Raw genomic sequence first — 142502 nt, forward strand, 5'->3', positions numbered from 1 at the left:
CAGACAGAAGCAATCTGAGGAGGGGGGGGGGGGAATAACCAGGAGACTACTACAACCAGGGATCTAGAGAAGCCAGCCGGTTGTGGGGTCCTTAACAAAGGCAGTAGCAGAGCAGGTGCATGGCCAGGCAGAGCTAAAGGAAGACAAAACAGAGGAAAGTTCTGGGAAACAACAGCTAGCTAGAGTCTTAAGGGAGAGACATGGAAGTCAGAGATAGAGGAGAACCGGGAGAGGAAAGAGACACCCTGTTTCAGATAGCCACAGGCTAGAATCAGGGACAGGGAGGCGAAGAGGATATTTTTAGCTTTACAGTAGAAGATGAAAGCTCAGACATGGAAGTGAGGTCAGAGAAGGGGCAAAGCTGTGCCTTGGGGACAAGGAGCTGCTTAGGCATGAAGTTGGTTAGTGCTGGCAAGGACTCCACAGCAAGCTTCGGTTCCACCCTTCTCCTTGTGGAAAACGAGGCCTGAAAGTGGGTAGTTCGCAGAACTGCCCCTGCCATAGTCCTCACTCCATTCCCCTAGCACATCCAGCAACGGTCCTGCCCTGGGCGACCCGGGGCAAAGCAGGTGCAGAGTCCTCTGGTTCGCTGGAAACTTCCAAGTCCCAGCCAGAATACACAGGATGCTCAGCGTGTTTAGCTCCAGTTGGCAACGCTGGTGGCCTGGGCCGGAGCAGTGACGTGTGGTCCCAGAGAACGCTAGAAATGGTGTACTTTATTTAGGGCAGGACAGAGCTTTGGAATTTGCAAGGTCCCGGCTCCTTACCGTGACGGGTTCTTTGTGGCTACAGATGGCTGAGGGGAGGGGAGAGGCAGGGTAAGTCTGTTGTGCCCCTGTGCTCTCCCGCACTGTACCCAATTGGGCCAGCTCATGAAGTTCCTGGGGACATTCAACCCCACATAGAGCCGACCACGAACGTTTGCAGATACTCTGAAGTGCCGCGACTATCCTAGGTTTTGCCCAGTGTCCTCTCAGTGGGGATGTGCTGGGACACAAAGGAAAGATAGTCAGGAGACGTTTTCTCTCAGCCTTGTGGGCGTTAGCTGATCTGATCCGGCCCGTAGACCTCGGCGAGGACGGCCACGCGTGGACCAGGGTTAGAGAACCACAGACGGGCTCACTGCCCAGCACGCAGTCTTCGCGGTCCAGCTGGCGCCGGCGCGGACGAAGAGTCCAAATTAGGTAAGGCGCGGATGCAGCTCTGCGCATGTGCAAGAGTCACTGGAGTTTCACTTTGTAACTTTTAAGTGGTGGGGACGCCGCCCCGCCCCGCCAGGTGCGGCCAGACCACTCCCCCGGTGCGGGCGGCGCGCCACCGCCGCCGCAGGTAAAGTGGGAAGGGGAACCGAGTGGGGGGAGGTCGCGCCGGCAGGGGTCCACACGGGGCAGTACGCCTTGGGTCGCCTTCCCTGGCGGCTGTCGGGGTGACAGTACCCGGGTAGGTGACTAGCTGTTGCCAATCAAACCCCGCGCCGCCGGGACTTCCTGACAGCCCTTGGCTGCGTGGCGGATCGTTCCCTCCCTGCTCCTCCAAGGGCTTTGGAATTTGTCTGCGGGGTCCGATCTCCCCGCCTGACTTGGAGGGCAGCCTCGGAGCCCTCTGTAACTCCTTACGAGGCTAGACCCAGCTATTGCGGGCTTCGAACCGTCCGATGACCACTCCTGCCCTGGTAGCATCCGGTGGAGGGAACCTGGGGACTTGGAGAAGGGCGGGATAGGGGCGCGGGGCGGCGGAGGGGGGGGCAGGAGCGCTTCGACGGTAAAGAAACCATATCCGACAACTTATCCAGGGACCTGATAAGGCTGGCTACCTGAGACCACGGGTGGGGTGGAGTTGCTGTCTTTCAGCCCCAAGCAGGGACCAACAGCTGCAGGGACTTTTGCAAAAAACCTGGGAACAAACTCTCTGGTTGGGTCCCAGGGCCTGCCCTGTTTTTTTTTTTTTTTTTTTTTTTTTTTTTTTTTTGTGGAAATGAGATGGCATTTGCGTATGTGTATATTCATTGAATGTGGGATGGTGACTATTGTTGAGGGTGTGCTCCTTCCTAGGCAGGGCTCCTGAGGCCACAGTGACTAATTTTTTAAAGACCCCCCTCCCCCGCCCTCTCTCATAGTGATGGAGTTGGAACACAGGCACTTTGCTCTGAGCTGCACGTTCCTAGCCCTTAGGGGTTAGTTTGGCTTCTCCCCATCCCCAGAGCCTTCTCTGCTTGGTCTGGCTGCCCCTCGATGAGTGGACTCCCTCCTGCCCTCTCAAGGCGAAGGCGAGAAAGAGCTGGCTCATTGAGCGCCTAGGGAATGTTCCAGTAGCAGCCTCTGACCTCTGACTTGGGACAGGTTGCCCTTGGCTGGAAGAGCTGAGGGTCTGAGACTGTGGGCCTCAAAGGTTGCCTTCACTTGGCTTCCCCTCTTTGCACTTTCCCAGCCTTCCTTGTTTGCTTTGCTGCATTTGATGCCCCCGATTCTAGCCCTTGGGAGACACTGAGGCACAACAGCTGTCTTTGGGGAGGCAGAATGGCCACCTGGCTGACGAGAAAGATCTGACCCGTTGCGCAGGCTATCCCTCTTGCTGGTTGAGCTCTCAGTTCTTTACTTTTGTTTTATTTCTGAGTCAGAGTCTTACTGTGTAATCCTCGATGGCCTCGAACTCGCAGAGATGCACTTGCTGTGTCCCGCCATCTCTTAGTTCTTATCAAACTGTAAATTCTCTTGGGAAAATGCACTTGGCAAGAGAAATGTGACTGGGCTGTTAGAGAAGGGGGACCACAGGTGCCCTCCTGGGGTCAAGGCTCCTGCAACAGCGACTTTTGTGACTCACCCTTCCCATCCCCAGCTGCACCACAGCTCCTCCCTCCTTTGGGACAATGTCCCTCTGTGAACATTTATGAGGATATTTTTTGTTTTCTTTTTCCAAGCCGTCTTTGTTTGCTCTGTGGAGTTTCCCTTTCCCTAATCCTAGCCTTAGGGGACCTTGGGGTGCTGCAGAAGCCCTCTGGATCTGTAGGAGGATTTGGCTTGGGATGGATGCCACCTCTAGCCCACAGGCCCTGTGCAGTTGTGGGAGAGAGGCCCGCCTGGATTTAGCAGGGTCTTGATCCATTGGACAAGAGGCATGATGCTGGAGCCACAGGTGCTGCTGGGGAAGGAGAGAGGGATGAGGCATCCCAGACCATCACTGGGAGCTGTGGAGATCTTGTTCTGGGAGTCTAGGTGAAGAGCCAGGTGGGAAGAAAGCCACTGGGCAAAACCTGAAGATGGGCATGTGGGAAGAGAGACATTTGGGCAGGTCTGAGAGGAGGGGCAGGGTGCAGAAAGGCTTCTGTTCTGAACTAAACTGGGAGAGGGTGGCTCCTCTGTGACTTATGCGACACTGGGGACAGTTGTGAAGGCTGGTGTTTCAGAGGCAGGTCACAGTGGAGCCTAGCAGGAAGTAAGAAGTAGGCCAGAGGCCTGAGTCACTGAAACTGGGGAACTGGGGGGGGGGGGCTGATCCAGTGAGGACCTCTTCACAGCCCTTCCCCCTACAGTGTGGCCACCAGATGCTCTTGCATCACCAGGCAGGGACATTTCGATGTCCTGATGATTTCTTCCCCCTTTGAAACAGCTTTATGTGGAGATTTCCATTAGTGTCAGGGCTGCCTGAAATCCAGGCAGTGTCAGTCCTGAGCCTGGAGCCAAGTCTGTTGGTCTCTGCTTTCTATTGTGGCCAAGGCTGGTCTTAAATCCTGATCCTCTTATTTCCTCCTTGAGTGTTGGGGCTGCAGCCTTCTGAGACTATCACTTGTTTCTCTGGGTGAGGTTTAAAGGGGACAAAGCAGGAGCTTCAGCTTCAAGGTGGAGATGATATTCATGACCGCTCACAGCCACTAACCCATGGCTATAGTACCATACACACTTCTTCCTCCAGACACTGAAAGCTCCTTACAGGAGGGAGAAAGTGATCCATTCTCTTAGGCCTGACTCCCTCACTTCCTGTTTCCCAGGAGCCAGAATTGGGATTGGGCCCCTGCCCCCATAGTCGTCCTTTACCTCCTATCAAGCACATTGCATTGTACTGTGTGTGTGTATGCATGAGAGAGAGAGAGAGAGAGAGAGAGAGAGAGAGAGGTGAAAGAGAGACACTGTGTGTGTGAGTGTGTGTCTGAGAGAAACTGTATGTGTGTGTGTATGTGTGTGAGAGAGAGACGGTGTGAGTGTGTGTCTGTGTGTGAGTGTTTGTATTTCCCAGCACAGCAGTGTCAGGAGTTAGAATTGGGATCCCCCCCCCCCCCCCACACACACAACCCAGAACACTTTACTAGAATTTTAGGTAGTTCAGGCATCTGTTTCAGCTCTCTACACCTCCTTTTCTTGTCCCCAATACTTGGGTCTCCCTAGCAGGTAGAACTGGACTTTGAGGAAGTCCTCTGGAAACTGCAATTTCAGCAGGTTTGGGGAGGTGGGAGCCTAGAGAAGGAGGTGCTTTCTTAAGACTCTGTGCTCATAAATGATGTGTAGAGCAGGCCAGTACCGGGGCACCAACGCCCCCAGTCTTCAGTGCCAGGGGACAGACTCTAGAGATTTCCATTAGATTTGCCAGGGGTTCAGCACTCAGCCTGCAGCTGTGTCTGTTTGAAACACTGGGCCTTCTGTTAGAGGGGAGGTGTGGACAGAAGAGGGCTGAGCTAGGGGCCTGCTTTGCCCCGAGCCTCACCCATGCCCGTGCGAGTGTCCAGGGATCTCCTCTCTGGCTCTTCCTCCTGCTTTTGCCTCTCTTAGGGGAAACACCATGTGATGGCAGTTGCAGAGTAAAGAGTCAAGGTTTGAGGCACAAACCTGCTGCCCCCCTTCTTGGTGTGGGAGATAGGTGGCCATTACATTTCTGAAACTTGGATTCCAAGTCCAACCAGTCTTGGAGATCCCAGCTCTGTCACTCTGAGGATGGTTGGAGAGGGCTCTTGTCCTTGGCTTAGATGGACCGACAGTGTTTCTGGCTTTTGCTGGTGTCTGAGGTTTCTTCTTTGTGTCCCCTCTCCTCTCTCCTGCCTGTTTCTGGATGCCCTGAGGACTCTTGCAGGAGTTATTTTCCCCGCAGAACTTGAGACTAGAGGAACTGTAGCCCTTCTTTAGTCACAACAGTGGCTCCCTCTGATCACCCCCATCCCTTTACCTCATTTACTCCCTTTTGGGGCATCTGCTCATTGTGTCCCCAGGTGGGTCATCTCGTCTGACCATCTGGGCTGTTTACATGGAGTGGGTCTCTGTGGACTCTACCAGGCACAGAGGGATGGGGTTTGGCTTTCCTGGCTCTGTGCTGAGGGACTTGGCTGCTCCAGCTGCATGGGGTGGGGACTGACACTTAACTTTGACTGTGGCAGCACTGGCTGGGGAAACTGAAAGTTGCCAGCTTGATCTTATACTTCTTGTTCCCTAGGGAGAGAAGGCATGATGACCAGCACCCCATTCCTGGATCCGTGGCAGTCCAAGGCAGTGTCCATCCGTGGGAACCTGGGCCTTGGGGACCATCCCAATGATTCATACTGCTACAGCTCAGCCAAAAACAGCACTGTGCTTCAGGGGGTCACCTTCGGAGGCGTTCCCACTGTGCTGCTCATAGATGTCATCTGCTTTCTGGTAAGGTCCTCTCTCAGTTTAACCCCTTGTTCTCTAGGACCCTCTAGGAAATACACATGAGGTAGATACACACACCCTTCCATGCTCTGTGACCCTGGACATGAGGTATATAGACCTTGAATTCTGGAACCACTTTAATGATTCCTTCCTTGGTCCTTGTGTGGCCTTGTGATCCCAATCCTGACTGCAGAGCCACTAGCCAGTCCTGCCTTTGCTTTACCAGCCCTCAGGGTGAACAGCATGAGAGATGTAAGGGTATGGACCAGGGCTGGAGCAGGCACAACTTGTAGTGTGTGAGTGGGTACTTCCTGTTACCCTGGTGTGCCTGGGGCTTTTGAGAATCAGAAACAGATTTCCTAGAGCTGACCTTAGGGGATATGTGTCCCTTCCTTTTTTCTTTTCTTTCTTTCTTTTTCTTTTTCTTTCTTTCTTTCTTTCTTTCTTTTTTTTTTTTTTTCCTGATTTTTCAAGACAGGGTTTCCCTGTGTAGATCTGGCTGTCCTGGAACTTGCTTTGTAGACCAGGTTGGCTTCAAACTCACAGAGATCCTCCTGCCTCTGCCTCCCGAGTGCTGGGGTTAAAGGTGTGTGCCACCACTGCCTGGCACGTGCCCCTTTCTTTAATGTCAACCTTCTGTTCACAAAGATTCCTAACAGGTGTTATTATCTTTACACTGACCCAACCATGGTTGATGGTGTGTGTGTGTGTGTGTGTGTGTGTGTGTGTGTGTTTTGTTTTGCTTTAGGGATGGACCCCAGGGCCTGTGCATTCTCTACAGGTACTTTCCTACTGAGCCACATCCAAGCCTGGTTAGTTTAGAGTTATTGGGGTTAACATGCACTGTCTTTTCACTAACATCCCCAGAGCAGTGGCTCCCTTGACCCTAGCATCTAAGAGTGGAGACCATGGAGGTACATGGGAAGGTGGAGTTCGTATTTTAGGTCTGCCCTGGACTTATGGCTAAGTTGAGCAGGTAAGCTAGAAGAGGAGGGGAGGTTGTCAGAGAACCCCAGTCCCTGCCAGGCAGGAGCACAGGGTCTGACACCCAGGTCTCCTGACCTTTAACTTAACCACAAAAAGGCATTTCTTCCTAATTTTGTTTCCTACGCTCAAGGGCTACATTGTTGCCCTTAAATTTTGCTACATTGTTGCTCATCAGGGCTAATACGGGGAAACCGCATGTTACCATCCTGGCTTTCCCAAAAAAGGAATCTCTATACCAATGAGCCTTTTCAGCAGCATCCTATCAGCAGAAGAACAGTTCTTCATGCTTATGGCCTTGACGGAGGGGGAGGAGCAGGCACAGTGGTGGGGCAGTATACTGACGGGGGGGGGGGGGTCCTGTGTTTTCAGGATGGGGAGAGCTAGGCTAAGGTCTGGAGAGAACTCTGTAGAGCCCAGGTGGATTAGGTAGATGCTTAACTTAGGAAGGAAGTCAGGAAGTCACTTTCATTTAGATTGTGCTGGTAGGGTGATTGATTTTTTTTTTTTTTTTTTTTTTTTTTTTTAACAAGAGGGACAAGGTCTCACTATGTTGCTGAAGTGATCTCTGAGCTCAAGCAAGCAATCCTCCTGTCTCAGCTATTCAAATAGGTTGTATAGTGTATAGGAGTATACAACCACAATGAATTTTTTTTTTTTTTTTTTTTTTTTTTTTTTTGTTCAAGACAAGGTTTCTCTGTGAGGTCCTGGCTGTCCTGGAACTTACTTTGTAGACCAGACTGGCTTCAAACTCAGAGATCCACTTGCCTCTGCCTGATTAAAGGCATGAGCCACCACTGCCTGGCTATGAGTATAGATTTTTATTGCAGGAATTTATGGGGTCAAGTATGGGCCATGTGCAAGCTAGAGGGTCCTAGAAGACCTAAGTGTGGGGAGATGTCCTCACTGTATGCACAGAGGCAAGGCAGCAATGACAGAGGGTGATGGCATGCAAAGGGGCTTGTGTTTGTCCTACAGTGTGACTCATCTGCCTTTGAAAACATGTCACTCAAATCTGGACTTACCTCAAGAAAATCTCACAGAAACTCAGGACTTATGGTCCCTAAAGGAAACAACATTCACCCTTAAAACCCAATTTCTAGGCAGGGACTGTGCTCAATGGTAGAGTACTGACCTAGTACATCTAAGGTGCCAGGTTCCATCCCAGCATTAAATAAATACATGCATCAATCAATCAATCAATCAATCAATCAATCAATCAATCAATCCAGTTTTTGACCCAAGCAGGCAAGCCTATGCTATTTGAGATGCTTCTTTTCCCCATCTCTGAATCTCAAAGGAGCCTGTGTAGGTTGTGGGGTGGGGTAGGGGGTTGGGGGAATAGGGAATGGGAGGGAGCAGGTCAAGGTGGACATAAAGAGCCTGGGGGGGGGAGGTGAGCATCTCAGACATCTGGAGCTAATAGGCAGAGAGGCCTCACTCTTTGCACGGGACTGCTGGTGTCACAGAGGGCTTTTCATTTGTTGCAGCTCCCTGGGGTTAGGCCAGCTTAGAGTGTTAGGGCATGACAGGTTTCACTTGCTGTGTGGGGTCTGCAAGCTTGCCTTTAAAAGAAACAAATGCAAAGAATCTGACTCAAAATAAATTAAAATATAATTAAGAAAAATCAAGCCAGGTGCATACCTGTAGTCCCAGCTACCACTGGCTGAGGCTGGAAGATCACTTGAACTCAGGAGTTAGCGGCAAGCCTGTGCAATCTAGTCAGGGTTTGTCTCCAAGAACCAGGTTTGGGTGTGAAGTAAATCGGAGAGTGGTTTTTCCAATCTGGTGAGGCCACACCTTACCTTCTGACTTGGGGCCTGCTGCAGCTTATGTCCTTGAACAGGAAGATTCCACTCAAGCCTGTGGCAGTGTGACAACTTTTGTGACATGGCACAGGTGATGAAGGCTGTCCAATGAGTGGAGGAAAGTGTCAGGCTGCTGAGCTGTGTGTTTTCTGGGTTGCATGGGTTCCTGAGTCTGGCTGCCTCCAGAGCCCAGCCAATGTTCTTTGACTTGGTTTCTTTTCTCCTTTTAGTTTTTAGTCCTGGTGTTTTCCATCATAAGGAGAAGATTCTGGGATTATGGCCGCATAGCCCTGGTATCAGAAGCAGGCAGGTAAACAAAACAGTTCACAGAGCATGTGACCATGTCTACGCACCCCTCTGAGTGTGAATGCTGTGTGTAGATATGTGTGCATTACACACATATGTGTGCATGTAGATGCATGTTTACTTACATGTGTGTGCATGTATATGTGTATGCTATCTGTATGTATGTTTATGTATGTGTGTTTCCAGGATGGGCTGGAGCCAGAAGCTGTATCTTCCTTTCTGCTGGTCACCAAAGACCCCTTGGAGGCCTTCCTTGGAACTGTGCTCAAGGAAATCAGTGCTAGAGAGCCTCTCTCCTGGGGCTCTGATTTTAGGCTATCCAGGATCATCATTGCCTTTAGAGTGTTTGTCACCAGGGGAGGTAGATAGCATTTTCTTTCTCACCTTGGACACAGCTCTCTGAGAATATCTTATTTGAAGTTAATTACCTTGCTCTGGGGCTGGCTTAGTGATCAAGAAGGAAGGTGGGTGTGGGGAAGATGTCGGCCTTCCTTCCTGGTTAGAGCTCAAGTTTGACAAGCCTGTTAACAAAACATTGGCTCTCTGGCCAGACCTCAGGCCTTTCTTGTTCTGCCCTGGGTGGGGGCAGTTCTGTGCATCTTACTAAAGGTGAAGATGAATCCTAGAACTAGACTTTCCTGTTTGGGCTGGTTGCTGTGAATCTCTGGACCGTGTGTCCGACAAGGCAAATTGAAGTGAATGGGAGATGTCAGACGCTCCACACTCAGATCTATCCCCGTGGCACATGGTCACACGGTCACATGGTCACATGGTCATTGCTTTAGCTTCTGAAATGTTGTAGAGGTGGGTGATGGAAGACCAGAGAAATGCTTCCCCCCCCCCCCAGAAGATCCCTTCAACACTTCCACTCAGCTTGGGCCTGAGCATGAAGGTTGTACCTCAGCACCCTGGAGAGGCTGTAGGAAGTAACTTCTGTGGGAATGGTTTACTTCCTAACTCTTGAGGACACATCCTTTTACACAAGTGCTGGTTTGCTATTCTCTTCCCTCCCTGTCACAGAACTGGAGCAGGGCATCTTATTCCTGGACAATGGTTCTTGGAAGACATTTTGAGACAAATATGTTTGGGTCTGAAATGCCTCCAGGTTGAGCAATCCCACTCCAGGGCCAACTCCTCAGTGGGCTGAAACAGCACATGGCAGTTTACTAACATAATTTATTATACACCTTGGCCAAAGCACTGAGCTCCAGGTTCAGCAAGGGATGCTCTCAAAACATAAGATGAAGAGAAACTGAGGGGCCCTGGTTACCACATATGTGTGCATGTCTATCTGCACCTTAGTACACACACACACACACACACAGGCATGCATGAGCAGGCTACCATATTTAACATGCTATTTCATTTACTGTGAGATGCATACTTGAGCATTTCTTAGCTTTGACTTTAGAACTGGGACGTCTCTTTTTGAGAAAATGTCTCCTATGCCCTGGCCTCAAAGGTTGGCCTTCTTTGAACTTGGGATCCTCCTGCCTCAGCCTTCAAGTGAGTACTGAGATAATTACAGGTGTGCCCCACTATACCCAACACGAAATTATCAGTTACAGCTTAATTGGCACCATTGTTTCTTTCTTAATGATTCATTAAAAAAAATTATGTACCTGACCACCACTGGTATCTTGAACTAGATAAAATAAAGAAATACAATGTGTATGCATGTACATGTACATAATTTCTTTATAATTTTTACCTTATGTGTATGTGTGTTTTGCATGCATACATGTCTTTGAACCACATGTGTGCTTGGTGTACACAAATCACAGAGGGGCGTGTCTGAAAGAGGCTGTCTTCTGGACATGGAGTTATAGATGGTTGTGAACCACCACATGGGTGCTGGGAATTGAACCCAGGTCCTCTGGAAGAACAGTCAGTGTTCTTAACCACTGAACCAACTTTCCAATCCCCTGTGTATTTTGAAGTGGACCCATCCCATTGATGAGGCCTTACAAGTATTCTTACTTTTTTTTTTTTTTTAACTACTTCCAGGGTGGGGAAAGGGTTAATTTGTTCACCTATTACCTTCTGTTCCTGTGGCCACTCTTTCTCAGGCCTTTTTTTTCCTCTGGAATAAAGCCTGTCATTCCAGTCACTTTGGTAGGATAAAATACAGCATTCCAAATTGATTTGGATGTGTTAGGAGCTGCCCTGTAAACAGGCAACACTCTGAAATTCCTTTAAGTGGACCAGTTTAGTGCTGAGTTGGAGGGTGTATACCCAGGTATGGTTCCTTGATGCCCCCCTGGCTCTGTGCTGTTCAGAGTTTTATGCCATATGGGTTTGTGGGCATTGCTTCCATCCTTTTGTTTGTTTGTTTGCTTGTTTGTTTGTTTTTGAGCAGTTTAGCAGTTTATAGTTGTTGCAACCATTGAGAGTCAATAGCCTTGATCCTGAACTCTAAGATTAGGAAGCAAACTACTGGAAATGTATATTCAGCCTTTTGAATTTTATAATTATCTTTTCTTTTCCTTTCATGTCTCCAGTGAGGCCAGATTCCAGAGGTCATCGTCTTCTTCCTCAGGGCAACAAGACTTTGAAAATGAACTGGTTGGTATCCAAGGGGTGGTTGTTTTTGCAGCCCAAAGGGCAGCTGGTACAGCCAGCAGTAATGATTGATGGAGGACAGTTGTACTCTAGTTCAGTGACAGAGAAGAGGACTTGGGGAACCTGGAAGGAGATAGTGTTTAAATGATCCCTCACTGCAAGGCTTCATTAACTGCGGGCAGAAAGGGCTGTGGATCCCCAGTGCTTTGCCAGCAACTTGACTGTGACACATGAGTTACTCCTCTCTCACACCAGGGTTCTGTGTAAGAGTTAATGATTGACTTGTCTGCTAGCTTTTGAGCCAAATGCGGGCAGGAACCTCATCTCATACAGCCTTGCCCCCCAGCTCTAGGTATCTGGTAGGTTTTTAGTCATTGTTGAATGAGTGATGAACAAATATTTGCTTTCCCAGCTCTTAGCCACCTGGCTTTATGAAGCAGTAAGACACAGAGGTCACAGAAGCAACACACACTTTTTCCCTCTCCAGGGCCAGCTCTAGGGTACTTTCCAATTCTTAAGACTTGTTCCTTTTTTTTTTTTTGTCCCATTCTTCTTGCTATTTGGAAACAATGTAATCCTTTTCCCAGTTTTTGATTGACATTTTTGATTTGACCCTGGAGCTTATATAATGCCACTGATCGACAAAACTTGAGAAGTTGTTTTTAGCAAGGTTGTGTCTTCCCGCCCCCCCCCCCCCCATCCCTTCCCGCTCGGTGGGGTTGTGCCTTGCAAAGAATGAGAGCATAAGGGAGTAACTCACCGAATGTGAGGAGAATCCTGTTTTACACAGCAAAGACAGGCGGGATGTGATTGTATCTGCTTCCCAAAGACATGGGTGTGGGATGCTAATGCCTACTCTTTGTCCCCAGGGATGCTGCCCTTGGCTGACTGCCATCTTCCGCCTGCAGTGAGTAAGATAGGGGTGTCTGGAGGGGGGGGGGTTGCGGCTTCGTGTGGGTGTTTGGTCATTCAGAGGGAAGTAGCTGAGGTGTTTGATACTGTGATCCAGCTCAGGACCTAAACAGTGTATAGGGGTTAGAACAAAAGAGGCTGGAAGCCCCTGTAGTCAGGACACAGGGAAGAAGGAGGTCTCTCAGGTACATAGCTCTGCTGGCACTCAGGGATCCCCAAACTGAAGTTGGATTTCAAAGATTCTTGAAGCTAGTGATAGGCTTTATTTAAAAGTATTTCATGCTAGAGAGATGGTTCAGGGGTTAAGATCACTGGCTCCTCTTCCAGAGGACCCAGGTTTGATTCCCTGCATGCACATGGCAGCTCACAACTGTCTGTGACTCCAGTTCCAGGAGATATGGTAACTTAACACAGACACACATGCAGGCTTGCTTCTCCACTTGACCTTGGGCACAACTTCCATCAAACAGGTCTCTTGCATATTAGTTCATTGGAATTGGCTCGGCCTCCTCCATAGTTTTTATGGTCTTTCATCAGTTCTAAGATGGCCTTTTCTCCCATGTTTCCACTGATCAGAAATGGGACCTGCAGTTATTGCCAGTGGTTGCTTAGCTGCCAGCACTTTCTTGTTTGTAGTGTGACACATAATGACATGTGTCTAACAAGCATGGCTGTGTAGACTTTGGGAGGGTTGAGTCCTTCTAGCACAGGAGAAGTGGCCAACCAGGCCTTTATCACCAAGTTTTTCTTTTCGTTTCTTTCCTTTTCTTCCTTCCTTCCTTCCTTCCTTCCTTCCTTCCTTCCTTCCTTCCTTTCTTTTTTTTTTTGGACTTATTTATTTATTATGTATACAATGTTCTGTCTGTCCATATGATGCCTGCAGGCCAGAAGAGGGCACCAGATCTCATTACAGATGGTCATGAGCCACCATGTGGATGCTGGGAATTGAACTCAGGACCTTTGGAAGAGCATCCAGTGCTCTTAACTGCTGAGCCATCTCTCCAGCCCCATCAAGTATTTCTTAGATTTCTTTCCGTAAGTTCTAAGTTTTGGAAAGAGAGAGAGAGAGAGAGAGAGAGAGAGAGAGAGAGAGAGAGAACTTTGAACTAAATGATATAGGATTGAATTCTGAGCTTCAGGCATAGCAAACAAGTGTTCTACTTCTGAGCTATATCCCTAGCCCTTAGTTAAACATATTTTATCTCCCCACTTATTCATCCCAATCGTATAAACCTGCCTAGCAGAGTTCCAAACCATATCCAGTCAGTGTTAAATATTAAGTAGAGTAATTCCTGCCTAAAGTAAAACAAAACAACAAAACTTTAATTAGCTTACAAACTATTATAAAAGAAAAGGGTATTATAGAATTAATGAAACATGTTGGTTTGGAGATATTGAGTTCCTGTCTCAGGGCCTCAATTTTCCCACCTGAGTTTGAGTGGGAGTCAGTGGGAGTTGTAGCTGAGGTTGCTGGCAGGAGGCAGGGTCACTGGAAGAAGCCAGAGGATTTCTTGAAGCAAGAGGAAGCAGATGGGTGTGTGCATGGCTGGCTTAGGAATGAAAGGGCTGGGTTGGAGAGATGGCTCATTGGTTAAGATCACCAGCTGCTCTTCCAGAGGACCTAGGTTCAATCCCCAGCTCCCACATGGAAGCTCACAACTGTCTGTAATTTCAGTTCCAGGGGATCCCACACATTCACACAGACATTCAGGCAAAACACCGATGCACAGGACATAAAAATAAGTTATTTTTTAAAAAAGAAGGGAAAAGGTATTAATTGCAAAGCTCATCCTGGAGTGAAACATTGAGCAAGCCTGCAGCTCACTAACATGTCCCTGGGCATCCTGGGCATCCTTGGGAGTTGGATGTGCTTTGTGTCCCTTGCATCCTTTAGCTCTGCTGGGTGGATGAGGTGTGAAACAGTCATTTAGTTCCTCTGAGCCCATTCAGGTGTGGCTGTGCTGAGTCTGCAGTAAGGAACCGGGATGCAGAGCCCATGCTGCGCTGTGTAAACTCACTTTCTTCATGCTTCCAGGCTAGCTTCTCTGGCTTTCTTGGTCTCTGCAGCAGGAACCTTGGAACCCAGGTGCAGAATATTTGGGAAAGATCTCCCTCTATGGCAAGGAAATCTGGCTATTGTGAGCCTGGGATTTTCCAATTGACCCAGGAATTCTTTGTGGGTAGGAAGGCAGATCTCTGGGGCCACGAAGGAGTGATATAGTTGGATGGAATGAGACATAAAATGTTCAAATCATGGCTCACTTTATTCTCCCAGCCCTTCCTGGGGATGGCTGAGGGGAGAGAGGGCGAGAAGGAGGGCCCAAGTACACTGCACTGCGTTCCCAAAATGTCTTTCAGCAGCCATCTTGTTTTGGAAGCACGTATGGGTTGTGGGAAAGTTGTATTCACATGCCTCATCCATTATCTAATGGGAACACAGATGTTTCTGGCAACAGAACACGGAGGATGGCAGTTCCTCTGTGGAGGGCATGTGGTAGCACTGACCATGTCCCTGGAACTCATGCCAGTAGCTTTGCCTTTACAAGTTGTGTGGTCTTTAAAACTGCTGTACAGTTTTCCTGTGCCTTTGCATCCACACGTCAAAGTAAAGGATGCAGGCCTGGCCTCCTACTGCTACCAGTTAAGAATGTCTCTACATGTGTGTCTTGGCCAGTGATGACCAGATCCTGGAGTGGTGTGGGGAGGACGCCATCCACTACCTGTCCTTCCAAAGGCACATCATCTTCCTGCTGGTGGTGGTCAGCTTCTTGTCCCTGTGCGTCATCCTGCCTGTCAACCTCTCAGGAGACTTGCTGGGTGAGACCCTTTCTTGTCCATTGTCTGGGATGGGATGGAGTGGGGTAGTGACTTTCAGGAAGGGACTTGGTAGAGTAGACCCTGGGGAATGTGAGACTGTCTTAGAATGTCTTCGAGAACATTTTAATCCAAATATGTATCCAGAGGAAGCTCCATCCAAATCTGGGCTGGGAGCTAGGGCCCCTTAAATATCAGTTTTTGGTTCTATCCAAGTATGGAAAAAACCATCTAACCAGCCAGCCAGCCAGCCAGCGAGCCACCCACCCACCCACCCACCCAACCAACCAACCATAAGTGCTATAGACTTGGGAGGTTTCAGCAGGTGTGGTTTTGCTTGTTTTTTGAGACAAGCTCCAGGCTAGTCTTCCCTCGCCTTCCCTAGTGTTGGGATTATAAGTATAACCACTACTCCCAGCTTCAGAATGTATCTTTCAGTTTCCTGCCCTTACCCAGGCCTGGAGATGTCTGTGATAGACATCAAAGTCATTGTGGAATTACATCTCCATAGCTTCCAAAATCCCATCCTAGATCCACTTCTGACATTTGATGGTTCTCAACCATGGGAGCCTTGAGTTGGTAGCAACCAAGGATGCTTCTAGTAATCATAAAAACATCTTTAAAACAAATCTTGGTGCAAATTGAATTTAATTCTGACTTTGCTGGCATGGTAAGCTGTAGCAGAGGTCCTGCTTTAAATAGATTGATGAATTGTCATCAACAACAATTGTCAACAATTGTCATTGTCATCCATGTCTAGGAAGACATGCCATTTCTAGGCATCTTGTGCTGTGCCTCCCTGAGCTATAGAATTCTAAATCAAGGTCAGTTAGGCCACTTCCTGGGTTCTTTTTGTGATCCTGGAACCAAGTGTCTATTTCTCTGCAGATAAAGACCCTTACAGCTTTGGGAGGACAACAATAGCAAACCTGCAGACGAAGTGAGTATGGAGCTTGTTGAGCACAAAGGAGGCTGATTTGGGAGCCTAGAGCAGGCTGGAAACACCCCAAAGCTTCTGTGTTGCTGGGCTGTGGGATGAATATATCTCAGGCAGCTTCAGTTTTGTAGGAGGTCTAGAGCACAGTGTAAGAATAGGGATCTCTTCAAAGTATTTACTCGCTGATGAGGGCCGTTGACCACATGGCCTCTGCTGGAGACAAAGCTATTGGCTCTTGGCAAAGTACCCATTGAGAGTTATCACACCCCAGCCCTGTAACTCATCCCTTGTGTTGGGATGCCCAGTGCTAATACCAGGTGATATCTTCCTTAGCAATGATCTCCTTTGGCTGCACACTGTATTCTCCGTCATCTACCTCCTCCTCACTGTGGGTTTTATGTGGCATCACACACGGTCCATCAGATACAAAGAAGAGAGCTTGGTGAGTAAGGCCGGGGCCTGGGACATGTTATTGGGAGGGTTTCAAGTGACAGATGGAGGGGACAGTCCCCACAGTCTCCACGGAACCATGTCAGTAGTTGCCTTGTGTGGGGGCGTGCAGGGACCTGATTTCTGTGTTTACGTTCTCCACCGCTGCCGCCACCACCACAAGCATCATCTATCGCTATATTTTTAAGACAGGGTCTTGTATAGCTTAGACTAACTTTGAACTAGCTATGTGGCCAAAGATGATCTGGGAATACAGGCATGCATTGACATACTCAATTTACTATTATTATAATTTAATTTATTGGTAACCTGTACTTTGGACATTTCCTTGGTTTTGCCAGTTGTCATTTGATCTGTAGAGTCAGGGCTTATAGCTATTGCTATGAATCAAAGAAGTACGTTGAGGACTGAGTGTGAGCCAGTGGTAGAGTGTTTAACCTGCTGTGTGCCAGGCATGACAAGACAAAATAAAACACCCTTCCCATTTTCGTTTCCTTTGTTACTGTGGTAAATACCGTCATGCTAAGCAGCTGAGGGGAAGGGAAAAGTCTATTTAAGTTTATGCTTCCAGAACACAGTCTATCATTGAGGGAAGTCTTGGCAGGAACTGAAACAGGAACTCTGGAAGAATACCGCTTACTGGCTCACTAACAGACTTCTGGCCTTCTAGCTTTCTTAGACAGTTCAGGACCAGTGCCATCCATAGTGGGCTGGGCTGTGTGGTATCAATCATCTATCCCGACAGTCTCTCACAGATACGGTCACAGACCATTTTGATTTGGGTGATTGTGACACAAATTAATGAAGGACCCAGAGAGTGATATTGGGGCTCAACCTGAAGATCAGGGCAGCAAAACAACCAGCCACTAGCTCTCACCTCTGGCTCAGGCTGAAAGGGCTGATCCACGCATGAGCTCTCCGCCAAGTCTCAGACTGCTGCCTCTCCTCGATGTGTCTGGGGAACGAATGCTTCTCTGAGATCTTGCTTCTGTCATAGATACTTCCCTAATGTTGGGATTAAAGGTCTGAGCTGTAATTCTCTTTTAGACTGATTGTGTAGATCTAGGTGGTCTTAGACTCAACAGAGATCCATCTACCTCTTCTTAATCCTGAGTCCTAGGATTAAAGGTGTGTGCCACCAGCTCCTAACTTCTGGCTGCTGGGATTAAAGGTGTCTATGGCTTGTGGCTGACTTTGTTTTCTGAATCCTCTGGCAGGCTTTAATAAATCATAAACAATATATCACCACAGGTGACTCCTCAATTAAGGCTCCTTCTTCCCAGGTGACTCTAGGTTGTGTCAAATTGCCAAAAACAAAACAAAACAAAACAAAAAAACTAATCAGCACCTCTTCCCCAAGCCAAAACAGTTTGGGCTAAGGATACCCCTCCTGTCCCCCCCCCCACCCGAACTGTGACTTGGTTTCAACTTCTTTGCTTGGCTGTGTGACTCCTTTGAGCTACTGTCACTCTCTGGGCTCTTTCTCAGTTCCCTGTCCTGCAGGAGAGGCTCTCGAGTCGATTTGGAAAAGAATGCAACATAAATAACACCCCTGGGCCTCTTCGAGGCCAAGAATGAGGAAACTTGAACTTCTTATATACCATGGTTTTCTTTCTTGAGATGTGAAGGAGGTGACACCTGCCCCCCCCCCCCCATCACCCTGTGACCTGTTTCTGTGACTTTGTTCTTGGCAGGTGAGACAGACCCTGTTCATCACAGGACTCCCCAGAGAAGCCAGAAAGGAGACTGTGGAGAGCCACTTCCGGTAAGAGAAAGACCTTGTGAGCCACTCATGGTGAACAAGGCTGTCAGGTAGAGCCTCTGAGGCCTGTGTTATGGATGGACACCTGTGGCTTCCGGGTGTGCTGCTCTGAGCCGGGTGTGCTGCTCTGAGCCGTGCCAGCAGCCAGGTGGGGTGGTGTGTACTCTGTAGCTGTTGGGGTTAAGCCTCTGGATTCAGAGTGCAGGCTGAAGCGTAGGTACAGAGAGTGTTCCTGCTGGAGGCTGAGAGCCAAGCTGTCACACAGAGCTGGTCTCCCAGGCCCTGGGATATTAGCTGTCTGTTGGGAGAGCCGCTGGCTGTCAAGGGTGCTGGGACAGCCTCTGGGGCCATAGCTCCTGCAGGCAGAGCAGGCAATGCGTATAGCCACAAGCACAGGGAAAGGCTCAGGTTCAATTCCTAGCCAAAAGGGCACCTCTGAGGCTCACTCTTTACCCTTGTTAGCTCTGCCATCACTGACTCCTAGCAAATACTAGGAGTTAGCTACAGATTAACTTTGTGCAGTTTATGACAAAAACACTAGGCGAATAAACAGAACTGTATAAACAGAACTGCAAAAGGATGTTTAAAATTACTGACAAATCTCTTCTTCAGTATCTATAGCTATTTTTGGAGGTGTTTACATATATGTGCATATTTATATGTGTATGTGAACATATGTGCATTTTCACTTGATAAAAGGATGGTTTTCTGTCCCTTGAAAAATATTCCTCCACGTTGCCTGCCAGGCAGCATTTGGAAACAATGAGTCCGATTCATGCACACACTTAAATAGAAAAACAAGTGTCCTCATTGCCGCGCAAACACTGTTTTAGGAAACTTCCCGGGGAAGGCCGGTGCAACAGACCTGTGGGCTTGCTTTGCCGCAGGGCTGCTTCCACCAGGAATCTCTCCCTCTAAACCTTCCTTTCATCTTTTTGTGGTTCTACCACTGAGCTGCATCCCCAGCCCTCATCAGAGCTCTTGCTGGGGTCTGAAGTGGTCTTACTGACCAACAAATTAGTTGCCTCCTCCATGGGCTTGCCCTCTCACTCACTCATGAAAGTCTAAGCTTAAGTAGTTTCTGTTCCCAGCACCCAGAATAGTAGCACGTGGTGCCTGATGTGGGCCCCGAGTCCTCAGGAGTCATGCAGTGTTTTGTATGTGGCACAGGGCCATTTTGTGGTAGCTATTGACTGACCTTGGAGCTAGGCTTCCTGGATACAGCTTCCGGCTCAAACATTCACTCACTGTGTGACCTAAGCACAAGAAGTCTTTATCCTTGGTGATGCAGGTGTTTTGTTGACTGTTAATGTGTGTGTAGACATTTTTAGCCGCTAGTGGTCTGTTGCCTTCAAAAAGGTTGAGGGGGGTGAGATTTCAACGACAGCCTAAGGTAGATACATTCCTAGAACAGATGATCAATATCTTCCCTTGAGTGGCTGGGGAGGATGATGGTGCTGGGGATGGAACCCAGGGCTTTATGTGTGCTAAGCACTCTACCACTGAGTCTTACATCAGGCCTCTTCTGTTCATATTTCCCCATGAGAAGCCTACTTACCAAAAGTTGAGTAAGTACACATTTATCAGTTTATGGCAGTTATTTTCATTGCCTTAGAAATTGAAAAAAAAAATGCCTCTGGGGCTAGAGGTGTAAAGAGTGATACAATATATGCTTAACAGTCACATGGCCGTGGGCTTAATCCACACACACACACACACGCACACACACACGCACACACACACGCACACACACGCGCACACACGCACGCACACACGCACTCACACACACGCACACACACCTCTTTGTATTAAACTTCAAATTTTTCCTCTCTCTGGAAAATCAGGGACAATTGGCAAGCAGCAGCAGTGTGAGCCCAGTGCAAGGGCAGGTAGGGGTGGTCATTTCTACAGGGATGCTCTCTTCCAATGGCTTTCTTTTCCCTCTGCCTTGCTGGCCACAGGGATGCGTATCCCACGTGTGAGGTGGTGGATGTCCAGCTGTGCTACAGCGTGGCTAAGCTGATGTACCTGTGCAGAGAGAGGTAAGGGAGGTGGATGCCTGAGTTCAGCTGGCAAGGGGAGGGTGGGCCTGCTTCTTTTTGGATCTCAAAGCTAAACTCCCTAACCCTGCTGGCCACTGATTGTAAGTCCCAGTGTGTACCTTACTTACAGGAGGAAGGCCGAGAAGAGCCTTGCCTATTACACAAACCTGCAGGCGAAGACAGGCCGCCTGACCCTCATCAACCCCAAGACTTGTGGCCAGTTCTGCTGCTGTGAAGTGCGGGGCTGTGAGCGGGTGAGGCATTGCCATCTACCTGCCTGGAGCAGGGGACAGGCATGGGTACCCTGCATAGGGTCACATTACCCAGGGGCTGTGTCTTCTGGCAGGAAGATGCTATCTCTTATTACACCGAAATGAATGACAGTCTGCTGGAGAGGATTACAGCTGAGGAGTGCAGGGTCCAGGACCAGCCCCTAGGGATGGCCTTTGTCACCTTCCGTGAGAAGTCCATGGCTACTTTGTGAGTATGGCTGCACCCCTGACTCCTCCTGCTCATTTTTGTCTATTGTGTAGAGGCACATGGCCCTCACCTCTTGGTGGGGAATTCCAGTCTATATTTGAGTGGCAGTGGATAGGGCTGGGTCCTTGCTGACCCCTGCCGGATGATGTGGCCCAGTCCCACAGTGGAACTTTCTCACCTGCTCCAGCCTACCAGCCCACCCTGCTGTTTGTGTGCAGCCTTCTGCCAGGTGGATTGAAACTCAGGACCCAGGGCCCTGCTCTGTTGACAAATGGACAGCTATGGGGACACCGTGGAGCACTCTGGGTGTCCTTAGCTACAGGATCCTGGAGCTTCAGGCTTAGGAAGTACTCCCAGGCCTTGGTGTCACCTCACCTTAGGTGACTGAGTGTGTGTAGGGTACAGAGAGGATGCCAGACCTCGTGTGCTTTCTGTGCCTCAGGCATGGTGGCTCTGAGGACGGTCTCTGGGATGTTACTAAGGGCTCTGGCCTCAGACTGTATGAGGAGGAGAGGTACTGAGATACCAGTGAGATTCTGTGGGCTTCTTTATGGCTAGGAAGCCTGAGATGTTAACGGTGGGCCACGAGTCCTAGGAGGGGACTTGAAGAATGAGCAGTATGCAGTGTGACTGATGCTCTTCCTGGCCGGGGACAAAGCGAGGGCTGGGAAGTAGAGCCACTTGGCTGGCACAGAGTCAGCTTCATGCTCCAGTGTCACGAGGAGACGCAGAGGGTGGCCCCTTGGAGGCATGTCATAGTAGGACAGTTCAAACAACGTGGAAGTGGGCCAGATACCTGGGAATGCTAAAACCCAATGAGCCGGGCCTCGGGTTCCTTGTCTGTAAAATGATACAGCAACTCAACCTGTTGCTTGCAGAGTTATGATGAGGATGAATCAAAACCTTCTGCAGTGTGGCAGGCATGGCATTTCTTTTTGCTTGTTTGAGGCAGGGTCTTAAATAGTTCAGATTGGCTTGGAATTCACTATGTGGCCTAGGCTGGCCTTGTCTACTGTCTTTGTTAGGGTTTCTGTTGCTGTGAAGAGACACCATGGCCACAGCTACTCTTATAAAGGAAAACATTTAACTGGGGCTGGCTTACAGCTTTAGTTTAGGCCATTATCTCATGGTGGGAAGCATTCCGGTGTGTGGGTAGACATGGAGCTGAGAGTTCTACGCCTGGGTCCACAGGCAGCAGGAAGTGAGAGCCAAACTAGGCCTGGCTTGAGGTTTTGAGGCCTCCTAGTGATGCACTTCCTCCAACAAAGCCACACCCACTCCAAAACCACACCTCCTAATAGTGCCTCTCCCTATGGACCTAAGGGGACCATTTTTATTCAGTCCACCACATCTACTCCTGGTCCTCCTGTCTCAGCCTCCCCAGTGCTGGGATTGCAGGTGTGCAGCACACCATACTTGGGTCTTTTCTAGTATTAATTACAATATGATAGTAACGATGGGGCAGGCCTCCTGTGCTCCCGCTTAATCTGTCTGCAGCTGTTGTGGATGTATGTGAGACACAGGCGAACCACACTGTAATAGCTTCTGCATTTCTTGACAGCATCCTGAAAGACTTTAATGCCTGTAAGTGCCAGGGCCTCCGGTGCAAAGGTGAGCCCCAGCCCTCCTCCTATAGCAGAGAGCTCTGTGTCTCCAAGTGGACAGTCAGCTTCGCCTCATACCCTGAGGACATCTGCTGGTAAGTTCTCAGACTGGGGAGGGTGGGGGAAAGACCTGGCTCCCTGCAGGGGTTGGGTGGAGGGATGGGAGAACTGGGGTGTGTAGGGGGACTGCCTGGTTACCTAGAGCATAGGTATGGTCTGGCTTTTTCTTTTTCTTAAAAAAAAATTATTTGCTGTGCATTGGTGGCACACACCTTTAATCCCAGCACTTGGGAGGCAGAGGCAGGCGGATCTTTGTGAGTTCGAGGTCAGCCTCATCTACAGAACTAGTTTCAGGACAGGCTCCAAAGCAATACAGAGAAACTCTGCCTCGAAAAGCCAATAAATAAATAAATAAATAAATAAATAAATAAATAAAATTATTGGTGGTGGTGATGTACGCCTCTAATCCCAGCATTCAGGAGGGTAGAGGCCGGTGTATCTCTGTGAATATGAGGCCAGCCTGATCTACAGAGCGAGTTCCAGGATAGCCAGGACTGTTACAAATAACCAAAAAATATTTTATTTATGATTTTATTATTTTTGGTTGTTTTGAGACAGGGCTCTGTCATGGAATTTACTATGTAGACCAGGCTGACCTTGAACTCACAGAGATCCACTTGCCTCTGATATAAAGGTGTGTACCAGTGTGCCCAGTTCTTTAACAAATACTTAAACACCTACTATATGCCAGATACTATTCTATTCCCATTGGTTTTGTTATTTTAATTCTTATGTACATGGGTATTTTGCCTGCATGTATGTGTGTGTACCATGTCTGTGCCTGGTGCCTGCACAGGCCAGGAGAGTGTCATGTCCTCTGGAGGTATAGATGGTGTGAGCCTTCATGTTGGTGCTGGGAATGGAACCTCCATCCCCTGGAGCAGGCAGTGCTCTTAACCACTGAACCATCTTCTAGTGCCTGTGGCCTTGCATTTAATGGCCAGGTACACAGCTCTGGGCCTGCTGCTGTGATGTGTTTTATAAGGTCTTGCAGAGGAATCTGTGCTTCCCCCATGATCAGTCTTTAGCATTCAAAAGCTGTCCAGAAGAAATATCATATGCCTCACTAAAAACTATCAAGTAGTCATGTTAGAAAAAGAAGTGATTGAAATTAATTTTAATTTAAGCCTCTTACAGTATATGCCAAATCTTAACATTTAAACATGCAATATATATATTTTTAAATCAGGACTTTTGTTTCTCCCATTCATACTCAGTCTTTGAAATCTGTCACATATTTTATGCTTCCAGCTGAAGCCACCCATGCCTCAAGTGCTCAGTAGCTGTGTGGGTATGTGCCTGCCACATTACACACACAGGAACAATAGGGGCCATATTGCTGAGCTGAGCCATATCTGTAGACCTCGTGTGAAATTTAGGACCTACGCAGAGGATGGAGGCACCCTACTGTGCTGCCTGCTAGGCAGGGCCTTCTCAGTTGCTTGGCTGAAGTGAATCTTGAACACACATATCCATCGTTTTTGAGCTCATAGAGCATTCCAGAATTGAGGCTGTTTTTGTGGGATGAGGAGTCAGGTCTTGGCATGCCTATGCTCCCTGCTTGCCTCCTTGCGCCTCAGCCCATTCCCTCCCCGGAAGGTGTGTACTGTTAGTAACAAAGCATTGCAGATTTCAAGAAGTGTGGTGCTGAAGTTTTGCCTGGACTGTTGGGTGTCTGTGGCATCACTGGTAGTTCCCATCACTACCGACAACTGTTTTCTTTCTCCCTGAGCTCCGGGACCTGAAGCCTTCTTGTCGGCAAAAGCCAGTGCAGAGAACTTGCTTTGCTTTTGAGGTCCAGAGTATCCAGAGGCCTAGTCTGGTCTCCCTAAAGTTGACCTGACTTGTCTCAGCCACAGGCACCTCAGGTGTTGTGGCTGGCCTGTGCCTGGGAGTTAATTGTCTTGGCTGGTGTTGCCCTCTGCAGGAAGAACCTCTCCATCCAGGGTGTCCGCTGGTGGCTCCAGTGGCTGGGCATCAACTTCACTCTGTTTGTGGTACTGTTTTTCCTGACCACACCCTCCATCATTATGTCTACCATGGACAAGTTCAATGTCACCAAACCTATCCATGCGCTGAATGTGAGTGATCAATCTTCAGGAAGAGGGTGGGGTGGGGTGGGGAGCATGAGAATTGGACGTGGAGTCTGAAGGTTTGAAGTAGGGGGCCATGTCACTCAGGTCATGTTTGTCCTCTGTGTGTGTGTGTGTGTGTGTGTGTGTATACACATGAATGTCAGAGGATATTGGTTGTCCCACTTCATTTTTCTGAGACAATCTCTCGTTGATCCTGGTATAAATCTGGCAGCTACAAGCCCCAGAAATCTTCCTGTCTCCACTACTTACAGTGCTATGAGCATAGGTACATGCTAACCTGGCTTTTCACATGGGCTGCTGGGGATTTGAACTCAGATCCTCATGCTTGCACAGCAAGTGGTCCTATCCAATGGGGGCCTTCTGAGCCCATGTTTGCCATTTTAAGCTTTAAGCAGGTGTGGTGATGTTTATTATAGAACCCTTATGGTTATGCAATTATATTCACTTAATGGAACCAGTCTAATACTCAACAGGAAGATGCTCAATTCATTTCAGTTAGTCTGAAGAAAATCTGAAGCATCCTATTTGTATGTTCCCTTAATCAGTGAAAATAAGTTCTGTAATGGTAGTAGTCAGTACAACCAGTATTAACAGGATTAGGGTCAGACACCATGGGAATGAGGCAAGCTGCAGCTGGATAGTGGGAGCTGACTGTCAGGCCAGTTGGAGTGGAGCCCTGGCCTCCAAGCAGCAGCCCTCAGCTCCACTGAGGATGGAAAAGCTGGTCTCTTCTGGCCCATTGAGGAGTGGAGTCTCATCGCTTGTGTCCCCCTTTCTTTACTGTAAAGGTCCGTGTAATCAAGAAATGCAATTCCTGTTTATTTGCCAGCATCTGAGGACTGGCCACCTTACCTGGCACTGCTCTGGTTCTGGAACTTGGCTAGAAGCACTTTGAGCCACCAGGTCCCCAGGGACCCCCAACCCTATCTTGACCCTGTGTGGTGGCCCTTGTCTTTCAGAACCCTGTCATCAGCCAGTTTTTCCCCACCCTCCTGCTCTGGTCCTTCTCAGCACTACTCCCGTCCATCGTCTACTACTCCACGTTGCTGGAATCTCATTGGACGAGGTGAGCAGAACCTGAGCCTGTCGGAGATGGATGCCTGTTACTCCACCCAGGGCAGCAGGCACATCACTGGATCTTACTTGTCTCTGTCCCCTGCAGGTCTGGGGAAAACCGGATCATGGTGTCAAAGGTCTACATATTCTTGATCTTCATGGTACTGATCCTGCCCTCCCTCGGCCTGACTAGGTACATCCGCTTCCTGTCCAGCCCCAGTCAGAAGCAGGACCCAGTTCTTGCCATCTATTCTGGACCTATGATAGTCCTTGAAAACAAAAAGCTTGTCAACAAAACTTATAGAGGACTTTCCCCCGTAGGGAGGGTCTGGTCCCAGCTGTGTTTTTCTTGTGGAAGGAAGTGCCTGTTAAAGCATGTGTGACAAGTCACATGTAAGGGGCACCATAGGGAACAAATGTCTCAAGATTGGGGCTGCTTTTAGAGGGGAAGAAAGTGAAAGTGTGTCATGACCATACAAAGTGTGAGGGAGAAAACTGGAGGGCAGGGTTCTTGATTGGTGTGTGCGAGACCCTGAGTTTCATCTCCAGTATTGAAACAAACAAACAAACAGAACCCCCAAAATCCAAATGAATAAGAAGAAACTCATGGAATCCACCTGTCTTTCAGCCTGGATTTCTTCTTCCGGTGGCTCTTTGACAAAACTTCCTCAGATGGCTCCATCAGGCTAGAGTAAGTATTGTCTCAGCTGCCATCCAGAGTGCAGAACTAAAGGGCTCTGTGTGTGTGTGTGTGTGTTTGGGGGTATAGCACTGCAGTGGGGTGTCAAGCTTCAGGACAGGCGTCCTCCACTGGACATAACAGGTCTTGCAATCACACCAACCCTCCTGTATTTCTGGAACGTGCTGTGGGAGCTGACTTACTTTGTGTATGCTTAAGAAATGTGGTTGTCATGTAGGTCAAGACTCAACCAGTGGCAACCACATTCCTTGTCTGAAACTTACTTACAGACCACAGAGTTGCTGGGTGAAGGGACTGCTGGGTTTTAATGATGACTCAGCCAGGGAAGGCTCCTAATTAAAGATAGTGACTGTGTAGCCTGTGGGTTGTTTTGTCAGGAGAATGGAGTTCAGTTTAGGGATGGTGTGTGTCCTTGTTAGTACTGCAAGCCTGTGATAGACTCTCCTAATAGTGACAGCTGTTATTTAAAATGGCTGTATGCTAAGTGTCTGAGTCCTTTTCTTATTCAATCCTCACAAGAAGTTACGAGGACGGTTCTGTGTGTAAAGTGCTTGCTGTGTGTGATGACAGGAGTATTCCAGGAGCTTATTGGCCATCTCCAGGCAGTGGGTGGGCTCCAGTTTCAGTGAGAGAGAGAGGGAGAAAGGGAGAGAGAGGGTCTCAGATAATAAGATGGAGAGCCACACACACACACACACACACACACACACACACACACACACACACACGGGGGGGGGGGGTTAGAGACGACGGGGAGGGAGTGCTGTGAGGTGGATGTTATTCCTGCCTTCTGCCTCCTGCCTCCATTTTACAGACAATGTGGGGGCGGATCAGAGCTATTGAGTAACTCACCCAAGGTTGCCTGCCTAGTTATTCAGCCTATTTCACTATACTCAGGGCTTTCAGCAGCCCCAAAGGCTCCCGAGTGACTGGGAATGATTGTGGGGGAGGCTGGCCTGAAAGGATGGAGCATTTGTTTCTTGCTGAGTTGACTGGTGACTCATGAGCAGGTAGCTACAGTAAACAATTACCTACCCAACTAGCTCTTGCCATGATGGCCAGTGGCTTCTGACTGCCAAATCCAAGGGCCAGCTGGCAGCTCCTATTCCCTGACCTGTGAGCCACACCTGATATATTGGCGGAGGCTCTTCCTGGAGACAGTGCTCTCATTTGACCCTGAACTCTGCTCATGGCCCCCCTTTGCACAGCATCTCCTTTGCACCCTCCGAGGACTCTGTCCTAGCCTTCCTCATCTGGACTCAAGGATTCATTGCTCTCTGACTACTGAATTAGAATATGCGCACAAAGGGGCTAGAGGTGCACCTTGCTGGGCTTCATCCAGCACCAAGAAGTTAAAGAAAAACGTAAATTCCACAGTTGCACACACTGTCGCTTTCGAGTCTTCTGTCTGGTGCCTCAGCCTCAGACGGAGCCCTGCTGTGTGCTGTGAACTTCACCTGCCCTAACTGAGATCCCTTATGCCCCAGTTTTCCTCATAACTCTCAAGTTGGTCCAGAAAAGGCCTTGGAGCTCACCCTGATGTTTTCCTCCCTCTCTTTCCTCTTACACTGCATCCAGTTCATCAGCAGATCCCCCAGTTCCATCTCCAAGGAAGGCGTGGAACCAGACCCTGCCTCCTGACCCCCACCTGCCCTTATCCAGTGCACCCCTATAGCTGTCACAGTGTCCTCCATGTTGTCCGGTCTTTTCAGCCTCGTGTTCTGCCCTTCTCCCTCCCCCCCCCACCCCCCCCCACCCCCCGCTTGCCAGGCCCACCTCTCTTCGTTCTGTTTCTTGGCAAGGCCAGGTCCACAACTCTTCATCCATGCCACTGTCCGTAGGCTCTTGGTGTCCAGGTGACCGGCATCCTCAGTAGCCTTTTTGATCAGCCTTTTCAGCTCGTTGACATTTCTACCCAGCCAGCAGCCCCTCACCACCTGCCATATTGTTTACGCCTATGTTTGTTTGGGTCCCCAGAGAGTGTAAGTCAGCAGAGTCCAGGGTTTGGGGTTTTGTTTTTCTGAGACAACAAAGGCTTTCTCTGCAGCCCTGGCTGTCCTGGAACCTGGAACTTGCTCTGTAAACCAGGCTGGCCTTGAACTCACAGAAATCTGCCTGTCTCTGCCTCCCAAGCTCTGGGAATTTTTGTGTTTGTTTATTTTGTTTTAAATTTGAGGGAAGTTCTTGCTATGTAGCTAGAAGGGCCTAGAATCACAATCCCCCTGCCTCCGCTGTCTCCGTGGAGGGACTGCAAGCATCAGGCTAGATTTTACTCTTAGCTCTCAGCATAGTAACTGACATCCAGATGGTCTCCACAAAGGAGGCCCCATTCTCCTTCCAGCTGGGAGGAAGCTCTGGGCTCCCAGTTCATAGGCCTGTACCACTCCCTAGGTGTGTCTTCCTGCCAGACCAGGGCGCCTTCTTTGTGAACTATGTCATCGCCTCAGCCTTCATCGGCAGCGGCATGGAGCTGCTGCGGCTGCCGGGCCTCATCCTCTATACCTTCCGCATGGTCATGGCCAAGACCGCAGCTGACCGCAGGAATGTTAAGCAGGTACCACCTCCGATCCTCCTCAGTGCTCCCCACCCTGTGGGCCGCTCAGCTCTCTGGAGTAAGTGCTCGGCACAGCCACAAGAGCTTTTCAAGTCCGGGCCCAGGGTCACCTCTGCCTGGAACCCTTTTGGATCGTGGCAAGTCTTTCTCTAGCCTCCAGTCTGAATCATGGGCTGGAAGAAAGAGCATGGGAATTTTGCAGTTTAATTATTCTGGCCACTCACTGTATAACTTTTCTCATCCCCATCATAAAGCGCTTGACAGAAAAAACTCAAGGAAGGATTTATTTTGGCCTCCAGTTTGAGGGTACAGTCCATGGTGGAGGGAAGGTGTGGGTGTGAGAGCATTTCTACCTGGGATGGGAGCCCGAGAGAGCGCTGCTTACATTGGATCCAATTAGGAAGCTGGTGCTTAGCTCGCTGTCTCTTCTTCCTCTTTCATTCAACATGGGACCTTAGTGCATGGAATGGGGTGGGGGTGGGGTGGCAGTAAGTCTCTCTAGAAATACTTACATAGAGAGCTGTGTGTGCTTCTAGGTGATTCTGAATCCCATCAAGTTGACAAATCACAGTTGATTACCTCGCAAGAAATACATAGCTAAAAGCTACACATTTAGTGGTTTAATCACCACTTGCTTCGCAAGAGAGAGATGATATACAGCCCCTTTCCTGGGCATCTCGTTTGGATTGATTCTTAGGAGCACCTCTGATGTCAAAGCTATTTCAGGCTATGTCACTTTTCCAGACCTCCTTCCTAAGTTGGGTGGTGTGGGGGCAGCTATTTCCCTACGCCTTGGTGAAAAGAAGTAGGAGGCCAGTTGTTGTCCTCTGTATTTTGGGGTGGATACCACCAATCTCTTTGTTTTACAGTGGTACAAACTGAGCTGGCTCAGGCCAGCTGAGCTAGGGTTGAGCTATTGGCAGGGAGACTGCCCAGTCTGTGTGGACTCTATTGTGTCTGCCCCAGGAGCTCGTAGCCCTGGTGGTTGGACACGATTACAAGGGAAGGTCTGGCTGTGAACGGAGAGGCTCCGGAGCTGGCTGGAAAGAAAGCCAAGCTCTTCAGAAGCACTCCTATCTAACTAGTCCTCCCCATCCTGCTGGACACCCCCCATCCACCATGCTTGGGGTATATAGAAGGATGTTTGGGGGCAGAACCAGCCTGTGAGCTCTTTAACCCTTCCTTTCCCTAGAACCAGGCCTTTGAATACGAGTTTGGAGCCATGTATGCATGGATGTTGTGTGTCTTCACCGTCATCATGGCTTACAGCATCACTTGCCCCATTATTGTGCCATTCGGTAAGTGGCCCTGGCATCGGCTTCAGGCTTTGTGGGACAGCTGGCTCTTTCACGCCTGCCTGAGATAGCGACCACCAGGCCACAGTGGATTCCCAGCAGAGTGACATCTTATAGTTCCTGGAACCACAGCCTGTGACATAAAGTTTCATTTCCTTTCTAAATGATTGCTTCTTCTGGCCTCTCTTATCATGTCGGGTGTGAGTTTTTATTCTGGCCCACAATGGTATCTTGTTTGATTTGTATATATGTGTGTATGTATGTGTGCATGGATATGTATGGGTGTCCATGTACTTGGTGTATAGGCCAAAGGTAGATAATGCATTGGATATTTTACCTGCCCTCTCCTCCCCTCCCCTCCCTTCTCCTCTCTTCCTTTCTCCCTCTCCTTCTCTTTCTTTCTTTCTTTGATTATTATTTTTTTAAGACAGGGTCTCACTTTGTAGCCTTGGTTGGATTAAAACTCACTATGTAGACTAGATTGGCCTTAAACTCCCAAAGATCTGCCCTCCTGTGTTGGGACTAAAGGTTTGTGTCACTATGCCTACCCTAGAATATCGTTGTTCTCTATTACTCTCTATTTGAGAGGTCTCTGGATAAACACAGCTCTGGCTAGCTCTGGGATCTGCCTCTCTCCACTTCCTCCTCCCTTGCTATGGTTACAAACTGTCCACTATGCCCAGTGTTTACACTGGTGCTGGGTCTGATCTCAGGTCCTCATGCTTGACGAGGCCCCATATGGACTGAAGCATCTCCTCAGTCATGATAATTATTACTATTATCATCATTGTGTGGATCATACATTTTATAAAGTCTTGCTGTGTTGTAGCACAAATCAGCTTCAAACTCTGGACCATGTGCCCCATTCCCCCAAACACTGGGGTTATAGCTGTTTGTGCCACCATGACTGGCTCTTTTTAATATAGTTTAATCACTTATTTAATTAAGGGCTAGAGAAATGGTTCAGTGGTTAAGGCACATATTGTTCTAGCATAGGCCCTGAGTTCGATTCCCAACACCCACATCAGGCAGCTCACAATCGCCTGAAACTCCAGCTTCAGAGAACTGACCTCTCTCACTGCCTTGGCCACATACACAAACACACATATTCACATAAACAGGTAACAAACTAAAACAAGAAAACATTCATTATGTTTTGAGGCAGGGTCTCACTATATAGCTCTGCTGTCTGTAGACCAGGCTGGCCTCAAACTCGCGGAGATGCGCCTGCCTTTGCCTCCCATGTGCTGGGATTGTGGGCGAGCCAGACCTCTAGCTCACCACTCCTCGTTTGCAGGCCTCATCTACATCCTGCTCAAGCATATGGTGGACCGGCACAACCTGTACTTCGCCTACCTCCCGGCCAAGCTGGAGAAGAGGATCCACTTTGCTGCCGTGAACCAGGCCTTGGCCGCTCCCATCCTCTGCCTCTTCTGGCTTTTCTTTTTCTCCTTCCTTCGTCTGGGTAAGGGGCACTCTGCTCTGGACCCCGTGCCCACACGCACACCAGCTGGGTCACGAACGACTTTCACAACATCAGTGTGGGAGAGCGTGGTGCTCCTGGGAGAGGTCTGGCTGCTATGGTGTCCACAGCCTGGCTCCTGAGCTAGGTCAGGTGTGACATAGCTCCAGAAATCCCCAGCGCCTATATCAGTTCTGGGGGGACTGAGCCAGGGGATAGGAAACTCTACAGTCATCCCCAGGTAGTCCCTGCCCTGTCTAGCCCTAAGCTCCAGAGGCTGGCAGGGAGTGGGGTGGAGTGGGGGTGGGGATGGCCCACTGTCCAATGACCACTTCCTTGGTGTCTCTTCCAAATCTGACTCGGGATGATTCTAGCCGCCACGTGGGTTCTATACCCTGTATGCTCCTGGCTGTGAGGATATACCATTCTGACTGTTGGAATGAGGGGCAGGGGAGGGAGCTAGGGAGCACTCACTGGCAGTTTGGGCACCAGGCTTGGCCCTTTCCTTAACAGAGCAATCGTGATAGGAAGTCCCCTGCCTCAAGCCTCCACCTTGTTCCCAGGTCTGAAGGCCCCCGCCACTCTGTTCACCTTCCTGGTGGTACTTCTCACCATCCTGGCCTGCCTGCTCTACACCTGCTTTGGATGCTTCAAGCACCTGAGTCCCTGGAACTACAAGGTACCTGGCTGTCTGCCATGCCTCAGACTGGACTCTGAGCACAGCAGTGACTCTCTTCTTCCTCCCCAGTGCGGTGCCCGCCTTCTGCAGCTTTTCTTTGAGAGTGGCGTGTGATGTGGCTTCCTTTCCCTCACCCTCCCTGTTCCAAGCCCCTGTCCCCCTTCCTCAGCTGAGCTGCGCTGGAAGCCTGGTGCCAATTGGTCCCATTATTCTGCTGGGGGCTTGGTTCAGAGAGACTGGTTCTGTTCAGCATTGTGTCCCTGCTGTTGTTCACAGACAGAAGAATCAGCAAATGACAAAGGAAGTGAAGCAGAGGCCCACGTGCCCCCATCATTCACAGTAAGCATCCATCTGTGTTTCTGTCCCCTTAGGGGCTACCTTTTGTCACTCTGCTTGTAAGGTCCCATCAGAGAAGCAATGGGAATATGCTGGAACAGTGCTGGCTAAAAACACACCCCAGGTCAGGTGGCCCGCTAGTTTTGCATTAATGTCAATGGAAAGGACTCCCTGGTCAGTCAGGGTCCTGCAGCTGCACACTGGAACCGCCTTGGCCACTGAGGCTTACTCTGCCCAATGGACACCCATCTTTCTCTGGACTACAGCGCTCTGCTCGCTTGCCCTCTCTCAGCCTCACTGGAGAGTTGGGCCTTTAGTGTGGCCATGTCAGGAGATCCTGCGCGTGGATGCAGCTTTGTCACTGGTTATTCAAGTGCCTGTGTGAGGTCCTGCGACAGCTATGGGAGATGCAAATTTACACCCCTTGGAGTTCAGCAAATATATATAGCACCTGTTCCAGAAAAGGGTGCCAGATTGGAAAGGCCCTCTTCTTTTTCCTGGCTTTCCCTACCTCTACCCTCCAGGGTGCTACCTCAGGGCAGAGCATTGTCCCTGAGCCCCAGATAGTAGAGTGGTGACTTCTGGCCATCCCCACAGATGTGAGGGTAGGACACTAGCTCGCCTGCTCAGCCTTACTCCTTCTGGTAGCTACCTTTCTGGGGTAAAAGACTCCTCTTACAGTCTGTCCTTGGACAAGCCCCTGATAATCAGGTATTTGGGAGCATAATTACCCAGAAATGCCCTTGGCTCTGTCAGCCAGCAAGGAGAGCTGGACATCCCTCATTTCTGGCCTCGGTCCCAGAAGATGCATGGCTGACAGACACATGTCTCTACTGTCAGCCTGTTTCCCAAATAAACTGCGATGGTCACCCAGAATACAGTAGCAGGAAGGAGTATTAACTTTTAGAACTAGAGGAAGTCTCTCTGTTCCTTCATATGACCATGAGAACTGGGCTGCAGGTTGATTGCCTTTTTGCTCTGGCTGCTGAGAAATGCACACACAGCTTATTTTGGGTCTAGGTGCCCATGTGAATGCTATTTCTTGATATGTATCCACCCAAGGGTAGCATGGGCCATGACCAGGATGTGCGGTATCAGACCTTCTACCATCAAAGATCTGACTTCTGAATTTTCCAACAGCCCTATGTGCCCCGGATTCTGAATGGTTTGGCCTCTGAGAGGACAGCGTTATCCCCGCAGCAGCAGCAGACCTATGGTGCCATCCGTCACATCAGTGGGACTCTTCCTGGGCAGCTCGTGGCTCAGAATCCTAGCGACAGTGTGGCCTGTGTCTACCAGGAATCCTGAGAGTGGGCAAGCTGCTGGTCTGGCAGGCTCAGGGCACTCCAGAGGACTGAGGGACAGAAGGGACTGGAGCCCCAGATAGGCTCTTGAGTTCTTTCCTGTTTTGAAGCTCCAGTCTTGTGAGAAGTGGGAACTAGTGGGCCACGGGGGCTCAGGTCCTTGGCTGAGGGTATAAGGTAGGGCTGCTGTCCCTCAGAGCCATCTGCAGGCTGCTTTTCTGGTTCCAGACTGGGGATCACCTGCAGCTCCCTCCCTCATGTGGTCATAAGAGGACATGCGCATTTCTTTCACTCACTTGGCAAGGATGCAGCTCTGTAGGTGGGATGATGTTCCTAGCACTTTGTAGTCAAGAACATGTGCTGGAATGTTGCCCTCAGGCTAATCAGATTTGGAGACTACCAGTTGATGGGGAGATGTGGCCATGAAAACCCAAAAACACTGCTTAGCCTTCTGCAAGCAGATGCATCACTAATAACCAGCAAGCCTGCAGCAGCTGGGTCTGAGATGCAGCCCATGTGGGGTCCTACAATGCTTCCCTAGCCTGCAGCCCCTTCTCAGGGATCAGTGGACAGCAGCAGGGACCAAAAAGTATCATGTCCTTGCTGACAGTGGCAGGGCATCAGGCTCTTAGTCACTGGCTTTGTGACCACCTCTGCACCTGCTGTGCCTCTGAGCTTTTTGTGTCACATTGCCTGAGATCCTGTGACTGGGGTCACCCCGCTGTAGGCAGGGATATTGAGAACCGTTAATAAAGTGCCCATTGGGCTGGTGGTAGGAGCCCATCTCTCATGCCATGTGTGGCTTTCCTCGTCCATGCAGGCTTCGTCTAGCCTTTACCTCATGTGTCTGCTCTGTCCAAGATGGGAGGGGCATTACCAATGGTACCCTGGAATTATGGGAGAATGGAGAGACAGGCACAGAGAGAAGAGGGTGCCTCTCCATTTCTTCTGTCTTGGGTAGCTCTTTCTTCTTCCAGAATGGGGCCTGGGGTTGGGCTATAGGAGACAGGCTGCGTCTGGGGGCCTACGCGCAACAGAAGAGGTGTGGCAAGACACATATGGGGATGGGTGGGACTTAGCAGTCCAAGGTGGGGTGCAGGTGTGGGCTAGGGCAGAGCTGTGGATAAATGAGAAGCCAACCTCTTGGGCCTGCCTCAATTCCTTACCACAGACAGAGTCCCCACGGGGACCAGGCAGGATCTGCCATCCCTCTTTCACAGGTCTGGTGGCCCTTGACTATCAGGGTCTTTTCACTTGAATCAGCCAGCCACACTGCCTTTTCTCCACAGCCTTGAGCTTTGTGAGTGTCTGGGTGGTGCCAGCCCTATTCTGGGGGCTACTTGGTTCACAGTGGCCTTGGACAATAGCTGTTTCTGGCAGCCTCCCCTGCCTTTGCCAGTCTGGACTGATTTAGAGGGCCCAGTAGGCACCAAAGCAAAAGGGCAGAAATGTGAGCTCACCGTGGGAGGAGAAGCCCCGTATGGGTTGCTTTGGAGGAGAGGATGTAGTTTGGTGCAGTTGTGTTTAGAAGTAAAATCATTTGTCACAACGCCACATTGCTTAACACAGGTCCATAGCATGCCAGGTAAATTTCAGGAAAGATGTTGTGTCACCAACAGGTGTCACAGACAGGTGCTGAGGCAAATTTTACTCCAGAAAAGCTGTGTTATGACTTACAAGTGGGTCTTGAAGGGAGGGAGCAAGCCAGAGAGCCTCTTAGGATGTGGGGCAGAGGGAGTTCTTTGCAAGTGGGGAAGGTTACACACCTGGAGATCTAGCTTAAGTGCTAGGGGTCGGCATCAAGAAGCCACAGATAGGAGTGAAATCACAATTCAAAGTTGCCTTGGGTCTTGGCAGCAGGGGCTTGCTTGCCCACAGCTGTAAGGTGGAGGGAGAAGCTTTGAGGATAAAGTTGTTAACTCTCCACACAAGATATCTCCCTCCTCTGTAGGAGGTGTGGCTAGATCTCTCCAGAGCTGGGGCACCTGGGGGTACCTGGTCCTTAAAGAGGCCCTGTGTCTTGAGGTCTGTGACCTAACATGGGGATGGTGAGAGGAGAAGGCATGCACCCAGGCTCCCAGAGACTGCAGGGCACAAAAACTTAAGCCCATTGCTCAGAAAGGGGGCATCGCACTTAAGGGAGACTGGGAGGTGCCAGGGCTGCTGCTGAGGGTGTGGTTGATCCTGGAGGACTTCACAGCCTCTCTGCCAGGGACACGAACTTGCGGATGTCCTGGGCCAGAAGCTTGAGCTCTTCAAAGGCAGCAAAGTGGCCCCCACGTTCCATGTAGGAATAGGAGATGAGTTTGGGGTACTTGACCTTCACCCACTTTTCTGGAGCGTGCAGTATCTCTGAAGGGAAGGCAGCATAGCCAGTGGGCACAAAGACCTTCATCCTGTGGGGAAGAGGGGCAGGGATGAGGCCCTGCGCTCATGTTCCTAAAGCAAGGTTAGGGCCTCAGGGCTGAGGGAGGCCATGTGGAACCATAAGGACGAGGGCAAACTCAGGAATCAGCCATTCTACTACAGCCCCCGTTTCTACTCACTAAGGACCCTGTCTGCCTGGGAGGACCATGGAACAGGTCATGTGAGCCTCTAAACATCCACTTTGCTAGTCTGTTTCCTCACCGTCACCTGAGGGTCTCCATACAGACCTTGCAAATCCCAATGCCTCTGTCCCAGCAGGTCAGGATCCTGAGACCATCTGGTGTCTTTCTTATCTTGCCTTCTTTGGACTAAAGGCCAAATAGCTCTGAGCTCCAGCCCCAGAGGCCCCTCTCCCTGCTCAGCCAGGCTTACCTCTCATGCCTATGGACCATGATGCCCTGGCCCATGTTCTCCTTGTAGAAGCGCTGGGAGGACACGATGGTTCCTGTTGTCCAGTAGATCATGATGTTAGTCAGGAGATCTTCCAGGGAGAACTTCCTGGGAAAGTGCACAGGATGCTCAGGCTCAGTGCCAAGGCCCCTACCTATCTGGCTTTCCTCAAATGACCCGTGTTATTTTTCTCCCATAGGTCGCCTGGGTCAAGGTCCTCTGTTTCTAGGCAGATAACTAGTGTAGAGTGCTGACTATGGCAGATGGCAAGTTCTAAGTTCCTCACCTGCTTTCATTCATGAATTCATCTCTGCACTCCATGGAAAGTAGCATCACCCCTGCCTCACCACCAGGTGGCACCTGTGTGCCCAGAAGCTTTGAGCAGAGAGGTGCATGCCACAGCTCCTACCTCCACCTTCCTCCTGGGCTTTCCAGGTCTCTGCTAGCATACTTACCCTCCAGTGATCATTCTCTCACCCCAGTTCAAGATTCCACGTTTCTCAGAGTAATGAATTCCCCTGTCTAGAGGTAATGAACTAAGAGTCAAGGGACCCAGGTGCTAGTTTTGGCTGTAGTACTAAAGAGCCCTGGGACTCTGGCAAATGTTTGCCATGCCTGTGTCTCAGTTTGTCCTCTGGTAAAAACAGAATGAGTGATACTTGGAAGACATGTAGGGACATCAAATTCAAGCATAGTAGGAAACCATGGATCCCTTACTTTGACAGCAGGTCAATCAATGTGATGATTTTGTTTTGTTTTGTTTTTGAGATATCATTTCTCTGTATAGTCCTGGATGTCCTGGAACTCACTCTGTAAACCAGGCAGGCCTAGAACTCACAAAGATCTGCCTGCCTCTGCCTCCCGAGTGCTAGGACTAAAGGCGTGTGCCACCAACTCACGGCACCATCCATTTGTTGAAAACTCACTATATCTGGCTGTTGTGGGTGCTGAGGCAAAAGCAGGGACAGAACAGTGTTTCTGCCCTGGGCAGATCCTGTCCCATTTCATTTTCTCTTCCTGCCCACAGCTCTGGGATTGATGCTTTGTACATCACTAAGCAGGGAAAGAAAAGCATAGACCCTAGGGACTCTGGGTCAGAGCAAAATTCTGCACCAGGGTTAGGAACAGGACTAAGACCCCATGCATAGTGAAGTTTTTGGAACTCTGGATATGGGCTTGTTTTCCAGGCCTTTTCTTAATTAGCCCTCTCTTAATTAGCCCCCACAGAATCTAACCTACAGTAGAGGTGCTGGCTGAGAGGCCCTGCTATTCTGCAGTAAAGGTTGCTCCCTGTCCTGGAGACACCTTGCCTGTAGGGAGAGCTGCTGAGTTCTGAATCGTCTGTGTCACTAACATGCTGAACAAGACATTTGTCCTGTGAGTGCCACCACCTCCCCATCCTCCCCACAGGGTCCCCCTGGTCACAGGTGGGGTGGCATGGTGTGTGGGGCAAAGACAGAGGAGCTTGCTACCCCTCTAAAGAGGGCCTTGATGAGGGATGAGTGGTGAGCAGGGAGAGTCGGAGCCTGGGGTCTTGCAGTGGTGCGGCCTCACCTCTCCAGGCCTCCATCCTCCAGGTCACGGTATTCCTGGTTGGTTCATGTGGAGAACTTTTCTAAGATGTAGGCAGCCAGGCCCACAGGAGAGTCATTCAGGGCACAGCCTGGATGGGAAGGAGAAAGGGAGGGATTGAAGCCTGGCCCCACGGAGTATGACTGTAGGTGGAGGTATGGGGCTGGCTCAGCATCCTGCCAGATGGAAGCCCTGTCTCCAGCACAGCCTCACAGCCTGTCATGTGTCCCACATCTGGAGTCCTTGTAATATCATCTGGTAAATGAGCCCAATCCTCCCCTTGATCTCATGGGACTAACTCTAAGGCAGTGTCTTACACACCCCCCACACACAATACACACACCCCCATGCCACACCCCCCCACATCACATCCCCCCCCACACACCACACACTCACACACCACACACACCATGTGGCACTGAGGCTTGGTCCAGGGCTTCACATTTGCTAGGCAAATGCTCAAAAACTCAGCCATTCATCCAACCTCAATGCTGTTTCTATAAAGATGAGAACTTGGGTCTATATATCCTGATACTTAAAATGAGGAACAGGAGGCATGGCTCAGTGGGTAAGAGCACTCACTGCTCTTGCAGAAGACCTGGGTTCAGGTCCCAGCTCCCACAGGGCAGCTCACGAGGGGATTAGATGCCCTTTTATGACCTCAGGACTTCTACACACACAATGCATATACATGCACTCAGCACATGCATAGATACATACACACAGAAGAAAGAAGGAAAGGAAAAGAAAAGAAAAACAACCTGAAAGAACCTAAGAGGAAAATCAATGACGAACATTGGCACGTGGCTGAGATAAGTCCATTCCAGTGATTAAAGCTTCAGGGCACTGGGGCAGAGCTCAGGGATGCACACCTGCTGACTGTGCATGAGGCTCTTCATTGATCCTTACACCAAACTAACCAAGGGCAAAACCAAAGACCCTGAACAAACAAAACAGCCAAAAACCCCAGACCAAACCAAAGCACAAGGCTCTGACCATAGCTCGCAGGAGTATCTGGAATGTTGTGTTGCCTTAGGAACTGTGAGATGCTCAGATATGGGTCCAGTAATTCTCAGGTGTTTTTAAATGGACTAGAGAAACATCCAGAGGGCCCTCCCAGTCCTCCAATCCTTTAGGTCCGTGGTTCTCAACCTTCCTAATGCTGCAACCCCTTACTACAGTTCCTCATGCTGTGGTGACCCAACCATAAAATGTTTTTATTGCTACTTCATAACTGTAATTTGGCTACTGTTACTAATTGTAACTTCAATAGTTTCTGGAGCTAGAGGCTGGTCGGTCAAAGAGGCTGCAACCCACAGGTTGAGACTGGCTGCTTTCAGGGTTCCATCTAGCCCTGTTAATGAGTCATCACAGAAAAGCCAGAGCAGTGCAAACAATTCCTGTCTGTAGAGATGGACAAATGCATTCCCAGTGATCAGGGCTATCCAGAGAAACTTTGTCTTGAAAAACCAAAAAGATAAGAAAGAAAACTGATTTGTGCACCTATCTGCTGCTGCTAACATTTTACTGGTTCCCCGTGGTTAAATGAATTAAATGTACTGGGACCTGCCCACTAGATACTGGTTAGACAACAGCCAGCTTTTCAGCCCCGCCCCCAACCCTCCCAGGAGGTTTCCCTGGGTGTGTGTTGGGTGTTCCCTCTCATGAGTGTACATACCCACGGTGTCTGGCCTGGATGTGTAGGTAGCCACTCTCCCTCATGATGCTGTAGAAAACCTTCTCCTTGAAGGGGTACAACAGCTCGATATCCCTCTCAGTGTAGCCAAGAAATTTCCTGAAACGTGGGCCCAGGAGAAGAGTCGGGTTGTAGATGTTTTTGGTAATAAAAACTACAAGTGCAGGCCTTTCACGTGGCTGTGGGCCACATTAGAGCGTTCTCTCTGGAGGGCAGAGATGGTCTGGGAATGCACTTCCGGGTTCCCATGGCCCAGGACAGAGCCTGGCTTACAGCAGGGCTCCCTAAACACTTGTTCACTGAGAACACATTGGGGCTGGGAGAGGCCCAGGAACCCAGCACATTCAACAGAGCACTGTATTAAAGTCGTGTGAAGTGACTGTCACCTGTGTGCTCATCTAAGGCACAGAAGAGCTCATTGGTAGATGTTAAAAGCAAATCACCATGCCATATCTGTGGCGTGATCCAGTGTTTGAAAAACTTGGGCTAAGATCAATCAGCAAACCAGGTGTCAGAGCCTGGGGAAAAGAGGGACCTGGAAAGTTCCATTATGAGGCAGGGGCATGTCAACAAATATGAAGAAGGAGCCTTCTTGGACGAAACCTATACTGGGGAGCATGGAAAAGGAGTCTAGCTGGAGACTGGTTGCTCCTGGGGACTGAAGCCACCAAATAGCCCTTTGGCGGTGCAGAGAACCATGAACCCTGGCCCAGCAGAACACCCTGCAACCACCAGGCCCAGCACAGGCTGCTAGTCCTGCTGGCCCACACAGGGCTGTCTTAGTGGGCTACTGTCCAAGGTGAACTCAAGGCTGGAACTGTCCTCTTTGAGCATTTGTACCCCGAGGAGGCTTTGTGCTGTAACACTCTAATTATGGTTACTAGGTAGACAGTGAGTCGAGGCTGCATTCCCAAGCTTGCCACCCCTGAATGCAATATTGCTTAGTGCCATCCTGGGCATTGCCTGTCCTGCTTCCTTCTCCATGGTCTGCTTGTCCTAATGTCAGATTCTGTGTATTTTGTCACAAGAGGATAGGAGCTTGAAGCTTACACAGTAGTTCTGGCTTTCTTAAGTGTTTCCATACCTGACTGCTTTTAAGATTTGTGATAGCTGCTGTGACTTGTTGACTTGACTGGATGGAGATCATCTAGGACAGAAGTCTCCATGAGGGATTATCTAGATTAGGTTAATTAAGGTGGCTCATTGTAAACATAGGCAGCAGCAGCCCATAGCCTGGCCTACTGGATTGAAAGCCAGCTAAGGGGAAAGCCAGCTATGGAGAAAGCCAGCTAAGGGGAAAGCCAGCTAAGGGGAAACCCAACTAAGAGGAAAGCCAGCTAAGAGGAAAGCCAGCTAAGGGGAAAGCCAGCTAAGGGGAAAGCTAGCTAAGCACAGGGATCACAGGGATTCATTGCTCTGTGCTTCCTGATTGCAGATGCAGTGGGACCAGCTGCCTCAGGCTCCTCCCACCATGATGTCATCATGATGGACAGCACCCTTGAACTATTAGCTGAAATAGACCCTTCCTTCCTTGAGTTGGTGTGTGTGTGTGCATGAGCATGTGTGTTTATCCCAGGGGAGGACATCAGGAGTCCTCTAATATTCTGCTTGTTCTTTTAAGAAAGGGTCAACCACTGAACTTGGAACATGTGTTGTTTTACCAGGGCAGGGAGCCCCCAAGGATCTCCACCCCCTTACCCCACATTTCTGGGGTTACATCTGTGATCTTCATTGCCAACTTGATTGGTTTGGGGATCACCTAGGAGATGTGTGAGGGTGTTTCCACAGAGACTTAAGAGGAGCAAGAAGACCTACCCTGAATACGGGCACCGTGGGTGATCAAAAGACTGACTAAAATATGGAAGAAAGGAGAAAATGAGAAGATCACATTCCTTTGTGCTGCTTCTGGACCACTGACTTAATATGGCATCACTCCCCTGCTGTGGTGGCTTCCCTGACACGACAGACTTGTAACCTTAAACCATGAGCCAAAATAAACCCAGTGATAAATAACTTGTCATTGTCAGGTTTTATGTCAGAGCAATGAGGAAAACAATTCAACAACTTTCAAGCTCATCTGGGTGACCTTCCACTGGGTCCCAGGGTGCTACAGCACAGCGGACTGGGGGATCACTCACGCCACTCAGGAAGGCTGCTCCTGTGACAACCCCCCCCCCCCCCCCCCCCCGTGCCAGGCTGTTGTTGTGGGAACTCACCTTCGATCTTGGTCTTGAAGTGAGGGTACTGGTTGAGGATCTCCACCTGCTTCCTCCAGTCAAACTCGTTCCTCCAATAGGACACCACTTTCTTCAGGTAGCTGGAGTTGAAGCCATAGTGGAAGCGGCTGCCCTCCAAAGGTGGGGATGCCCGGAACCCATCGATCCTGTGGTGCAAGTCCTGCGGTGGGGAAGCCAGGTGGGTGGGCAGAGGCAGGAGAGAGCTGGTGTCCACAACTCAGAGTGAACCCTGCAGCACCATGGAGGGGCTATGGGTTCCCCTGTGGCCTCCAGATTCCCTTCCATCTATCCTTGTTTTGGTGGAGTGGGAGGGGGCAGGAGGGAACAGAAGGCTTTGCACAGGCCACACACGCTGTGTCCTCCCTTTTAGCTCCATTGCAGGCATCTCTTCAATTCTTAGGTGTGTGAACAATACTCTTTTTTTTTTTTTTTTTTTTTTTTGTTTGTTTGTTTTTTGAGACAGGGTTCCTCTGTAGACTTGGCTGTTCTGGAACTCACTCTTTAGACCAGGTTGGCCTTGAACTCAGAATTCTGCCTGCTTCTGCCTCCCAAGTGCTGGGATTAAAAGCACATGGCACCACTGCTCAACTCCAATACTCACTTTTAATTCTGCAAGCCTTCTGTAGAGTAGGGGTTGATAAACTTTCATCAGGAGCCACAGAGTAAAATTATGTGGCGTTGCAAGATGCAATTCCTCCACTTTCTCCCTGCAGCAAACGAGCTGCCACAGATGACCCCTACACGATCAGTGAGGCTGCCTTCCACCAAACTTACATGCGTGACTGAAGCTCAAATGCCACACAATCATTGCATACCTCCCATTATTAGTTTTCCTTTGGCTTTGGTCCACACTGATCTCAGGACACAAAAGCCATTCTTGACAGTGGCCAGTGCAAGAAAACGTCCTAGGCTACATTTCACCTGTGAGCCATGATGTACCAACACTTGTTAACAATTGAACAACTCACTCTAATCCAGTGAGAAAAGATGGAGTGCCTAGGAGACAGGTTCCCAGCGTCCTGGGTGTGAGTCAGGATAACAATCCAGGAAACTATCTGGGCATGTTCATTTCAGGTCATGGGACAACTCAGGTGCCTCTTCCCAGAGACTTCCCTGTGCCTTTCCCAAACAGGTTTGCAACGCTCAAAGCTCAGCTTCTGCCCTCGGCACTTAGTTCTCAGTCCCTTTCTCCTTGGAACTTGTGTGAACTTCTGTGAGAGCGTCCGATGACAATGATTCTTACTGGTCCATGGGTCTCCAAATCTTAACACCGTGTATTCCTTTCATATCTATTGATGCCGAATGTGTGTGTGAAGCTGTATAGGGGGGTGGGGGTGTGTCTCTTCTCCCATGCATTCCATAGAGCGCCTGCACCTGGTGGGTGCTCGAGCACTTAGGTGAATAAAAGGATGGGTAAGACCACACTAGTGCTTTCCCCTTGGGCCCCCTCCATCCAGGCTCCCCCAGGAGCCTCTACCCTTTGCTCTCTGTCCCTACTAGTCAGCTTATTGTGACTTTGGGGTTGTGTGGAATTGGCCTTGGAGTTGCAGCTGATTTCAAACCATTCTGTTTGTTCACACAATCTCCTGGGACCCACAGCCATACCATTTTCAGCTTCATTATTATCCTCTGTGAGTTGAGACAGCCAGCGAGCCCTACTGGGTAGCTTGAATGAGACCATGACTGGCCCAGGAGTACCTAACACACAGTAAGGAGGCTGAGCCTGTGATCCCCATGCTGCTGCATTCCCTGGGGCATCATCTCCCTCTGTAGGCATGAGTGACACATGGAATCTGGGGCATCTGCTCACTTTTCCCTTCATGCTAGCTCAAGCTCCATCCTTTAGGTTGGTCAAGGGAAGCTGAATGTAGCAGCCTCCCTTGACCTGCTGTGCATGCAAACACCTCTTCCCGCCTCCCCTCCAGCCTGTCTTCCTGGCTGGCCTCAGGATAAGGATGGGGAGGCACAGGATGGACGGCTCTGAGAAGACAGACACCTTTCTCAGGTGCAGTCTGTATCTTGCTTGAGGAAGAAGGCTGGGCATGTTAAGGGTCACTGAAGGGCCCCAAGTTTCCTTCCCACCCATACCTTTACCCACATTAGAGAGGAACCCCAGCAAGGGTACCTGTGGGATTTTGCTCCTGCCTGCAAAAGGGCATCTCACCTTGATCTCGTCGTCTGATGTTTCCACCTTGAAGGGTCGGATGCTCTCATCTTCTCTGGCTGAGGGCTTTGACCCTGGGCCCCACCAGCCGTCTTCAAGTGGTAAGGATTCCTCCTTGTCCCGAGAGACAAACCAGTAGATGACAAGGCCCAGCACCGAAGCCAGGAGAAGTTCCAGAAACATGACTCCTGAGAGACTGAATGGGAAAAAAGAAGCAACAAGCTTTAACATTAATGTGACAAAAAGGGATTCACTAATGGTCCTACATAGGAAGCATTAAGTTACATAGGAATAACAAGCGGAAGGCCCCTGCCTCAGTGTTACTAGAATGTAACTGTAAGATAGGCACCTCACTGCCTGTCCCTCCTAGGCATCTAGACAGCAATAAGAAACCATTATAGTTCTGACTTAGCTGGAACTTAGGCATGTTGAAGCTACGCTTTTAAAACTTGCTCGCCAGGGGCTCCTCCCCTCATCAGAAGAGAGCAGACACTTGACGACTGCCTTGAAGAAATGACCTTGAATGCTGCTCAAGTCTGGTTTAAGGAAGCAGAAACCATGTTTGTTCCTCAGGCTTGGCGACCAGCTCAATTGCCAAAGGGTGGGGGCGAGGGAAAAAGAAAGAAAGAAAGAAAAGAAATATAAAGTGCAGCAGAGAGATAACCAAAAACCTTCAGTTTTTGCTTCTACAACACTTGCCTAATTGCTCAGAAATATTACTTGGGGTAGGATCTTAAAGGTCTCCTATATATGAGAACACATGTAAGGTTACATGACAACATCCTATATACAATGTGACAAATTTCTTTCCAGGCTGAATCCCCTGAGCATTAGCAGGCCAATGAACACTTAGAAGAAACAAAAAAAAAGTGTTTCCTTTTGTCTCTGGGTGCTGGTTGAATTTCTCATTGGGCTGAGTAAATTTCCATTACAAGATGAAGGGATAAGAGAAATGGCTAAGCCAGGACTCGGTACCTGGCAGGCCAGAGACACTAGCTGCCAACGGACTCCTCCCTGGCACCTGCCCCACAGACTCCTGGCTTTATTCATGTTTGTCCTGTAAGAAAAATGTCAAAGATGACAGAATGAAAGCCGTACTGCTGCTGATTCTCCTCCTCCTCTTCCTCTCCTTTTTTTTCCGAGACAGGCTTTCTCTGTGTACTTTTGGCTGTCTTGAAATCACTCTGTAGTCCAGGCTGGTCTCTCACTCACAGAGATCCACCTGCCTCAGCCTCCCGAGTGCTGGGATTAAAGGCGTGCGTCACCACTGTCGGGATGAAAGCCATGTTTCATATCTCAGCTGTGTGTTGCTTTTTACAAGAACCCCAGGGATTATGAGGAAGGTTCTTCTGCATGATTATTTGACAGAAGCTGTCACAAAAGGCTGTCACGCCCTAGGCTTGCCCACAGCCACCACGACCTCACATAGAAGTACCTCTTCAAAGTGTCAGCAATCTCAGACCGAGGCCACTGTCCTTACCGATCACCATGGTCAAGGATCATGTGTCTTTTAGTTTCTTTTATTTATTTATTTAGTTGTTTTGTTTAATTGCTGTGGCTACAATCCACATCCTTGACCGTATGAGGCCAGAACTCTTCTGCTATTTTCTTGGTCCCACATTCCTTATTCTGCCTTTAAAAACGTTCCTTAGTTCCAGAATCTTTGGCTCTGTGCATGGTTTATGATTTATGTGTTCCCGGTGCTATGCTCCACTATTTTAGACAAATAATAGCCATCAGAGTCTCTGGGTTTTGTAATCATCTTGTTGAGGGCTCTGGCTGTGGTCCTCAGACTGGCCACAAACTCTGGCGCTCCAGCCATCTTCTTGCCTCAGTCTCTCCAGGTCCCAGGACAGTGGACATGGACTACATGTTTGGCTGATGATTCTGATATTTAGATCAACAATCTTGAAATTATGTATTGAAAACTTGGAAACCAACAAGAAGATGGGAAAATCCACCACACTCCCACTATGCCGTTAACATCATGAACTATTCTGGGGAGATGAGCATTGTGACTTTGGCACAGCTCTGGATGGCTCCCTGGGGTGCGTTCTGAGATCTGGGGCCTTTGAGGAGTCTTTGCCTCCTGAAGCTTCTAGGGAGGCTTTCTGTACACCTAGATCCCTGGGAGCGGAGGGACTACACACCGTGTGGGCCTGACAGCAGGGCCTGGGTCTGAGACTAGAGCTGACTGGGTTCCTGGCTCTGTCTCTGTTGAGGGCTGTCCTTGTGGTATGCAATGGGAAGCAAGAGGTCAAAGGTTCTGGGAGATGGAGTCCAGTTGGCAATAACAGACCAGGAATCTCATGTTTGGCCACCCACATTGTCTCTGTGTATTTCCCACAGCTTTACTGAAATAAAATGCACAAATTCTTCCTGATTTCTCCTGTTCCACCCTTCCCTGGGCCCAATGCAACTACTTCTCCAGTTCCTGTGGCTATTCGTGGCCTATTGGAACTCAGCAAATCCAGTTATGTGTTAATCCCCATCTGTTTGATTCCTGTGCACTTTTTTCTCAGGGAGGAAGAAATTAACTTGGCCTTTGCAAACTAATATGAGAAAGACTCAGCCCAGACTGTGGCCTGGCTCCCCAGCTTCCCTTTTCCCAGTGAGCAGCCAGCAGGGCTATGTCAGAAGAAGTTGGCTGAAACACCAACAGTGTCCTCGGGGCAGCAGCAGAGGAGGTTTCATAAGACACAACGTGTTCAGGACCAGTGGGAAGACAGATCACAGAGGGGACAAGATGGGCTCAGTGGGAGCCTTGGCAGGGAAGCACTGATGGGAGATGTCATTCTGTAAATATGTTTCTCTTATTGGTTAATGAATAAAGCCCTGTTGGCCAATAGGAAGGCAAGATAGGCGGGACTAGGAGATAAGGAGGATTCTGGGAGATGTAGTAGAGGAGAGTCATGATGTAGGGACTTGAGAGAAGTCTGGACCTTCTCTTCGGTAAAATAAGACCATGTGGAAACACTTAGATTAATAGAAATGGGTTAATATTTAAGACAGAGCTAGCCAATAAGGAACACTAGTAACAAGCCAATAGCTTTACAATTAATACAGTGTCTCTGTGTATTATTTGGGGCTTACATGGCTCTGGGACCAATCTAGCAGGAAAACACATGAAACAAAATGGCGCCTGCAACGTGGATACTAAGAGCTTCCACTTAAAACTAAACAAAAGCTTAAGAAAGGATTTTAAAAACAAAATAACAGAGACAAACAAGTCTTCTTGGTAGCAGCATTTTTCAGTTGGGCTCTGTTTTGCTGGAGACAAGCAGAGATTTGTGAGGCTCCTTTAAGGGAGGTTTCCTGACTCAGCATAAGCGGCAAACCCTGGTAACAATTGAACGGTGTGTACAAGAGCTGACAATGGCAGTGACCACATCTCCAAGTAGGCAGCATGCTGTTATTAGATGGTAGCATAGACCAAGATGGTGAGCACAGCTCTTGCTGGCCGTAAATGTACCCCACCATCTTGGATAGACAGTGGCTAAACTAGCCACAGCTTTAATTTTAACAATGTTGTTTAGCAGATAAAAGACTGGTGGCCAGAAAAAGATTTACAGTTAAGACAGATTCAGATTAAGAAAAACCTCTAAAGGTTTACAGTGTGTTTTAAAATATACCTAGGCTTGGGAGAGAAAAAGAAACAGGATAAAGCGGTTAAAAAAATAAAATGAAAGAGGATAGCTGTGTGTGGGAGCACACACCTTTAATTTCAGCACTTGGGAGACAGAGGCAAGAAGATCTTTGTGATTCCTAAGTAAACCTGGTGTACAGACTGAATTCCAGGGCAGCCAAAGTTACACAGCAAAACCTTGTCTCAATAAATGAAAAAAATAGAAATGAAAGAAATAGAGCAATTAAAAAAACATGTAAAAATAGAAAGTACACAGAGAGTCTGGACACTGTGTGCTATTATGTTGTCTTTGAACTGCTCAATTGCTAAGGAAGGAATAACTGCTAAAATACACTTGATTATCAATGCTGCTGAATTAATCCAATTTATATGTTTTTAAAAATGCTTTGACTTCCAAATTTAAGTCTAAGGGCAGATTACTGGGGAAAATTATTTCTATTTTTGTTTTCACAGAAAATGAAAAGCTGTGGATTCCTTTCAGACTAAAATGGTTTGATCAAGCAAGACCCCCTGAAACAGTGTCCCAGATGATCCAACATTCAAAACAGCTAGAACAAGGCAGCCTTGCAGACCACTGCAGCCAAGATTTCTGCATCTTCTTAGGATCTCCAAGACAGTGCCCCCTACCAACAGGAAGCAATTTGGAAAGAACAACGCCCAGTTTCCCAATTATTGTTTATAAATGTTTATTTTCATTTAAATGGGTTGGTTATAGATGGTTAATGAGCACAACCAATGTCTTTTTAAAGGTAATAAGGGGATTGTGGTATAGAAATGAATACTTTGTTTTGGAATGGGTTTTCATTTATTGATATAAATTTAAGGTCAATTTTGTAATATGTTATTTCTCCTCTTGTTTAGGAATTGTGTTTATATAGTTCATTTAAAAATGTAATGTATACTTTAGTACAGATTATAGATAGTTACCTATGATAGTCAAAACTTAAGTTAGTTAGGTTTTCTAGATATACAGAGATACATTTCAAACCTTTCTTCAAACCTTTCAAAGAATATGGCATTTAAAATGGTTTAGGGTTTTTCTTGATAGTGAGGCACAACTGCTCCTGGCAACACCACCTGTGTCAGAAAGGAAAATGGACATCAAAGAAACTTGTTAAAGAGTTTGCTCCCAATATGACAAGACTAGCCAGACTAGCCATTTGGGCAAGATACTGCTTTTGTCTGGACTATTTGCCTTTATGCTATATAAACTAGACATGCAGAACCTACATAAAAGTAACTTCTTAAACAAGATGGACATTGCTACAGGGTTCCTGCTTCATGGAAGAGTCTGCCAGACAGTCTGCAGGACACGGGGAAAAGTGACTGACAAACTGCCAACACAGGTGGGACAGTTTAAAGTTTCCTGCTTTGCTGAGGAGTCTGCCAAACACACTATGGCCTATAGGCTGAAGATGGAAGATTACAGAACTGGTGACTGAATAGTCAGCGAGTTGTCTCTGTCATTTCTAAAGTTTATATTCTACCCTTCTGTGGTCTTTGAGAGAGTTGAAGGCAGATAGTTATGGTTATAGTTTTCCTTAGTTACATATAAGACTTTAGCTTCACAAAGATAGGATAGATGATGAATATTTTCTTTAAATATTGCTAAATGTTAATGGACTAAATATTGTTAACTATAGTTCTTGTTTAATAACTGTTTTGTTATACATCTTACTATGTTAAAGTTAAAACCCTTCTTTTTATTTAGACAGAAAAGAGGAGATGATGGGAGATGTCATTCTGTAAATATGTTACTCTTATTGGTTAATGAATAAAGCTCTGTTGGCCAATAGGAAAGCAAGATAGGTGGGACTAGGAGACAAAGAGGATTCTGGGAAATGTAGTAGGGGAGAGTCAAGATGTAGGGACTTGAGAGAAGAAGTTCGGACCCTCTCTCCAGTAAGATAAGACTGCATGGAAACACTTAGATTAATAGAAATGGTTTAATATTTAAGAGAGAGCTAGCCAATAAGTAACACTAGTAACAGGCCAACAGCTTTATCTCCAATACAACGTCTCTCTGTATTATTTGGGGCTGACGAGGCTGTGGGACCAGGCTGGCAGGAAAACTGCATGTAACAAAGCACCCTCCCTGTGTATTAGGCTCCTCCTGGGTGTTGGTAGAGGCCCCAGGATACTCCTATCAATAGTTCCTTAAAGCTGATAATCGAGCCATTGAGTGTCCTTCCTAAACATACTGGTGTGCAGAGGGCCAGTGCCACGGCTCCTGCCGCAGTGTGGCTAGGTGTTGGGCACCTGCTTGCCGTTGTGTATGGGAACTCACACATGGAAACTGACTATGCTTGGCACAGTATTATGACCAACCTCCCAGGCCGGTCATCAGCCCTGGAGTCACCTTCCCTAGGTGCTGCTGCCACTCAGATTCAGCCCCCTCTATGGTCAGCGCCTCTCTGATCAGATTCCCTATCCTACATCAGATCTAGCTGCTGCTCTCAAGAGTCAACCCAGTTCCTGTTAGCTAGATCCACAGGTACACTTAGCCCTCACTCAGCAACCTTTAGAAGCCACACACTGGGAACATAAACAAACTCCCTACACATTTCCCTTTTCAGTTCTGTGTGGCTCAGAGTCTCTTTGACAAATTTCCAGAGTCTCAGAGTACCAGAGGCAGGCTTTGCCCATCCCCGCCGGGCAGGGGGGGGCGGCGGGGGCGGCATGGGGATGCTGGGGAGGGGCCCATCCTCAGCCTGTCATGCTGAAGGTTTGCTTTCCTCATCCAGAGAGCCTGTCCCCAGGAGTCTTGTCCATGATCACTATTGGTCAGATGGTGAGACTAGCATTCCTTGAATTAAAACAGGCTAGGGATGGCCCCTCTGACTTTATGGATCTAAGAAAAGAATGTGGGAAGGAAGGAAGGAAGGAAGGAAGGAAGGAAGGAAGGAAGGAAGGTTGCATGGACTTCTTTTTTTCCCTTTTTCTTTTTAATCCAAAGACACCTTCTTCCTGACAGGAATCTTACTCTGAGGACGTGCACAATGTCCTCTAGAGTTCCCTGTCACTGAATGTAGTCTAGGTGTAGGGACTATGTGGGAACACTGGGAGTAAGTGTTCTGGAAGCAGGGTGGGTGCCAGCAGTTCACCCAGCCCGAGGCTACAGTCATAACCGACCCTGTTACCAGAAGGTGAGTGTGCCTGTCTTGGCTCCTGTCGCAGTCCCTAGCTCCCTGCACCACAGCCAGCACAGACAGAAACTGTTGCTTTGGACCCAGCCAAACATGAAACAAATGAGAACAATTTTACACGATGTCATCAGGAGAGCAGCAAGCAGAGGAGGCAGGAAAGATGGTCAACCTGTCCAGGCAACTTGACAATCAGCCCCCTACCTGACTGCAGCAGGGAGAGGCTAAAGCACGGCTGTTGCTTTGTTGGGAGCAGAAGTATTATCCCAGCCTGCTCTGCTGTCCGTCCACCAGGGCTCAGTGCTGGCAGCAGACCTATGGAACTCTGCGCACCGTAGCATCCAGAGCCCTTGGGAGAGGCAGCGCAGAGTGAGTGTGAGCCCTTCCTCACTCTCTCTTTGTATACTCAATGACTCAGCTAATATGCTGTGTACACAGGGCAATTACGACTCTGAACTTCATACAGCAAACTGAACTACAATGACCCAGAGACCAAGTGGCAAGAGATCATCGCTGGACCTCCCTCTAAAGGGAGGGAATCCAGGACAGCCCATGCCAACTTTACCCAGCAGTCTTCCTTTTTTGTTTTTTGGGTTTTGTTTTTGGTGGAGTTTTGGTTTTGTGTGGGGAAACTGCAACTTGAAAACATTATACTGAAATTTCAGCAATAACTCATCCTTTAAAACTGTGTGCCACTCTGAGTGGCAAGATAATAACTCCCACTGTCCCTCTCCAACTCAACTGCTTCATAAGCCACACCTTAGTTCACAGCATCAAACTGTCTATGCTAGGCGCCGGTTAGTTACTTAGCAGTGCTCAGCTGTCACATCAACAATCACAATGTGGCAGAGAAGTGTCCTGATTGCATTTATGACAGTCCAAAGCTCAGGTCCCGTGACCCTGGCAATAATGCACAGAATACAGACTGCTGTCAACGTTCAACTGGATGATCAGTTATTGTTTTTATTCCCTACTGGGTCTAATTATAAAAGAGCTTTGTCATGAGTGTGTATGCATGGCTACACATAAAATATTCTAATACTTTCTCCAGTTTAAGGCCTCCCTGGGGGTGAAGTTTCTCAGGCAGTATTAACTTCCAATAAGACCTGCCACACCAAATCCAGTAGATTCTGTGTGACAAGTTCCACAGACTGAGGTGACAACTTCAAAAGAAGGAGGTCTCTTGGAAACGGTTGTGGAACTCTCAGCTGGAGAAAAGAATTGAGCCGTAGTTCTCATGACAATCTCTGCTCTTCTATTCTTTTCTCATATGAACTAAATGTTCCCGAAAGCCTACGCTGACATTTTAAACAAAAGATACAAATGAGAAACCGTCCCCTGAGACGTGGTCACTGATTGTCTCCAGGAAAGCCAGCACAAATCATTTACATCACTCACATAAGTACAAATAGTATTGATGAAAACTTTCCCAACAATAAAACTTCAGCTGTACATGTGTAATGAGAGTAGGTTTAAACATTTGGTAAAGAAAGTCTTTTGATAAGAAAAAGTTAAAATAGCTCAATATTTCAAAGATTCTCAAGAGCTAGGCAACAAATATTAAACAGTAACTGATCATAAAAATTTATTAACCTGATCTTAGAAAATAGGTGATTAGCTGTGGTTAGCCTTGAATGATTTTCTGGTTTATTGTTAGCCTTGAATAAGTTGTATGTTACTGTGTCTAACAAGGATGATGTCATTTGTTCTATCTGGATGTGCTTCAATGAACACAATCTCTGAGAAGCTATTCTTTATCCTGGATAAAAAGCCTTGTATGAAAGCTGCAAAATACTCTCAGATTCAAACTGCCTCTGTGTTTGTTTCTGTTTGTCACAGCTGAATCCTTACCTATCTAGTCTTTGAGAACCCTCGTCGCAGGGACCCCCATACCCAGCTGGGGTGGTCCACGACACAGACCAAGTGAAGTTACAGCAGAGAACAAAGTAACAGATGTAAAGTGAGATTTGAATCGTTCTCTTTCATTCCAATTAAGATAAGACTATTAGTACCTTGTTCAAGGAAGGGACCTTGAGACTCATAATCTCAGACTACAAGGCAGGTTTGACTACAGCGAGTTAGTTCCACATCTACTGACCTCCACTCCTTATTTTATAGCAGGTAGTAAATGCTGTTCAGGACAAGCTCCGAGCAGCAGCCGGCATTGACCTCCTGCAGGCTGGGTCTCAAGGGCGTGATTTTGTACCAATTCGTGAGAAAGACACCAGCCATGGAACTGCTGGGGAAACAACTGACAGGTGGCGTGGAGTCACATTGCAATTCTGCGGAGCCAAGTGATGACCTCATGCATGCCACAGAAGATTAATATACAGAAAATACAAAGAATAAAATCTAGAAGAACAAAAAAATCCAGTTTATAAATGGGCCAGTGCTTTGAACAGATGCGTCTCAGAAGAGAACAAGTGGCCGATAAATGGGAGGGAAAATGCCCAATATACTTTGCCATTAAGGACTGCATTGCCATTCCAGTAAAAATGGCTGCTGCCAAAATATCGGAAAGTAACCAATCCAAGTGAGGATGTGAGGGAAAAGGAATCTGTATACACTGGTGGTAGGAATGAGATTTAATGCAGCCACTATGGAAATCAGTATGGAGGTTCCTTAAGAAACCAACGTTAGAACTACCATATGACCAGCCATAGCGCTGGATATAATCCTGGAGGAATATGAGTCAAAGCATCACTGGGATCCTCCTGCATATCCATGTTGATCGCTGAAGTACTCACAAGCCAAGAAAACCAGCATAGAAACCCATAACAGATGAGAGGATAATGAAAATATGCCATGTATATATGTGTACATAAAGGGGTTTTTACTCAGCTATCAAGAGGAATGTCTCTGCAGGCAAATGGATAGAAGCTGAGGTCATCATGTTAAGCCAAAAAGCCAGACACAGAAAGACAGTGTTTTAGTTGCTTTTCTGTTGCTGTGATGAAACTCCATGACCAAGAATTTATTTGAGCCATGGTACCAGAGGGGTGGGTTCTCCATGGTGGGGGAGCATTGCAGCCCCACACAGTGCCACCAACTGGCAGCCCAGTAAGTGTTCAAATGCTCGGGAGGTGGGGAGATTTCTCACATAAATCATCACAAGTATTGCACGTTTTCCTTCATATGCGAAACCTAGGGAAGAAAGAAAAAAGCATCTTAAAAATAGAAGAGAAACTATTAGTGAAAGGCACCAGGAGAGAAAGAAGTGTGGGAGTGGCCAGCTGTGGCAGCACATACCTCCGACCCCAGCAGCCGGGTGCAGAGGCAGGCTGGTCTATGTGAGCTCAAGGCCAGCCTGGGCTCCATAACGAGACTCCATTTAAAGAAAAGTGTGGGAGTAAGAGACTAGAAATGAATGGTAGGTGTGATGGCTATTCAATGATCAACCTGTTGAGCTCTAAACCACCCAACGGGTGAGCCTTGGGGGATTACCATGACTAGGTTAAGTGGGGTGGGGAGACCTGCCCACTGTGTTCAGAACCATTCCCTGAGGTGGGATGACAAATCACACTAAAGGGAGGAAGTGAGAGGAGCAGTCTCTCATCTCTCAGCATCCTGACTATGGGAGACATGTGACTTCAGGCTCTTGGAGCTGAGGCTTTTCTGTCGCAACAGACCAGGACCAAAGAACCATGAGTCAAAATCAATGCTCCCTCCCTTAAATTGCTTTGTTAGGGTATTTTCACGGGGCACTGGGAAAAGGAACTAGACTGTAGACAAAGAACCATAGAGGCATATATAGAAAGGCCAGGGAAGCCCACTGGAATTCCTGTCTGAAGATTGCTTTTCTGGCTGTCAAGGCGCTCACTGCTGCCCACTCCCAGTCTGTCCCTCAACAGTCAGTCTTGACCCCCATACCACCGGTGGTGGTTTGAACGTAATTAGGCCCCATAAACTCATAGGGAGTGTTGTCATTTCCAGGGCCCCATGGCCACACATGTGGACATCTGCATTCAGGCAAAATGATCAGTCATCCCAGGTGCTGGCATTTCCGGGGTTGGCGGAGCATACGCCATCGGCATTCAGGCAAAATGCCTAGACATCCCAAGGCCTTATATGCATGTGCAGTGTGCCTTGTGATCCATGCAAACTCATGGTGTGGCTACGTAAGCCCCCATAGGCATGCACTAAGTGACCTTTAGAAGCAGACAAACCAAACCCACTTCCTCGCCACGTTTCTTCCAGACAGGTCCGCACATACTCCTGTCTCCCTACTCTTTACTAATAAAACACTTAAAGTGGGTTTTGTTGTGTATCTTGTGGTGTCTTCTTGTGCATGGTAAATAAGAGGGAGTGGCATTAATAGGAGGCATGGGTTTGTTGGAGGAAGTGCGTCTCTGTGGAGGAGGGCTCTGAGGCCTCAAACATGCTCAGGCCATGCCCAGTGTTTCAACCCTGCAAGTCAAGATGTAGGACCCTGAGCTGTCTCCAGCACCATGCCCTGCCGTGATGACAATGGGCTAAACCTCTAAACCCAGTGAAATGGTTTCCTTCATAAAAGTTGCTGTGGTATTGATGCCTCTTCACAGCAATGGAAACCTTAACTAAGACACTATCTTTAGGGGCAGGGCAGGGCAGGGCACAGCCTGACAAGGGCTAGACCATTGGCCAGCAGGAGGTAGACTGCATCTTTTACCTCAAGGGAAAGTCTGATAAAGCTAGGCTGAGGGTCAGGCCTTTATGCCAAATGATCAGACAGGAAGGCATTCAATGTGCATGGCCCTGACCACAGGCCCTCCCTACCACACAAAGAGACTGAGAGGCACACCCTCCAGAGCAGTGGAGGCTTTATTCTTGCAATCTATAGAAAGTGGGGTCTCCCACCCAGGAGTTCTAATTTTAACGTGAGGAGGCCCCTTACCAATTTCCAAAGGGGCTGCACTCCGGCTATATTCTCAGGAGCAGTGACAAACTCCTCCTGTTCTTATACTCACTGGCATTGGTTGTTATATTTGGGACATTTCTTTTCTGTATTTTTCAGGTCATTTGTTTTCCTTCTTTTGAGCTGTTCATTTCTCATCCAGTGACTGGATGATATTTTTTGGGGGGGCTGTCATTTTTGGAGTCAGGTATAGACCCTCGATATCACTCCCATCAGATGTGTAGTCCTGGGGGGCTGTTCCCCCACTGTATTGATGGTTTTCTTTGCTGCAATGTTTTTAATGTCTTGTGATTGGTTGGTTAATTCTGAGATTACTTCCTGGCCTATTTAAGTCCTTCCCAGAAAGTCCCTGTCTGTAGTGTCTATCCCATATCTTGAATTGCTTCCTTGGTGTTTCCCACTAGTAGTTTCTCCCATGCAGGTCTTTGATCCACTTTGAAGGGAGTTGTGTGCAGGGTGAGTGATGCGGGTCTAGTCTTCTTCTGCACTTGGATACCCATTTGTGGAGGAGCTTGTGACGCCTGGGTAAGTGAGTAGGTGGCTGTCATATCTGGGCCCACCACTGCCTTCCGCTGGTCTACACGCCTATTTTTGTGTCCGTCTCATGCTGTCTTTGTTACTAATTTGAGGTCAGGCACGATGGTATTTTCAGCATTGCTCTTTCTGCCTAGGACTGCCTTAGCTACTTGGGGTTGTTTGTGCTTCTATACAAATTTTGTGATTTTTTTAAAGTGATTTTTTTTATGTTTTCTTAAGCGTGTTGTTGGAATTTTGATGGGTGCTGAGTTCAATCTATGGGTCACTTTCAGTAGCATGTACACTTTCTCAACATTAACTCTGCCTACTCATGAGCAGAGGCAACCTTTCCATTTTCTAGTGTCTTTTATCTCTTTCTCAACACCTTAAAGTTTCACTGTAGGGATCTTTCACCTCCTTTGCTACATGTCTTTAAAAAATATTTATTTATTTATTTTATATAGTGTTCTTTCTGCATATATGTCTGAAGGCCAGAAGAAGGTGCCAGATCTCATTACAGATGGTTGTGAGCCATCATGTGGTTGCTGGGAATTGAACTCAGGACCTCTGGAGGAACAGCCAGTGCTCTTAACTGCTGAGCCATCTCTCCAGCCCCTCATGTGCTATATTTATTCCTGTTTTGTTTTTTATTAACTTTAAAATGTTATTCTTTTATGTATATGGTGTTTGCCTGCGTGCAAGTCTGTGCACAGCGTGCATGCCTGGTGTCCACAGAGGCCAGAACAGGACACTGGGTCTCCTGGAATTGGAGTTACAGATGGTTGAGTCATCATATGGGTGTTGCGAATTTGAAGCTCTGGAAGAGCAGCCAATGCGCCTAACTGCTGAGCATCTCTCCAGCCCTGGTGTTGTACCTTTTAAAAGCTATTGTGAGTGGAGTCTGATTTCTTTCCCAATGAGTTTGCTACCAGCACATAGAAAAGCTACAGGCTTGATATGGTGCTTTTGTATCTCATGCTTTACATAAAGAGTTTATCAGCTGAGAGTGTTTGGCAGGGTCTTTACTACTACTACCTCTTCCTCATCCTCCTTTTTTTTTGTATAAGAGTTTTGCTCACATGTATGGCTGTGTAGCACATGTGTCCCTGGTGCCCACAGAGGCTAGAGGAGGGCAGCAGATCCCCAGGAACCAGAGTTACAGATGGTTTGTGAGCTGCCATGTGGGAGTTGGGGATGCAACCCAGGTCCTCTGGAAGAGGGGCCTGAGTCATCTCTCCAAACCCTTTAGCATAGGAACATATATTCTAGAAATAGGTAGCTTGGCCTTCTTTCAATTTTTACCTCCCTTTTTCAGAAATAAACTTTTATTCAGTGCACTCACAAGTCGTTCTCAGTAGATAGTTCTGTCCCTGTGTCCCCCTGCATCCACTCCCTGTTCACTTCCTCGCCCTTACTCACTAGTCTCAGTGTAGCTAACCAGATCAGTAGGCAGTGTAGGGCCAGGTGCCGTTATTTCACCTAACGGTGACTCTGGTGGGCAAGGGGAATCATGCGGTGTTCAAAATGCCAAAGAGGGATTTGGAAGCAATTCCATCAAGTGGAAAGTAAATGTCCTTGACATATGAGGAAAGAAAAAGGTGTCAAATACTGAGGCCATGGAGGATCAAATCTTTGCTCCATAGATTTGTGAAGAAGGAAAAAGAAACTCCTGTCTTGTCCACAGTGGCTTCGCACACCATGCCAGTCCCAGCCAGTTCCGTAAGTGTTGGCTTTAAGGCTTCATGGCCCTTTCTCGCATGTGTTGGGAATCTTGGAGTCCTTGTAGATCAAGGGGGAGTATTGTAGGATAGATGTGCACCCCCTGGACTGTAGTGCCCTCCTCATTTGCCCTCTCTCAGACCCACTGCCTGGAGAATTCTGCCTTCAGGGCAGTCAAAACTAGGGAGGCTCTGTGGAGCTTTGATACTGGCTATTCACGTGCCCATGTGAGGTCCTCGGACAGCCACCAGGGGGCGGCAAACACACACCTCTGACTGCAGCAAACTCTAGAGGCATCTGCTTCAGAAGGGTGGATGCCAGGTACCCTCTTCCTTCCTGGGTCTCCTCTCCTCTAGTCTCCAGATGTTTCCTTAGGGGAGGCTGAGGGTCAGAGTCCCAAGACAGCAGAACAGTGATATCTGCTACCCTAATAGCCAAGGACAGCTGGACTTGCCAGCTGATAGCTCCTTGAGGTCAGGGACTCTTCTTAGAATAGTCTGTCCTTGAACAAGTCCCTCATGAGAAGGTCCCCAGGGCCACCACCACTCAAGGGAACCTAAGGCCCTGCCAACAGCAAGAGAAGAGGCCAGATGGGTGCTGGAGATCCCTTGTTCCCACCCTGTGCCGGGGAGGAGACATAGCTCACACACACCCGTCTCTACAGACAGCCTGGCTTCCCAAATAAAGTGGGTATGTCCTAGAATACAGTACCGGGGAGGTGCATGTCCTCTGAGGAGTGGGAGAAACATCTTTGTTGCTGTCCTGCAGCAGTCAGGCCTGAGATGGACTCTGGGTGGGTTCCAGAGCCCCAGTACAGCCCCACATAGGGACTCGCAGAGGGGAGGTGTGAGGACCAGGAAGGCTCTGCTGTAGCAGCCTTCTAGCAGCTGTATAGACACCTCCACTATTGTCCTGGGTGCTTGTATCACGTTGCCTGGGACTCTGGCTGGATCAGGGCAGAGGTTCTGGATCACCACAGAAAAGCGCAGGCGAGGAGGACTATCAATAAAGTTCCCATTGTGCCCTGTCTTGGTGTCTGTTCCTTTAGGAGGGAGGGGCAGTGTCATGGGGCTCATGGGGAGGGGATATGAAGACAGAGAGGGACTTGGAGAGTGGGATGCCCAGGCTGGGTATGGAGCCCTCAGTCTGAAGCTGCAACCACAGAAAGTCAGGCAGCCCTTTGTGTTTCCCCAGTGGGATCTTGGGTCTGGGCAGCTGCTTTTGGCAAAGAGCATCCCCCCGCTTTCCCCCACTTCCCCTGGGGAATACCTGAAGTATAGGGTACTGTCAGGGAGAGGTCTTTCAGTGTAGAGCAGGAAACCCTGCTCTGGTGGCACAGAGCTGAGCATGGGTGAGCTTTCCTTGTACCTCAGCCAGAACGCCATGGGACCCACACAGCATTGCAGATCTTTCCAGCTCATCTGGAGGTCTCACTGGGCCTGGGAAACTCAGACCTTCTCACAGACAACTGCAACGTCTGTTCCCAGTGGCTGGGTACCGTGAGTGGCTCGAGGGATGCTTGTAGTCTTCTGGAGTCTGCTTAGAACAGCATGGCCTTGACTACTGCTGGCGTCTAAATGCCTCTTTGCCCTAGTCAGCAGGGTCAGGTTTACAGGGACCAGCGGCACCCTCCACGATGTGGGTGGAGCCAGCTGGCAACTCTCTTTTGGGAGAGAAGTCTCATGTGGGTGTCTAAGAAACATACGGCATTCCGTCCAGACACTCTTAGAAATAAAACCATTTATTATCAAAGCCATGTAGCTTAACATAGGTGTGCAGTGGGGTGATGTGTATGGAGTGAGAGGTGACTCCAGACCATGGGAGTCTGGGCAGAAACAAATTTATTCTTTAGAAAGGGGTCACCTCCCCTCAGCGTGATTTAGTAGGAACCAGGGCTGCTGCTAAAGCCATGGTTGATATCTAACATCATTACTGCAGTTCAACCAGGGACACGAACTTGCGGATGTCCTGGGCCAGAAGCTTGGGCTCTTCAAAGGCAGCAAAGTGGCCCCCACGTTCCATGTAGGAATAGGAGATGAGTTTGGGGTACTTGACCTTCACCCACTTTTCTGGAGCGTGCAGTATCTCTGAAGGGAAGGCAGCATAGCCAGTGGGCACAAAGACCTTCATCCTGTGGGGAAGAGGGGCAGGGATGAGGCCCTGCGCTCATGTTCCTAAAGCAAGGTTAGGGCCTCAGGGCTGAGGGAGGCCATGTGGAACCATAAGGACGAGGGCAAACTCAGGAATCTACTACAGCCCCTGTTTCTACTCACTAAGGACCCTGTCTGCCTGGGAGGACCATGGAACAGGTCATGTGAGCCTCTAAACATCCACTTTGCTAGTCTGTTTCTTCACCGTCACCTGAGAGTCTCCATACAGACCTTGCAAATCCCAATGCCTCTGTCCCAGCAGGCCAGGATCCTGAGACCATCTGGTGTCTTTCTTATCTTGCCTTCTTTGGACTAAAGGCCAAATAGCTCTGAGCCCCAGCCCCAGAGGCCCCTCTCCCTGCTCAGCCAGGCTTACCTCTCATGCCTATGGACCATGATGCCCTGGCCCATGTTCTCCTTGTAGAAGCGCTGGGAGGACACGATGGTTCCTGTTGTCCAGTAGATCATGATGTTAGTCAGGAGATCTTCCAGGGAGAACTTCCTGGGAAAGTGCACAGGATGCTCAAGTTCAGTGAAAGCTATGGCTGCCAAGAACAAAGGGCTGCCCCTTGAGGCTGGAAACATCAGGTAAGATCTCGCTCTCACATGCTGGGAGCCCAGGGGAGGGCTGATGAATTATAGTTGCCACTCAAGGGTGTGGCCTTCCACAGCTCCAGGGATCCCTGGAAGCTGTGAGCCTTGTAGAAGGGCCTCTGTTTTGGTTGCTTACTGTAGAATGCTGCCATCCCTTCTGTGATACTTGCTGACCTCAGCGATTCAGCCCTACGGTCTTCTGAGTTTTAACTGTGACTAGCTATAGCCCCCAAGTGGCCTCCTACCCCTCCTGACTCCATTCTATTCCAGTTGCTGACCCCTCCAAAGGTCCCGACCTTGGATGCATCCTGATGGGCCACGGATCCATCAGAACCCCTCCTCCCTTGTCACCCTTTCTGAGATCATCTTGGTCTGGCAGACATCAGTGCCCACTGTGTCTGGGCCTGGCATTTCCCGGTTTTTCTGCCCTAGAGTTGTGATCCACTACTGTTGGTCCCTGAGTCAGCCACCTGCCTCCTTGGCCACATTAGTCTCCTCTCCTCCCTAGGCGGGCCACACTCTCTGGTCTCCCGTTACCCCTAAGTCCTTTCTTCCAGCTGCCCTCCCGCCCCTCCATCTCCACTCCTGCTTCATCCTCAACTCCACGCCTTCTCCGTCCTGCTTCATGAAGCTGCTCTCAAAGCTCGGGTCTGTAAGAGTGAGGCTCTAGCTGGGCTCACTCTTTTACTGTGCTTTTACTGTGTCTGTCCCATTCCTCTGGCCTTTCCTTCCCCTCCTCTGCTAGTCAACAAGCCTTCCCAGGATCGGCAGATGCTGCCATCCACATTTTCTGCCATATCCACCTGAGGTCAACCAGACCACGTGGGGCCATGTCTTCCATATAATATTTTACTCAAGCTCCCCCTCTGTGGATCCAGGCTCTGAATGGACACACCCACTTAGATGTCTTGTAGCCTGTCCCCAATGTGACCTTGCTAAAAATGAGCTAGGCCTCAAAGCTAAGCTCCTGTGACACAGCGCTGTGTCCGAGAGACACACAAGCACTCTCACAGCCCTGCCCCTTCCCGTAGGCTTTCACAGAACCCACGGGCTACATGGGTCCCCAGAGAGAGGGCTCTGCTATTCTGCAGTAAAGGGTGTTTGTACTTTGAGGGACTTCCTGGCACGTGTATTTTGTCTCATCACTAACTGGGAGGCTGAACAAGTAACCAAACCTCGCTTGCCGCTAACTCACCATCCCCTATACAGGACTCCATTGGCCATGGTGTAGGAGGTACACCAAGTCAAGGACTGAATAAGCTTGCTAGCTTTCTGTGAAGTGCCTGGAGACAGGGGGGAATGGCAGGAAGAGAGAGGCAGAGCCTGGGGACCTGGTCTGACAGCTGGTGGTGCGGCCTCACCTCTCCAGGCCTCCATCCTCCAGGTCACGATATTCTGACTTGGTCCAGGTGGAGAACTTTTCTAAGATGTAGGCAGCCAGGCCCACAGGCGAGTCGTTCAGGGCACAGCCTGGATGGGAAGGAGAAAGGGAGGGATTGAAGCCTGGCCCCACGGAGTATGACTGCAGGACGCAGGTTGTGGATGCCACAGAGTGGCAGCAGGCCTAGCCATGCACCCCGCTTCTAGAAGGAGCTCTGGCCTGAGTGGCCTCATATAGCAAATGGAGACCAATATTCCCTGTAATCTCGTGGGATTCACAGACTATCTGGGCTGTGTTTTGGTCAAAAAATAGGATAATCAGTTACCAATAAATATTAATGATTCTGTGAGTTAAAATACTGTTCCAGTCAGGGGACAGGGATAGGTCAGTGGAGCAGCACATGCTTAGCATCTTCAAGGTTCCAGGTGCCACATCCATCACTAAACATCATGGCTGGGGTAACTGCATAGGATAAATGCAGAGCCAGCATTGAACATCATGGCTGGGATAACAGCATAGAAGCCTCACAAAAATCAGGTTGAACAAAAGGAACAAGAATGCAGAGTCCATGCTGTGAGGGTCCAGTCACCAGAAGGACAACACCCTAAGACACCTAGTTGGAGGAGCGAGGAAGGCCCGTTCAAGTCCTGAAAGAGGCCATCATCTATGTCTGGACACATGTGAATGACCCTTTCACAGGAGTCACATTTCAGATCCTTCACATCAGATATTTACATCATGATTCGTAACTGTAGCAAAGTTACAGTTATGAAGTAGCAGCAAAGATCATTTTATGTGGAGGGTCACCTCAACACGAGGATGGCAGCATTAGGAAGGTTGAGAACCACTGTTTAGGGGGTCCCACCTTCCCTTGTCTTTTAGTCACTTTACGTAAAGCTCTGTAAATGATAGAAAGCCAGGACAATAGAAACGATTCTGGTCTATCAAGAAGAATCCCCACAATGGTAATTTTTCTTCTGTACTGGGGACTGGACCCAGGGACTTCACAGTTTCAAGGCAAATATGCCCCCACTGAGCTGCCTCACCAGCTGCCTCTCCCACATTTACTCTGAGATCAGGTCTTGGGCTAACATGCCCAGGAGGCCTTGACTTTCAGATGGTCTTCTGCAGCCTCCTGGGCAGCTGGGATTACAGACTTCCATGTGTCACCAGGCCTCACTGTTCTGTGGGTGTTAATGAGTTCTGTATCCATTAGAAAACAAATTTGTATTCTAAATACCTTTGAACAAACTATTGTTTATTTGATGATCTTTTCATTTTTCCTTAGAAATTAAAATTTAGTTTCTTTTCTTTGTGTTTCTTTCCTCCTTCTCCCCCTCCTCCTCTTCTTCTTCTTCTTCTTTTTTTTTAAGAGTCTTGCTATAGAGCCCAGGATGGCTTGGAACTCACTGTGTACACTGGGCTAACCTAAAACTTATGGGGCTTTCCTAGCTCTGCCTCCCATACATCAAAGCTGTGCTGAGTGACAGATCACTTATCTAGCATGTGCAATGCCCTGGGTTCAATTCTCAGTAGTGAGTGCTGTGTCCCTTGTTAGGGCTTTCTTGCTGTAAGCTGTGTTCTCAGGGGCAGTGGGATTCCCTCTGGGTCTCTCTGCCCTGGTGAGCTTACCCACGGTGTCTGGCTTGGTGGCCTGGATGTGTAGGTAGCCACTCTCCCTCATGATGCTGTAGAAAACCTTCTCCTTGAAGGGGTACAACAGCTCGATATCCCTCTCAGTGTAGCCAAGAAATCTCCCGAAACGTGGGCCCAAGAGAGGGGTTAGGGTGTAGAGACTTCTTGAAATGAAAGCCATGTTCAAGTGCAGGCCTTTCACGTGGCTGTGGGCAGAGGAGGAATGGACATGGGTAAGCTTGACTGCTATGAAGGATATGGAAAAGAACATGGGGGAGGAAGGGACAGGCCACAGGACTGGAGAGCCAGCCTCCTTTGGCACTTGACCCTCGGGGGCATCCACTGAGCTGGGGGTGAATGGTTTGTGGAGGAAATTCTAGAGTGTTCTGGTCAGGGTTGTTAAAGATCTTGTCCAGCATGGTTTAATACTGACCTCTTCCTCTGCTTCAGACAGCCACCACAGTTACCCAAAAGGGAAGATGGGGTCATCATACCCTCTCCCACCTAAAAAGGGAAGATCTGTTTCCTCAGCCCAGGGCTCACAAGTATCTGGATCTGTGAGGACCTGGATGAGGGGAGCCCCAAGTCTCAGACAGTGCTGGGAGGGGCCTAGTGTGAACAGTCCTGTGTCCTGTGTAGATCCCACCCCCACACAGATGCGGCCGAGGCTGTGCCATCCTGTATGACTTCACTGACTCACTTGGGAACCATCTGGGCCATGTTGGTGCAGATGAGGGACCCCCAGTCCCCGCCTTGAATGTAGAATTTCTGGAAGCCCAGCCTCGTCATCAGCTTGTAGAAGATCCTGGCAGTGGCCACCGTATTGAAGCCTGAGTATGAAGGGGGACAGACAGGGTGTTCTGTGCATTCTGGAGAATCATCTATGATAGCTGTACTTGGAGTTTTGAATGAGTTTGTTAAGTACAGAAGCAACAGCGGCTGTGGTGACATATTGTTTATGATTTATTAAAGCCACTGGAGATCAAAATAGCAAAGGAGACATACTAATTATCCATAGAAGCCAGGCACACACCTTTAATCCCCGGACTCAAGATTAAGAGGTAGACAGATCTCTGAGTCCAAAACCACCCTGGGCTACCAGAGAGTGAATCAGAGCTCATGCCTTTAATTGCAGGATTTGAGAGGTATAAAAGGTGGAAGCATTCAGTCTGAGATGAGTCTCCAGCCACACTGAAGAGAGCAGAACAGTCTGAGTGAATCTGAGGAGCAGTGAAGTCAGGAGCAGTCTGAGGATCACCCCCTTCGTCTGAGCTGAGGTAGTGACCAGCTGCTTTGCTTTTCTGATCTCCAGCTTGATGCTTGAACCCCAGTATCAATCTCTGGGTCTTTTATTTTTCTTGCTACAAGCAGCAGCACATAAAATAGCAAAACATCATCCAACCAGAAGTTTCCAACAGGCTGGAGATGAGTGGAGGCCACAGCCACAGGAAGCAAGCAATGAAGTGACCTTCCAAACACCCACAGAAATCAACAAGGGACGCCGAGGCACTCAGCTAGAATTCCCAGTGGAGTTTTCTCTCCATGGCCAAGCATCCCACTGTAGGAACTTTTTATGCCATGGAATAAACATATTGGCGCCTGAACTCTGCCTTCTAGCCGTCCTCAAGGACAGAATATTTTTAATACTGCTTGCTTGCTGTTTTTCTCTCTTCCCATTACAGAGTCAGGGGCAGCCTGACCCAGGACTGAGTGTCCTGAAGGACACTTGGAGATGAATACGCTCAGTCTGAAATAGGGGGTCAGGACAGCGGTGTCAGTATCTTTGCTTCCAGAGCCAGCTTCACCGTGAGCGGACACAGCACACAATGACTTACTGGTACAACAAGCATCCCAGAGGGGAGTCATGGGCAGTGCTCAGGTGCCTGTGAAATTCCCCAGACCTTTCTTTCTCAGCTGAGGACAGAGTAGCTAGCTCACAGGAGGTCAGAAGGAAGGAGCCTTGGCACCCTGAGGAAGACCCAGGCCACAGGGTCCGTGAGCCTGGTCCTGCCACCCTTGGGGTCCTGCAGCCACCTAAGGGTTTATGAGCCACACAGCACAGGGGTCTGGTGGTGCTGCCCCTAGCAGGCACTGGTGAGGACAGAGCACAGTCTGAAATGTGCCACCCTCCGGCACCCTGTACCTTTCTTGCTGGATGCCTCTGAGAAACCATAACCAGGAATGGAGGGACAGATGACTTCAAACACGTGCTCGTCACTCAGGCCATGGGCCTTGGGGTCGGTCAGCAGGGGGATGATCTTGTAGAACTCATAGAAGGAGCCGGGCCAGCCATGCACCATCAGCAAGGGCTTCGGGGTGCGGCCTGAGGGCAGCTGGGGAGGCTTCACATGGATGAAGTGGATGTCCAGCCCTGGGGACAGAGCACAGCAGGGTGAGGGAAGGAGGGTCCTGCTGTAGTGGAGGCTAAGGTCCTGGGGACCTTGCTTCCCTGTGTGCCATTCCTGGAAGAGAGTAAGTGCTGTGCCCTGGTGTCCCCAAGGCCCCGGTGACAGTGAGAACAAGTCTCCTTGTTGGGTGCTTACAGTGTGCTCCTGCTATGTGCATGCCATGCCGTTGCTGACCTCCCAGTCACATTAGAGCTGCTCTCTGGAGGGCAGAGATGGTCTGGGAATGCACTTCCGGGTTCCCATGGCCCAGGACAGAGCCTGGCTTACAGCAGGGCTCCCTAAACACTTGTTCACTGAGAACACATTGGGGCTGGGAGAGGCCCAGAAACCCAGCACATTCAACAGAGCACTGTATTACAGTCGTGTGAAGTGACTGTCACCCGTGTGCTCATCTAAGGCACAGAAGAGCTCATTGCCATGGAATTAAATGACCACGTCATGGCCATGGTATAGTTCTGTTTTGCAACAGTTTTATGCATAGCATATTTGCTCGCATGGGGTTATGTTATTTTAAAAAAATGAAGCATTTTTATTATCTTCAAAATTTTCACACTTATACATATGCATATTTATATGCAAATGATTCTTGATACTATCCCACTCCGCGGGACTCCCCCTCATATTCGTGTCTTTCTTCTGACGTCACTGAGTCCAGTTAATGCTGTCTGTATGTGCATGACCACCTACCATCAGCTACAACCCCAAAGAAAATTGACTTCCTCACCCCTAGCAGCCACCAACAGCCAATCTAGAGGAAAGCCATGTGGGGGTTATTGACTAGCTTGACCATATTCATGAATGCTACAGCCATTATATAGCTTTATATTCTGCCAGAAGTTGAAGATTTTGGAAGTTATTGGCACATCACTTGTCTGCCATACATGAGGCCCTGAGCTCAGTGCTCGCGTGAGCGCATGCGCGCATGCGTTTACCATACCTAACTTGTCAACCATGAAAGCTTAGCCTGCTCAGCTTCCTGCAGCATAGCGAGTTTCCTCTGTGGAGACGGGACTGTGTGAGAGCAGTACCTAGTCAGACTGTTATCAGCCCGGGGTAAGGAGGACACCGCTGGGGGTTGGGGGGGCAAGGACTTTATGTAACTCTGTGAGCAGAGATTTGTTATTCTCAGGGAGAAGTTCCAAAATTGCACAAGCAATCTTCCAGGACTGGTACAACTGAAGAATTTTGTTTTGTGATATATGTTTTTAATTTTTTCTGCCATGAACAGATAGAAAATTATCACTTTCCAGTTGTAAAACTAAACTCTTTAAAGATTTATTTTATTTTATGCATTTGTATGCTTTGCCTGAATGTATGTGTGTATACCCCATGAATGCCTGGTGCTTGCTGAGGTCAAAAGAGGCCACTTGATCTCCTGGAAGTGGAGTTGCTGACAGCTATGAGCCATCCTGTGGGTCCAGGGAGCCCTGGTTCTCTGCCAAAGCAGGAATTGCTTTTAACTCTGAGCCTGTCCCCAATACTAAATTTTTTAAGTTCTCAAAATTATCTGTGGTGATATATTATTTATGATTTATTAAAACTTTACTGAGGATTCAGAAAGCAAAGCCAGCCACAAGCTACAGAAGCCAGGCACGGACTTTTAATCCCAGCAGCTAGAAGCTAGGAGGTGGTGGCACACACCTTTAATCCTAGGACTCAGGATTAAGAGACAGACAGATCTCTGTGAGTCCAAGGTCACCCACATATACACAAGAGAAACGGCTCACACAAAGATAGTCTCAATCCCTGGGATCACATGCCTTTAATCCCAGACTTAGTGAGGTGCATAAAACAGGAGCAAGATCTCAAGTATCGAGCATTCATTCTCCAGCCACTCTGAAGATAGGAAGGCTCAGGATCAAAGAGGATGGAAGACATTGAAGGGTTGGAGAGATGGCTCAGAGGTTAAGAGCACTGGCTGCTTCTCCTGAGGTCCTGAGTTCAATTCCCAGCAAGCATATGGTGGCTCACAGCCATCTCTAATGAAATTTGGTGCCCTCTCCTGTTATGCAGGAATATATACAGGTAGAACACTGTATAGATAATAAATAATTTTTTTAAAAAAGGAAGACATTGAAGTCTCAGGATTTCTCAGGATTCCCCAGCCACACGGAGGAGAGGCAGCAGTTTGAGACTTAGTGAAGAGCTCGTGTGTGGATAGGCCCTTTCAGTCTGAGCTTGATTTGAGAGCTAGTGACCAGATGCTTTGCTTTTCTGTTCTTCAGCTTGAAGTTTGAACCCCAATATCAGTCTCTGGGTCTTTTATTTTTTGCATTACAATTATTCAGTAAAAATTCCATCAATTCACTTAGTGGTTCTGGGGCTTGATCTCAGGCCCTGCATGTTTTAGGCAAATGGCCGCCATTGAGTCAACACCCCTGGCCCGCAGCACTGGTCAGCATGGCTGTAAAAAGCAGGCAGTCCCTAGAACTTATTCATCTGCCATTACACAACAATCAGCCCACACATTCTTAGCATCTCCCCAGCCCAGTTAGCCTCACTTTGGTGGAAACCTGAAGAATCTGCTCTTTTGTGAATGATATCTGTCACCCAAGACAATATAATAAATATCCTTAAGGCTTGTTTGTCATGTCACACTGCAGGATTTTTTTCCATTGAAATATCAGCTTTTGATCCCCCTGCCTCTGCCTTCCAAGTGCTAGGATAAAGACGACCACACCGGCTTCGTTTTCTCCCTTTTAAAGTTGTATGGCATTGGTCCATACATTCGGGGATGTGCAATTCAGGGTTTCTTGGCTTTAATCTGACCTCATTTTTAGGCTCTTTCCTAGGGCCTGACTTCTGTCCTTAGGCTTCTGTTAGCATAGTTCACATTTCCAAGACACACTTCTAGAACATATCTTCCTTTTAACGAAACAGAAAAGCCAAGCTCGTTCTATTTCTGAACCTGGTTTTTCCCACTCAGACGTATCTCCCAGGGTCCTTCTCTGTTGCTAAACTTCCTGCCATCTTCAAGTTTATGTTAGTGGGTATTTTTATGATTTTTCACTAAACTGCATGGCTCTCCCTCATGTAAGGACAGCAGAATTCAGATCTGGGATGGGAACACACTGACAGGAATACTGGCCTTTATTTGTGTGTTCCTTGGAACAGCTATATTATAAAAATTTAAAGTTATTATCATCATTATTAATTCTTATTAGTATTAGATATAGAGCCCAGTGTCTTGTACATACTGCCATTGGGCCACATTCTAGCACAGGATATTGTTAAAATCCTATAGTGCTGAGGTGACCTCATGGGCCCATTTTCTTTGTGAAAGCAAAGGCTTTGGTTGTGTCTCCTGTAGAACAATAGTCCACAAATCCGAAGTGAGTGCAGGAAGGCAGTGCTGAGTCTGGAGTGAAGCAGGGAGATCATGCCTGCTCCTCTTAAGTGCTGGGATTACAGGCATGCAACACTGTGGCTAGCCATAAGCAGGGTCTTCAAGAGCTGAGTGTTCAGTGTTATTCACAACAGCCAAAGGTGTCCTTGGGTGGATGAGTGGCTAAAGGAAATGTTTCATTCATGTGATGGGATAATATTCAGCCTTGAACAGTAAGAAGAGGGCGGGGTATAGGGATGAGCATTAGAGTTCTTGCCTAGTATGCTCAAGTTACTAGGTCCATCCCCGGTACTGCAACAACAACATGTTCCATAGGAGATGAAAACAGAATAAGAAGCCAGGCACAAATGGGAAAACAACTTGCATGAATCAATCATATGAGTGATTCAGAGTAGATCAATTCACATAGATAGGAAGGTGGGCTGCCAAGGGCTGGGGTAGAGCGAGAAGTGTGGGCTAGGGTGTGACAGGGGCCCTACAATGACACCTCTTTATGCCATGGAACAGCACATTCTGTGCCACTAAGTCACTGACCTGTGCGCTTAAAGATCACCAGGGCCAGTGAGTTTTTTTGTTATGTATATTACCACAATAAAAATAAATGGGTTAAAAAATTAACAGCATGGTTTAATTTTACTAAAGATTCCCTGCTTAACCAAGTGTTGTCAATTCTTTTCTTTCTATGAAGGATCTATTAATTCAGACAAAATGATCCTGGGGTCACCCTTCCTGGAAATAGTAAACTTTGTGTCTTCATGGCTAGTCTGAATGACAGTGTGTATGGGGACTTGGTCTTGAGGTTGAGGGCAGTTTATCATAGTATTGAAAGCCCCAGCTTCCTGTGGAGATACTGCTCAAGGACTTCTGTATTGATAACTGGACTTTGCAGGTCTTGGGTTGCCAAATCACTGTTCTGCCCTCATGTCTAGTTATACACACACACACACACACACACACACACTGATGGTTTGCTGACTTGGCATTATTTATAAATCCTGGCAAGATGGTGAACCACAACATCTGGGTGACCTTCCACTGGGTCCCAGGGTGCTACAGCACAGCGGACTCGGGGATCACTCACGCCACTCAGGAAGGCTGCTCCTGTGACAACCCTCCCCCCCCCCCCCGTGCCAGGCTGTTGTTGTGGGAACTCACCTTCGATCTTGGTCTTGAAGTGAGGGTACTGGTTGAGGATCTCCACCTGCTTCCTCCAGTCAAACTCGTTCCTCCAATAGGACACCACTTTCTTCAGGTAGCTGGAGTTGAAGCCATAGTGGAAGCGGCTGCCCTCCAAAGGTGGGGATGCCCGGAACCCATCGATCCTGTGGTGCAAGTCCTGCGGTGGGGAAGCCCGGTGGGTGGGCAGAGGCAGGAGAGAGCTGGTGTCCACAACTCAGAGTGAACCCTGCAGCACCATGGAGGGGCTATGGGTTCCCCTGTGGCCTCCAGATTCCCTTCCATCTATCCTTGTTTTGGTGGAGTGGGAGGGGGCAGGGGGGAACAGAAGGCTTTGCACAGGCCACACACGCTGTGTCCTCCCTTTTAGCTCCATTGCAGGCATCTCTTCAATTCTTAGGTGTGTGAACAATACTCACTCTTATATATTTGGCTGTGAGCCTAGCCTTTTACGGCTGAGCTATCTCTCCAGCCCGATACACCAAGACATCTATAGGTCTGGGACTGGAAAATTTTGTGAAGAGTCACATAGCACGTTTTAGGCAAGGTGCAAGCTCTCTGCTCTTTCTCTGAAGTGAAGGAGCTGCTACAGATGACCCCTGCAGGAGCAGTGAATCCATGCTCCAGTCAAACTTATACACAGGACTGAAACTCAAATGCCGTACAATCATTGCACAATTTCAATTATTCATTTTCTTTTTTCCATGTCCCTTTAAAGACATGAAAGTTATACAAGGGGCAATTAAAAAACAAGGGGTGGGCCACACTAGGCCTTGAGCCAGGCTGTGATGGCCCTTGCTGCAAAGCATCAAATGACCCTAATTCAGATAAAAAAAAAGACAGCTTAGGACACAGGGTCCACATAGGTGGATCCAGCTAAAAGTTCAGCATTCCGGCTGAGGGGAGTGCCTGTTGCCTCATGGAGTGGCTCAGGTGTCATTATTCCCAGAGGCTTTCATGTCCCTTGGCCTCTCCCAAGCAGGTTTGGAAAGCTTAGACTCCATCCAGGATGACCCCCAGAGCTCAGCTTCTGCCCACAGCAGCAAGGAAACCTCAGTCGTCTGCTCTTGGCTTCAGTTCCCGTTCCTGGCCTCAATCCCTTCCTTCCTCCTGGGAGCTTTTGCGACCCTATGCTAGTGCCTGATGACATTAATCTCTACCGGCGTGTGGGTCACTGTATCTTTGGATGTACTCTCTTTTCATGGATGGATGTTAAATGCTAAGCTGTTGGAGGGGGAGTGGCTTCTTTTCTCCAAGTACACTGCAGAGCACTGGTCACAGCGGCTGCTTAAGGACCACGTGGTGAAGGGAAGGATGGGCCGGGTGTGGTCTGCCCCCTTGGGACCCTACTGGAGCCTGGCTCTCCCTGAAGACTTGCTTCTCCCTTCTCCCCACCCACTGGCCCCTCCTTTCTGACTCCAAGTCTGTGTGGAAGGGCCAGGACAGTTAGACTTCTAACCCGTCACCCAGGACCCACTGCTGTACCATTCTTAGCTCCAGGGCCCACCTCTGAGAGCTGCCACACAACAAGTGACAATGGGCAGGTTTGGTGACAGACCCAGGAGTGGCCCACCCAGAAGGGGCCGACCCAAGGCTGCCCACCCCACTGGTCTCCACGTGACTGTTTTCCTGAGCACCCCTTCCCTCTGTAGCTGTGACTCCCACATCCCCCACCCAGGGCATCTGCTAGCTTTCTCCCTTAAAGTCTGTATCAGCCCCAAGTGGGCAGGGGGTGGGGATGGAAGCTTTCTTTGGTCTCTGGTGCACACGGTGGTTCCATTGGCAGCCCTCCTGGGCCGGGGGTGGGGGAGGAAAAGTAGCTAGAGAGATGGGGTTAGTAAGAAAGAAACACCTTTTAGGAGCAAATGCACCTGCCCTCAGGTCAGGGAGAAGAGCGGACTGATAAAACCTAAAGACAGTCCATTCCCAAAGCTCTATCTTCAATCATGTCCCTACTCTGGCCCAAGGAAACCACAGCTGGTCTGCCCCTTTGGTTTCTACCCAGGCGGTGAAAGGGCATCTCACCTTGATCTCGTCGTCTGATGTTTCCACCTTGAAGGGTCGGATGCTCTCATCTTCTCTGGCTGAGGGCTTTGACCCTGGGCCCCACCAGCCGTCTTCAAGTGGTAAGGATTCCTCCTTGTCCCGAGAGACAAACCAGTAGATGACAAGGCCCAGCACCGAGGCCAGGAGAAGTTCCAGAAACATGACTCCTGGGGATGAAGAGGACACATCAGAAGAGGAGTGACCTGGCCAGAACCTGGCGTCTGCAGACTCCAAGAACCAAAAAAGGCTCTCCCCAGAGCATCCCCAAAAGCAATGTTGATCTTGACTGTCAGCTTGTCCCAACACTAGGAGACAAGCTTCCGGGTGTGCCTGTGAGAGTGTTTCCAGAAACGCTGAACTGAGGTGGGAAGACTTACGCTGAATTTGGTTGGTACCATTCTACTATGTGCTAGAGCCCCAGCGTGAACCAAAGGAGGAACTGAGCACCAGCATCCACCTCTCTTGGCTCCCGACTGTGACACAATGTGACCAGTGACCTGCTCCTGCCACGGTGTCTGCTTGCCTTGACTAACTCTACCCTCAAGCACACCCTAAGTTGCTTCTTATCAGATATTTTGTCACAACAAACAGTAAATAACTAATATATGATCCGCTCCTGTCCTTGTTCATATTTGTTCAGTGAGAAGTGAATGTTGCCAGAATGAAAATGGGGTTTCTTGTGTCATCACCACAAGAAACTCTTATGAGAAAAGAATTCTTCTACCTGACTGATAATAGCTGTGGAAAGGGCTCTGCATTGGCCTAAGCTTGCACAGTGGTGACCACAGCCCCACGCAGAAGCCCTTCTGCAAGGACAATTTAGCCAACGTCTTCACTTCATTACGAAGCCACTTTCCTTATTGGTCACAGTGGCCAAGGTTACTGATGCTGTGCATCTTTTCATTTATCTCTTGTTATTATTACTAATAATATTTTGGCCACTGGGGACATAATCCCCAGTATCAGGTATAATAGACAAGGGCTCAGTCACTGCTAAGTGACACTGCCAGGCCCACACTCCTTATTTTTGCCTTTAAAAAACTTGCTTTGTTTCATTCTTTGCTAATGTAGCCACAATTTACTGTGACCTGTGTATTCTCTTATATTTTGGCTGTAAGCCTAGTCTTAATGGCTGAACCATCTCTACATCCCTTACCTTAGTATTCTCATTGCCTTGCTCTGCTATTCCTACATTAGTAGTAATATTTGGAGAAACGCTGGTACTTGCTTGGTTTTAATGATGTTTGGGGTGGAGTTTGGCTATGGTGTCTAGGCTGGCCATGAATCCCAGCCAGTCTCTTGTTTCAGGCTTCCTAGTACCAAGGATTACAGGTATGGCTCATTATGTCTGGCTGGTAACTTTCTTATTTAGGCCAGCAATACTGAAGACATATAATCAAAAATCTGTAAAATGTTAGAGAGACAAACTTACTCATAACTCCAGAGAATAATGAGAACTTCCCACCTCCCTGGGAAAGGTATATGGTGGCTTCAGCATAGTACTGGGTGAAGGCTGCACTCGGAGGCTTGCGGCTTGAGAGGCCTTCTGCTCCCAAGGCTGCTTAGAAGGCTCTCTCTGAACCCTGATGTATGAAAAGAGGGGCTGCTGCCCCATGTGTGGTCCTGGAGGAGGGCTCTTCATGGGGCACAAAGGAAAGTGAGAGGACAGGGGTCCTGGGACACTGCACATAGCTGAAGGTGGGGGACACAGTGTTAGGAAGCACACATTTGGCTGCACATGTCATCTCTGTGTATTTTCAATAGTTCTATTGAAATAGGATGGACATGCTCCCTGGGTACCCATTTCAAGTGTACTATCCAACTGTTTGCAGTGTACTCATGGACACGTATAAGTATCTGCGCAGCCGATGTTAGGATACTGTCATCCCAACAAAGAGAAACCTTACACCCTGAGCCTGTCACTTCTCAAGTTCCCAAGCCATCCTGGACCCTTGGTAACCACGTCTCCAGTTTCTGTGGGCATGCACTATTACATTTCAGAAAATCCATGCTGTACTTGCACACCCATGAGTCTGAGTCTTTTGTCTTCTCTCTCAGGAGGAGGAAAGAAGAACTTGCTATCTGCAAGCCAATGCAGAAAGGTCTTAGCCCAGCATTGTGGCCTCTCAGCTTCCATCTTCCACGGGCAGTGCCCAGCTTGGCACGAACATGAACCTATCCTTGGAGCAAGGATAGAGGTGGTTTTGCTGGACTCACTATAGCCAGGACCAGTCTGGGGCAACAGAATGGGAGTGGAAGCCCAAGGCAGGAAAAGCCCTTTGGGAACACACCTGTGTGCACTCCATCTGCTAATGTCAGGTCAGGTCTCCATCGGTGTTTATTGAGGCCCCAGGTTTATCCCTGCTGAAAGCCACCCTGTTAAGCTGAGAACTGGACCACCAGGCGCCATTTGCAGAGATCCTAAGCCACACAGAGGGCCAGTCATGGGACTTCCACAGAGGAAGGGCTGATGTAGGGGCATCTGCTCCCTGATGGGGAAGGAGTCTCATATGGGAACTGCTTCTGTCTGGCAGTGACCCTACTGATCTCCCCAGGGCCACCGCTGTTTCTTCCTTCACACCCGCCCATCACCAGGAACTGGTGCCACACAGATATAGCCTCCTCCATGGCTGTCCCTTCCTGACCAGAGACCTCATGGCCCCACACCAGATACTGCCAGGGATCTCAAGAGAGGCAACCTGCCTCCACCAGCCAAAGTCACTGGGATGCTAGGATCCCAGTACAGCCATCCATGGAAACCATGCCCTGTGAATACAGACTCCAACTCCCACCTGTCTCCCTCTTAGGACTGTAAAGGTCTGTGTATCTCAGAGTCTCTGTGAGAATGCTTCCTGAGCTCCTCGGTGCAGGGCAGCAAGCTTTGCCCATCCTAGTGAGAGGACGTTGTACGTGTGTCTATCTCTGTGTGCATGTGTTTCTCTCTTTCTCTGTATTTGTGCATCTCTGTGTGTCTGTGTTTGTGCATGTCTCTCTCTTTCTGTGTATGTGTTTCTCTCCCTCCCTTCCTCTCTCTCTCCCTCTCTTTTTGTGTGTGTGTGTGTGTTGGTGTGCATTCCATCATTCCATCTCCAGACCGAGAGGCTCTTGTCTCTCAACCTGAGGTTCCCTCAGCCCTTGTCCTCAGACCACTGATGAGTTAGATGGTAAGAACCGCTTAAGTTAAAACAGATTAGCAATGGCTGAAGTAGAGTTCCTCCCCTCTGAATTCAGACAGGGACTTTGTATGGTTTTTTTTTTTTTTTTTTTTTTTTTTTTTTTTTTCATTTTCAGAGACTGTCCCCAATCAGAGTCCTCTTTGAGAAGACTGTCATCCATCCTGTCACGTGCTGGCCCAGAACCAGTGGGAGAAGACACACTTTTGTACACGTCATCAGAAGAGCTGCGACTGTCAGCAGGAAAGGGAAAGTTCCCACCAGAGAACTTGACACTCAGACCCCCTCTACCCGACTGCAGCAGCTAAAGGCCAGAGGCTTTTCCTTTTCTGGGCAGGGTCATCCCAGTGTCCTGCGCTGATCACCAGGGCTCAGTGCAGGTGCTTTACTCCTCCGTGGTCACAGCACCCAGAGCCATGGGTCAGGTGAGGGTGGCTGAGTGTGAGTCCCTGCGTTCCTGGCCCCAGTGACTCAGCTGATCCCCTGTGTGCACAGCAACTGTGACTCTGGACTTCAGACGGCAAACAGAACCACAGTGACAGTGACGGTGGCCTGGAGCTCCATCTAAAAAAACAGAACCCAGGCAAAAGGGCAGTAGGATGACTCATGCCAGCCTTGCCGCAGCTGTCACCCCTTCTTTGTTTACCCATGGGTGACGGCAGACCGAAATTTGAGAGATAATTTTTAGTTTAAAACTGTGTGCTGGGCTGGCACTTGCTGCTAACCCTGTGGCCGAGGTTTGATCTTGGGGATCCACATGGCGGATAGAATGAACTGAGCCTGGAAAGCTGTGCTTTTTACCTCTTCTCGTCCCCTCCCTCCCCAAAAGACCCCAGACAAACAACAAAACCCAAAAGCTGTGATTTTTAAGTGCTGGCATCTCCCACTGCTCTGTTTCATTCCACCCACCTTGTAAATTGTTCTTTCGCTCAACGTATCCATGACGTATACACTAGGTGTTCATTAGTTATGTAGGAGCACCCACAGTTATCACAGAGACGGTTCAAGTAACCCTATTTCACTTGGTAATGACCCCAAAGCTTGGCTGTAGTGGTGAAGGGATGTTTCACAGTACAGTGTGGTCAATGTGCAATTGAGTTATTAGTCATTATAAGCCTCTCATTGGGCCTCAGTATAAGCTCTGCTTTTTCATGAGCAAGGAGGTAACATGTGGGACATCACAGCTTCCAGAACTGCCTTTGGCTTAAGGCATTCACGTTGTGGGGTGTCATGGAAAGTACTGTCTTTCAAAAAGCTCAAGAATAGAGAGAGAGAGTGTGTGTGTGTGTGTGTGTGCGCGCATATACACACACACACACGCGTGTGCAAACCAACAGATCTAAAGAGTAATTTAAAGACTGTCTCTTATATTCTAATTCAGATAGCAAGAATATTATTAATATTAGCCATTTATTGTGGTGGTTTGAAAGAAAATGGCCCTCACAGGGAGTGGCACTGTTAGGAGGTGTGGCTTTGTTGGAGTAGGTGTGGCCTTGTTGGAGGAAGTATGTTACTGTGGGGATGGGCTTTGAGGTCTTTGTTCAAGCCACCCCCAGTGTGATACAGTTGCTTCTGCTGCCTGTGGGTCAAGTTGTAGAACTGTCAGCTCCTTCTCCAGCATCATGTCTGCCTGCCCCTAATTCACTGTGTGGGACCCTCATATGCAAGCACTCTACAGCAGCCTAGATGCACAGAACCAGGTCGGAGGTGAGAGAGTACAGAGTGAAGGCACCTGGGTCCTGGGTGCCCACTGTCCTGCCTAAGCACCCTCACTCAAGCAGATGAATTAAGCCAGCCCAGCTCATGGAGGCCTGAGGCCACCGAGTTCTGTAAGCCATGGCCTTGAGGTGCCTGTTTTCATCATCAGGGGCCCCACTACTGTCTGCCGAGCCTCTACCTTGTGACAAACAGCTGCAATGAAGTCTTCTGTGTGGCCCTTTTCTGTTGCAGTAGAGAATATTCTAACCTCTTCAAAACACCGGGGTTTAGGGGATATGGGGAAAGACTGGGCAACAAACAAACAAAAAAGCAATTCCCAAGTTCCTTTCTGTCATGCTAGAACCTGAAACAGGGCGTTAATTTATCCTGTACCAAAGGCTTCATTCTCCCAGTAGTCTGTTTATTTATCTTGTAACCCAATATTCCAATGAGGAAAACAGCGTGCCCAGAAAATTGGAGTTGGAGAGGAAGCCTTCTCAAAGAATGCAGGGCTTGGGGTGTGGCTCTGTGTAGAAATTCCTGGCAAGTATGAGATGTGTTTGATGTCTAGTGCTACAAAAGCCAAAAGAAACTGTATTCTTTTTTTTTTTTCCCCTTGGAGTCATAGCATTCTCCTGAAGAAATGATTAGATGTCTAGTAAAGATGTTTTTTTGTTTGTTTGGTTGGTTTTGGTTTTTCAAGATAGGTTTCTCTGTGAAACAGACCTGGCTGTCCTAAAACTTACTTTGTAGACTAGGCTGGCCTTGAACTCAGTGATCCAGCTGCCTCTGCTTCCCTAGTGCTAGGATTAAAGGTGTGTGCCAGAAGATGCATTAAGAACAACAATAACAACAACAACAACAACAAAACAACAGCCGGATACTTATGCCACAGCACTGAGGGGCTGGTTCAGGGTTAAGAACATCAGCTATTCTTTCAGATGGTCAGTTCTTGTGCTCAGCAGTCTCTGCTGTCCCAGGCCTCTGAGGGGGCTGCTTACTGCCTGCCACCTCCTTCACATCTATCGGTGCTAAGCCCTCATACTGTGGCATGCCCCTCTCACTGTTAGCAAGCTTCTTCAGTTTCCTTTTGAACTCTGAAACCCTGGCTCTTAACAGATTATTCGATACCAATGGAATGAAATGAAAAGTTCTCTGGATAACGTAGACAATAGAAGTTTTGAATGAAAAGGATTAAAAATTCTCCTCAAGCAACAGCATACAGCTTATTTCTCAGTCTGGTCTAGAGGGGGAAGGATTGAGGATTAGTTAAAGTGTGGAGAAAGACTAGAGAGTAGCTTTGGTGTCAAAGGGCTCACTGCGAGGCTCGGGGTTTGGGTCAGCCAACTGCCCTTGGAGGAAAGTCTGCTCTCTGTAACCCAGCAAGCCCTCACTCAGACACACTCCCTGATATCACCCTCAAGTACCAGCTAGGAGTGACTCAGCAGATCTGGTCTTTGCAAGGTAGATTATAAGCCTGGGTACTTGGGGGTTTTCCAGAGCAAAGGCCAACCTTTGAACAAAGCACATAGCCCTGCCAGGGTTGGCTGCAGGCCCTGGGTCTGACCGGGAGGGGCAGGGAGTGGGGTGATGGTGGTGATGATGGCGTACGGAGCGCTCCCTCAGAGAGATTTCCTGGTGGTCACTTGGGCTTCTGGAAGCTCCTCCTGGGGCCGCCACACTTTGGCTTGGGAATTGTGGGGGGCCAAGGAGATGTGGGAAAACCATGCACCTGCTCCCCTCAGCTGTCAGGCCAAAGGGACAGTGAGGTGTGGCCTCCTCTTGGCCCATGGCCTGACCAGCCCTGCAATCCCATCTCCCTTCCTGTGGAGACAAAGGGAAGCTTTTGGTTCCTCCTGCATTCCAGTCAGCCTGCTACACAGGGAGGGATGCAATGACTGACAAGCAGAGGCCTCCTCAGACCACATAGATGGCTCCTGGCAGGCTCTTCTCCCTCAGAGCCACTGTGGCTGTGTTGTGGTGGCTCCCTGGGGTGGTTCGAACTCTGTATGGGGCCTAAAGTGCTTCTCTAGGAGCACAATCTGAGAGCTGAGCTCAGGAAAACAGACCAGAGTCAACAGCAGGAGAAGGTTGGAGTGCTTTTGAAGGCAACGTAGAGAGAAAGAAGGGAACAATGTTGAGTTCATCAGAGGTGGCTGGAAAATTCATGACCTGGAATTGAGTTCTGCTGAAGCACACCAGGGCCCAGGGCCAGCCAGCTGGAGGCCAGGCCCTCGGTGCTGCCCCTGTACCCTAAGGACAGGGGCTATGCTTGTCCAGGCCTCAGTCTGAACACCACCACAGAGGAGCTGGTAGGGAGGGCTGGGGGCACCAGTGTGGGTGGGTATGTCCCAAATGCTTTTAGGGAGGGTATTTACAGTGTGGAAAAGCCACATAAGTTTATTGCTTCAGCCTGTGTTTATAAGCGTTAAACCTGAGGAGGGTGGACAAATGAACTTGTTAATTGGTTAGGGATTATCATTTTATCTACTCTCAGGCAAAGGTTCCACTGCAGATGTTCCTGAGATCCCATTAACTATGACCTTACCTCCACTTTATACTTCTCAAACAAACATACTCCATTAAAAAAAAAAAAAAAAAAAAAAAAAAAAAAACATTTTCTTTTTAGCGGGGCACAAGTCTTTAATCCCAGCACTCAGTTTGAGGCCAGCCTGGAGTACAGACAGAGTGTTCCAGAAAAGCCAGGGCTACATAGAGAACACCTATCTCAAAAGACCCAAACTACTACAATAATAATAACAATTTCCCCCCAGTGCTGGGGTGGACCCCGGGGCTTCACTACATAGGCACAGACTCTATCACTAAGCTGTAGCTCAGCTCTGTTTCCACTTATTCTCCCCAACGCTGCCATACAACTTTTGAAGTCCTTTAAGAAGGTAAGGGCAGCTGGGTGGTGGTGGCTCAGGACTTTAATCCCAGCACTCGGGAGGCAGAGGAAGGCAGATCTCTATGAGATCGAGACCAGCCTGGTCTACAGAGCTAGTTCCTGGACAGGCTCCAAAGCTACACAGAGAAAGCCTGTCTCGGGGAAGGGGTGAGGTGGGGGGGTGGAGAGGAGGTAAGGACATTGTCAGGTCAATGAGCTAAAGCCTGGGAGTTTCTCATCAGAGTCCTCTTCCATCTCCAGCTCTGCCAACTGAAACAGGGGCTACCACATTTTCCATGGGCTTAAAATGTCTAGAGGAACACGTCTCACCAGCTTTAGTGAAGGTTAACACATGTCTGCTGGTGGGCTGGGATGGCAGAGGCCCATGTTGGGGTGGCAGGCGTGGACCATCCAGCACACCATTGTCTTCCCTCCCATCATATCCCACCCAGCTTTTCCACAGTGATTGTAATCTCATGGTCTGGAAGCTTCCTCACTAGCATGCAACGGGATTGCCTGGGGCCTGGGCCTTCTGAACCATCCAGTCTACGGTCCTGGCTGCTTGGGTGCAGAGTGAACTTCCTGCAGAGCTTCCTGAGGCCTGGCCAGCCTCCCAGCCCTGCTCTCTGGGTTGCTTCATTGGGCTGGGAGAGTGCTGCATTTGCTCAAAAGAGAATCGAAAGTCCCCAAGGCCTACAAGTAAGGAGTTAAAGCATGTGCTAAGGGGTCTGGGTGTGGCCAATGGTAGAGCACTTGTCTAGCACTTATGAGGTCCTGGGTTCAGTTCCCAGTACTGGAAGGGGAAAAAAAAATTCCAAGGTCACCTCTGATGTCAAGATGCCCCACCCCAATAGGGCATCATCTCCTCTGGAGTAAGGGCTCTGGAGGACAGGGCCTGACAGGGGCTTGGAGACCTCCCACCGTGCACAGCGGGGGGGGGGGGGCAGGGGAAGGAGCAGAGTCACCTTGCCCCACGGGGCTGGGAGCTTCCATTTTCTGGGTGGTTCTGTATTTTTTCAGAGGCACAAGCTGGTTGGGCAGCGGGGCTGCCAGAGACCGGCAAGCTGCAAATGGAGGAAGCATGAGAGCCTAAGTGAGCAGGGAGACCAGCTCTCCCGAGCTGCCCTGCAGTCCCAGGTACTTAGGTCCGGAAATCTGACTTTCTTATACTTTAAAAGATTTAAGAAACAAACTGCCTACACTGGGCAGTGGTGATGCACGTACTTAATCCTAGCACTTGGGAGGCAGAGGCAGAGGCAAGCGGATCTCTGTGAGTTCGAGGCCAGCCTGGTCTACAGAGCTAGTTCCAGGACAGCCAGAGCTACACAGAGAAGCCCTGTCTCAAAAAATAAAACAACAAACAACAAAAAAGGAACAAACTTCCCAAGGAAAGTAGATTTGTTTACAGTTTAGACAGTGGAGGGGTCTCTAAGTTTTTCAGCGTCCTCTTGCAACTTATAGAAAACCATGAAACAAAGGCGTAGTAAATTCACCAGGGAGTATATAAACTAATATGACTTCTCCACAGCATGCTTAAGGGGAAGATTTTTACTATAGATTCGAGTGAAAGATCAACCAGTGGCATCTGGGAGAGCCCAGAGAAGAGAGACAGTAGATTGAACAGGACCAGCAGACTGGATCTGGCCAGAGAGAAGCAGGAGCAGAGTTGGGTGGGGAATGTGTGTGGGCGTGGTGAGGGGGATGTGTGTGGTCGTGGTGAGGGGGAATGTGTGTGGGCGTGGTGTGTGTGTGTGTGTGTGTGTGTGTGTGTGAGGGGTGTGTGTGTGGGCGTGGTGTGTGAGGGGGGGAATGTGAGTGGGCGTGGTGAGGGGGGGATGTGTGTGGTCGTGGTGAGGGGGAATGTGTGTGGGCGTGGTGAGGGGAATGTGTGTGGGCATGGTGAGAGGGGGGATGTGTGTGGGCGTGGTGTGTGAGGGGGGAATTGTGTGGGCGTGGTGAGAGGGGGGGATGTGTGTGGGCGTGGTGAGGGAGTGAGTGATGAGGACAAAGAGACCCGGAGTACACATAGCCAAAACAGCAGAACCAACAACAGCTGGAGTGAGGGGAACCCATGAGCTGGAGAAGTTTATGTAGGGTAGGAGGTGAGAAGAACTGGGCACTTGTGATACTGAGGGAGCCTGGAGCTGGCACCACAGACAGCCATCTGTCCCTTCTGCAGTGATAAGGGACATGGCTCCTTTGGTAGAGGGGGACAGGCTTCACCAGTTCCTGAGGAATTCTGGCTTCTGTCTAGCCTCCAGCTGACAGAGAAGCAAGCTCATTTGTCCTTTCCCAGGGCCAAGGGACCCCAGGCTGCCTCTGTTCTCCATTCTAGAGATGAATTTTAATTTCAAGCCTTGGCTAAAGAAAATTCTAGTCTTCAAGAGCCCCCCCCCCCAATTTGTCAAAGAGGAAATATTTTGGGGCCTGTCACAGTTCAATGTCCAGAAGTCTAGTTTTTTTATGTAAGTCTATTAAAGAAAAAGAAACCAAGACAAAACCCAAATGAGATGGCAGGCTGGTAGCCCATCTGATAGCTCAGGGAGGGCTATATTTCTAATTCTCTCTCACCAGGGTTCAGGTGGCACTGTAGCTACACTTCTACTTCAGAAACCAACCCTGTCTGCCAGGAAGGAGTTTGGGCTTGGTTCTGGAACTACCTAAAAGCCAGCCTTCAAAACAGTCATGGGTCACTCCTTCTGCAGGGGAGCTAAGCTCTGGGTGGGGTGGCCAGAAGACAAGCCCTTAGCTGTGTCGGGTCCAAACTCTGGAGGTTAAACAAAAGCCAGCATTCCTCAGGAACTGGGGAAGCCTCTTCCCCTCTACCAAAGGGGCAGATGGCTGCCTGTGGTGCCTGTTAGCTTACCAAGGCCCGTGCTGGTCTCCAGGCTCCCTCGCTGTCATGAGCACCTGTTAAACATTCCAGAGTCCACACTGCATTCTGGTTCTTCTCATCCCTCCCTATACTAACCGTCTCTAGCTCATGGGCATCCCTCCCTTATCGTCCTTATAACCCTGCTATTCGAGATGCGCGCTCTCTCTCTCTGTCTCACACTCAGTCTCCCCTCTCGGTTCTCTTTGTCCTCTCTCACTCACTCCCATTCTCTTCTCTCACAGCCCAGTCCAGTCAGCTGGCCATGTTCAGATCACTACTTTCTCTTCCTGCTCTGGACTCTTCAGATACCTCTGGCTGTACTCTCCCTCACATCTACAATAAAAAAAAAACTCCGCTCAACCACACCCCGGAGCAGCCATGTCCTCTCCACACCAGCTGCACCTTACCTGTGGCTCTCTGATGCCCCATGGAGACACTGGGACTCATGGCTGTGGTATCCCACAGCTTTCCCAGGTCATAATGCAAACTGGAGCCAGGGAAAGCCAGCCAGGTATGCCGACGGCAGGATGTTCATGTTCCCAGGCACCCACAGTCTAGAGGAAGTTCAGCGAGAACCTGGGCTGTGACATTGCAGCAGAGACAGGGAAAAGGGGGGGCACTGAGATAAAGGAGCCCCTCGCCCCCAGGATCTGGTTAAGTCTCTTGCAAAGGATTTTCAAACCACCCTTTGAGAAACCCTCACAAATAAGACTGGGCCATACTTAGCAATAAAAACACGTGTCTCCGCTGCCTGTGGCATACAGAAAGAATTCCTTTGACCCCTTTTGACCTTTAAAAAAACCTAATACTCCTTTCTTATCAACAAACGTGTACAATGAACCTCATAATTACTTTGTAATTTCAGTTGCTAAATAAAAGTTTGGATAAAAATTGGTATGCTAAGACATATTTAATCTTCTAAATCTTTTGACCAGGGAGACTTCAAAAGTCACCAAAGAAACTAGGTAGGACCATCTCTTGAAATGGCACCCAGAGATGGCCACTGTTGTATATAAGATGGGCACCACTGTTGTACTATGAGATGGATCAGTGTTGTACTATGACATCTTCCTCTAGGCATAGCACAGCCATTCTATCACCACCAAGGAGCAGAGATAATCCTGGTCCCTTTGTGACCAGGGAGAACACAGTGATAGCCAGGCCTAGGCTAATGGGAATCTTAGTATACCCTAGAAGGAGGGGAGGGAAGGCCACTAGTCCCTTACCTTTACCCACTCACCACTATTCTTGCTCCCAACTACGCATGGTCTTAGGCCAGGCTAGGATGGGGCTATGAGAATATACGGGAGGTAAGCTAACTGCAGTTTTGATGCAGCTGTCACTCATTACAAGATGGGACTTAACCGTCACCCATGCTTACCAGCGATGCTATCTGGGAGTCACCTACGCTGCAGTAGACAGTTCCTCACTCATGCTCCTGCAAGGCCAATCAATGCATTGGCTCATCAAGTTGTTCTGTGGGATCATTTCTTCAGTTTATCATTTGTACCTATCTGAGATGGATGGACATTTGTTCATGTGCCTCCAGTAAAAGTCACACAACTACTGTCCTTTTCTTAAGTTGGCCATATTCTCTTTCTCTCCCTTTAAGTCTATATTAAAAGATTTTTTTTCCAAATAAACTCCAACTCTGCTTCATACTGACTAATCCCTGAGATTCTTTTCTGCACCCTAGGTCAAGATCTTGGCTGCACTTGACTGGAGGTTTACAGGGAAAGCCTCAGGCTGCACAGCCATGGTGCTGAGCTGTGTGTGTTCCTTGCTAAAGCTGACAGCCTGACTCTCGAATTACCACTGCATGTAATACTATAACCTAAGAAATAAAGGGGGATTTCCCCTTGCTTTAAAGAGCACTTAAAGTTCAGAGAGGATGTTTGTTCCCAATAATCTAGCCAGTAAGTGCCAAAGAGACATCCACACTCTGCCACCGATCACCAGCTTCTCAAATGCTAAAGGCAGCGAAGAGTCCTACTTCTTACTCAGAAACGAGGGCTCTTGTTTGTTAGTTGGTCAACTAGAGAATTTTCTGTAAAGCTTTTTGATAACACAGCGGGACAACACTTTCCCCCTAAAGTGAGCTCCCAGGCCTGGGAAGAGTGCCCAGGGTGTGACTTTGCGGTGACCTGGCTCCATAGAAAATGGGAATGACCAGCAGCAAAGGGAAGGCAGGCATTGGGCCACCACTCCCAGCCTGTGATAGTGGGAAGGGACATGCAGGCTGCTCTGAGAGTAAACACACTTGCTCCCTGGAGAGAAAGCATGAACTGTAATTTCCCTCAAGAAAGTCAATAAATCCTGGCAGTAGGGCAAGTGTTCCTTTGAACCTGTTTGTGCAATTGATTCTGTAACGAGGCTGGGGACCCAGGCTCCCCCACTTCCCTGAGCACCACTATGCAGGAGGAGGTTCTTGGCAGAGGTTAGCTCCCTCTTGGGGGCCTTTTCCTGGTCTTATCAGCATAGCCCACTGGAGACTCTGTTACATGAGGAGCTTGGCCTGAAGACTGCCTGAGATGACCCCTGTAGGGCTGAGTAGTGGCCCCCTTGTCTCTAATCCTTGACTTCTGTGTCCCTCACCCTCTACAACCAGGCTGTGCTCCCATGTTTTCATGTCTCAGAACAAGAATTAAAAAAATGGGATTGGGGTGGCTCTGCCCGTTAAACCCTTCAGCCTGGGCAAGAACACCAGGGGTTAAAAATAGTGTAGGCACCAGGCAGAGACTATGCCTGGGCATGCCCACACCTCTGTGCATGGAGGAGGATGTTGATCATAGCGACAGAGGCGTTTTGTGGGTACCACTAGCTGGGCACTAAGCAGAAAATGGGCACCCCGGGGGGTCTGGTGGAGGTGCACACTTCCCCAGCTTACACAAAAAATCCCTTACTCTGTCCACCACCTACTTCCCAACTCGGCACCTGTGTGGCAGCCAATGTACTGTAGGCACAGTCCGCCAAAAGGCAGGTGCAGCCACACCAGACAATATGTTGAGGGTCACACAGCTGACTTTCTGAGGAGTTAAGAGTCTAGGGAAAATCTTGTTTTCTTGGTATCTGGGGTAGCAGAAAGCTTGGGGCTCTTTCTCTGACAACAGTCTGTCATTCCTCTCAGACTGCAAATGGGTCCACACAGATGAGCCTTAGTGTTCTTTCCTCAGCCCAGTACAGCTGGATACAAAGTGGCTCCCTAACTCTTAAGGAGTTAAAATGCTCCCTCAGTGAGGTCTTTGTTTTCCACTCAACATTTCTTTTCTTTTTAATGCTTTCCATTTCCCATAGCACACATCATCTTCTAGTGCAATTTAAAAATTGCAAATATATGCTGCTGGGTTGGATTTTGCTTGTTGTCTGTCCAAAAGCACGTCCCATGAAAGCACATTCCCTGTCATCCCTATAGGGTGTAGGGCAGTGTATGAACAGCCAGTCCGGGTCCCTAAGCACAGCCCCATTGGAGACACGTCCTCAGGGACACAGGAAGCCATCACGTGGCCTTCCTCGGGTGGGTATTTGGGAATGGAAACTTTTTGCTGAACGCGCCCATACTTCCCCCCCCCCCCCCCACACACACACACTCCCTTAGTTTTCTGCTACATCAGGCCTGGCACAGCCAATGAAAGGTTCCACTTTGAGGAAGGAAGCCACTATCACACTAACAATGTTAGCCTCCGGGACACTGCGACTTTAAAAAATGATCATGCCGAATTTAGAGGCAGAGAAGCAAGCAAACCCCGCCTCCCTAAAGTCTAACTCAACAGTCCTCGCCCGCAGTGGCAGAAGGCTAGAAAGGCGCGGTCCTAGTCCAGGGCGAGCTGCACCCCGTGCCTCCAGCTCCCGCCCAATCCCTCCAACCCAGCGCGGGCAAGAAGACCCCGGCGTTGGGCTGCCTGAAGTTTAAGGGGTGGGAGGGGCAGAGTTGCAGAAGTTAAGGAGGCACAGCAGCGCTAGCGCCTTCCGCCCCCAGGGTCGGGGTAGGCGCCCGGGCAAGCCGCGAGAGAGCCGGAGCCAAAGGGACAAACCTGCACCTGTCGGAGAGGGAGTCAGAGGGCTAAGGAGCCGCGCTGCCAGGCCTAACACCCACCCCTAGCTTCCGAAGCTCGCCTGACTGCCCAGGGATGGGGGATGGGGCGTTGGATGCAGGACAAGGAGGCATGACAGACTGCATGCCGGCGATCAGCTTTGGGATGGTGGGAAGCGCATTTAACTGCAGGAGCTACACGTAGTCCTAGCAACTCTCAGGCTGGGGTGCCACCGCTGTCCCCGGAGCTTACGGTTAGATCGCGCTCACGGTCTAGCGGCCTCAGGTGTGCAGTTCCTCCACTCCCCAACTCCTCTCGCTCGTCTGTCGGGCTCGCAGCTGCGGAGCTGCGGGGACCCCAGCTGCCCGTTAGTCCCGCCCCCACTAGCCCCACCTCTCTATCGGCTCCACCCCCGAGTTGCCTAGGCGGCCTAGGCTTGCTGTGTACCTAGCAAAGGTTTCCCTAGTCTGGAGAGTCTGCAGCCTGGGGAATCTAAACACAAAAGCCCAGGCTGGCCTGGTATTACAGCCTTTTTCTCACTTTCCTAGCGAGTAGTTGTAATTATTTTATAAATGAATAGGTAAGTGAACAAAGTTTAAAAGCAAAACCAAGGTCTGGGGACAGGCTTGCAGGAAAGTTTATTCTCTGAACCATAAAGAAAACACAAGTAAATAAAATAATGAAGTGTGGATATAAACACAAAGAACGTATATTTGTCTTTAAGCACACACTGTGAGGTGTAGTAGTCTGAAATCCAGGAGGCTTGGACGCCAAACAAAGGCCAGCACAGGGAGGAAGGAGGCAGCGGGCCACCCATGCAGAAAGGCCAGCACCCTTGGGGCTAACCTGTTTGCTCGCCATTAGCCAGCCTGCTCAGTCCCCAGTCCTTACTTTCGCTACCCTCCTAAGACTAGCCAATAGCCTCCACATGGTTCAGCCCCCACACTGACAAGATGAGCAAGTACCCAACTGCAAGGGCCTAGAGGGGCCTGCTGGGGGCTCGAACTTATTTCCCTGCACACACATTTGAGGGTAGGGCTTTTTTTTTTTTTTTTTTTTTTTTTTTGGTTTTTCAAGACAGGATTTCTCTGTATTGTTTTGGAGGCTGTCCTGGAACTCGCTCTGTAGACCAGGCTGGCCTCGAACTCAACAGAGATCCACCTGTCTCTGCCTCCCAGAGGGTAGGGTTCTTAATTTTCACCTCTCACCATTGGTCTCCAGCTTTCTGTGCTGCTCATCATGGCTCAAGCCTTCTCTTTAATTGAGGGGCAGTTTCTCCAGTGAACATATTCAACTCATTCCCACCTCCCTGGAAGCCCTGGGTAGTGTCAATCCTCTACCCAAATATGGATTTCCTGGTACTTCGGCTCTATACCCTCCTACATATAACATACCCTCTGGCATACCTGACATCCTCCTCCAAAGCCCGAGGTCCAGGCAAGTGCCCCAGACTCATTCTAAATTTCTCCCACAGGAGCTGGCCTCTTGCCATTCACCAAAGAGGCAAATTTATTATTCCTAACATGGTGAGGATGGAAACATTCTAACTAGCTGCGTGGTGGTACACACCTTTAATTCTAGCACTTGGAAGGAAGAGGCAGGTGGGTCTCTGAATTCAAGGCCAGTCAGTCTGGTCTACAGAGTGAGTTCCAGGACAGCCAGGGCTACACAGGGAACCCTGTCTTTAAAAACCAATAAATAAATATAAATAAAAGATCCAGCACTAATTGCAGGCGATGTACCATCTTGTGAATGTACTAAACCCACTTATCTTAGTTATGGTTCCTATTGCTGTGATAAAACACCATGACCAAAGACAGCTTGGGGATGGAGGGGTTGGTTTCAGTTCCTAACTGTCTGGTCACACTTCATGGCTGAGGAACATCAGGGTAGGAACTCAAGTCAAGAACCTGGAGGCAGAAACTGAAACAAAGGTGTCAATGGCTTGCTCAGCCTGTTTTCTTATACAGCTAAAAACCATGTACATAGGGGTGGCACCACCCCTATTGGGCTGTGCCCCACCCCATCAATCACTAATTAGCAAAATGCTCCACAGGCTTGCCTACAGGCCAGCCTTACAGAGGCACTTTCTCAACTGTGGTTCACTCTCTTTCCAGATAACTCCAACTTGTGTCAATTTGACAAGAACAAAACAAAAGAAAACCCAATCAGGACGCTACTGAACCTGTATTGTTGGATAGTCTTAGGGGCTGGATGTGGCTCTGTAATAAGACACTTATTTGGCAACAAGAAGGCCCTAGATTGGAATCTCAGTGTGCTAAAAATGAATGAACAAAGAAGTAGAGTAAATGTTATGATATGTGGACTGCATCTAAATAAAGCTATTGTTGAAAATAAAGACCAAAGCAGAGAGCTAGCCTTCACTCCCCCCTTGTCTGTTACCCATTCGCCATGAACTCTAATATGGTGCAAGAGGTTTCAAGGTTAAGTTTACAGGAAGGCAATCCATAAACAAAACATGTGAGGCAGAGAGTTCATCAGAGCAAGGAGAAATTCAGACAGATTTTCTGTGCTTTTGCTCAAAAGCCATCATGAAGCTCAGTGAGGGAAAGCACGGATACAGTGTCACAGCTAGAATATGTTATATTTAAGAAAGGAAAGAAAGAAAAGGCTGTTTCTTGGCATGTGCTTTAGGGACCCAGGTGCCTCAGCCTGGGTCTTAAACCTCCTCCCTTTGTGTGGTGGAAGCTTGGTTACTATGCAGGTGCTGTTGGGAGGCATGGGAACTGTGTAAGAGGTGGGGCCTAGGCAGAGGTCAGCAGGTCACACCCCTGAAGGGAATCGTGGGACCCCAACCCCCTTCCACCCCAAGCCGCTCCAATCCCCTGACTATGAGTTGTGCATTGTTTTCTCCAGTGTGTGCTTCTGCCATGATGTGTCACCATAGACCCCCAAGCAGGGCTAACAAATCAAAATTTAAGACCTGTAAAATTCCAAGTCAGAATGAACCTGGTTTCTTTATAAGCTGAGTGGAAGGGAAGGGTGACTCACACACGGTTAGGTCCAGAAGAAACTCGCACAGAGGGCTCTGTTAGCATACTGCAGTGCATGCTGGCTCCAGCCTCAGCATCACAAATACCTGTTACAGAGTCCGTGCTGACAGCCTGGGTCTTCTCAGCTGCTCTCACCCTACTCCCGACCCTAAACTTCTCCAGCTCTTGGGATTCCCTCCCCAGCCTCTCATCTCCACATAACTCTGCTATTTCAGCCATACGCTCTCTCTTGTTAGGCTTCTCCCTGCTTCTCTCTCTCTCACAGCCAAATCCAGTCTGCTGGCCATGTCTAGCCTGCTGCTTTCTCTCTCTAGTCTGGATTCTCCCTCACATCTACAATAAAAACCTGCTTAACCACACCTTGGAGCAGTCATGCCTTCAATTCATACGTCCTGTGCCAAAAGCTTTAGTTTATACACACATGCCAGATTTGAAAAACGTGTGGGTGACAATTTGGATAAAAATTGCGGAACTCCTGAGTCTTCCCATCCCCCAAAGAAACCCAGGCCTGTATAGCACTGTTGTGTTGGCTTGAATTGACATTGAGGCAAGGAGATCACAAGTTCAAGGCCAGTCTGAGTAAAATAAGACTCCATCTTTTCAAAAGGAAGGAAGAAAGAAGAAATAAGAGAGAAAGAGAACCTCCTAGAAGGCATCACCCTCCTTGTGGAGGGGGGGGGGATGACATGGGATGGAGGGAGGGAGAAAGGGAGGGAAGGAGAAAGGAAGGGAGGGAGAGGGAACTGGGATCGATATGTAAAATAAGGAAATAAATAAATAAAGAGAGAAAGAGAGAGAGAAAGATTTTGTATGTGAAAATGTGAAATATAAATCTAGTCCTGGAGCGAGGCATGGTGGTGTGCCCTGCAATGGCAGCGTGTGGAAGGCTCAGGTCTTGGTTAGTGAGCTGGAGGCTAGCATGGACAGTCTAGCTAGACCCTGTCTCAAAAAACAAATCCAAGCAAACACATTTGAACATTTTATTTAAAAACTTGTGTACCAGTGTTTTGTCTGCATGTCTGTAAGTGACCACAGAGGCCAGAAGAGGGTGTTGGGTCCCCTGGAACTGGAGCTAGAGATGTTTTTGAGTCACCACGTGGGTACTGGGAACTGAACTCAGGTCCTCTGCAACAGTAGCCAATCTGCAGAGCCATCTCTCTGAACAAACATGTTCTAAAAAATCACAAACCCCAGACAGTCAAGTCTGTTGTGCTGTTTCCATGGCGATTCATAGAGCAACTGATGGAAGAGCCCATCACTCATAAAGTTCAATGAAGTATAAAGTGCATTTATATAGCCAAGAAAATACTTCATTGCCCAATTGCATAGTGAACAAAACAAGGTTTTGTCCCATATTTTGTTCATGGTAGTATTTCATAACAGACTGAAAACACTGATAAACACAGAATTCATAAATTTACTCTTAAGCCAGACATTAAAAAATTGGCAAAAATGTAAAATAATGTCACTTTCTCCCTATAAGTTAATATAATAATCTTTGGCATGCTGCTAATCATAAAAGTGCCTTAGCCAGGCGTGTGGACTACCTATGAGGGGGTCCCCATGCTCAGGAGGCAGAGGCAGGCGGATCTCTGTGAGTTCAAGGGCAGTCTGATCTACAGAGTGAGTCTCAAGACAGCCAGAGACACTTACAAAGACCCTGTCTTAAAAATACAAAAAGAAAAAGAAGAAAGTGTTTTAGTGTTCTTAATTAGTTAAATATTTAAAGGGACCCTGACTAGGATGGCACCATGGAGTATAGTATGCACTCATGTACCTCAGAACCCTAACTAAACATTAGGCAAATGGAGTGTAGTCAAATCTCTCTGCCATCTTTGCTCATATCCATTCTTTCCCTTTTTAGAGAGACAGTCAAGATCAGGTTGGCCACTGAGTTGCGATCCTCCTGCCTCTGTCTCCTGAGTACTGGGATTCTAGGCATGTGGCACTGTGCATGGCTTTCCAAGTATGTATGTTTTTTTTTTTTTTTTTTTTTTTTTTTGGTTTTTCAAGACAAGGTTTCTCTGTATTGCTTTGGAGCCTGTCCTGGAACTAGCTCTGTAGACCAGGCTGGCCTTAAACTCACAGAGATCCACCTGCCTCTGCCTCTGCCTCTACCTCCCAAGTATGTTTTCTGTATGTTTTTATTAATGTGTGTTAATTTTGCATTGCAATAGGTTTCACTGTGACATTTTCAGTCTATATGAAAAGTACTTTGATTGTAATTATCCCATTATCCATCCCTATCTCCCCACCCATTGGTCCCCTTCTTGGTCACTAACAGTATCTATCAGTGAAACTTCCTCTGAGTCTTTCTCTTTCCACTTATGAGAGAACACATGCCACACTTGCTCATCTTAATTTGCTTAATTTGATGATCTCCACTCCCATTTTCCTACAAATGACACAATTTCCTTCTTGATGGCTAAACAATTCCTCCCACATCAATTGAAAGAGTGCCACCTTTAGCTAAGCATCAGACCATAGCAGCCATGAGTGCCACATTCAGCTGGGGACCAGACCATTTTGGTAGATGTAGTCAAGAGAGGGACTCTATTTCACCTGGGTGCTGTCATTTGGCAGAGGCTCTGCCTACACATACTCAGAGAGCAGCATCTCCATCTGGGAAGCCAGGACCTGCATTCACTCTATAGATAGATATACACACTGGCAGTAGAAACAGCCAAGCAAGGCCATTTTCCAGTTGTGGCATCAAACTCGATCACTAGATAGGTCAATGGGATGGAGACATCTTTGTATGCCAGCTCTAGAGTTACCAACTATTACCAGAGACCTCCTAGGGACTGTGGGGGTAGATGTACCTCAACCATTCACAGCTAAGCCCCAGTATCTCTGGATTCTGCGACTCTCCAGGAGGCTTTCCACACATGTTCTGTCTGACACAGCCACCATCAGCCATTGGTGTAGAGCTAGCCCCAGCAGGAGAGTCAGACCCTAGCCCACTTTGGCATTCCATCCCCAGCTGCAGCCTCAGCCCTCACCGGAGTCCTCACCCCAGCCTCAGATCCATCCATATCCTACCACAGGACAATATCCTTTGCACTTTTTCTTGCTTCCTTTTTGGTCTTTGGTATGCTGTTTTAAAGTGCTAGTGTTAATAACATTTCACCATGAACTAACTTTAAATTATATAATCCAGGTGCAAAGTCTACTCACCCTAGAACTCCCTACTGAGACTGAAGCCCCAAGCAGAACATGCAGGTACCATGCAGAGGACATTCATGGCTCATCAGAATGGAAGGGAGGGAAAGCTCCTATTTTACCGGGATAGAATTCTAGGAGAGTGGCAAGGAATACAGAACAGAGAGGGATGCTGCCCTCTGCTGGGTCCTAACGGGTAGAGACCTGTGCTCAGTAGTCAGACTGACCAGATGTCCTTAGAAGGAGGTCCCCATTTGAACTATGGGCTTCTGCTGTGATTTGGATGTAAATTGTCCACCATAGGTTTGTGTGTTGAATGTTTGGTCCTTAGCTGATGGTGGTGTTCTAAGAGGTTGTGGGACCTTTGGGAAGTGAAGCCAGATCAAATACAGTGGGTCTCTAGAAGTTCACTGGCTGGCCTGGACTCCTGGTCTCTCCTTGCTTTCTGACCCACTCAGACCTGAGCAAACTTCCAGCGCCATTCCAGGAGACCACTCTAGTGGCCGTGCCTGCCTGCCTTGACATTATGGACCCCATCCTCATTACAGACCCGGTTTCTGTAATTCCCTAGCTGTCATGGAACTCACTGTGTAGATCAGGCTGACCTCAAACTCACAGAGATCTGCCTGCCTCAGCCTCCCGAGTGCTAGGGTTGACGGCTTGTGCCATCATGCCTGGCTTCAGAGTGTGTCCTCTTAAACCACACCCACAAATAGTCTTTCCTTCCTTCAGGAGTTCAGACTGTTTTTTAAAATAAAAATTTAATTTTTCTATTAATTTCATTTTACATTCCAACCAAAGTTCTCCCTGCCATCCCTCCTCCCGCCTCCCCCTCGCCTTCTCCCAGCCCACCCTCCATCCACTCCTCTCAACAAGTAAGGGCTCCTGTGGGGAGTCGACTCATTAAGGTGGGGCAGGAACAAGGGCTTCCCCCTGCATTAAGGCTGAGCATGGCATCCCCTCATAGGGAATGGGTTCCAACGAGCTAGCTCATGTGCCGGGGATAGATTCTGGTCCTACTGTCAGGGGCCCCTCTGTTAGTCCAACCTTCACAACTGCCCCCCAACACACACACGGAGGGCCTGGTTTGGTCCCATGGAGGCTCCAAACCCCCCTGAGCTTGGTTCAGCTGTCTCTGTAGATTTCTCCATCATGATCTTGACCTCCCTTGTTCATGTATTCCTGCCTCCCTCTCTCAGCCTGCTGTTTGGTTGTTCATCTCTGCATCCGGTTCCATCAATTATTGGAAGCATTCAACCAGTTATTGTATTGAAGCCCCGAGAGAAGCTAAGCTGGCTCCGAGAATGGAGCTGTTTCTATGGTTAAGTCTCAACCCTGTGATTTTGGCTTTGAAGCTTTTTGTGTGTGTGAAGGATGTGGCAGAGCTGTGGAACTGTAACAAAGGTTCTGTAAGTGGAACTTAAGGAACCTTTCTTGTGGGAGACCAGAACTCTGTGAGAACTACAGTCAACAAAGCCAGGATTGAAAAGTTCTAGACAGGGACAAGGATTCTATCAAGAATTGGACTGGATTCCATCTATATTACAGGTTGGTGTGGGTGGGGTGGGAAGGCTGTGTTCTGCCTGTGTCCTGAAAATCAGATTGAGGTTCAATTCAAAAGGGATGAGCCGAAGAGTCTGATGGAAAAAACTCAGCACAACATTCACACTGTGGCAAGGATAATACTTGGTGCATTTGGCTGGGTTTATGGTGCAGATTGAAAACAGAGTAAATCAGTAAACTGGAAAAAAAAATGCAGATCAGTGAGGAAGGGCGCATGGATAGAGCACACAGGACAGGGTTAGACAAAGCAGCGTAATTGTTAAGGAGACTGACATTGGATGAAAATGTGGAGGACGTGACTGCTCCTGGATATGGGTTGAGGAGGTTTATTGTCATTATGAGGGAGAAAACAGCCAGAGGCATCTGGAAGAGTCCAGACTGAACCAGGCAATGTGTGGGAGGTTGAGAGAGGAGGGGGAAGAGTTAGAGGCTGGGAAGGGAAGAGAAGCTCAGGGGCTGGAGAGGTCCAGGGTAGGAGGCAGGTGAGAAGTGTTGAGAGGAACCAGGACTCAATAACAGGTATTGCCAATACCGACAGACACTATTGGCCAGTGTCTGCCCTGATATGCCAATCAGGAACCTCAGCTAGCCGTCTGTCCAGGGTTTCTTCCAGACCCAACAGTTAGGAATGCCTCACACAGGCTTACGAGTTGTAATGCTTGATGTTCAGCTGAATGCACAATGTTGGGAGGTTGTGGGAAGTTTGGGATATGGTACCCGGCTGGAGGGAGGGGGGGAGGGCACAGAGGTGTGCTTTAGGGTTTGTATCTAGGTCCTAAATCTGCGCACTGCCTCAGTGTCAGCACAGCCTGGGCCAATGGTGTACCTTCTCACCCTGTTGTGACTTCCTTTACTCTACCTGAGTGCAGTGGTCACTGCCCCTTTTCCTCAATGTTGGGTGGCCGTGAGTTACAGCAGAGGCAGACGGAGCAGTGGCAAGGAATGCCCCCAGTGTTACCTCTCCCGTAGATCTCTGCCTTGTGAGTTTATCTCTTTCCAGAGTCTTGTAGTAATGCAAACCGTTCATCTTTCTCAGCTGATTTTCCCATATGAAGAGAAGGCAGCTGTAGTAGCTGTGTGGGAAGAGCTGGCAAGCCCTCTGCTGTTAAAGCTACAGTCAGTATCATCAGAGATCTATGAAGGATAAATCAGAGCAGGAAGAATGACCCAAATGGCCTATTATGGAGTAAAATGACAGAGACTTATCCGCTACCTAGATGGTTGCCCTACCCCCGCCCCGCCCCCACGGTAGTATGAGGACTTTCTATCTATAAAGTATAGCTGATTTGCCGGAGGTGGTACACACCTTTAATCTCAGTTTTGGAGAACCCTGCTAATAGGTTTCCTGCCACCCCTCCCCCTCAGTTATAGGTTTCTCTGCTGATGCAGTAAGCTGGATCAGGCCAAGTTTAAAAAGGGCAAAGCAACTCCCAGTCCCAGAGATTGAGGCTGGAGAAGCTGTGCCTGAAAATGAAGCGGGGAAACTTTACAGGTTGTAGGCAGGAAGTGATGTGCCAGCCAGCTCCCAAACAACAACACGGAGACAACATTAATGCTTGGCCTTCGCTTAGCCTTTTTTCTAAGTAGCCCTTATAAATTAGTTAACCTATTTCTATTACTCTACATTCTATCACGTGGCTGAGTTACTTTCCCTCTGTCTCATATATCTGATTTGTTCTGTTGGCATCTCCCACGCGCCTCAATTATCTCCTCTTCCTCTCTCTGCCCAGAAGTTCTGTCCGTCTCCATTGGCCATTTTATTATACCAGTCACAGCAACACATCTTCACATAGTGTACAAATGTTCCTCAACAGCCCCTAATAACTAGCATATGTCCTCCAACAAGAGCACACTTCCCCAGTTAGGGCCACCAACCAGGGGTCACGCGTTCACATGGCTGAGAACATGGGGGGCATCTCATTCAAACCACCATGTTCTGTTTGTTTGTGCCTTGCCCCCTCCCCTTGTGTCCATGTTTTAAGATGAGTCCTCAGACTGACCTGGAAATCTCCAGGTCACATGAAATCCCTCTGAATGTGGCATGTGTAAGTTTTGGGTGATAAAGACAGTATTAAACATTTTCTTCAGAGGCTTTCTTTGCTACTGTCCTCTTCACCACAAAACTCATGCCACCAATCCACTGTAAAGAAGAGTATTTATCCCATACTTCCAGAACAGCAGTTTCTTGTCTAATCATCTACCACCACCTTGTGGCATTGCTGCCATCAGGGATCAAGAATTTATGGTAAAGTTTTTTAGAGCAGAGGTATCCCCCATTCTTTTCTTTCACACAACCCTTCCTGGTTCACACAATCCTGACTTCAAGGAACAATCTGAGATATCTGTCTGGGAGGGCAGAGGTAAGGCAGAGAGCTGGGCACATAGCCACCGTGCAGGTTTCAGGTTCTATGGCTCAGGTATGCCAAAGAAGTGTGGCCAGCTGCTCCCAGGCAGGCAGAGTATAGTAAGAGCCCTGAGCTCAGGTACCTGCCAGCCATGTACAAATGGATGCTGTCTATGCCAATGAGGCAGGGTGTGTGGAGTGTGACGAACTCTCCCACAGCAGATGACAGAAAAGGAGTTCCGTTGAGAGGGTTCTGAAATATCAAAATGAACAGGTGGTTTTGGTGAGGGCTCCAGAAGAATCCACAGAAAGAAATACTTCTAGAAAGTGCTTGAGAACTACTAGAGTGGCTGGGAATACTGGTGCATTTCTGTAATCCTAGTTCTTAGGATACACAAGAAGACTGTTGCCCCTCCATAAAACATACATACACATAACACACACACATTCATATATACATATATTAATTCAATGGGAAAAAATCCCTTTCAGCTCTCACCTACTTACTCTGCCACAATGTACCTTGTCAAGGGTGCTTCACAAAAATAGCTTTATTTAACAAGGAAACACATACATTTAGATTTAGCATGCAGTTCAGAGATTAGTTCATCTTAATACGTCCAAAACTGTGTTTTTAACAGCATCATAACATAAAGAGATGTTAACTGGATGTCCCATAATTTAGCTGTGTTAGTTCAGGGTGATTTTTTTATTATTAATATGGTACTTATCTCTAAAAGATAAGAACTCTTATAAAGCTATAACACTATTATTACACTTAAAATTTAATATCTTAACAATAACTTCCTGATGCTTCTTCTGTGTATCCAATTGATACTGGAATTTTGCCATACTGATTTTTTAGAAAGTATTAAACAGTTTTTTTTAAAAAGTCAACACACTGTAATTGTTTGGTATACATCCTTCAAACACCCATTCATTCAAGCCTGCCTTGGCTTGGTCCTCTGTGGAGGTCTGAGCCTGGTCCTGACCGGGTGTGGTGAGTGGGTGTGTTCTCTGTATGTATGCCTGTGGTGTGGTATGTGAAGTGTGTGGTCCTTTTATTAACAGATGTGCCACATCCGGTTGTCTTTCTGTCATCTTAGATTTTCTTTTTGGATGCAGAAGTGGTCATTCATTTCAAAACAATACTTTTCTTTCAAGAAGTATCGGTTGAGGACTTCTGTGACTGATGCAAAGTTGAAGGCATGGGATGATAAATTCCAGTGTTATGTCTGTTTTCACAAGAATATTTTTTTCTTACATTAGATTTGAGGTGCCACAGATCCTTCATTTCTCCCAGGTGTGTGCCATTTGCCAAGAACCCCAATAGCAGAGTGACAGCCACCTTCTGCCCCTACTCCACTTGGTGATCTTCCTGTCCTTTTCTATTTTTAACAAGGGCATTGGCACAGGCACGGCACACCTAAAGACAGGCTGAACCCACAAGTCTCCTCAGGACCCAGTGGCTCCCTCTGTAAGTCACACCAACCATCCTCTCTAAAGGCGACTGTGGAGGGAAGCAGGTAAGACTGCAGGGTTCTGCCCTCCAGGCATTTTCAGAGCGGGGTGGTGGTGGTGGTGGGGTGGTGGGGGGGGTGGGGGGGGGAGGTGGGGGGGAGGATGGCAGGCTCTGCAGCTCAGACCTGGAAGTGGCCCAACGCCAGAGCCTTGGGGAGTCACGTGTCCAGAGGAGATTTTGAGTGAGTCCACACGGTTGAGCAGCTTGGAAGCCTGGCGTTCTTGGGCGATGTCCCATCGTGCTAGCAGTTCTGGATGTGGCTGCTGCACACAGAGGCCAGGGTAGGGTGTGGGTGTTTTCCCTGAGCCACTGTATGGGCCTGACACACTGTCCTGGACATGGGCATTCCCAGCAGGACTTGATGCTGGTTATCGATAAAGGTACCCAGGCTTGGATCTCCCTCTACGATATCCTCCAGCTAGGAGATTCTATGGAATTATCCAGGACTGGAGTGTATTGTCACACATACCCTTGATGCAATTGATTCCAAAATAGTGCTATTTATTTTTCTGTTTAATGGTTTAAAAGAATCAAGGAAGCAAGAAGGTGCTAACTGACACTTATCCCAACACTGAGCCTCTCCCCACAGACTTAGCATCACTGAACCATCTTACTTGAAAAGCTTCCCAAGCAGGTGTCAAGGCCGCTCAGTGTCCATTTCTAGGGCTGGCCATGGACTAAGCTTAGGGAAGATAAGAACTTGCAGATGCATTAACTTTATCCTTAAAACTCGAGGCTTCCTGGAAGAAAAACATGGTAGACAGGTTAAAGGACACCACTTATATAATTTATTATATTATATGAATTATCAAATTATTATATAATGGATCACAAGTTCATGTAAGGCTTTATCCACAGTGCTATTCCTGAAGTATATATGGACAAAAGGGACAGAGAGAAACTTCCTCCAGTTTCAGCCGGCTATAGTACCACGCCCATGAGCACACTTCAGCTGGAGGAGCCCACCTGTGTGTGACACAGTAGCCACTCTTCTCCCGAGTGTGCACTGCCATGGGAGCCAAAGAGAGCTACAGCCGACTCTATCTCACCACGCCACTATTCCCACTCGTGGTCTGATGACTCAGTGGGTGTTGGTACCCAAGAGGAGGTGCTGCTCCTCATACCACTGCCCCTCGATGGAGCATCTGTGTTCCATCTTTTGTCCAAGAACAAGATAAGGAAATAAAAGATATTCAGATAATGAGTAAGCTAATTGTGCATCTTTGTTACGATGTGGACACCATGCCTGTGCACCTCATTTCCTACGTCACTTTCTCCCTGAGGACTGTGTGGTCATTAATCATGTGTGAGGAAGACTCCCGTCCTACCCGTGTTTAACAGTCATCCCCCTGAAAGGCCCACACTGTGTGTAGTGTTTGATAATTTCCTAATCTTCACATGGATGCCCATCTACTGTTTTGACACAATTCATTCTTTCCGTGACCTCCCCGATATCATCCTCTGTCCTGTGTGGTCATGACGGATGCTTATGTATCTTTCATTTATGGAATAAGATGGCTTTACTGCAATAGCAATCTACGTTTGCAGTCACCATTTGTCAAGGTGTAAAAGCTGCCTTCCAGTGCCTTCTGTGGAGAAGAGTCCTGTCGGTTGGTGGGCTTGCATCTATCTGTGACTTACTGCTTCTCTCAAGTTTTTAACATTCTTTCTTTGTTCCACATCCTCAATTATGAAATGACGGGAGGAGGTTCTTTTCTGCCCCTGTTTAGTATACAATTGCCTCCTGACTCTCAGTGGCCTTCTCCTTCCCTAGTGCGAGGAGTTTGTCTCCTCTGGTTTAACTGAGTATCTTTTCTTAGGTCTTCAGCTTATTTTTCTATTTCTTCTTCTATGCTCTTGGGTCCCAAGTTTGGCCTTTTAATACTGTCTACTATTCTTGCATGTTCTGTTTCTATGTTCTCATATTTTTCTTCATCGTTTTCTGCTTTTTCTAATTCTATACCTTGTCTGTAAGCCCTGATACACTGTCCTTTATGTTGTCAGTTCTGTAGGGGGAGGTTTCCACTTAGACAATTTGTTTGTTTGTTTGTTTTGTTTGTTTGTTTTGGAGACAGGGTTCCTCTGTGTAGCTTTGGCTGTCTTGGAACTGTCTCTGTAGACTAAGCTGGCCTGTTTGTTTGTTTTTAATTAAGCTTTTCATGTCTAGATTTTCAATAGATGTTTTCAGTGTTTCTATCTCATCATTGAATTTATCTTTTGTGTCTTGTATTGTTTTTTACTTCATTTAATTATTTTTTTAAAATACATTCAGCTATTATTAATGTCCTCTTTGATTTTTATTGAGCATTATCTTAGTTTGCTTTCTATTACTGTGATAAACACCCGTGACCAAAAGCAACTTGGAGGTAAGGGTTTATTTCATCTTACCCATTATAATCCACCAGGAAGGAAAGTCAGGGCAGGAATTCAAGATAGGAATCTGGAGGCAGGAATGGAAGCAGAGGCCGGGAGGGCCACTACTGGCTTGCTCGGCTAGGTTTTTACAACCCAGGACTACCTGCCCCTCAGAGTGGACTGGGTCCTCCAACATTAGTCATTAATGAATGAAATGCACCACATGAAGATGAGTGCAGGCCATCATTTTTAAATTGGAGAAATAAAGATTGAATTCATAAACCATAGTCCACAAACACTCCGTGGATCAAGAAGCCACGGAGGAAAATAAGAAAAATCCAAACATCCATCCAACAGTACATCCACCCAACATGTTTTCATGCAGTAGACTATGACTCAGCCATAGAAAACCAGGCTACAGAAGAACCTCTCGGCAGGGGGCAGGAGCAGAACTGTGGGTGGAAGGCATCAGGAAGCGGGGTGACTTCTCAAGTCTTGGTGATGTCTGGTCTGAGTGTTGGTTGGCGAGTGTGCTTCCTTCAGGGGGATCCATCACGCAAGATACTCACCTGCTCTTTTGTGTACGAACATCTAAAGCTTCACCTTTCCAGATTAAATATGAGAAACCCAACCTAGGACCTATGGTGCTCTGCCCAGGAGCGCCCACTAGTGGCATACTGACCGGGTAGAGTGAGGACTTGATTTCAGGGAGCTTTTGTTTGCTGTGCCCGCCCCCCTCCTCCAGTGTGCGGTGTGTCCTCTGGGCAATGTGCAGAACCAAGGAATGAGACGTGTCAGATGTAGCTCATGGTATTCACTCACCCAGGCAATGTGGGACAAAATGAACAAAGTGAAGTCTTATCAGAACAAGAAGTAGCAATGGTACAGTGGGTAAGCTCTACCTAGAAAATCAGACACTGGTTCAAGTATTGGCAGCTGAAGGAATCTACTGCAGCATACAGGCTATCCAAATGACAAGAGCTGGGGGCCAAATAGGAGACAGGGAGACTACTGTCCTTCGGTTACCTTAACCAGCATTGCCACAGAAAGCAGAGCCACAGAGGCCCTGGCTGTCTGCAGCTGACACCCATACTTCAGCAAGTGACGCTTGAGGCAGAGAAAGGAAGGGAGGAATCCTGGTCTTCTCCCTGGCCTCTCACCTCTCGGGTCCCCTGTTAGCCAAACTTAGCCAGAATCCAGATGATACAAGAGCCGGGGGAGCAGCCTGCAAGCCCTGCCTCTTTGCTATTCCCAATAGGGAAGCCCTAAGAAATCGTCTAGTGCAAATGACCCGGGGTGATGGGGGTGGTCCTTCTGTGTAAATGTTTCTCTTATTGGTTGGTGAATAAAACACTATGTAGCCAATGAGGCAAAGAGGTGGGACCAGGAGATGAGAATTCTGGGAAATTCTGGACAGTTGCCATGTGAGCCCCAGAAAAGAGGATGCGCCAGGAGTTCTCCAGAAAAACAAGATCACGTGGAAATACATAGATTAATAGAAATGGGTCAATAATTAAGACAGAGCTAGCCAACGAGAAGCCCTAGCCATCAGCCAACCGTGTGTTTATTTGGGGCTCAAGGGTGGCAGGACCCAGCTGGGTCAGAAAACAACCACAACTCTGGGGTGAATGGGAAAAAAGTTCCCCTTTTTACTTATCAGGAACACGTAAAACAGAGCCACAATAAGATACAATTTCAGGTACTCCGGCTTCCAGAATGGAGGTGTGCCTAGCTCTGCGCATCCATTTTGCAGTGAGGTAATCAACTGGCAAAATTTTATAGAACTATTAAAATAACCACTCTAGAGCAGTGGTTCTCAACCTTCTTAATGCTGCAAACTTTGATACAGTTCCCCATGTTGTGGTGACCCCAAATATAAAATTATTTTTGTTGCTACTTCACAACATAACTTTTGCTACTGTAATGAATTGTAATGTAAATAACTCATTTGTGACCACTGAAGGGATAGTGACCTACCTTCCTTCCTTCCTTTCTCCCTTTCTGTTTAGCATGACAGTCACTATATCCCAATAACAGGTCCCCAATCCCCAATCCCCAGTTCTCTGTCTAGGGCTTCAGTGTTACCTTGCAGAGATAAGTTGCCTGCATTTCTTACCACCTTCTACCTCCTGCATGTTGCTAAAGTTAAATCCTGGAAGGTGAAACCAGGCAGTCAAGGGGTCTGTCATCACCCTGTCTCGGGCAAAGCAGAAGTTCTACCTATGCTGCTTGTGTAAACTGAGAACACCCAGACACAACATTTTTACCTCTTGCCCTTACTGTAAGAGGGATGTTTCATGGTGGGAAAGGCAACTGGGAATACCATATCAGGGAGCCAGTTCCAGAACACTGCTGGCAAACAGCTTCCTTCAGAAGGAAGGAAGCCACTGTCCTGAACTTGAGAATAGTGTCTTAGATATTCTGATTTCTGATGGGGGAATGTCCTTCTGTATATATGTTTCTCTTATTGGTTGAGGAATAAAACACTGATTGGCCAGTAGAGGTAGGAAGATAGGCAGGATGAGGAGATGAGGAGAATGCTGAGGGAGAGGAGAGAGGCCGGGAGGAAGAGATATGCCAGGCATTCTCTGGTAAGATAAAGCATGTAGAAATACATAGATTAGTAGTTATGGGAGTAGTTAAGAGAGAGATAGCCAGTAAGAAGCCCTAGCCATCAGCTAAGAGTTTTATGATTAATATAGTGTCCATGTGTTTATTTGAGGATAATCGGGTGCAGGAACATGCCAGAAAGAAACTCCAGCAACAGTTTTCCTCACTAGCAAAAGCAAATCACAAGAGAAGAGCTCCAAAGCCCTTCCCTAAGAATGGATTGTCTGGGACAGAGTGCCCAGAAACTTCAACACTAAGATTCCACAGAGGACAACAGGCATCGGGCGCTCAGCAGCTAGGAGGAGCCTAGCAGCTCTTTGAGAACAGCAAGCTAAATGGTGCAGCACTAGGCTGCCAGAGCGAACCAAGGAGGGCCATCCAGAGTCAGAGGAAATCACACGATTGATCTCAGGACCTGCCCCAGAATCTCTGGGTGTGCCCAGCCACAGTGGCATGCTCCTGGGAAGCCCTGGGCTCTGCCCCAGCAACAACAACAACATAACATCCAAGAAGCAGCAAGGCGTCTTGGAACAGTATAAGAGCTGCTTCTACATGTGAGCTCCTTCCTTAGCTCAGCATTTTTATGTTCTGGACAGTTTTGAGGTTGGCTCCACAGCCAAGACCCAAGGACAGTAGATGGATTATGTCATTACAAGGTGTGTCCGCTGTGGTACAAAGATTTGTCCTGATAAGTTCTCCAAGCCCTGGAGAAGGCGAAACCAGTGAAAAAGGACCAAGATGGGGCCCTCAGACCAACCACTTCAGGCACTGAGATCTGGACAGGGTCTCCGTGAAGATGACCTGCCAACAAGCATTAGAAAAAATGGTGCTGTATTCATTAACAAAACCCTAACCATATTAGTTAGGAAATGGGAGGGCCAAGCTGCATAGTTCTTGACAAGAATACACAATGTTACTATCATGTTGGGAAACAGTTGTTTGTTATTAAATTAAGCCTTGTGACTGACTGGCCAGTCCACAGCTAGGTACTTCCTGTAGAGAAATGAGTATATCCTTAAGCAAAGACCTGTCCACAACTGTAGCCGAGTCAGTCATAGTATAGATACTTATCAGTATATGGGAGAATTAAGAAGGCTTCACATGATGATGGAATCTTACTACATCTGTGGGAGTCTCAAAAATCAGGTTAAAAGAAATAAGCCTTGCTCAACAGAACATAGGCAATCTGCCCCTGTTCACAGGAAAGTATACAAAAGCAAGTCTGCCCTGGCACTAGATAGTGTCATCTGACTGTCTTAGTTCCAGGTATGTCTGAGTGAAGAAAACATTCTTCACCCTGATTGTGGGGAAGACATGGTACACAGACTAGTCACAGGGAAAGAACTGCACACTAAATATATACATTTCATTTCTAATATAGTCTTCAATTATATTAGGAGGATGTTGAAAGCATATTCATCAATTTCCTAAAAGCCCATATTTTCCTCTCTGACTCTTGCTCATCATTGTTGATGAATAATGTTCAGCTGTTGCAAATGCATACTGTTTTGTGTAAATATAATTTATGAGTTTTTGCTCTTGTTAATGTCTTAACCCGTTTGAGCTACTCTTAAAAATATCACATAAATTCACTCCCCTCAGCTTTGATGCAAGGTCCAGACTCAGCATCTAGTGAGGACTGGATCCTGCTATACACACCTGCTCAGCCCAGCTCCCTACACTAACATACAAACCACCCCCTCTGACCTGATGAATATACAGACTTCATAGAATTTTGGCTCCAAATGTGGCCTGGTGGGGAGGCAGATTTCTGAGTTCCCTTCTTTCATGAAACAGCCAATGTCCCATTTCAGGGACTAAGTCTCAACTTAGAAGCTTTGGTAGACACAAATGTTCAGTCTACAGTAGTGCAATATTTAAATAGATAATTTCATCATTCAGAAATAGACAACAATGTAGGGGCTGGCAATGCGGCTTAGTTACACAGGGTTGGCTATCACATAGGCGGCACCGCACTCAACTATAACACTAGGGTTTGAAGGGATAAAATGTGCTCACCATATGATCCGACTGGGCCAACTGGTTCCCCCTCACTACTTTCCAAAGAGAAAGGTGTGTGTGACTGTTCTTGTTATATTTATTTTTAATCATGCTAAAACCTAGAAATGCAACAAGTATCTGTCAATAGAGGACAAGGCAAACAGACTATAATGTAGTACCATATGACAGAATACTGCTTGGTAACAGTATGCCTACTGCTATTATGTGTAGTGGTGTGTGTTTTCTGTAACCAAATCTTGCCGTATTGGATGACCATGGTGACAACCAGAGGAAGAGAAAAGAAAGGACTTTATAGGTATGGACGGCTATGTAGTTACACTCTTTTAGAGATAATATTGATGTGTACCTGTGGTGGCTATTCTTGGTTGTCAACTTGACTATACCTGGAATTAATTAACTCTCAAGCTGTAGATGCACCTACAGGATTTCTCTTTCTTTGTTGAGGGGGCATGGGAGAGGGGTTGTTTGTTTTGAGACAAGCTCTCACGATGTAGCTCTGGCTGTCCTGGAACTTACTATATAGATCAGGCTGTACTTGGACTCACAGAGATCTGCCTGGCTCTGCCCACCCCCCTCTCCAGTGTTGAGACTAGAAGGTTTTATTTCCTTAATTAAATCATTTGAAGTGGGAAGAACTACTTTTAATCCAGATCTATTGAGGTGGGAAGAGCTGAATCTCACCTGGGTCACACCTTCCGCTGGTAGCCTGTGTAAAAGACGTGGAAGAGGAAGTTCTTGCTTTTTGCTGCTTGCCCTTGATAGCAAGACCATTCCTTCACTGGATTTAGTGATTCTCTGGGATTCTAGTGTCTACTGAATTCTAGCTGAGACATCCAGTCTCATGGACTGAACAACTCCTGGATGCTTGGACCTTCCATTGGTGGACAGTCATGGTAGAACTAACTGGACCACAGCCTGTAAGCCAGTCTAATAAATCCCCTTTCTACACTATATGTGCGCACACCTCTCTTTTTCTCTCTCTCATTAAATAGGTTCTGTCCTCTAGAGAACTCTGAATATTATAGTACCCATTTTCAGTGTACAGAATTTGTTTGTATATTTATATTGGTCTTGAATATTGGCCCTGGCCACTATTATACCTGTCACCCCCACAATCAAGGCCTGAAGACTTCCATCATGTCTAAAGGTTTAGAGCCCCTGTTTTCCCTTGCATATCCCAACTACAAAATAAAATGCTTGTTCTAGTTACTGTGCACTTAAGGGTTTCTTTATTCATATAAAAGCAAAAGGACACTGGCATAGCATTTTGTTCTTTCTTTTTTTTATACCAAGAAGTCAGCATGCTGTAGCCCTGTTTTTTACTTTGTTGTTTCCCTTAGCAGCTAGCCTGGGCTGTGTATTAAAACCTTACTTCAAACAAACAAACAAACAAGCAACAACAAATCCTTTTTCTCATTCGTAGTGTTCTAGTACTCCCCATCAGGGCCATATTACGCGTTGTTTTGCATTTTATTCTCTCACTCCATCTTCCTCCCCACGCCTCCTCCACCAGTCCCTTCATTTCCCAGTGGTTCTGTTTTCATGTTACACAGATCCCATCGGTCCCTCTTTTTTCCTTCATGCCATGCTCCACTTAAGACTCCTTGCCCTCTTAGTGCCCTTTGTAGTTTCAAGGCCTCTGTCCTTCTCACACCTACACACACGTACATAAAATTAAACTCGAGGGGCTCAGTGGGAAAGTTGAGCTCAGCGAGTTTGAATACTGAACACCCACAGGTGTGGTTTCATGTACTTGAAATCCCAGCAGTAGAGGACAGAGACAGGCACAAACCTGGCCAGTCGAGCTCACTGGTGAGTTCCAGGCTCTGTAAGAGTCCCTGTTTAGAGGACTAAGGTGGGAAGCAATAGAAAAGGACACTAGACATTGAACGACAAGCCCCACAATTCTATGGACCCTCACTATCTTAGGGTTTCGTTGCTTGGATGAAACACCATGACCACAAAGCAAGCTGTGGAGGAAAGTGATTATTCAGATTACATTTCCACATTGCTGTCCACCAATGAAGGAAGTCAGGACAGGAACAGGACAGGATCCTGAGGCAGGAGCTGATGCAGAGGCCATGGAGGGGTGCTGCTTACTGACTTGTTTCCCATGGCTTGCTCGGCTGCTTTCTTATAGACACCAGGACCAGCAGCCCAGGGATGACATCACCCACAATGGACTGGACCCTTCTTCATTGATCACTAGTTGAGACAATGCCTTACAGCTGGATCTCATGGAGGCATTTCCTCAGCTGAGGCTCCTTCCTCTGATAACTCTAGCTGTGTCAAGTCAACAGAAAACCAGTGCACATGCCCATGAACTAAAAAAATGAAAATCTAGGATCCACCTGTGAGGAAAACGTGTGATCATGGCCATCCTAATGGGTCAACTAATTGCCAAGCCAGTGGCTTTGTTAGAAAAGTGAGCCTTTTCTGGCACACTTGGCCACAAATGCAGAGAGCCAGGCATTATATTGACAATATTCACTGAGTACCCTTGTAAAAAAAAATTAAAACAATATAATATTAGCCATTTATTTTCACCACCAGACCACTGATTGTATTCTCAGTGAATGAAAAAATGAAATGAAATGACATGACTACTCTTAAGGTATAGAGAAGATTTTTATTGTAGATGTAAGGGAGGATGCAGGCAGAGGAAAGAGTTCAGGCTGAACATGGCTGGAGACTAAACCCTGGACCGTGAGAGGAGAGAGGGAGGAGAGCAAGAGAGGAGCTGCCAACCAAGAGGGGTAAAGTGGGGTGGGGTGGGGGTAAGAGGCTGGTGTCACTAAAATGGCTGCTATGTGGGCATCAGGCTGAGGGAATGCAAGGGGAGCCCCTGGGGAGGAGGGGTCCAGGGGGGGCGGGCGAGGAGTGCCAGGAGGCGCCATGGGTGATGAGTGATGCTGGGAGAGCTGGGAGGAGTCAGGTACTGAGTGAGACTTGTCCTGGGTTTTGACCTAACAGTCAGTTTTTCTGTTTTTGTCTTTGTTTTTCAGTCTTTAGAAAACGTGGGAGGAAGGGTTTATTTTGGCTCATGGTTTCAGAACCCTGAGCCTGTGGTCACTTGACTCCATTTCCTCTGGGCCCATGTGTGGTGAGACAGAACACGATGGCAAACAGAGTGTAGAAGGAAAGCTGTTCACTTCCAGGTAGCTAGGAAGTTGAGAGACAGAGAAGGATATGGAGGCATGATGCTTCTTTCAAAAGCATTCTCCTAGTGACCTAATCACCCTACCTAAGCTTAGCAGCTCCTGATTGTCTTAATCAGCTAAGTGAAGTCATTGGATTCTGTTGGGATAATCCTTCTTTACACTGTGCGAAGATGTGTCTCTGTCCTTCCTCACCTACCTAAGGCACCTTTGATTGGTTTAAGAAAGAGTTAGGCAAGAGAGGGTAGGAGGGACTTGCGGGCAGAGATAGGAACTCTGGGAGAGAATCTGAGTTGCAGGAAATTTGTCAGCCAGATGAGGAGGAAGTTACATGTGCGGTACTGAGGAGAGGTAATAAGCCATGTGGTAGAACATAGATTAATATAAATGGAGTGATTTAAGTTTTAAGAGCTATTTGAGAACAAGCCTAAGCTAAGACCAAGCTTTTATAATTAATAATAATAATAAAAAATCTCTGTGTCATTATTCAGGAGCTAACAGTTCAAAGGAAGTCCAGATACAGGATTCATCCAGGGATGAAGTTAGAGACACCATGATCCATTGCCTCTCAAAACCCCATCAGCAGCAGGCCATACTTTTAACATGTGAGCAACTTTGTATGGTTAAACAACTGTAGAAATTGTCAAATGTAACTTGCTGAAATAAAAGGTAACTTGATATTAGAAAATGTCTATACTTTTATATAGTGGTTTAGAGATAAAACTTTTGGTTACATAAATAGTCTTGGAAAGTGTTTTCTTTTTTGTTTTTTGTTTTTTTTTTCAAGACAGAGTTTCTCTGTGTAACAGCCCTGGATGTCATGGAACTCACTGTAGTCCAGGCTGGCCTTGAATGCAGAGACCCACCTGCCTCTGCCTCCTGTGTGCTAGAATTAAAGGTGTGAACCTTCACTGCCATGGGAACCCATTCCACCAATAGTTTTGGGTAACCAGCTCTAGGGCGAGGCCTGGGGCGCTATGTGAGGGACTGGTAAGCCTGAGTAGAAAGCACACTTACTCTCTTACTCTGGCTCGTGTTTGGCATGGTTGGACAGGGCAGAGAGGCACTCGGGATCAGCAGTGGCGGGGTCAATAGCGGCTTCTGCATGTTCTGTATTTGTGCATTTTGTTTTTCCATTGCACCCCTTAATAAATAGGTTTTTATTAACTATGCGAGTTCATGTATCACCACCACTGTCCAGCTCCAAATATTTTCAGTGTAAAGCCATGTATCATGTGGGGCGTGAAAATGTAAAATATTCTTTAGTAAATAAATATCCCCATTAAAATTCAGGCTGCAAAAAGAGATCTGGACAGGTCTTGTCTTGTTCACCACTACTGAGGATGCCTGAGTCAAGACCAAAAGAAAAGCTCCTTATACTTGCTTATCCCTGGGTAGAGAACAGAATTATGTTGGTCTAATAAAGTGACAGCAGTGTGTTCCTCTAAGATCCGTGACCTCATTATCCTGGGTAGTTGGCCAGGTATCTAGTACTAGGCATGATTTCCATCTTCTTGAGTGGATCTCAAGCAATTAGACAGCTGTTGGTTACCACCAAGATGTGAGTGCTGCTGTTAGGAATGAGGCGTGGCTACATTACTTTCCCTGATGGTCTTCTTCTCCTCTCCTGCCTCACTAACCCTTGTCACTGTATACCTGCTTAAGAAAGATTGCCAGTAACCACACAGTCAGCACTAAGTTACCCTGAAATACCCTCTGCCAATGACACTGGTCCAAAACTCTTCAGTTTATCCTCGGGCAGATTCCTAGGACAAGGGCAAAAGGCAGCCATATTCTTTGTTAAAATATTACAAGAATGGTGCCAATATTCATCCCCTCTAAAATATTTTGCCTGGCCTCCACTGTTCTGTTCTAGTCCAGGCCTGCCTGCTGCCATGCTCCCCAACATGATGATCATGGACTAACTCTCTGAAACGATAAACAAGCCCCCAGTTAAATGCTTTCTTCTATAAGCTGCCTTGGTCATGGATGTGGGACCCTCAGCTCCTTCTCCAGCACCATGTCTGCCTGCACACACCATATTTCCTACAATGATGAAAATGGACTAAACTTCTGAAACTCTAAGCTAGCTCCAGTTAAATGCTTTCCTTTGTAAGAGTTGTCATGGTCATGGTGTCTCTTCACAGCAATAGAAACCCTAACAAGACATGCAATAAAAATGGGAAGATTTCAAGGGCACAGAGGGGTGGGAGGCATTGCTGGAACCGTTTATTTCTGAGTCCCTCAGAACTGGAAACCAATTACATGCTTGGAAGTGGAGAGATTTGTTGAGCTTGTGGACTCTTGTCCATCGTTTCCATAGTTTCTGCAGTTGCTGCGTCTATGGGACAAGCATCTGGTAACCAAAACAGGAGCAAGAACAATACACCCTACAAGTTAATGGGAGACCAAATGGGAAAAATATAGCTTGCAGGTTAAGAGTTCTATTTGCAATTAAGACAGTTAAGAATAAGTTCCTGTTTGTCCAAAGTTTGACCCATCTACACTGGATGTGCTTGATCACATGTGAACGGGAAGTATGTGGGCAGGAAATAATTCCTCAGGATGTACACTTGCCCCTGATTGGACGTAGGTGGGAGGAGCAGGCAGGAAGTACGTTAGGATATTTACTTGCCCTTGATTGGACCTAATGGGAAAAACAGTGGCCCTATGGTGGTTTTGCATTTTTAAGGCTGCAAAATGTGGCCATTTCCTGGCAACCCTGGAATGGTCCTGGCCAGAACCCATCCTTCTGGCCAGTATTTAAGTAAAGTTTGCTTCAAATTTGGCTCAAAATTGTGGTAGTGGTCTAATTCCCAACCAGTGGGAGTAACAGTAGTTTTCCTTCTTTGCATACCACGGGCCTCTGCTGGCCATCTGTGACCCAGCTGAGTTCCCTCACTCCCTGAGACTCCCCAGATCATCCTTCCTGGGTGCTTAATGTTTTAGCTTCTGCTTTCCCTAGGCTGTGCAGCTCTCAGCTGTCTGTGACTCACAGGTCCTTTGTTTGTCAGGTATCTGTTCTCAGCCTGTCTGGGTTCCAGGGCCCTGTGTCCTTCTCTCTGGGCATAGTTTACTGATTCCTGAAGCACAGCTTCTACTAAATGAAGAAACCATTGTAGGTCTAAAAGTAGTTAAAAAAAATACCAGTTAACTTTTTTTTTTAAGTTTTGTAAACTTGGGGAAGATTATATTTCTTATGACAGAAATCCACTGTAAGAGATAAAGAATAAATTGTACTTGATTTAAATGAAGAGCTCATGTTCTTCCAAGGGTGCTTGTAAAGTATTGCAAACATACATGGATTTTGAGGAAATATACTTTGTGTGTGTAGCTACAAAGACTTCAACATAGAATAAACCCAGGATTTGAATAATTGAATTTCAGTGCAAATGATGAGGAACCAGAATTAAAAAAAAAAAAATCCAGTTTCCTGGGGCTGGAGAGATAGCTCAGAAGTTAAGAGAACTGGCTGCTCTCCCAGAGGTCCTGAGTTCAACTCCCAGCAACTGATTGTGGCTCACAACCAACTGTAATGAGGTCTGCTGCCCTCTTCTGCAGGCATACATTCAGGTAGAACTCTGTATACAGGAGAAATAAATCTTTTTTAAAAAATCCATTTTCCCAATAAGCATATGAAAAACAAAACAGAGGGTAAAGAGATGTCTCAGGGGTTAAGAACACTTGTTCTTGCAAAGGATCCTTTTTAAGCTCTCACCACCCATATGGAGGCTCACAACTACCCATAATTCCAATAGGGTCAGATTCCCTTTTCTGAACACTTGGGGCACCAGCCAGTCACTTGGTCTGTAAGATACATGCAGGCAAACCACAAATAAACACAAGATTAAATTAATTAATTAAAAAGAAAAACAGAACAAAACTTTCACACTTGGGTTACTGGGGAATTGCAAATTTAAAGACACATGGGACAGGGCTACTGTTACACATCCAGTGTACGCTTTTGTTGAAGGATTGTCATTGGTGAAATGAATCAAAGTTCTCAGGGTGGGAGTGTCCGGGGTGAAAGCCACTCCCATGTTAAAGATTCTACAAGGCTGACTGACTAGTTATAATTTCTGTGATTGAGGGATGGAGTATTGTAGTGTAAGACCCTAATTTCGGGGTCCTGATGGGCCGATGGGAGAGCCCCGAGACACAAACACCAAAACCAGGAGATGCAAGCAAAAGGTGTTTATTGAATGAGTGCACTCAGGTGTCAGCAATCTCGGGGAAAGCTACACAGCCCCCAAAGGGTTTAGGCTCTCTTTTTATAGAGAAAGACCACAATCAGCATATATGCATGGGGCACAAGGTGATTGATTACAAAGTATAATTACAAAGTATAATCTCATGTTTGAGAGATCACCCAGGTGTGACCTGTTCTTCTTCAAGGAAAAACCATAGAAGACTTGGAAAGTCCCCAGACTGTCCGTTGGCCAGGTGTGACCCAGACAGGTCTGTTCATCTGGGACCATTTGTTCCAGGGTTGGGGGCCTGTTTCCTTGTTGTGAGCCAAGACCTGTGAGAAGTCTTTCATACTCTGGCTTTCTCTTGGCTATACATTTAGAGCCTTCAGTTATTCCACAAAGGTTTGATGATTCAGTAACTAGCCCTATTTAGCAACATCAGCCTGGCATATAACCACTAGCCCCATCACCATAGTAACCTTTCTTGTTCTCATAATTCCTGATCTTTCCACCCATGTCCACGTCCATTCTTTGTGATTTTCTATATTCTGCTTGCAAGAACTATTTTTCTTACCTTTCCTACATCCTTGCTTTGCAAACTAAAATCTTTCAGTAGTTTCTGAACCAAATTATAATGGGCTATCTGTAACCCTCTTGATTGCCATTCATTGCCCACATTTGTATCTAACTTATTATCTAACACTGTGATTACTAGGTTAAGTCCTTCTGGGATGTACAAACATATCATTAGCTTCCACCAACCCAATGGCTAAGAATGTATTCAAATAGCATAGGAAACCTACACCAGGTTGTTATGCCTAGATTGTGGAGTCCCCCAAAGATCACTGGAGTCCCAATCTGTATACAAATTTAAAGAGCCTTTATTCAAGCTCGGACTTAAACCCTCTGTGTGTCAGATGCAGCTGTACAAGATTGAAGAGTCTTGAGATCAGTTGGGGTGTTTTTTTTTTTTTGTTGTTGTTGTTTTGTTGCTGTTGTTATCATGGCAGAGGTTGAGGTTCGGGACCCCTGATTGGCTGACATTTGTCTAGGGTTGTCTTGATGAAAGAGGATAGGTGTATGCTGGGCTAAGGGACATCTGGAGATATCTATAATGGTTGGAATCTTTACAATGTCAGATACTTCCCCCAGATGCTGGTCAGTTCCTGGGTGGTATCAGCTTTTAATTTCTCCTGGAGCTGAGTGTTGCCTTACAGTAAACTAAGACTTAGGTCTACTCTCTGACTGGTTTCTATTTTCTATTATGCCTGTCATGGCAGCTGTGTGGCTAAGCTGTCCCAGGCCCCATATTATGTGTGGCTAAGCTGCTCTGGGCCCCATATAGAGATTTTTCCACCATGCTTCTACCAATGTACTATTAAAATGTCTTTTGTTTTTTTTTTTTTAAATTTCATTTGTCAACAAATAAATCATGAGATTCCCTTAGACCAGTGATTTTCAACCTTCTTAATGCTACAGCCCTTTAATATAGTTTCTAATGTTGTGGTGACCCCCTCAACCCCCCCAAAAAATCATTGCTACTTCATAACTATAATTTTTATAGGGCAGATCCTAAGGCCATTGGTCGTGGCAAATTTGTATGCCTTGGGAATGCTTTTGTAACATTTATAAATAACTGACAACTAGAAAGTTTGGATCTGATTCTCATGTCACATTTTTATTTAGTATTGACATATAATTATATGCTGTTTTGTTTTGCACAACGGGGATTGAATCTAGAACATGCTATGCTTAGACAAAAAGCCTGTCACTGAGTCAGTTTCAGCCATCGGTGTATTATTGATAAGGGCACTGGCTATTGTAGCTCAAGTTGGCCTTGAATTTGTGAGCTTTCTGCTTCTGCCTTCCAAGTATGGGGATTGCTAGCATGCTCATCTTAGGCCTTAACACCGTGATGGTAATGGACTGAACTTCTGAAGCTATAAGTGAGCCACAATTATGTTTTCCTTCATAAGAGTTGCCATGGTCATGGTGTCTCTTCACAGCAAGAGAAACCTTAACTAAGACACAGCCCCATCTGTGTTTCTTTCAGAGCGTGAAGGCCTAGCCCAGGCCACAGTCTTAGCACCTTAGTGAAGGGCATGGCACAGTGAGTCCTTTGTTGTGGCTCCCTTGTCCTTGCAGCCTGGCTGCAGGCTAACCTCGGACTGTAAAAGGAGTGCGGGCGCTGAGCACAGGACAGCCCCTGCCATGCACTTTACGTTCAGCAGTCACCCGTGTGCATGTGGGGACTTTCGGTTTCTTCAGCTTTTTTCTTTTTTAAATTGTTGTTGGGAGTAGAACCAAGGCATCCATCTATGTGTATACCCCTGCACGGAAGCTCCACTTCAGGCCCTATGGTTGCTTTTGTGGCCAGTCTTTACGTTTTCTCTGGTAACTCAATGGTGCATGGTTCAGCTTGTTCTTAAGGGGCTGACAGGTTGGGTTCTTTTTTTTTTTTTTTTTTTTTTTTTTTTTGTGCATTCTTAGCCTTGACTTTCCCATACATTCTGTCCACACTTATAGGATTCTTGGAGAGTTTTCCTCTACAGCTTTGCCAGGACTCAGGCATTGGGTGTGGTGCTCATAGACTGCAGGAATTGGAACTCTTACAGGAAGGCAGGCCCTGACTAGTCTGGGCTGGAGACTGGGTAGGGTTCAGTGCTACCCTCACGGTGTTTACTCAGCCTATGTAGATGACCACAGGCATAGGCAACAGCTTCGGGCCAACACCATCACCCTCACAGGGCTGCACAGAGCCATGCAGAAACACGGTTCACAGACAGATTTTGAGTGGGTCTACACTGATCAGCCACACAATGGTCGACGCCGGGAGATCTTGGGTAAGATTTCATGCATGTCATTTAGGTCAGGGATTCCTTTCCCCAACTTCCCATTGTCAAGGCGTGGTTGGAATCATCCAGGTGAGAAGCTCTCAGGAGACCCCGGCACAAAATACAAACAGGTCACAGGATCTCCCTGTCTCTGAGCTGCACTGGCCTTTCTTTAGGAGGAAAAGGCTGGTCCCCTGACTCATCTTGCCTCTGCTGACCTTTCAGCTAAGGGTCCCTTTGGCAGGGCTGTCTCCAGCAAGATCCTCCAACTCAGAGATTCTTGAGCTAGGTAGCTATTCAGTGCCTCCTCAAATGCCTCCAGGGGGACAAAGCCAGGCAGCAGACATAGGAAGCACATTGCACGATGCTGAGGGTCTGCTGTTGGAGCCACACTCATGTGACCCTAAGAGAGAGACAGAAGTAGCAGGGATGAGCACCCTGGCCTGTAACTCTAGGACTGTTAGAGAGGACAGGTCCTGGCATACCCACATCTGCCCTCGAGACAGAATTGAAGGCATTTTTTTTCCCTTTGAGGTTTGGGATTAAAGAGACTGAAACATGGGTGACTGGCTGAACAAGCTTGGTCTGGGGGGTCTCCTCGATGTTGCTTTAGGCTTTAAAGCCAGACCAACCAGGTCTTCCTGCTCTAGGGTGCACTGAGCACGTCTGTGTTCACAGGGAAGGCTCTCCTCTCTCCCAGGCTGCTCTTCATGACCCCTCAGGCGTTTGAGCGGGGTTCTTTATGGCACTGAGTGTTTTGACTTTTCTGCCTTTGAAAAGATGTGGTGAGAATGGAGGGCATAGATGCTAGGAGGAGGGTGCTAACCTGGGTTAGACTGCCTGCAAAGAACGTGCTCTTAACCTGTTCTCTCTGTTTAAGACCAAAGGCATGGGTGGGAGGGGCCTTGAATGTGAGCAGTCCCTCCCTCCAGTGCTGGGGCACACGCCTAGCCCCTGGAGCTCTCTCCTATACCCAGTAGGTCCCTTTCTCTTGATGTCTGTTTGTCCTCAGATAAGGCCCTAATTTTTATGAGTATCTAAAGCTAGAAACCTCTTATTTCATGAATGATTCAGTAGTTTCCATTGAAATCAAGGTTAACAGCTCAATTACTGATGGTGAGAGAAACTTGAAGTTGATTATCAAGGGTAGCCTTTTAGAAGAGGTTGGGCAAGCCTGGAGATGGCAACCACCTTTAATCTCATTTAATCTCAGCTTCCAGGAGGTGGAGCCTCATGGTCTTTGTGAGTTCCAGGACAGGTGCTTTACACAGAATCCCAGGAGACTTTGGGGCAGGGAGACTAGATTCTTGCATGCTCTCTCTCTCTCTCTCTCTCTCTCTCTCTCTCTCTCATTTGGCAATTCACTTATGCATACTCAATAAGAGATGGCATGGGGTAATTTTTCTGTATGCTTATCTACATATTGCATAAAAATGATAATGTGATATCCACTCTTATGAAAACTGATTCTCAAACACTGGAATTCATGTTCTCATCAATAGTTAAAAATTAAAGAAATGAGATGTTGTAATTGATGCCTGTCCCAACAGGAAGTCTCCCTACAATCTTTGAATTGAACCATCCCAGCTGCAAAGCAGAAAAGGCTTTACACTTCTCAATGAGTAGTACTTGGTTTTCCAAGATGCCCAAGAGATGCTTAGGGTCCATTTCTGAAGGCAGAGACAGATGGCATTAGGCAAGAAAATCAGGATGTTTGCTTAAATTACATTGACATGATGGCATATCTCTGAGACTTCTGGCACGTTTCTTCATAGGAGGAGACAGAAGAGATCATAGATTTATTTATTTATTTATTTTGGTTTTTTGAGACAAGGTTTCTCTGTGTCCTCTCTGTCCTGGAATTCACTTTGTAGACCAGGCTGGCCTCAAACTCACAGGGATTTGCCTGACTCTGTCTCCCAAGTTCTGGGATTAAAGGTGTGAGCCACCACTACCTCCAGGCTCATAGATGCTGTTTTAACAGCTGATACCCATACAGTTTAAATCTACAGTCAGGGTTAGTATTAGAAGTCCCCCTTGTGCTTTACAAACACTCCCCTGTGGGTATACATGGACAACGCAGATGGAGAGACACTCCACCCCACTCTATTCAGTTGGGCTCCTACTCCTGGGACGCACTTCAGCTGAAGGAGCTTGTGGGACTAAGTGCCCAAGAGTGGTGCTGTGCTCCCCACCGCTGCCTCTTGGAGCCCACACCTCTATTATTGTAGTTTTTTAACTATTACTAGTTTTTGAAAATTCAGTACAGATGACTTGGAATGAGTTGATTTGTTCATGAGAGCCATGAAGATAACTTTCACATTGTAGAACACTTTAAAATGTATCTATCCTTTGTCAGATGTGTTAATAATGGAGAGATTCCATTTGTTAAAGCATAATTAGAACACATCATTGAAAAGATTTGGACTATTCAATGAGGAATAGTGGTGCCTGCCTTTAATCCCAGCACTTGGGACACAGAGGCAGGAGGATCTCTGTAAGTTCGAGGCCAGCCTGGTCTACACTGTGAGTTCCAGGACAGCCAGAGGTACATTGTGATACCCTGTTGGGCAGGTGGGTAAGAAGAAGTAAAGATATGGACATTCCAGATTTTTAGTAAGTTCTCAAGTTGTTATGTTACAGTATGTTAGAATTTGCCATGAAAATATTGTTTCCCAGTAGCACGTAAATATTTGGTTATGCTTTTAATAATGGGAATATTATGATTTTGAGAAAAATGTAATTAATGCGTTAATGTCACTATAATTTCTTATGTGTGTGTGTGTGTGAACTGTGTGCATGGTATATGTGTATGGTGTATGTGCACATGTGTGGGTGTCCGTAGCTCCTGTCTGCACAGAATCCAGAGGCGGTTATTGAGTGTGCTGCCCTGTCACTCTCCACCTTATTCCTTTGAGACAGGGTCTCTCACTGAACATGGAGCTGGGCTGGTGGCCAGCAAGCCCGGGGATCCTCCTGTGACATTCTACAGTGTTAGGGTTATAGGCATGGTAAGCCTTACCTGTATGTAGTTTTGCCTCAGTACTGGAAATTGAATTGGGTCCTCATGCTTACACACCAAGTGCTCTTACCCAGTGAGCCGTCTCCCCAGCTCCTTCAAGTATAATTTCTTCAATGTGTTCACTTAAACATAATTGATTATAATTATAATTACACCAAACTCCATCTATGATTCTTACTGTATTTTCTTTTCTTGCAGCAAAATATCCAGAGATCAAATCCTTGATGAGACCTGACCCCAACCTGATCTGGATCATATCCATGATGTTTCTTGCCCAGCTAGTTTCATTCTACTTAGTCCAAGACTTGGAGTGGAAATGGGTCCTATTTTGGTCTTATGTTTTTGGCAGCTCCATTAACCACTCAACAACATCGGCGATCCATGAAATTACCCACAATTTCCCCTTCGGCCACCACAGGGCACTGTGGAACCGCTGGTTTGGAATATTTGCTAACCTCCCTATTGGGGTTCCGTATTCCGTTTCCTATAAAATTTATCACAGGGACCATCATCGGTACCTGGGAGCTGATGGCATCGATGTGGATATTCCTACTGATTTTGAGGCCTGGTTCTTCTGCACCACTCACAGGAAGCTGGTCTGGGTTGTCCTTCAGCCTCTCTTTGTGATTTTACGGCCTCTAATTATCAACCCCAAACCAATTACTTTTCTAGAAATCATTAATGCTGTGGCTCAGGTTATTTTTGACATTATAATTTACTATGTTTTTGGAATTAAATCTTTAGTCTACATGTTGGCAGCCTCCCTGCTTGGCCTGGGTTTGCACCCGATTGCCGGGCATTTTATAACAGAACATTACATGTTCTTAAAGGGGCACGAAACGTACTCATATTATGGGCCTCTGAATTTATTGACCTTCAATCTGGGCTACCATAATGAACACCATGACTTCCCCAACATTCCTGGAAAAAACCTGCCCCTGGTAAGTAAAAGATTTGGTAAATATTTTCGTTTCTAATAACTGTATACTCCAAATTAGTCTTGACTGGATCATTTTCAAAGGAAGCTAGTTATCAACCAAAGCTGCTCATTAAAATGAAAATCAAAGTTTAATATACATTTAATACCCAATAGCTAGTTTTTACTAAGGGAACTCTTTTAGAGTCTTAAGTTTAGTGGTTACATTTAAGGTCCAGAAGTATTGGGAGAGGTGTAAAACCTGTTATCCAGTAAATAACATGATCTATTGCTGCAAAGAGACACCATGGCCAAGGCAACTTATAAAAGAAAGCATTTAATTAGGGGCTGGCTTGCAGTTTCAGAGGGTTAGCCCATGATCATCACCACAGGGAGCACGGCAGCAGGCAGGCATGGTGCTGAATGAGACTGCAGCAGGCCTGGGTCTTTGAAACATCAAAGGCCACTCCAGTGACACACCTCCTCCCAATCCTTCCCATGGGGGCCACTTTCACTCAAAGACCACGAACTCGAAGTTAGGACACACTGTGAAGTGAACAGCAATCTCAGGGTGGGGAGCTTTTGTAACCGTCGCCCTGATGTGCTTTGCTGAAAAGGGTGGACTGGTTCACAAATTACTATTGCTGCTTTGTGAAACTTCCATACAGAAAGACGTGGAGTGAGTTGACTTGTCCCTTAGAACCGTGAAATCCTGTGTAAGTGTTCTGAAAAATGGGTAGACATCATTTCGCAATGCTATGTATGTCCCTGGCATGGAGTATCATTTTTTCCTTGCATGGACTTGTATAATGTGTTATAGTAAAAACGTTTTCTGGTTTACAGAGTGACACCTTTTGGAAACACGTGTTGACATATTGAGGGATGAAATACCAATGTTAAGTTTTCTGGAACTCACGCATGAGGTCTGCAATTTAATTTCAATAGATTCATCAAGGAGAACAAAGAGTGTGGTTTTGTTTTGTGCAGAACATTTCAGAGGGTAACTGCCACGGGTAACTGTCACACTTCCAACCCAGTGATGGGTGCCTGAGGACTACTGTGTTCAACTGGGTTAAAATTTTAAGAATGAAGTATTTGAGGAAAGCAGCTCCTACTGTGTGAACACAACCTGAAGCGTGTGGAGTGTGATGCGGGCCCCCAATTCCTTGGTGTCAGTCTGCCCTGAATCTCTGGTGTACCTTCTGTTGACGTCTGCTGTGTATGTGTGAGTGCCTGCACATATGCATGTGTACCACGTGCATATTTTGTGCTCAAGGAGACCAGAAGAGGGTGTCAGATCTCCTGGAATTGGAGTTCCAGGCAGTTGTGAGCTGCCATGTGGGTGCTGGGAACTGAACTCGGGTTCTCTACAAGAATGAAGGTGCTCTTAACTGTTGAGCCACCTCTCTAGCCTAGGACTTTTATTATTTTTAAGTGGGTCTGCCTTAGAGATTAAGTCAGTAATCCTTTGAACATGAAAAATTTTCCAACATAAACCCCATAGAAAAGTGTGTGTAACTTTCTGTACCCATCCTAATACTGAAAACTTAGTTCAGATCAGACATCTTGACTTAAGGCCCATAGTAACCCCCTTAGAATTCACAGCCCTCTCTCATCCTGCTGCGTGCTTTTACTGAACTGCTAATCGTACAAACATCTCTAGATTTCACTAGTTTAGCTTTCCCTGACCTTTCTAAGATATATATCAAAGAACATCATGTTTTGTTTCTTGATAACTTGCTGTTATTTTACACAGTTAATTGTAGTATTTAAATTTTTATACTTACTAAGTGATTGCTGGAAATGTAATAATAAAATGGACATTTTGTTAGTTCATTTGCTTGTTTGTGGTACTAGAGATGAAACCATGGCATAATGCATGATAGGCAAACATGTATCTCTGAGCTACACCTTTTTGACTTTTAATAGCTACATTAAAACAACGCATACAGTGCTAGGCATAATGCCACATACTTTTAGTTCCAGCACTTAGGAGGCAGAGGCAGGCAGATCTCTAAGTTCAAGGATAGCCTGATCTACAGAAGGAGTTCCAGGACAACCAGTGCTACACACAGAATACTGGTCTTGAAAAACCAAGATACATACATACATACATACATACATATCTATCTATCTATACACACATATGTGTGTTTCTGTATGTTTATGTGTGTATAACCCATATATAAAATAGCCATTTGAAGTAGGTTTTAGAATATTCATACAATATGCAGCTATCCTATTAATCAATTGCAGAATATTTCCATTACAAAAGTATTTTAAAATTCAAACTTTTAACTATTTAAAAACTTAGTTTTAGTGAGATTTGCAGTTCACATAATTCTTAAAAAATATTTATATTTCTCTCTCTCTCTCTCTCTCTCTCTCGTGTGTGTGTGTGTGTGTGTGTGTGTGTGTGTGTGTGTGTGTGTGTGTGTGTGTGCCTGCATGGAGGTCAGAGGACAATTTGTATGAGTTGGTTCTCTCCTACCGTGTAGATTCTTGAAACATTAATTTAATTAATCTTTATCAATAAAAATATGGGCATCGAATACTGGGGTAAGAACCTGAAAGATTCTGAAAGAGAACAGGGAGTAGCCACCAGTTTTTTCCTATCTCTTCAGTTCCTTAGTCTAAAAGGGCCAAGAGCCTTTGCAGACCCCCACCACCACTCCCTGTCTCCAAGCAAGTTTTATGTGTCAGAACACAATCAAAATATCACACAGCACATTCTGGGAATTGGATCCAGAGCTTTAGTAGTGGCAGCAAGTGCTTGCATTTCCCAATTACCCATAACTTTATAAAACATATAGATGTTATAAATACGGCAAGCCTGCCTTACAACAATAAACATCCAAGTATTATGTAGGCATTTTAATAATATTGGATATATGGCTAAATAAATTCCCTAGAATTTATAATCCATACATAATGTTGAAAATTTATTCATTTCTATCTTATGTCCCTTAAATGTTTATAATTTATAATCTTTTGTGTCATCCTGGTTGCTGATATACTTTTACTCTTAGTGAATGTTTTAAATGCTTATTCAGGCTCTGATCGGCTGTTGTTTTACAATTTTGGAACTCCAGTGTCTTTGTATTCCAGTTGCTAAGGTAAATTGATTGCTTTGTCCCAAGTCCAGTGTGGACTTGGAGACTAAACTGTTTATGTCATGTGATCTGCAGACATCTTATTCATGAAGAACTGCAGGCCATCTGAAGGACCATGAGAAAGGGTGTTTCCCTTTGGCTCACTTGGTATTTGTCCCCCAGTCTGTCAGACACTCAGCTGTCATCTTGAGGCTTCAGTAACAGTCAGTTTACCTTACTGTGTATGTTCTCTTACAGCTGAGGAAAATAGCAGCTGAATACTATGATAAACTCCCCCATCACACTTCCTGGATCAAAGTACTGTATGATTTTGTGACAGATGACACACTGAGTCCCTACTCACGGGTGAAGAGGCTTCAGAAAGGGAAATAACTTTTGGAGAAACACTCTCAGAGCCAAAGCCAATTGTGCGAAGATTTTAAATAGCTGACAATGTGGATGTTTTCCTTGTTAAAATTAAGACGAGTGGTGCTCAGAAGCTGCCCTGGAAGAATTTCATCTCCATAACGTCAGGAAGCTGCTCTGGTTTCCTGTCTGTCTAACTTATCACAGAGCTCAACTGTGTGCTTATCCACTCACCATCCCTGAGAGAGTGCTCACCCTTGTCTGTCATTTTGCAAGCATATTGGAAAACTGCACATTTCTACTATGATTTTTTTTTTGTCACAAATGTTTACCATTAAAATAGCTGGTATACTAAGGTATTAATCATAATGTATCAGTATCTATCGCTTTTTTGAATTCTTTTCTTATTTCATATGTTTAGCAGGGTAGGGGAAGAGATGCTGATCTCACTGGCCTGAAGCTCTGAGTCTCTGTGTGGGATGCCACACGATGGTTGTAGTTCTTTGAAAGAAAATGGCCCCCAAAGAGAGTGACACTACAAGGAGGTATGGCCTTGTTGGAGGAAGAGAGTCACTGTGGGGGCAGGCTCTGAGATCTTCTCAAGCTTCACTCAGTGTGACCATCATTCAACTTCTTGATGCCTTTTGGTCAAGATGTAGCCAGCAGCACGTCTGTATTCACCCCGCCAGGCTCCTCATGAACCTCTGAAACTGTAAGCTGTCACCTCAGTGAAGTATTTCTGTGTAAGAGTTGCTGTGGCCGTGGTGTCCTAAACTAAGACAGGAGTTTCAGTGCCTGAGGACGAAGGCAGATCCTCCTTTATTGCTGTGTGGACACCATGTCCATGCAGTGGCTAAAAGCACTGGCTGCTCTCACAGAGGACCCAGATTTCATTCCCAATAACCATATGGTGGTTCACAACTGTTTGCAACTCCAGTTCCTGGGGGATCTGATGCCCTCCTGTGGCCTCCACAGGCACTGCATCACATGGTACATAGACATACAGGCAACACACCCATAGACACAAAATAATAATTTTATAAAGGAGATAACAGAATCAAGTCACATTACTCATTCATACCTACAGACCCCCAAGAGGTTTTCCTGAGTCCTGCCAATTGACAAACAGATTCCATGGGCTTCTATCCAAATTCCCAACAGGTCTTCTTAGAGAAAGTGATGATCTGCTGGCAAATGTTTTGCAGAAATACAAAGGGACTAAACGATACCAAGAATATATGACCAATTCATTTTTATAAGTTAACATGCTAGTTCATTGAGGAAAGAAATGTCAAGTCTTTTAAAATTTTTGTTAAAAATGTATTGTGTATACAGTGTTCTGCCTGCATGTCAGCCTGCAGGCCAGAAGAGGGCACCAGATCTCATTGCAGATGGTTGTGAGCCACCATGTGGTTGTTGGGAATTGAACTCAGGATTTCCAGAAGAACACCCAGTGCTCTTAACTGCTGAGCCATCTCTCCAACTGACTGTCTTTCAAATTTGTAATCATGTATTTATTTACTTGTTTATTGCTGTAGTGGTGTGTGTTTGAAGCAGGTGTGTGCATGCCACAGTGTTCAGGTGAGGGCATTCTCATATGTCCAGGGACTGAGCTCAGGGCAGTAAGTTTGTGTGACAAGCAATTTTATCCACTGAGTCATCTCAGCAGCTGGGAAAGTCCTGCCTGTTCAACTGTGAAGACTACAGAAGACAGCCACATGGAAAAATATCAACTACAATCCCTACCTCACATCAAATACAAAGTCTTTCACTGCTCTTTCTTTTCCTCAGGGCTCTCTTCAAGTGATGATCAAAGAAATACACTAGACAAGGCAATTCATCCATGTGTAACACAGACCTAGCATGGACACACCTAAGACAAAGCAGTGGGTAACAGGAGCAGCCAGCTGTCTCCCCTCAGCACATCTTCACTCTGTGTACTCTGAGTGGCCTCACAGAGCTCGACTCTCACACACTATCTGGTAGCAGCTCAGAGTCAGGCCCCATCTTCAGCCTTCCCTAGAGCTGATAAAAACCAAAGCACCTTTAGTCCTTTCTGACACCAGATTACAGAAACTGCTCCCTCCCCCATCTCCTGGGTGAGCTCTTATCACTGCAGAGGAACAGGCCTATCTTGCTCCCTGTGTTAGAAATCTAAGAACATACTAACTACATGCTGCTCTGCTGAAAATTGTGGCGGCAGAAATTTAAGGCCAGCCTGTGGAGAACAGAGACTTTGTGTCTCAGTTTCCATATTCATACCTTAGCTCAGGGATGCGGAGAACGTTTACCCGGCGGGCACGAAGGGGTTATGGTGTGGCTGTGGGGGAATCTTTACACAGGGCTCCACCCCTCCTGGAACTCCCTGACATCTGAGCGCCACCTCCTGGCCACCACCGGTATTTTCTTTCTAGGCAAACCATTCTGGGAGTCCATTAGTCTCAGCTCACCAGAACCAGGGGCATTACAGAGATCTCTAGTTAAAAGAATTGATCAGCTGGAACAATGGTCCCGCATGCCTTTAATCCCACCACTTGGGAGGCAAAGGAAGGCACATCTCTGTGAGTTAGAGGCCATCCTGGTAAACAGAGCTAGTTCCAGGATTGCCAAAGCTGTTATAAAATTAAACCCTATGACCTTATGCAAGTATTTGCTTCCTTGGTCTTTAGCAAGTACTTCTGTGCACAACATCTTATTCATCCTTATGGGCTAGTCAAGATTTCTAAGCCAACAATACAAGATGGTTTAGCTGAGACATTTGAATTGCTTACAATTTTGATCCACAGGACAGCTTACAGTCTGTTGGTTTGTATAGTTCTGGAGAGTGCCAGACAGCAGAAACCATTGCTTAGTTAGCTATGCAGGTATCTTAGCTATTATGAAAACGAGGTTGCCACTGTTTGACAGGTGCAGAGAAGCTGGGATTGGGTGGGTTGTGTGCTTAGATGGAGATGTACCAGCAGCCTAGAAGCTCAGTGTATTTACTGCAGACAGCTGAACAAAAAGCAAGCTGCTAATCTTGACAGGTGTCTCTGTAGGGAGCAGCCTCAGGCAGCAGTCAGTCTGGAGGAGGAAGCTGGGGTAACACTTCCAGCACTGTCAACACCCCTAATTGGATCAGGGGAAAGCCTTGCATGCCCTTGGCTCTGGGGCATTGGATCCATGACTGCTCATGTCATTCATACAGGGGTCTTTCCTTCCTCACAACCATTACATTAAATGTTATGAAGCGTGTGATTCCCAGTCTCTATCTGCTTTATCACTGAAAGATAAAACTGAATGGCTTACCCAGAACAGCTACTTTCCTTTGTTGTTCGTGTTTCAATTTTTTTTTTTTCATTCAGAGACAAAGTCTTGCTATGTACCTCAGTCTGGCCTGTAATGCTCTGTTACTGAATTGACCTTAAACTTGAGTTTTCCTTGCCACAGCCTCCAGACTGCTGGAATACCAGGGGTGCATCAACACAGCCCACCAGTGTAAGTCTGCAGTTGTTAAAAGTATGAAGTGATGTTTTCATTATGTCTGATGAGTGGCTTGAGGAGATGGCAGAGTTGGTAAAGTTCTTGCTGCACAGGCATGAAGACTGGAGGTCAAATCCCAGAATCTACATTTAAATAATATAAAAATAACTCTCTCAGTGATGGGCACCTGTGATCCCAGCCTGGGGAGGTAGAGACAGGGGATCCCTGGATCCCACTGCCTGACCAGACTAACCAATCAGGAGCTCAGGGTGCAGGGAGAGACTCTGTCTCAAAAATATAAGGTGGACAATGACTTAGGCATGCACACATCACACAGACAGACACACAGAACACAGACACACACACAACACATACACACATGCAGACTGTCAGAATTCTATACTTCTCTAAATGAATATGAATGGATGTGTCTGGTTAGCTTCTATGAAATTATCAGTATGAGTATTTTCATGTGAAACACAGTTAAACTTTACATTTAATTTTACCTAATTAAATATTACACAGTGACAGTCTTACTGTTCTCTAGAGATGACCAGCAAGACTTCATAATCAAGAAAAAGTGTTGAACATGTGTTTGCTATGATGTCAGAGATACTGTCATGGGACTGGCCACCAAACCTGACACCTGACATGATTCCTGAGACACAAGAGAATCCAAATTCTTTCAGGTTGTCCTCTGACTCTGCATGCTCACCATGGTACATGTGCAAATGCATGGTTGTGTGCACTCACACACAGACATACACACACACATTAAATAAAGAAGATGTAACAAATTGTTCATGACATATTGTAATGAACAAGATAGAAATTATCTGCCAAGACCATAATTTGCAGGAGATAGAAGAGGAAGGCCAAGATGGGTTTTGTTTGTGCTGGTTTTTGTTTTGAGAAATGTTTCCTAAAGACTTATAAACTGCTGGGTGTTGGTGGTGCAAGCCTTCGATCCCAGCACTTGGGAGGCAGAGGCATGTGGATCTCTGTGAGTATGAGGCTAGCCTGATCTACAGATCGAGTTCCAGGACAGGCTCCAAAGCCACAGAGAAACCCTGTCTTGATAAACCAAAACCAAACCAAACCAAAACAAAACAAAAAACAAACTTATAAACTTTCACCTCTTCACCCTACTGAGTAATAGCCATGTATAAATAACCTCAGAGCTAAGTACCGTTTCCTTTGTAGCACAGGAATAAAGGTACTGGGGCTAGAGGTGCAGTTCAGGGGTAGAGTGTGTACTTGGCATGCATAATGCTCTGGTGTGTTCCCTCTGTGAGAGAGAGAGAGGAAGAGATTATGAACATTTACTGTTACTATGTTAAAACTTTTTATTCAACACATGCATAAATACTAGCTGTGGGCTGACCTGGAGATTCAGGTTAGTGTCAAGGGAGGTCCTGGATTCGCCTCAGAATTAAAACACACAAAAAAAAATTGCTCATGGTTTATTATCTACTGAAGTGAAGATGGATCCAGATAAGATATAGAAGCCCTGGGGATGGACACACAAGTCATTGGGCTCCATGACACTATAAAGGAGTTGGAAGTTACTAATACCTAGTAAATATTAAATGTTCTGAGTGTTGGTTATTTCCACAGGAAACTTTTACTGGTGACATTTTACATGTACTATCTCTATTCTCAGTTTTCTATGACCTTTATTTTGGCAGGAAATCTTACTTCCTATACTTTAAAAAAAAAAAAAAAACATTTGTAGTTTTGCATACAAATTGTTTTTCTTGACAAATTCTGCAAATTTTTTAGAGTGACTGGGTGGCAATATACTGAAAACAATACAGCTTTTCCCAAAACAGCGGTCAGGAATTAAGAAAACACATGAAGTGCTGGACTACTGAGCTCAGTTCAGTTTTTTTGTTTTTTTGTTTTTTTTGTTTTGTTTTGTTTTGTTTTGTTTTGTTTCGAGACAGGGTTTCTCTGTGGCTTTGAAGCCTGTCCTGGAATTAGTTTTTGTAGACCAGGCTGGTCTCCAACTCCCAGAGATCTGCCTGCCTCTGCGTCCCGAGTGCTGGGATTAAAGGCATCCGCCATCACCGCCCAGTCTGAGCTCAGTTCAGTTTTGCCAAGCTTCTTGTGTGTGCACTTAAAGACTAGAGACATGTGCTTATATGGAACTTAATTGGAAACACGGAAAGCTAGATTCATTTGCTGTATTGTTATGGGGAACCGTGGTGGATTCCATGGCAGGCGAGGGTGACCGAGGTGGGGGTGAGGGGGCCAATGACATGGACAGGACCAAACATGCTAGGCAGAAAGAGCTTACGTGAGAAGTTTTAGTAGGAAGGGGAGGGAAGGGGGAAGAAAAGAGAAAAGAGGTAAAGAGACACAGAGACAGAGAGAGGACAGAAGAGAAGAGGGAGATAGAAGAGTCCTGTCTGTCCAGGGACAGCACGAAAGAGTGCAAGAGGGCGGGTCTTTCTTTTAAAGGGGCCTTTGCACCTGCACACAGACTAGGCAACCATGGAACCTTGGGCTGACCAGGGTATTGCCTGAGTACATTCTGCCAGGTGACAGGGGTAGGCCAGCATAATGCCTGAATCCTTACTTATTGTATCTTCATGCTGGATGCCATTTTTAAAACTCCCAGAAACAAGTGGTCTGTTCTGTCAAGTTAAATAACCCAAAACAATCTTCATAGGTATCTTCATAGGCAAGTTACTGAAGCCAAAAAAGCAGTTAGTCATATCATAACAAGCAGATGACCATGACTGTATGTTTCTGGGTGAGGGTCACTGAGCCTGGGCTACTAGAAACTTATCTTCCAGGGACTAGAGTCAGAATCCAATGGCTAGTGGGTACCAAGATAGATTCCTGGGATAAAATGGAGTTTCTTTAGCCATCACCCCAATACATTGCTGTAGAAGCAGAATATTATATAGATAAATTATACCAGATTTTGTTTAGCCTGTCATCTTCTGATGACCAAATTGCTTCTAGTTTTGGGTGTGCATAAAAGTTGCAAGATGGCATATTATCCTTTATTTGAGCAAGTATAAATTTCTGTAGGGGAAGGAGCAAAGAACAGAATGGCCAAGTCAGTCATATGCAAATATATGGTTAACTTAATAACAAATGCAAAACTGTTTTCCATAATGATTATAACATTTTACAACCTCTCAAAAATATATGGGCAAGTAATTTCTACATCTTCATCAATAGTTAATATTGCTACTTTTACCTCCTTGGCTGCTTGAGGATTGCAGCCATCATGAATGATGCAAGAGTTATTCTGATCAGGAACTTCATGACCAATCTACTTCAGAGGAAACAAACAGTAGCTGATGCTCTTTATCCTGTGTCCTGGCTAGTTTTGTGTCAAGTTGACACAATCTAGAATCATCAGAGAGGAAGGACCTCAGCTGAGGAAATGCCTCCATGAGATCCAGCTGTAAGGCATTTTCTCAATTAGAGGTCAACGAGAGGAACAGAGCCTGGTGGGTGGTGCCATCCCTGGGCTAGGGGTCCTGACTTCTAAGAGAAAGCAGGCTGAGCAAACCATGGGAAGCAAACTAGTAAGCAGCATCCTCCATGACCTCTGCATCAGTTCCTGCATTCAGCATCCTGCCCTGTTTCAGTCCCTGTCCCGACTTCCTTTGGTGAAGAACAGCATATGGAAGTATAAGCCAAATAAACCCCTTTCTCCCCAACTTGATTTTGGGTCATGGTGTTTCACTGCAGCAATAGAAACCTTAACTAAGATGCCCTGGGAAGGCAATAGTACCTAAGACAGAAATTCTGGGAAAAACTACAAAAATGTACAAAATCACACCAGATGCCTTTTTATAACTGGATTCTGAACCCATTTTGGTGGTGGTAAAACAACCTGCTTTGGCATGGTTTGTGATGAATTATGAAAGGAAAATGAGCCTGAACTTATGTGCTTAAAGACATGGCCTGTGTGAGGGGGAAAAACCTTAAGAAAACAAAGGAAGCAACCCAAGAATGAAAACGGTCACAGGGACTGCAAAGGTCAATGGAGACTGAATGACAGCAAAGAGTAAAGCGTCTACAGAGAGTTCACCTCCAATTTCTAAGACATCAAATGGCTGATAAACAGTAAAACACACATTTAATATTGTCATGTTTTTTTTCCCCAAGTGAGACAATTTGCAAGCCCATTTCTCTCTGTTCTAACTCTTGCTGGCCACTGCCACCTATCTGTCCCATGGTTGTGTCCCTGAGTTCTTGTTCCTTTTCCACTAAATTCAACTTCTCCGGGATTTGGAGGACCAGACAGGCCACAAGTTTCTCATGTCAGCTGACCCTTTGGGGTATGATACAATCTGTCTTTACCCTTGAATCTTGGCTTGTGGACCCAACTTTAGACTTCCAGGAAATTAGGGGGACTGGCTGTGGCAGCAACTCATAGAGTGAGCCATCTCTAGTGCTTTTGCTGGCACACGCAAACACGGCCACCCACAGGGGACTTTTAACTTCTGGAACTTTCTGTTGCTAAGGATGGAATCCAGGGCCTGACTCTTATCATTCAGACAACAATGGACTGCAGGGGACATCCAGTGGTTAAGATGGTTCCTCACTGTCTCCTTCACTGGTTTTCTGGTAACCTAATGGAACACCACACCCGCTTAGAGACATTCAGATTTCTTGGGTGAATGTTGATGTTGTACATCCCTGAGACAATTTCTAGAGAGGGTAACTGGTTATCATAATCTCATAGGTTGTTTGATGATTGCTTCACTATAGAGTAGATACACAGAGCTGCCCTTACCTTCATTCTGGCAGTGAGAGTTTCTAAAATTGTATCCTACTGTGGCTTCTCTCTACATGCCTATGATAATGGGGTGGGGGGCATTTCTCACATCAACCTGGGCAGGTTACATACGCTCATACCTGTTTACTCCCAGACGCATTCCTTTGGGTTTTTCTGCCCTGCAGACCTTGCAGGTGTTTCTAGGACTCACATATGAGCTGGATTCTCTCACCTAGTGAGAGACGGGGAAAGAAGCGGCAGCCAGAAGCAGCAGCCAAGGGTCCGTTCCTTCTTTCCTTTGCCTCAGGTCCCACTTGCTATAGTTTGGGCTCCAGCATCCTGCCAGACAGGCCCTGTGTGGTGCTGGTCTCACTAGGTGGTGTGCTGCTGTCGTCTCCTGCCCCAGAAGGAGGCCTCCCACTGAGGCACAATGCCTTCCTTGTCCACATTTCTCTGAACTTTGCACTATCTGTGTAATCAGTGTATGTATCACATCAGAATCCTTTTGTTGCCAGAGCTTGAAAGGATGTGTTCCTCTTAATTAGCCCCTGCCTGAGAAGCCATAGTGCTTCTTGTCTTGGTAAGCCCTTTGTTTTTTGTTTCCCCTTTCCTCCCCACTGAGTTCACTAAGATCCTCCTTGTATTTTAAGTCAGAATCTTTTCTTGGTCATTCACACTGCAGTCCTTTCTCTCAGCTTGACTTTCCATTCTCCTCTTGTGATAAACACATCTGAATTCTTTCTCTTTTTCCTCTTTGTGGCTCTAGGACTGGGCCTCAAGTCTTTTCAAGCTAAATGTGCCCCTGACTGCTAACCTTAGTGACCAATGTATTTCCATGATGGTTTGTGCTTTTTGTCTTTTAATAAATCATCCCTAAATGTAATGAATTCTATGTCTCCCAAGTTTAAAATCAGCTTAGTTTCAGCTCCACATTTTAGTCGTAATCCACCCGAACCGTGTTAGTGTACAGTAGAGTGGGTTTATCTCACTTAAAACTCTTTCCTCTTCTTCACTGACCTCACGGTACTCATGATCATAGGATTTCTTTCTGGAACCTCTATTCTGCCCCATTATTATGACCTTTCTTCATATGTTAGTAATATTCTGTCTTCTACAGAATAAGTGTCTACTCCAAAATTCATCGGTTACATACCAGTGTTCTGGTGTGTCTAGGCAGGGCCCTGGAGATGTGAGAGCAGGGTTAATGTCCTTCTTAAAGACACAAGGGGGCTTCCTCCACTTCCACCCTGAGGACATTGTGTGAAGAAGCCCTCTATGAATCAGGAAGAAATTTCTCACTGGACAGTGAAGCTGCCAGTGCCCAGGCTATACACTTGCCAGCCTGTGAGCTATAGGGACATGTTTTTGTTTTCAGTAACCCACCAGGTTTATGTTAATTTGTTACAGCAGCTTGAGTTAGCCATGATGCTCTATAAATTACCTGTTAAAGCTGTATAAGAATTTACAACCTGTGGCAAAGTCACTGTCCGTCTCTTGTAGTTATCTAGGTGTTCTTGATCTTGTTACTCTTCCATGTAAATTTAAAAACCATCTATCAATTTCCAACAAAATTCTCCTTGGAAGTTTGGTGAGAATTAGTTTGAATCTATAGATAACTAGCTGAAGGGGAGAACTTGGATTTTGTATGGAATTTAGCCTCCCAGTCTATTAGAATAGTTTGTTTCATGATGTGTTCGAGTCCTTAATGTCTTTCTGTAAAAAGCTGTGGTTGCTGGATGGAGTTTGGTGCTGGGTGGGAGGGTGTGCTTGACCCCAGCCAGCCCTGGATTACTGCCCTGCGTACCTCCTACCAGACTGTTGACATTTGATCTTAAAGATCTTAAAATCTTTGGTTAGGTGTGTTTCTAGACACATTTTTATGTTCCCATAAGTGTTGGTCTGTTTAGTCGCAACTTTCAAACAGTAGCTGCAGAGTGGTTTTCTACGTTAACTTTCCACCTACTTATTATTCTGACAAGTAAATTCCATTGGATTGTCTATAAAAATGTTGCTAAAAAAGGCATTGTGTTTTATTATACTTTTTCCTGTCTGCTTTTGTTTTTGGGCTGAGTTGAGAAGCAAAGAGAAAGCATGAGCAACCATCTAGCTCTCATGGGATAACCAGACAGCCTAGCATCTCAGGCTGACCTGCTTTCGACATGCCACCTAAAGCTGTAGACTGACTACTGGAAACTGAGGAGTCTCGGGCAGGGATGTGAGGACAAACTCCCGGAATCCCACAGAACCCCACAGAAATGAGTAAGCAACTGGGCTGACAAAAGAGGGAGGCCCAGAGCCCTGGGAAGGCTGTGTACTGGGAGAAAAGGGACACCAAGGGAAGCAGCTCAGCCATGTACACTCTGAGATTGAGGCTGGAGAGCATTGGGACTAAAGATGCCAGCACTAAATGGCACAAAGGCCTCTAACACTGGGCAGGAACAGTAATGCCGAGAGGCCTGAAGGGCCTGGGCAGACAGGTGAGGTGGAGTGCTAGCCTCATATCAATCAGTTCTGCTCTAACCACAGCCACATGTGTGACTGCTTCAACTGCACAACAACAACAAAAGTAACCAGATATTTACTGGCAAAAAAAATTACTCACTGGATTTGGTGCCCACTAGCTATCCAGAAGCAGATACTATGATCAAAGTTTGTTTAAAATGAGTGAGGAATACTTAGTATAATTTTCCTTTTGTGAATTAACACTGACAAAGCATCTCACAGGCCCAAACATTTTAGTCATTGTAAGAGTTCAGCTGAATGATTATTCAAATGCCTGTTCAAAAATGAAAAGGCAGCTGGGTGAGTTTGCATGTACCTGCAATCCCAGGCTGACATGGAGGATCTTAGATGTGAGAACAGCACGAACTACAGAGGACATCAGTCTCAAATACATAAGGCAGAACAAATTAACTAATTAACTAATTAAAGGATGGCAAGGGGGAAGTTCATGTGGAGAAATATACTTATCTCACCAGATACCCCACATCATCAGGTGCTATGTGGCCTTTCAGGACTTTCACAGATCACTGGATGGATCCTCCTGAATGGCTGGAGTGATTATCTCCTTGAAAATCACCTGCCAACACTAACAAAAGATATGAAAGCTAGATAAGAGATTCAAGCCATACACCACAGGGAGCAGTTCTGAAACTGTAGAGCTGGATGTATGTAGCTAAAACCAGGATCCCTCTCATAATCATTCTATACTCAAGTACTTAGAATGTCGAACAGTACTTAAAAAAAATCTACATTTTTAAAATCTGAATCGTTTTCTCCTTAACCTTCCCTAGAGTCTACACTTATAAAATCTAACTGTGACAGAAAGGGGTCAGGTCTGGAAAGTTCCCGGGCAGTCAGAGAAGACCAGCTTAGGACATACACTTAACTCAGGCTCTGATACAAGAGGGAATCGTGAAAATGGCCTAAGCTGGCACTAGTTTAAGTTAGCTGCAGGCTCTGAATCAGGGGCGCTGACAGCAAATGAAAAGTCGAGGTTTGGCTGGAGAGACAGGGAGAGGGATGTGAGGAAAGCTGCTATTCCTCATGCAGTGGGCAACTTGAGTGCTCTGGATGAACACATGCTCCCACCCTCTACAGCCAAGGGTGGGAGCATTGTTGGACAGAGATCCATGGGTGGGCTGAACCTTCACCCAGCCCAGGAGGAACATGTAGCTTAGTGGAGGGGACTAGGAAGTAAGTGAAGAGGTTTTGCAGGTTTCAAGAAAACAAACAGAAAATATTCCTGGGAAAATTACGTAAAAATTACCAGTGCCTTGGTGATGTGGCACACACTTAAATGCCAGCACCCTGGAGGAAGAGACAGGAGGGTCATTGTTTACACTCAGTGGGAGAAAATTCCATTCTCATCCTCTCACCTCCTTACTCTGTCACAATGTAATCAATCACTCCTTGGATGTCTCATGCATATGCAAGGGAGCAAGTACATTTATTATGTCCACCCACCACTCTCTTTCATGTGTACTGCCTTATATTTAACATTTTCCTTGGGGACCATTTCATATTGACACATTGAGAACTGTAGCTTATAGCAGTAGCACAGCATAGCTTCTTACTGCAGCTGTTTTGGCTTAGGGTACTTTTCCCTCGGATTTATCTGCTACTTCCTTCTAAAGGAGAACTCTCTGAGCAACCATAACAATAAAACTATGTCTCCATTAGACTTCATTTCTTTTTCTTCTTCTTTCTTTTTTCTGTTTGGTTTTTTGAGTAGCCGTTGATGTCCTAGAGCTCACTCTGTAGACCAGGGTGGTTTCAAACTCATAGAGATCTGCCTACTTCTGCCTCTTGAATGCTGGGATTAAAAATGTCCACCACCAGGCTGGAGAGATGGCTCAGCCGTTAAAGGCTCAGCTCACCACCACTGCCCAGTTTCCCAGTGAACTTTTTAACTGTAACTTCCTAACACTTCCAACCTATCTGAATTAAATGCCAAATCTAGGAATCTTTGCATCTGAATCTTAGTAAGACAAATATATTGAAGTTAGTCGGTACTTCTTTTAAACAGCCTTTAATTCTTAGGCTACCCTTTTTTAATGTTCCTTGAATAATTATATTGAAGTTCCCCGGTCACTGTAGGGTGGTACTCCCTATAGATGGCTCTGGCTGACAGCATCTCTGTGGTGTGCCCAGGCATGGTCCCTGTCCTTCCTAGTTTCTATACAGTGATAATCTGATTCAGGGACCTGAACAGGTGGTGTATGCAGTGTATAGTTGGTGTGCATGGTGTGTCTTTTATTAGGAAGCACGCTGTCTACCCTTCTGTAATCCTAGTCCTAGTTAATTATTTGGACAGAGAAGAGGTAGCTAATGTAGAAACAAAATATTCCCTCATGAAGTTCTTCATGACCTCTGTGAGAGATGCTATCAAGAGAAATGCATACATCAGAACGACAGATTCCATTTCATCTTTCTCTTTCACAATATCAAAAACTTTAAAGGGTCTGTCTGTAAAGTTTTCACTCAGGGTTCAAAAGAGATGCTACAATAAGTGAAGGGACTAACACCTGAGGAGGGTTAAAGAAAAAGAATCTACTCACATGTTCTTTCTATCTGTCTTTGTTGTTGTTCTACCACAAGTTCTTGGGGGTACCAGTATGTATACAGTTACAACCATAATTCTTTTGTCAGTGCAATGTGAGACTTGACACACAGAGCAGCAACTGTCAGCTACCATTTATGGCACTAGCTAGGAGTGGTGTGATTAGTGAAGTCTCCTCAATGAGGTCACCTAGGGGTTAAATCAACAAGGGAATCTAAAAGGGAGAAATTGTGTACTTATCTTCGTTCTTTAAGTGTGGCTAAGTGTTAAGCTAAAATTCTATTGATCATGAATAAGGTAAAAACTGTTTTTTTTTTTTCTCCATGAACTTTTTTCAAGCAGCTCTCCAGCCATTCCCCCAAACCCCCCAATGGGCTAGGTAACTATTCTCAGTAGCTAGGCATCCTACATAAGCAGCAGAGGAATACTTGTAGCTTTTGGTCTGTTGCAGCTCTTTCGCTATAGCTTGCTGCTTAAAGGGAGCTTTTTAGGTCCAAAGATAGCACCTATTGACTAAGGCTGCAAAATAGAGAGAGGATTCAAGCTTAATTTGCACAAGAAACAGAACCTGGCTCAGTGGTGCAGGTCCTCAGCAGGTCTGTAGGAAAGCTGAGGGGTAGCAAATGGGCTTATTGCCTTTTTCATTATTTTCTCTGGGTAAATACAAACAGTAAATCTCTCACCTAAAATTGTGGGCTAATAAACCAAGATGAAGGTAAATGGAATAAGTATGAGGATGTTTTAGTGTGGGGTTAGTTTAGGTTATCACATCTCTTATCTGCCAGTGAAGTAAAACCAGGGCATGCTTATTTTCTATCTAAGTTGCAATGAATCAACAATTTTAGGCACATAGTAATTTTATGTCCTTCAATATCAAGAAATGTCTTAAATGAAATACTTTTGTCTGGACCTTTAACACTGACCAAATCCCTGTCAATAAAGATAATTACAGGAAGGCAGATCTCTACGTTTACTTTGGATAAAGGAACAAAGACCTGGTAGTGGGAAACAGGTTGTTTGACCGAGCAACTGTTTTCACATGTATTTAGGGAATGTTATCAATATGCTCCAAATACATAAGGGAACTTGTACCCAATAAATGATCAAATAGTGCTGAACTGTGGAAAATAAATCCCAAGTTTGTAACGATTGGGGTAAGCTACAGCAAGACATCTACAGCAAGAAACAGCTGCTTTATTCACAAGGCAATAGTCCTCTGACAGAATACTCGATTCTGGTGGGGTAGACCTTATGAAGTGAGGCTGAATAATTACTGCATAATCCTGAGCCTCCTAGCATCACAAGAATCATATTTCCATTCTGTTCAGTGGCTTTTCAGCACCAACAGCCTGAGTTTTCCTTCTGGACAGGAGAAACTTTACAGTTTAGAAGGCAGACACACATGGTTCGCTGGTCATTTACTTTGGAAACTAAACACAATTTGGGGTGCTGCTGAGTATTAAAGTGGGGATCCGCCTGACTTGGTGAAGTCGTAGCCACCACAGGATCCCCAGTTCCAGGAGGTTCTGAGCAGCAGCCTTGTCTACCCAGAAACATTTCCTTCCTTTTTCATCTCATCCAGGAATGTGGGGCTGACACCAGACAGCCGCAGGAGAGCAGAGTTGAACCCCACTGACGAGCCACAGAACCTTGCATCTAGCAACACTTTCCTAGTCGGGGCCCCAGAGCTAGAAGCCAGAGGGCAGTGAGTGGGGTGAGGGGGCGGGGCGGGCGAGGCTCTGCCCTCCTGTTTGTTACTTTACTCAACCTGGCACAGGCACCTGCAGACCAGAGCCTGCAGCAGACTCTACCTCCTTTGCTTTCAAGGGGTTGGACGTGGAACAGAACCTAGAGGAGTCCGCACGGAGCCATGGGGAGCCGTGTTTCTCGGGAAGACTTTGAGTGGGTCGACACGGATGAGCCACACGCACAGAGGAGACGCGAGATCCTGGGTGAGGTCTTGTGTATATGCTCCAGAGTATGTAGTGTGGCCACTGCTCAGGCCCCCAACAGAAGAAGAGACCTGGGCTAGGCTCAGAGTGCTCACAGCCTTGGGGATGCATGGGATTTCACAGATCCCCGAGATGTATTGTCTGTTTGGTGAAGGGGCACAGGCCAGTCCCTAAACATGGCACTCTCTACCCAACCTGCTGATTCCGGTTATGGAGCACCAGACTGAGACATCCCAGGCCTTATCACCTAGCTAGGAGGCTCTTAGAACATCCAGTGGGCAGTGGTTTTCCTAAATAGCCTGCCACTGGAGTATGAGGCTCAGGAGGTTGTCCTGGGAAATCCTGGGGTCCCTGGAGCTAAGTATACCTGAAACAATGCTGGTAAATCCCAGTGAGGAGATAGCACTACCCTGGGACCGGAGGGCACGTTGGAGAGGAATGGCCCTGGTGTTCTCACATCTGTCTTTGTGACTCTACCACAAGCCTGGGCCACCAAGGGCAGTTCATAGACAATTCCCATCCGTTTTGGTTGTCAGGGTAAAGACATATGACTAGTCAAATACAGAAACACCTGCCTTGTCCTGAGAATGGTTTAGGCTTTAAAGCCAGACCAACCAGGTCTTCCCGCTCTAGGGTGCACTGAGCACGTCTGTGTTCACAGGGAAGGCTCTCCTCTCTCCCAGGCTGCTCTTCATGACCCCTCAGGCGTTTGAGTGGGGTTCTTTATGGCACTGAGTGTTTTGACTTTTCTGCCTTTGAAAAGATGTGGTGAGAATGGAGGGCATAGATGCTAGGAGGAGGGTGCTAACCTGGGTTAGACTGCCTGCAAAGAATGTGCTCTTAACCTGTTCTCTCTGTTTAAGACCAAAGGCATGGGTGGGAGGGGCACCTCCCTCCAGTGCTGGGGACCAAACCCAGGGTCTCACACAGAGGCTCCACGCTGTGGCACACGCCTAGATCCTGGAGCTCTCTCCTATACAAAGCAGTTCCCTAGTTTTTCCTTGACGTTCATTTGTCCAATATAAAGATCAGACCCTAATTTTTATGGTTAGAAATTTCTTATCTCATGAATGAATTAATATTAGTGGGCATGCGAACCTTTAAGTTTTATGGTAAGATAGCATTTTAAAGACTTCCATCTAGTTCTTGGGTTTCTTCTCTCTCGCCAAACAATATTGCAGCTTACTTGTATGTATTTTCATGAGATATCATGCATTACCTCTTATCTATACTTTATCTACATATTGCATAAGAGTAATGTGACTCACTTGAAAAAGCTGAATGAACTTCTTATTTCTTGATGAAAAATACCATTTTACCACTCAGTGTTCAATTTCTGGAGAAAGAAAAGAAGTAACTTTAAGGAAGAACAATCTGGGGATTTGTTTAAATTACGTCATCAAAATGACAATGTACTTCTGAAATATGTCTTTACTCTGGAAGAAGAAACAAACCCATACAGTTTAAATCTACAGTCAGGGTTAGTGTGAGAAGTCCCCCTTGTGCTTTACAAACACTCCCCTGTGGGTATACATGAAGTATACAGGTGGGTATACCCTGTTGGTATAGATGGAGAGACACTCCACCCGGCTCTATTCAGATGGACTCATACTCCTGGGACGCACTTCAGCAGAAGGAGCGTGTGGGGCTCAAGTGCCAAAGAGCGGTGCTGTGCTGCCTCTTGGAGCCCACACCTCTGAGAGGTCAGAGGACAAGGGCTTCAGCACTCCACCCAGCTGGAGCTGACAGGGCCACAGGCCTTTCCCCCTGCACGCCAGCCTCAACAGTGCCCACCACCCCACATGGGACACCAGTTGCACTGTAGGAGAAGCTACTCTGTGAGGCCCTCACTCCCTCTGCCATCTACAACTCACTGCTTGAACCATTAGCATGTCCTCACTGTCATAACACCCTAGAGGACAGTGGCCCTTGCTGTGTCTGCACAGCGTACATTGTGCCAAAGTCATCACTCAGCACAGATGGAATAGGGAGACTATAGCAGAAATTAAGCCAGCATTGCATACCAAACTGACACTTCAAGGCACATCTTCAAGGTAAAACCACTCACTTCCTAAGAATTTCATAAAATCAGCAGAGATATCTGACCTACCAGACACACCCCAAAATCTCAAATGTACAAAATTTATGTGAAACAGGTAATATGATGCCAGAAAAAGAACAGAATAACTTCTTGGCAATAGAAGCTACAGAAATATTGTGAATGAAATGCTTGGCAAAGCATTGATGAGAATGGGGCTGAGGCTGTAGCTCAGTGGTTGAGTGTTTGCACAGCCTGTGTGAGGCCCAGCCAACATCATCCTGAATGGAGAAAGAACTCAAAGCATTTCCTTTGCATCCAGAAAGAAGGCAAAGGTGCCACTCACTGCTCAATTTTGTATGATACTAAGAAGTTTCAGAAAGAGCAAATAGGAAAAGAGAGGCAGGAAATATAAATAGGAAAGAGGAAGGTCAAAATTTCTGTTTTCCTAGGTGACTGTACATGTAGGAAAGTAGAGTCCACACAAGGCTTTTGGACTGACAAATTCAGGAACATAGCAGAACATAAAGTCATCATATAATACTTAGCTTATTTGCTGGTCATGGTGGTGCACACCTGTGTACTAGCTACTTGGGAAGCCAAGGCAGGAGGTTTGCATGAACCCACAAGTTTGAGAGCAATCTAGCCAACATAGCAAAAATACATCTTTAAAAAAAAAAAAAAAAAAAAAAAAAAACTCTTTACCTGTGAGGCTGGAGATATGGCTCAGCAGTTAAGAGGATTTATACTGCTCCACAGAAGATCCAGATTTGGTTTCCAGCACTGACATAACAGCTCACAAGCATCTGTTACTCTAGTGCTGGAGTATCTGACACTCTACTCTAGCCTCTGAGGGTAGGGGCTTGCACATGGCACATGTGCATACATTCAGGCAAAACATATGGATGGCATGGTTTCTCTGTGAAGTCCTGGGTATCTAGGAAATCACAGAGATCTGATGGCCTCTGTCTCTTGAGTGCTGGGATTAAAGTGCTTTACCAAGCTCAGTTGGCATAAAATAATGTTTTAAATTTAATTAAAAATCCTTAGCTTCTCTGTATCCAAGAAATATACTTGGTGAGAAAGAGATATGTAAATAAATAGCTCAAAGTAATGTTAATGAAAAAGTAAAGTGGACACACAAAATAATTGAAGTGTATACATATATGACACTGAAAGTTTACTTCTATCAACACATTAAAAAACTGACTCAAACTGGGCTTGGTGGCACATGCCTTTAATCCAGACTAGCCAGGTTACATGGAGACCCCCATGTCAAATCAAAGCAAACCAAAATAAAACCTCAACATGCATTCAAATACCTAAGTGTAAGACCAGAAACAACTGAAAGAAGTCATAGGGAGTACAAGTGAAGATATTGGTAAAGACATCAATCTTCTGATTGAAGCTCAAAGGCAAACACAACAAAAACTGAAAAATAGGGCTTTACTA

At 47.1% G+C, this 142502-nt stretch overlaps 3 protein-coding genes across 7 annotated transcripts; 2 read left to right on the forward strand and 1 right to left on the reverse strand.

Moving 5' to 3' along the window:
- The first annotated feature begins 1028 nt into the window (after positions 1 to 1028).
- Positions 1029 to 34593, forward strand: Tmem63a (transmembrane protein 63A). Of its 4 annotated transcripts, none has more exons than XM_051186448.1 (23): positions 1029 to 1184; positions 5416 to 5615; positions 8635 to 8714; positions 11212 to 11275; positions 12142 to 12179; positions 14859 to 15001; positions 15887 to 15938; positions 16269 to 16377; positions 18080 to 18150; positions 20109 to 20189; positions 20320 to 20443; positions 20536 to 20669; positions 22231 to 22368; positions 24261 to 24414; positions 25389 to 25495; positions 25592 to 25678; positions 26114 to 26176; positions 28577 to 28739; positions 29932 to 30037; positions 31332 to 31499; positions 32060 to 32175; positions 32452 to 32514; positions 33652 to 34593. In XM_051186448.1, exons 2-23 carry the CDS (start codon positions 5427 to 5429, stop codon positions 33817 to 33819), a joined length of 2418 nt encoding a protein of 805 aa, XP_051042405.1. In that variant the 5' UTR covers positions 1029 to 1184; positions 5416 to 5426; the 3' UTR covers positions 33820 to 34593. The 4 variants fall into 4 exon arrangements, with proteins under 4 accessions (XP_051042405.1, XP_051042404.1, XP_051042406.1 ...); XM_051186447.1 differs by lacking the exon at positions 1029 to 1184 and adding an exon at positions 1196 to 1329; XM_051186449.1 differs by lacking the exon at positions 1029 to 1184 and adding an exon at positions 1385 to 1440.
- Positions 34594 to 35994: 1401 nt separating this feature from the next.
- Ephx1 (epoxide hydrolase 1) lies at positions 35995 to 87918 on the reverse strand. 2 transcript variants are annotated; one of them, XM_051186452.1, is made up of 9 exons: positions 87872 to 87918; positions 72935 to 73122; positions 70889 to 71069; positions 66123 to 66350; positions 64680 to 64809; positions 63977 to 64185; positions 62325 to 62433; positions 36615 to 36740; positions 35995 to 36211 (listed from the first exon to the last, which is right to left on the reverse strand). In XM_051186452.1, exons 2-9 carry the CDS (start codon positions 73115 to 73117, stop codon positions 36010 to 36012), a joined length of 1368 nt encoding a protein of 455 aa, XP_051042409.1. In that variant the 5' UTR covers positions 73118 to 73122; positions 87872 to 87918; the 3' UTR covers positions 35995 to 36009. The 2 variants fall into 2 exon arrangements, with proteins under 2 accessions (XP_051042409.1, XP_051042408.1); XM_051186451.1 differs by lacking the exons at positions 35995 to 36211; positions 36615 to 36740 and adding exons at positions 59945 to 60350; positions 60746 to 60871 and having other exon boundaries at positions 87872 to 87914.
- A 28383-nt stretch (positions 87919 to 116301) lies between these two features.
- On the forward strand, positions 116302 to 124093 carry LOC127223705 (sphingolipid delta(4)-desaturase DES1-like). Its single transcript, XM_051186453.1, has 3 exons — positions 116302 to 116402; positions 119614 to 120356; positions 123682 to 124093. The coding sequence occupies exons 1-3, from the start codon at positions 116321 to 116323 to the stop codon at positions 123814 to 123816; spliced, it is 960 nt and encodes a 319-aa protein (XP_051042410.1). The 5' UTR covers positions 116302 to 116320; the 3' UTR covers positions 123817 to 124093.
- The last annotated feature ends 18409 nt before the right edge of the window (positions 124094 to 142502 follow it).

This window comes from Phodopus roborovskii, unplaced genomic scaffold (assembly GCF_943737965.1).
Source record: "Phodopus roborovskii unplaced genomic scaffold, PHOROB, whole genome shotgun sequence".
In the NCBI taxonomy this organism is placed as follows: domain Eukaryota; kingdom Metazoa; phylum Chordata; class Mammalia; order Rodentia; family Cricetidae; genus Phodopus; species Phodopus roborovskii.

Excerpts from the sequence above, each read along its gene's own strand:
- Ephx1 (XM_051186452.1), bottom strand. The coding sequence starts at position 73,117 with ATGTTTCTGGAACTTCTCCTGGCCTCGGTGCTGGGCCTTGTCATCTAC. Across the intron at positions 66,351-70,888 it reads CTTCAAGACCAAGATCGAAG|GGCTGGACATCCACTTCATC; the intron begins GTGAGTTCCCAC and ends CTCTGTCCCCAG. Across the intron at positions 36,212-36,614 it reads ATGGTCCATAGGCATGAGAG|GATGAAGGTCTTTGTGCCCA; the intron begins GTAAGCCTGGCT and ends TCTTCCCCACAG.
- Tmem63a (XM_051186448.1), top strand. The coding sequence starts at position 5,427 with ATGATGACCAGCACCCCATTCCTGGATCCGTGGCAGTCCAAGGCAGTG. Across the intron at positions 28,740-29,931 it reads ACCGCAGGAATGTTAAGCAG|AACCAGGCCTTTGAATACGA; the intron begins GTACCACCTCCG and ends TCCTTTCCCTAG. Across the intron at positions 32,176-32,451 it reads TGAGTCCCTGGAACTACAAG|ACAGAAGAATCAGCAAATGA; the intron begins GTACCTGGCTGT and ends TGTTGTTCACAG.
- LOC127223705 (XM_051186453.1), top strand. The coding sequence starts at position 116,321 with ATGCAGAAACACGGTTCACAGACAGATTTTGAGTGGGTCTACACTGAT. Across the intron at positions 116,403-119,613 it reads TCGACGCCGGGAGATCTTGG|CAAAATATCCAGAGATCAAA; the intron begins GTAAGATTTCAT and ends CTTTTCTTGCAG. Across the intron at positions 120,357-123,681 it reads CTGGAAAAAACCTGCCCCTG|CTGAGGAAAATAGCAGCTGA; the intron begins GTAAGTAAAAGA and ends GTTCTCTTACAG.